Here is a 136,001-nt window from a genome sequence, read left to right on the forward strand (position 1 = left end):
TGATCTCCTCTGGGCCTTAGGAGGCCCTCTGTGACCACGTATTTGTGCACCTGCACCACGTCATTTCTTCTGCTGGGCTGAAACCCTGGCGTCACTCTGCTTTTGAACTTGTGTGCCGTGATGTCTCTCTCACCATCTGCATTTCCCACGGACTCAAATGCCCTAACCCTGCCCATCTCCATGGTAAATCTCTGAATTTACCCTCCAGATGCAGCTCAAAGTCCTTCTTGCTCAGGACTCTACAACCTCATCCAGCACAGCTGTGTGGTTTGTCCCCTCTGACACTATTATTGCCTGTCACCAGCTCTGGGGCTCTGTAGGGGTCACCGTGGGCCACCGTGTTTATATTAAAACGGTGTTTAGAGCCCCACACACCTGAGCTGGTGCAGTTTCCACCCAGAGCAGAAACTAAGGGCAGCAGTTGTGTCTCACGAACCTTCCTGCCCTCGGGGTCTAGCAGAGGTATCCAAAACAGCACAGGTTTTAAAATTTAGGCAAATTCAAAAAATATATTTTCTATTTTAAAAAAAGGGGAGGGGGAGGCTGGGTGACTCAATCAGTTAAGCATCCAACTCTTGGATTTCAGCTCAGGTCATGATCTTGTGATTTATGAGATTCAGCCCTGTGTTGGGCAAAATGAAAAACTGAAAACGGGGCGCCTGGGCGACTCAGTACGTTAAGCGTCCGACTTCGGCTCAGGTCATGATCTCGTAGTTTGTGAGTTTGGGCCCCACGTCAGGCTCTGTGCTGACAGCTAGCTCAGAGCCTGGAGCCTGTCTTCAGGTTCTATGTCTCCCTCTCTATCTGACCCTCCCCAGCTCACGCTTTCTCTCTCTCAAAAGTAAAACATAAAAAAAACAAAACAAAACAAAAAAACCCAAGAATGGATGCTGATGTCAGGCTGTAGGTACAAAAAGCCTGGTGTGTGAACTCTATTCTGGCGTCAAGAATTCCTATGGCTGAGACTAAGCAGAGTAAAAAACTTGGGAACATGGTTTGGGGGCTCTGATTTTGGATTTTATTTTATTTATTTATTTTTTTAAAGTCTTTTTATTTTATTTATTTTTTTAATGTTTTATTTATTTTTGAGACAGTGAGAGATAGAGCATGAGAGGGGGAGGGGCAGAGAAAGAAGGGGACACAGAATCTGAAGCAGGCTCCTGGCTCTGAGCTAGCTGTCAGCACAGAGCCCGACGCGGGGCTCGAACCCACGAACGTGAGATCTGACCTGAGCTGAAGTCAGAGGCTTAACCGACTGAGCCACCCAGGCACCTCTCTGATTTTAAGGGGATGTAATCTGGGACCTTTAAATTCTCCCTGGGAATTTGCAAATAAGAAGGATAAATCCCTTACAAATCGCCAAACAGGGCAATCCGTATTAATAGCATCTTATTATTAGGGCAGCTACATTCATTTTATCTTCTTTCCCTTTTTTTTACAAGCTTATTCATTCTGAGACAGAAAGAGAGAGCATAAGTGTGCAAAGGGCAGAGAAAGAGGGAGGGAGGGGGAGAAAGAGAGAGAACACCCCGAGCAGCCTCTGTGACGTCAGCACGCAGCCCGACGTGGGGCTCGGGTACGCGAACCGCGAGATCATGACCTGAGCCGAAACCAAAAGTCGGACACTTAATAGACTGAGCCACCCAGGCGCCCAACATTCATTTTATCTTCATGTTGCTATTTCACCTCACTTTGAAACATCTGCCAGCTGTAAGGACCAAAGTAGCTGGGTACAGTTTGGGACAGGAAGCAGAACAAGAAGTGTTTTCAGTCTGGGATTCAGAGTAGCTCTAGAGTTTTTCAAATTAACATAAAATTCTGATTCATTCTAGAGCTTTCCAGGGACAAAATCTAAACTACTCCCCAGCAGTCCCAAGGGGAAGCCCAAAGGAAGCATGGATGGTTCTAGGGGTGGAGGACTTGGAAAGGTGAGTGCGTGGCTATCCTGACCCACCACTGACTTGCTGGGAAGGACTGTCACCGTCCTGCTTGGCCACGGCTGCCACAGTTAAGCCCACGGGGGTAAGAGAACAAAAAGCCAGAGAAAACCAGAGGGCAAGGCCTTTGTCCCGCTGTGCGTTTCAGGAGGACAGGAAGGCGGGTGACTCTCCAGGTCGGGGTGAGAGAGCCGGAGGAGTCACTGGGAAAGCCTGGCTCAGCTCTGCCAGCGGAACCCTCCCCACTGCCTGTCCCAGGGCTCTGTCACCCATCCGAGTGGCTGGTCCAGATCTAAGACCACGGGGACTGGGGGACAGGGACTGCTTGACTCAGGAACTCCATCCCGGCCCGCTCGGCCCTCACACCAAGCTGCTCCCACCTTACCTTTTATCAGTACGCGGGGGTGTCGCTCTCAACCCAAGGGCAAAATCAAAGCATTGCATTAGTGTGCATAACCCGCCCGGCCTTCCTCCCGGAACTCAGGAGGCTCACATCCCCTCCACCTTCTCCGTGCGATCGAGACCACAGGAGGAAACCCACCCGAGTCGAGCTCCATGTCCGCAGGGGAGGCTGCTGAGCTGCTCTCCTTCCTCTGCTTCTTTGGACTGGTCGGGCTGGACTGGGACGAAGACCTCTTGCTGCCAGACCTCACCCTTGGCTGCTGGGGGGGCCCCGCCAAGCACAAGTTAATGGGGTGGACGAAGGAGGAGAGTCCAAGCCTTCCCTCCCACCCCGAAGAAAGCCAATCTGGAGCTAAGTGTAGGTAAAGGGTGAATGTAGCCGCCCTTTTTCTTTGGGCGCATCAGAAAGCACAGAGTGCTCTCGGTGCAAAGCCAGAGAGCAAGAAGACGCCAATGAGTGACAAAATCCCACAATCAAAAGGCACTCAATCTTTGTCAACCTCACCCTGAGAAACTATTTACCGCTTGGAAGTTAGAAGTAAGGAAATTGGCGAACACGTCCTTCTGCTGACAGGCCTGCATGGGTATGGACCCAAACATTCTCCATTCCTAATGATGAAAAGAGAAGGAAAAACCAAGCCTGAGTTTGGAAAACAGCATACTTGGAGATTCTGTAAAATAAACGGAGGTCGCAAATTATATTTCCTTTTCTGCAGAATTAGTGAATATAATGGTGCATCGAACCAAAACACCCAACCAACCCTGCCTGCAAAATGATCTGAACTGAGCACAAAAAGCTTACCTGACAAAATCACTTGGCCCAACAAGGCTCTATTTCACAAGCAGAAGCCATAGGCAGTGCCGCGCGGACTCTCCTCCTGCCTCCCTCTCCCCGACCCTGCCCGCACTGGCCCGGCTGACAGGCCCCTCGAGGCTCGCCTCTCCTACCGCTTTCCAGCTTGTTCTTTCCCTTTCCAACCCCAGCATTCATCTTCTAGGCTCAACATCACTCTTTCCCTCTCATCTCTAAGAGCACCTCAACAGCAGTTCTCAAGAAGAATCACTTTGGGCTCTTGTCAAACCTCCAGATTCCAGGATCAAGTCCGTTAAGTCTAAGGGTGGGACTCGAGAATGTGCATTTCTGGGGTGCCTGAGTGACTCAGTCGGTTGAATGACTGACTCCTGATTTCAGGTCAGGTCATGATACCAGGGTTGTAGGATCAAGCCCTGTGTTGGGCTTTGCGCTGAGTGTGGAGCCTGCTTAAGACTCCCTCGCCCTCTCTCTCTCTCTCTCTCTCTCTCTCTTTCCCTAGCTCACACCCACTGTCTCTAAAATTGTAAAAAAAAAAAAAAAAAAAAGTGTGCCTGGGTGGCTGTCGGTTGAGCATCCAACTTGAGCTCAGGCCACCTCATAGTTCATGGGTTTGAGCCCTACATCGATGCCCTCTCTCTCTGCCCCTCCCCCTCAAAACCAAACAAACTTAAAAAGGGCGCTTTGGTAAGGTCAGCTAAATGTCTGACTCCTGGTCTTGGCTCAGGTCATGATCTTGCGGTTTGTGAGTTTGAGCCCCACGTCAAGCTCAGTGCTGGGATTCTTTCTCTCTGTCTCAAAATAAATAAATAAACTTAAAAAATATAATAATAATGATAGAAAAAGAAATTGTAAAAAAGCATATTTCTATGGAGCACCCCCTAGCGGACTGTGAAGCTGGCTGGTACTGGGACCATTTCCAAAGGCACTGATGGCTTGTGCCATGCAGTTTAGCTCTTTATTAATTACACACTTGTCTTCATATCTGTTCATTAGACTCTAAGTTCAGACCTTTAGTTTCTTTGCTTAGCAATTCCTGAGAACACCTAGAATGCATTTTATAAATTAAAAAAAAAAATTTTTTTTTTTGAGAGAGAGAGAGAGAGGAGACTGTGCGAGCAGGGGAGGGTCAGAGAGAGAGGGAGACACAGAACCCAAAGCAGGTGCTAGGCTATGCGCTAGCTGTCAGCACAGAGCCCAACACAGGGCTCACACCCACAAACTGCGAGATCATGACCTAAGCTGAAGTCAGTCCCTTAACTAACTGAGCCATCCAGATGCCCCTCCCTAGAATGCATTTTTTTGTGCAACCAGCACACCAGGTGCCTGGATGGCTCAGTCAGTTATGCATTTGACTTTGGCTCAGGTCATGATCTCATGGTGCATGTGAGCTCGAGCCCCGGTCAGGCTCTGCCCTAATGGTGCGGAGCCCACTTGGGATTCTTGCTCTCCTTCTCCCTCTGCCCCTCCCCGGCTTGGGCACGCACATGCACGCGCGTTCTCTCTCTCAATATAACGAACTTAAAAAAAAAATTACAACCATCACAACAGGTCATTGTTGAGTCTTGAAACAGAAGATGAAAGTTGGAAAAGATTTAATGTAGAAACCAATCTCCTATAGAATGAGAAATTTTACTTTGAAGAGAAAAAAGCGGAAAAGGAATTACAGCATAGGAAAGGGAGTCATATCAACTTACATTCATTAAAGGCAGAAATTTAACTTTCCAACTAATTCCAAACAACTTACACTGCCTCAGAGCCATCCCATGTTTTTTAAAACATGATCTTTTTTTTTTTTATAAAGTTGATTCTTTTTTTTAAATTTTTTTTTCTGTTTTTTATTTATTTTTGAGAGACAGTAGGAGCAAGGGTGGGGAGAGAGAGAGAGCGAGCGAGACGGAATCTGAAGCAGGCTCCAGGCTCTGAGCTGTCAGCACAGAGCCTGATGGGGAGCTCAAACCCATGAACTGTGAGATCATGACCTGAGCCGAAGCCCTGAGCCAAAACTGGACGCTTAACCGACTGAGCCACCCAGGCGCCGAAAAACATGATCTTTTAATTTTAGAATAGTTTTAGATTTATAAAATCTAATCATTTTAGCTCCTTTTTGTAGTGCATGAATCAGAAAATAAATTTTTTTAATAAACACAAGGTATCATTTAAGATTCTAGTCAACACAGAGAAAGTCACAAAGCTGAACAAGTAACACACTGACTTCTTTACATCACCGTAACTGCTACATAAGCTAACGTTCTGAACAATCCTTATAATAATGTCATATCCCAGAAGAACAAAAACGCAGGGTACTTACATCCGGAATTCCTCTGGGAGTAGATATATTAAAACCTGGGTAGTTTACCAATTTCGAGAGATCGTAAGTGACACTTTTATTCTGTTGTGTTTCTCCAGCTTCTGCTTCCCCGTCAGCACCATCTGTCAGAGACCATCAGAAGGTTAACATTACTAGATGCCAATACAGATCCTTCCCCGGACCGTCAGTGTACCAGGCAAGTACTTCTCCTCAAGGCAACAGAAGTATTCTGAGAATACGGATTCTGAGAATGGCTCCAATCCCAATTTTCTGAATATTTAGATTAGAACTTTTAAACAGTGTGGACAGAATACTTGACAATAAGTACTGAAAATCTTGGAAACCTGGGTTCTTCTATGGGTTGCTGAGAGGTCTAGTTTGCACTGACCCAATGACTTGCCTGATGCTCAATTCCAAGGTCTCTGTTTAATAAACACTCACATAAGTCTTACTGTGCACCACAGAGTGTTTTAAATGGCTTCTAAGTATGAACTCTGTTAACTTTCTTCACAACCCGAAGAGGAATGTACCACTTTACAAAATCACTTTACACATGACACAAGGATACTTCAGAACCACTGTATTATTTTGAAAATGACTAAGTATATAATGCGTTTATTACTTCTAAAATAACACACTTTGGGGATGCATCAGCAAAATCTCGAAAACCTGAAATGACAAAATCTGGTTTTGTTAAAAACAAGGAAGGGTATCTATAGATTAACAGAGACTTAGGATGGCTGAGCCAGCTGAACGACATGTAAAAGACTTCAACCATCCACAACTTTTATCCAAAGAATCTCTAACTGAACTAAAAAAGAGAGAGAAACAAGGGAAATGCAAGCACCCACAGAAAACTTGAATGTCTGCATGACTTGGAGATACGTTAAACAGGCTGTCCTAAATACCTCTTTGGCACTAATTGAAAAGGAGCAGCTTGGTGGACTTTTAAAAATATTTTTACTATCTAAATAATACACAGAAACATTTTCATTAAAAAAAATTTTTTTAACATTCATTTATTTTTGAGAGCCAGAGAGAGATCGTGAACAGGGAGGGGCTCTAAGCTGCCAGCACACAGCCTGACACGGGGCTCAAACTTACAAACTGTGAGATCACAACCTGCGCCAAAGTTGGGCGCTCAACTGACTGAGCCACCTAGGCGCCCCCAAAATTTTCATTTTTAGAAGATTTGGAGCACTAGAGATAAACTACAGTCTCAAGGCCAATCCTCTTTTTCTCGGGGGAAACCACTGTTGAGTCTGCTGGATTGGTGAAGACTTCTTACAGAAGTATGTATTTAGCAGCAGGCCCCGCACTACATGCTAGGGGATGCCAGTGACTAAAACTGGAATGGTTTTAGTGATTACAAACCTCACTGTCTAGCTGGGGAAATAGAAATAGGGAAATAGAACAGAGAAATAAATGTATCAGGCATGAAAGAAACAGACAGGGTCCAGTGATAAAGACTGGCAGGTCAATGAGAGACAGACGTACTTAAGGAGGTCAGGAAAGGCTTCAATGAGTTTGAATCTAAAATCTAACTAGGGGGGCATCTGGGTGGCTCAGTCAGTTAAGTGTCCAACTTTGGCTCAGGTCATGATCTCATAGTTCATGGATCTGAGCCCCCATCAAACTCTTTACTGGCAGCTCAGAGCCTGGAGCCTGGTTCACATTCTGTGTCTCCCTCTTTCTCTGCCCCTCCTCCGCTCACACTTTGACTTTCTCTCAAAAATAAAGAAACATTAAAAAAATACTTTTTATGTCAATCAGTCATCAGAAAAAACATAGAGTACTGTTTCATCCATGTGGGATTTTTTTTTTTTTTAACATAAGATGAATGACATCCCAGGTAAGTTGGCCAGAAACTCAGTACTGCAGAGCTTTTGCCACGTCCGCTCACACGGATGCCCTCCACTCCTGAATCACCGTGGGGACTCCCCAGCCCAGATCTACCATGGTTCAGTCAGCCGTTCTTCTTTAGGGCCTTAATGTTGGTTTTAATTTCCATTATCATACTCATTGCTACAAAAATACAAACACATATTTTACTTGTGCACAGGTGTGACTATTCCTCTAGAGTAGACACCTAAGAGAGGGTTCTAGATTACGAGAGGATTTATGCATCCTGTATTTTAGGCTGATGAACAGATTTCTGTCAACACTTCTGAGCAAAGCAGGAGCTTATGAGGACCAGCTGGAGAGCGGATTCTTGGGCCTGCACAGCCACTGAGCAGGTCCAGACAGCCATCTGAGAATTCTCAATGAGGTTCTAGTTCCTTCCTTGTAAAATAAAAGGAACAGCATCGTGGTATTTTTCAGTGCACTCAGCACACACTGAACAAGCCAGCCATTCCTACCAGATGTTACTACAACTCTCCTCTCTCTCTGTCACACACGGTAACACCCAGGCCGGCGCATCTAGCCTCCCACCTGTACCTCTGCCATCGTAGAGCGCGAGCCCGGAGCCCTCCAGCTCGGCCTCCTTGAGCCACCCGGGCGGGTACCCCAGCTGGCGCATTCGGTAGATAAAAGGCGGAAGGCTCTTGTCCGTCACGCCCAGCGCGTCCTGCAGTTCCTCGCTACGGAAAAACAAAAGAGGAAGAACAGAAACACTGTATTCTTGTTTGGATGAGACCACCACCGTCCCCGATGTGCTAAAACAATTCTGTGTCTCAGGCTCCACACGGTGACCCAGGGCTTAGCAGGGACACAGCTGAGGCTGCAGTGAAAGCTTCTGAGCCAACGGATGCGCCGTAACTGTGTGCTGCCCACCGACCATCGCCCTCCGGAGACACGGAACATTCCGAATGCTGGGGGAGCCGAAAGGCCGCCCTCCGCTAAAGCGGCAGGGGTACCTGATGACTCCGGGCTTGAACCTCCCAAACCTCTCCTCCACCTCCTCCGCGTGGTAGCGCTGCTGGAAGCCGGGGCTGCTCGCCTCGCCGCAGGCGTCCAGGTACGCTCGCCGCTCCTCGCTTATCCGCGCGGCGTTCCGAGGCTGCAGCGCAGGGGTGAGAAAGGCGGGGACGAGCACGTTAGGGGTACTTCGGGAATTACGTAAAGCCAAGCACTGTTTCAGGTCAAGCACTCAGATTTTTTCAGTTTTACTATGGAACAAGCAAGTATAAAAGATGGTGGAAATACTAGGAAATAAGCCAGGAAGAGAAGCAGTCACTTTAATTTCTTATCACCTCACTATTATCTTAACCTAAAATCAAATTTTGAGAATAAACTCTAAAACTTAACTCTAGTATTTCATTCATCTCAAATACAGAATACTGCAATAAATTATTATATATATATTTTAAATCTAAGGTCTTTAAGTGCCAATTTGAAAAGCTTTTGAAAGTCAAGGACCCAAAGAAAGTTAACACAAGTTTCTTCATTTCATACAATGCCAGAAATGTGCTGAAAACATTAGAACACTCTAATTCAAAGATTTTTTTTTTTTATAGGAGAAAAATTTACCATTGGGCAATCTTTCATTTGATGTTCTTCAGAACCACAATTGAAACAGTGAGGCTTTGGCCTATTTGGTCAAAAAAAACAGAGATTTGCATAATGTAAATGAAGACATAAAAGCAAATCAGTACAATTCTCTACGACAGCACAGTGCATCCGAGAGACGAGCAAGCACGCAGATCACAGAATACGAGTGTCTGCCACGGCAGGTGTGCTCTCACCGCCCGCGCTCCGCGGACGACACACACAGTACCGCCATCCAAGCCTTCTAACCAAGAACCCATTGTTCCCGACCAACCTGTCACCTCTGGGTTTTGTCAGGGATTCATAACAGAAGAGCGGACAGATTACGTTTCCTGTAGGTGACTCGGGAAGGGGCAGATGGCTGTAAGACCAGGACGAGGACACCTTCCACCCACCCAAGTGCGTGCCAATAAACAGACGACTGATTGAAACATTTAATATGTCTATATATTAAAGCTCTAGCTCAATTTGTGACTTCTGTATAGTAAGCCAGCAATAAAGAATATTAATTTTTCAAACTAAAAGGCTTTGGTTAAAGAAGTTTTAAAAAGAAGAAGGAAACAAAAACAACTCCCCACACAAACCTTTTTGCCTTTACTTGTATTTCTTGCCCTTCTAGAGAAACAATGTGGCTGAAGACTTGCTGGTACCTTTAGTGAATTTTATTAAGGAATAGTTATCATAGTCTGCAAAATTTGGTAAATTTTTTTAAAAGGTGAACTTAATGGCAAGATGCATAAAAGATCTTCATCACTATGTAGGATACTTAGGTATTTCCCATCCTTCGGTAAGCTGAGGGTTTTCATTTAGAAGCGGTTGCCCCAATTTATCAAGGCAAAAATTAGTAAAATACAGGACACTTCCTACAACCTGCAGAAAACAAGTCAAAAAATATTGCTATTTAAGCGGGAAAAAAAAAAAGACATTAAATAATGTAAGACTATGATTAATTGTTTTAACGCTTTAATTTTGGAGGAAATGATTAAAAGTCATAATCAACTCCCTAGTTAAAGGAGCCAGATTTGGAGGTATTAAGTAAAAAGCTCTATCTTTAAACGCCCCCGGGTCTCCCAGTCACGGAGCTTCCCTCGCCGGGAGATCGTGACCAGCGGCTGCACGCTCCTCAGACTTTGAAAATAAAAACTTTCAGGTTTCCCTCCAATTATCCACCTCTTTGCTTCCCTTGGCAACAAGACAATTCAGAAAAGTATTTACTATTATTTCCTTCCCCTCCCACTCACTCTTTTCTTTTCCCTCCAATTCTGGTGGGGGGAGAATTCATACAAAAAAGTTGGAAAATTGGTACAGTGACCCACATGCTTACTCTCCTAGATTCAACCACTGTTGATACCTTATGTGCACGCGGGCACGCACACACACACACACACGCACACTTTTTACTGCGCCAGTGGGAGAAGGTAAGCCACCACCATCATCTTAGTCTAAGCCATTATTTTCTCTCGCCTGAGATTAACGTGGTAACTTCCTAACCAGCTTCCGGCTTCCACACCTAACCAGTGACAGACTCTTCTCGTGACAGTTCATCCCTAAACATTTCAGGACGGGTCTTCCGAGGACAAGAACATTCGCCCACAAGCCACAATACCACCATCACACCCAAGACAGTTTAAATAAATTCTTAATATCATCTATATCCATTCTATACTCCGTTTTCCCAACTGACCCCAAAAGAGCTTTCTAAGCTTTTTTTTTTTCTTAAGCGAGGATTTAATGTTCACACGATGCATTTAGGTGTTGTCAGCTTAATTTCTCTTAATCTAAACCAGTCCCCCATCTTCTCCTCAGATGGTCCTGCCGTTCTCTCATGAACACCTCCAGGAAGGCTTCCATCCCCTTCGTGGTGCTGAGTTCCCCAGTGACCCCCAGGCAGCCAGACCGAGGGGACGGCTCAGTCTTCACCTCTACCTGGCAGCCACGACTGACACAGGTCAGTCACTTCTGGCTTCCAGGACACCGGTCTCTCAGTGTTCTTCCCGCCCTGCTGACCAATCCTTCTCTTCTCTCTGCGTCCTGTGGGACTCGGCCCAGTCCCGTGGCTGCAGTGCGAGCACACGGGACACCCCCAGACACCCAGTTCTGCCTCAGCTCCAACCTTGTATTCCAGTGCCAACTGCCAGGTCTCCAGGACACGCGACTCACCTACTTAAAACTGAGCCAGACTCCCATTTCCCTCCACAGCTGCGCCTCTGGCCAGTATTCCCATCACAGGAAAGGCAAGGACCTCCCTCCCGCTGCTCAGACTGAAAACCCGCGTCATTCTGACGATCCTCTCGCTTCTGTGTTCTACACAACCAACTCGTCAACACATTCGATCGGTTCTACTTTCCAGGTCGATCCAGCTTCCAAACACCGCTCAGGTCCGGCCCGGTCCTCACGGCCGGCCTGGTCCTCTAGACTGACCTGCGGCCTCCTCTCACCTGAGATCAACACAGTCACTTCCCAATCCGTTTCCAGCTCCCACACGTAAGCAGTTATGCACTGTTCTCCGTGGAGAAGCCAGCTCTTTTAAAATTCAAGTTGTACCATGTCACAGTTCTACTTAAAATCCTCCAGTGACTTCTCATCTCACTCAGAGTAACACCCAAAGTCCTCACTGTCACTTATGAGGCAATAAGGTTTCCATCTTCTGCTCCAGAAACAGAAGGCCTGGATTCAAGCCCTGGCTTTGTCACTTACTAGCTAAGGGACCCACAGCAAGTCACTTAGCTCTCCACATCGGTTCCCTCATCTGTAAAATGAGGATCCCAACAGCACCTTCATGAGCAATATCTGTAATGAGCGTAACAGTACTTGGCAAGCGGCGAACAACACGTCAGTGTCTGCTTCGGCCCCAGGACTTTCCGCACTGCTCCTGCCGCCTGGAGTCTGGAATGCCCCTCACTGCACGATGACTCACGCCCTCAATTTATTCAGGTCTCGGCTCAGAGAGGTGGTCACTATCCACTTATATACAAACCAAATGCCCCCTGGTTCCCCTCTAACTCCTCACCCTCATTTATTTTCCTCAGAGCACTGCCTTCCTCCACTAGGGTTAGTTCAATGAGAGAAGAGACTTTGCCCTTTTATTTTCGTTGCTGTCTCTGGAACCCAGAAGGGTTCCTGACGAGGGAGGATTTGGTATTTATTGGTATTTATTAAAGGACAAAATTAATAATACACAACAGTCCCACTTTCCAGGCAGGTGCCACTCTGTGGCCCAGAACCTAGAGTTAGAAGGGACATGGAAAGTTATGTAGTTCAAATTCTTTCTTTAAAGCGCCTTGATGGCATCCCGGTCTTTGACCTCTTCTGGTAATGTGGAATCTGCTTTTTAAAATGAGGCCTACCACTTCACTTTCACATCTCTGACAGCAGTTTGCCCGCCTGTGGTCCACGCAACCACTGGCCCTGTTCTCCCACCTGGCACCACACGGAGTGACCTAACGTGACGCCTCGGTCACAGCTGCAGAGACACACTATCCCGTCAATCTCTGCAGCAACGCGTGGGCTCCTCACCGTCCAGCAGCCCACGTCCTTACGGCTGTGGCAGGTCAACGGAGCACGTCTCCCCACACATGAAAACTAGTCTGCCCTGAACAGAATCCAGGATTACATCATATTCTTAAAAAAAAAAACCGAAGCTGCAAAATCACACCACTACACTGCACGGATACAGCTGAATTCTGCAGAGGAACCAACAGGCCTGAGGGTAGGCTCACCTCTGTTACAAGTCTAGCTTTCGCCCGCCACTTGAGTCTGTCAACATTTTTAACCTCCTATCTGCCATCTGTCCAATTACTTATCCTTCCCCATCTGTACGTGCAACACGCACGCGCTCTAGATCATCATCTGCGTTCATGAAAATGCCCACAGGCAAAAGGTTCGTCAGGACAAAAATAAAGTCCTCCAACATTTCTCTATTGTGTATGCAGTAGTTACTAGAAAGCAAACCAAACTACTTAGAGGCTGAAGCCTAAACTGTTGTTTGTAACCAATTTCATGAAAGGATGGTGATCACTTGAGGACACGTGGCTACACAACCTTATCATTTCAATGCCACCCAAATGACACAGGACAGGAAACATGTATCTGCAGGATTCAAAACTACAATGTCCAAACTTACACTAAAAGCCTCCTTGCTGTTTTTAATGGCACAGGATTCCTCCACTTTATGGTCCTCTTCTAGCATAACACTGGATGGCTGACGCAAAGGAAAACACAATTATAGAAGGTAACCAATTTTTAACTACTTCAAATTTCAAATATTAGAAATTTAAACACACCCCTTTGTTTTCTAATACATACCACTAAGGTACATAAAGTTCTGAATTCATCACTGTCACAATCAAGGTAAGTTTGGAAGCTAGGGATGTTTATGAAATAAATTTCACAAGTGGGAGAATTTAAAAATTATAAAAGATACAAAAGACAGAGCCTTCTGAAGGATTAGTGTATACTTTAACTTTCATGTTACTGAGTATTAATTCATATATTAAACTGAACAAATATTTAAACTCTCAATGTTGAAACTGACAAAGTAGACTATCTAAAGATCAGATAACCAAAAAGATGAAAACATTTATGATTTTACATAAGTGGTCAATACTGATGATAGAACTCTCATAGACCCCACACTACAAAATTCTGAAGTGCTCCTTGAATCAAAAATCAAGTAATATTAGGTACGACTTTTATTGTTAAAAGTATTTTGTTTTTGAATCTTTAAAAGCTGTATAAGAGATATGAAAACTTAAGGTGATAAAAATTTAATTACTCAGAACACTGTTCCCCAATATGTCAGCTAACAATTCTTATTTGACAGACTCTACTTACGTTAATTTTTAATTAAAAAAAAGCCCAGAAATCATAATTCTGATTTTTTAAAATATAAATTCATGCTCTAATATTCACATAGTAGAATTTCTGATTCTTTGGGTATGCTATCAGTTTTTTTTCCAACAAGCAGAGGGTTTGAAAATAGGATAGCATATAAACCTGTTGGTTTTAGAGAAAAATAATTCATCTTTTGTAATCTCCAGAAATACAGATTGTTTTTCTGCCTTGAAATTAATTTTCTGCCCCAAATCATGTGTCCAAGTGAGGAAATGGGCGGTAAAAAACTAATTTTGAGCGAGTGTGTCCAGGTCTGAATAGGACTCCCCCGAGAAAAGGAGCCACAATACAAAGGAACGCCCTGTGGCTGCACTGGTCGGACCAGTGAAGGAAGCCCAGCTGAAGCATGGGGGGTGACCAATTTGAACAATCCTGTGTTTCCTTCTTTTCGGTGCAGGTGACATACGATGGCCTATTAGTTTCAGGAGTAGGACACAGCGGTGGCACCTAATCATTTTCATTTCATTTTGATACAAGAGGATCCCAGTGGCCTAACAGATGGCAGAGAAAAGTGTAACCTGTTCATCTTAAAATCTCTTAAATTCGAAATACCTGTGGCAGAAGATTAAAGGAAGTCTTTTCCACATCATTTTTCTGCTGTTCCTCAAATCTTTTTACTAAATTTGACACAAATTCCTCTATTTCTTGATGGTATTGCCTGCATAAGAGGACACAACAGTCAGAACCCAGAGTCAAACACCAGATGGACTGAAGTCTCACGCATTATTAGAAGACGGCAGGGGTAAAGGCTATTAACTTGATTTTCAGAGGTTTATCAAGTCACTGGCTCTGTAACACTCAGGAACCTATTCCTCAGATAAAAGATACATTGTTGCTGAGCTAACATAATGATTATGGTAACCTAAGGCAGAGTTTGGCATGTAACAGTGGCAAACATCTGTGCTGAGAAGAAACTGGATTGTATTTATAAATTTTAAATATTTAAATTTTGAATACATAATCTATATAAGCATGGTTCAAACCCCAAAAGAGGTAAAGGGGTTACATGACGAAAAGCTTCCTTCCTGGTCTGTGCCCGCCCACCTTCTCTGCAATGCAAAGACAACCAAATGTTCCTGTCTTCCTCCAGAGACTCCCTATGACACATAAGGAAATACTATATAAACGTTAAACTGGGAGAAACACCAAAATGCAACAGAAACACGAAATGAAGTAGAACTACTGAGGTCTACTTTCGCCAGCTCTCCAGGTCAAGAACCGCATTCATCAAACATCTGCCAGCGCTCGGGTCAGGAGGTGCCCGCGGAACCCAGCCGAGGCCGCAGCGGGCGGCCAGCCTGCCCTTCACTGCACTTGATCTCTCAGGTTCGTTAGCTCTGACATTCGGAAGATCTCTGCAGGCAAAATGGCAGCTATACGGCGCAGAAATGAGACTGCCATGGGCTAGAGTGGATGCTGATTCAAATCCAATGGTGACGACGGCGCTAGCGCCCAGGTGTACCCAGCACCTTGCCACAGCCACACTTGCCATTCAGCGTCCCCACCCCTCAGAGCGGCACGTTCCACCGGGGCAGAGATCAAGTAGGCGATGGCCTGCCACAGAGCTAACACTCTACCACGCTGTTACCTTCTTTACCTTGCCTGGCAAGTAAGAGAACGACATGATTCAGTGACTCAGGAGAAGGACAAGAGACGGTCTGAAATGTCTATGACCATGCTCCAAGGAAGGGCCAGGGCAAAGCCTCAAGACATTGCAGAACATTCTAGCAAACATTGCAGGAATGCACTGAGTCACCCTAGACCCAAGCATGCTGGAAGGCTTGCAAAGGTCTAATTCTCTCTCTCTCTCTCTCTCTCTCTCTCTCTCTCTCTCTCTCTTTCACAAACACAAAATTATGCAGGTAAGCTTTGAAGACAGCCAACAGGGTAAACCCAGTCACCTGATTCTGGGGGAGAAACGACAAACATTACTTACTGCTGTGGCACTGGTCCTTATTTTTATTAGCGGCTATTGGGCTCTTACAGGTACTCACTTAGCTACCTAAGAACTGGGAACTATTAGGGGTGCCCGGGTGGCTCAGTCAGTTAAGTGTCCAACTTCGGCTCAGGTCATGATCTTGTGGTTCATGAGTTCAAGCCCCACATTGGGCTCTGTGCTAACAGCTCAGAGCTTGGAGCTGCTTTGGACTCTAGGTCGGTCTCTCTCTCTCTCTCTCTCTCTCTCTCTCTCTCTGCTTCTCCCCCACTTGAACTGTCTCTCTCTCCCAAAAATGCAAAAGAAAAAAAAGCGGGACCTATTAGTATCTGTTTTCCAACAAGGAAAATGATATACAGACAGGGTTATGACCTGCCCAGATTTATGTATGCAGAAAGTTAGGGCCCAGGGGCGCCTGGGTGGCTTAGTCAGCTAAGCCCCCGACTTCGGCTCAGGTCAGATCTCACGTTCGTGGGTTCGAGCCCCATCAGGCTCTGTGCTGACAGCTAGCTCAAAGCCTGGAACCTGCTTCCGGTTCTGTGTCTCCTTCACTCTCTGCCCCTCTCCCTCTCATGCTCTGTCTCTCTCTGTATCAAAAATAAATAAAACATTAAAAAAAATTAAAAAAAGAAAGTTAGGGCCCAGATTCAAATTCAGGTTTATAGCCTCTAATGTCCTTGCTCTTAATCATGATTCCCTATGAGTGCCTGGGTGGCCCAGTTGGTGAGTGCAAATCCGCACGGGGTGAGCTCGAGCCCCGCTTCAGACTCCATGCTGACTGTGCAGAGCCTGAGTGGGGCTCTTCCTCTCTGCCCCTCACTTGTGTCCTCTCTCTTGCTAAAACAAAAAAAAACCACGATTCCCTATATTTTAAGTAAAAGAATAAAAATGGAAATGGAATAAGTAAACATAAATACAGCATAATTATAAAAGATGTTGTTTCATAAAGACATTAACATTATATGTAGAAAAGGGAAAATTACTTACTTTGAAATAACATTGTTCATAAATAGAATCTGTAATAAAGGTCCATCTAACTTAGTATCGTTCACCAATATGCCACTAAAACAGAAATTAAAACAGTCTTAGAAGATATTAAAGTAAAACTTGTACGTGTATATATAAACACATATCTTTCGTAATTCTTAAGTTCCAAAGATCACAGAATATTTTACATATAAGATCAAGAACCACTGAGAACTCTTGTTTTTTCAAGAAAAATCTAAGTTTGCACCAAATTTTACCTACTTTAATCATCGTTTTACATAAACGTATCCCTTACATATTTAAAAATAAAAAAGGCGGGGGTCTGGATGGCTCAGTTGGTTGACCATGACCATCCCATTCTCGATTTCAACTCAGGCCATGATCCCCGGGTGTGGGACTGAGCCCCGCGTAGGGCTCTGCGCTGAGTGTGGAGCCTGCTTGAGGTTTTCTCTCCGCCCCGCCCCTGCTTCTGCTCTCGCAACAAAGAGATCTTAAAAAGAAGTTTTTTAAACATTTCACAAAAAATTTAAAACTACATTTAATCTTTCAGTTTTCAAGCAAAAACATTTATCTACTGGATAATTTCTTTACAATCTAAGGAAAGGGAGGGTCTGAATAAACCAGCAGGTGACAAGAATATATTTCTAGGAGAATCAGAGCGAATTTAGTGTAGAAATAATATAAGAAAAGGAAACACTTCAGCCACTTGGAGGGCAGAGCACATTGCATGATTCCGAATCCCAGAGTCTAAAGCAGAGATGTAAAAAGTATATTGTTCCTGGATTTGATTTTCAACTACAGAAAGAGAGAAAGAGACAGAGAGAGACAGAGAGAGACAGAGAGAGAGAGAGAGAGAGAGAATACGAATGTGGCCCTGGCTCTAAAACCCGCACGAGGCACCATGCCCCATATCCCAGCGGTAACCTGGCCCAGCGGAGTCTCAGACACCGCCTCTTCCCACCTGCCTCCCATTCCTCCACCTGCACAGCAGCGTGAAATAAATCCGTCTATATTTGGAATTGCTCAGATCAAGAAACAAAAGTAAAATATGAAGAAGTTCAGAAGTTTGTTTGAATTTGCACAAACTTCTCTTTTTAAAAACGTGATGTTTTTAAAAACCACACACAACTGCACGACTCCTTGACTGGAGTGGAGATCGCACAGTCACTAGAAAGACACGCAGCTGGGAAATCTGAGTATGGACCGAGCTGGGAAGGTTATTAAGAAAATCACAGCAGTTACTGTGAGTTGTGCTGTGATTATGCATGAAAAAGTCTGTTTCTAAAAAGTTATATGTTGAAATATTTAGAGTACAATGTGTAAATGTTGAATCTAAGTGAGGAAAACATGAGTGTTAATTGCACTGTTCGTTTTCCATACATCTGAAATTTTTCATTAACATAAAGCAAAAAATAATGTTTACTGGACAAAAAGAAAACTGATCACGACAGTTCCAAAAATAAGGATTAAACCAAGAGAGGGGCACAAAATTTATTAAGTAATTTTAGGGGTGTTTTTTTTTGTTTCTAAGTTTTCTGTAGCATGCTTTCTCTGTCTGACAACAGGAAAAGCACAAATTCTAAAAGAAATTTTTATTTACTTTAAAAAAAATTTTTAATGTTTTATTTATTTTTGAGAGAGAGAGAGAGAGAGAGAGAGAGAGAGAGAGAGAGAGAGAGACAGCATGAACAGGGGAGGGTGAGAGAGAAAGAGAGACACAGAATCCAAAGACAGGCTCTAGGCTCTGAGCTAGCTGTCAGTGCAGAGCCGGATGCGGAGCTCGAACCCGTGAACCATGAGATCATGATCTGAGCTGAAGTTGGATGCTTAACCGACTGAGCCACCCAGGCGCCCCTAAAAGAAATTTTTAAATTTATTCCTTTTTTAGGATACTAATGCTTGACTCATGTATTGGCAAAGCCTACGATGCTATAATCATTTAAACTCAGGTGATTATAAATTACCCTTTTGTAAATGAATTATTTGTTTAAATTATCAACTCTACTAGAAAGTGTGCTTACCTATCTTGAATATTAAAAAACTTGGGGCACCTGAGTGGCTTAGTTGTTTGTGTCTGACTTCAGTTCAAGTTATGATCTCACAGTTCGTGAGTTCAAGCCCCACATTGGGCTTTCTGCAGCCCGCCGGAAGTCTGCTTCAGATTCTCTGTCCCTTTCTTTCTCTGCCTCTCCCTCGCTCATGCACACCCTCTTTCAAAAATAAACAAACAGGGGCGCCTGGGTGGCTCAGTCGGTTAAGCATCGACTTTGGCTCAGGTCATGATCTGATGGTTCATGGGTTCCAGCCGCCCCCCCTCCCCCGTCGGGTTCTGTGCTGACAGCCAGCTCACAGCCTGTGTGTCTCCCTCTCTCTCTGACCCTCCCCTGCTCATGATGTCTCTCTCAAAAATAAAGACATTAAAAAAAAACATTAAAAAACTAAAAATAAATAAATAAATATTAGGGGCACCTGCAGGCTCAGTCGGTTAAGCATCCAACTTCAGCTCCGGTCATGATCTTGTGGTCTGTGATTTTGAGCCCCTCGTGGGGCTCTGTGCTAACAGCTTGGAGCCTGGAGCCGGCTTCAGATTCTGTGTTTCTCTCTCTCTGCCCCTTCCCCAACTCCTGTTGTCTCTCTTATTCTCAGAAATGAATAAATGTTACATTTTCTTTTAATAAACATTAAAAAATATCTAAAAAATTATGATTTTCAGGGTACCTAAGTGGCTCAGTCGGTTAAACACCCAACTCTTGATCTCAACTGTCAGGATCTCACAGTGTGGGAGTTTGAGCCCTGCATCAGGCTCTGTACTGACAGTGTGGAGCAAGCTTGGAATTCTCTGTTTCCTTTCTCTGCCCCTTCCCTACTTGTGCTCTCTCTCTCAAAATAAATAAACCTAAAACAATTTTTTTAAATTAGGATTTTCGAAGAATCCCAGTGATATTCAATACATTTAATATCTAAGCAAAAGAGAGAGTTTAGATAAACAAAATGTGCTCACATAGTGGAAGGAAGATAGGGCACCAGCAGGTTTCCAAAATACATCTAAATTCTGAAATTTTAAACCTTGAGTCACCAACGTAGCCAGTTACTTCAGTGAGTACCAGAGACCAAAACGTGCATGTACTACTGCAAAAGGCACCCCAGATTGTGAGGGCTTGACACCATCATTCCCCATGTTAAATCTGTACTTAGGCAAATATTTTAGATTTACGGACCTGCTAAATTTTTATAAGAGACACCAGCATTTAATCTTCTATGTTAAATCTGATGTCTGAAAGCAAATCTACTCACTGTACTTTCTTCAAAAGCACACTTGTTTCTTTCCAAAATGAAATCGTGCATCATTTCTATTTATGAACATACTTTAACTGCATAAATAAATCTTCAGCTAGAGTAATATTGTAATCTTAAATCTGAATTTCCAGAAATCTTTGTGAAATAAAAACAGCCAGGTAGGCAAACTTGCTTGTTCTGAACAGTAAGTCCAAATTTTCCGGATGTGTTTCACAAATATTTTTACCCATTAAATCAGCTTAAAAGTAATTCAGGTGGGTGCCTGGGTGGCTCAGTCATTAAGCATCTGACTTAGGCTCCGGGGATAAATTCACAGTTCATGAGTTCGAGTCTCACCTTGGGGGAGCTGGAGCCCCACTGCAGGTAAAACAAAAGTCCCACTTCTCTCTCTCTCTGCCCGATTACTTGCGAAGTTTTTCAGGTATACAATGTAATGACTCAATATTTGCATATGTTGTGAAATGATCACCACAACAAATCGAGTTAACCTCCCGCCCAAATAACAAATAAATTAAAAATTTAATGCAGTTGTGAGATTTCAAATTTTATCCCCAGAAATTAAAAATAAAGGATCCCTGGGGCGCCTGGGTGGCTCAGTCGGTTAAGCACCCGACTTCGGCTCAGGTCTTGATCTTGCAGTGGGCGGGTTCGAGCCTTCCCTTGGGCTCCGGTGACAGCTCAGAGCCTGGAGCCTGCTTCAGATTCTGTGTCTCCCTCTTTCTCTACCCCCACCCAGCCTCACGCTCCATCTCTCTCTCTCTCTCTCTCTCAAAAATGAATAAACTTAATAAATAAATAAAAATAAAGGAACATTACCGATTTCTTCAGAGTATGCTGAACAAATAAAAATACAAAAATTCTAAGTACTCTTTTCACAAGAAATTATAGCTAAATATTAATAACGGAATAAAAAATAAAAGACAATAGTGTAAATGCAGTATCTCATACCTCGGTCGGGTCAGAATGTTCAATTTTCTTTTAAGTTCTTGATGTTATTACTTGTTAAGGAATATAAGCCTCATCAAACAGCATCATAAATAACATAAAATCTGACCTGCAAATATCTCAACAGTGACACTTAACCAAGCTCCTGTTCAGCTACTGGGATAGGCATTTAAACCTGAACATTAAAATAGTTTTTTCATCTCTTCCAACATGGATATCCTAAGACAAGGTCATATAGTTCAAAAGCGACTAACAGACCAAACCAAAAATGTTATTCAAACAACGTACCCCACCAAAAGTTAAACAGCAATTCACTTAAGAGCAGCATGATAAACAAGAAAATAAGTACAGTAAAACTGTCAACGAAGACAGAATCTAGGATGGAAACTACGGATGTCCACAGCACAGCCCTTTCAACTTCTCTATTTCGAAGTTTTACATATTAAAATGTAAAGGGAAAGGGCATCATGGAAACAAATCTGACTTGAAAAACCTTTAAAAATGACGTACTAACCGCTTTCAGGGTTTCATTTTAAACGGAAAACCATCTGAACTGAAATCATCTGCATATAGTTTAAAAAAAAACACAAACAGCACCACCTCTAAGAATATAAACAAACATCCTAACAAACCTTGACAGAAAAGCTGTAATTCTGTAACTAAGCCAAACGGAAACTTACTTGGCGCCTTTTTCCCAAACCTTTGCAACGCACCTTCACCACGGAAAAGTCGTAGAGCTTTGAAACGAATCCTCAATCTTAATCAGGCAATTAACTATGTCTCCGTGCATGCCTCAAATCCTTACACCCCCAACTCTGCAGCCTAGGACCACTGGCTTCTGCCCCGCTCCAAAAACAACAGATCGACGCTACGGGCTGAGTATCCGGTTATCTGCTGACATCCAACTACAGCATGCCTACAGGAACTTAAGCTTGGCTGCAAACCATAAAATCGGATAATGGCTTTAGAGAGGAAGAGAGAAGTGGTGACCTGTCTACAATCCAGCAGTCTGAAAAAAGCGCTAAAAACCAGCTCCCGCTCGGGGGACGGGAGGAGCGAACCTAGTCCAGGACACCGAACCCAGAAGAGAAGAGGTTGGCGCCGGGGCCCCCGCGGCTGCTTACGCAAGCGAACCCTCGCCTCCCCGCCGGCGGGGCGAGAGATTATTCGGAATTCTGCCCCCCCTGGAATTTCCGCCCGCGCCTCCAGGGCACGCCGGCCGCCACTCGCCGGTGACCGGGCCCAGCGAGCGGGAAGGATATTCTCGGCGCGGAGCTGCTCGATGGTCTCCTCGCACTGCCGAAGCCGCTCCCGCAGCTCGGAGTCGCCGACCCCATTCTCGTCCTCCTTGTCGCCGTCGTCATCCTTGAAGCGGGTGTGAACGGGCTTCGGAATCGATTCCTCTGGGTGGTCAAACGCCTCAAACAGCTCTAGATCGCCAAAATCCACCTCCGCCGCCATCTTGGGCTGTGGGAAAGATTCGAGAAGAGGCGGAACCGGCCGCCGGCCGAGGACGAAGGTTGTAGGGCGGCACCGCTCACTGGGACTCGCGGCCGCGCTAAGCTACTCGGTAGCGTTTTCTCCAAACACAAGCGGCGAAGCTGCACAAGGGGCGGGTCGTTCCCGAGAGACTACAATCCCAGAGTGCAGTGGCGTCTGAGAGTCACTTCCGAGGTTGCTCGGGAGCATGGCATGCTGGGACATGTTTCTAAGCGACTATTAACTCATTGTATTACGTAAGGGGATTGGTCCTTTTTAAATGTGCCGACTAGGTAAGAATGTGTTAAGACAATATAATTGTCCCTGTGATGCATCTAAGGCTGAAAAATCAGAGCACAACGCATGTCATCACAGTTTCTGGTGTGCGTGCTAAATTGCAACAAGAGAAGGATCTAGTTTTGGCTACCTTTGTGATCTTGGACAAACTGCTTCAATTGGATTTGTTGCACTTTTTCATGAAAAACGAGCTAATCGTTAGACTGGTTTAGATTAGTCTGTTGCGGCTTTCGGTGGTTTCTCACTCATTCAATAACATTTACCAACATTCAACATGCTTGGCACAGGTCTAGAACTTGAGGCTGAAGAGTGAGTAAAATAGAGTTCTTGCTCTGTAGAGCCTCTACAGGCGAGCAAAACAAACAAAATCCTAAGTGGACCCACTCTTGAAATGAGGTGGATGTTGATGAGGATTCATCATTTTTAAAAAAAATATGTGAAATAAAAACACAGGAAGTTATAGATATGTAACGATTTACTTTGACAGAATCTGGGAATCAGTGACCTGAGCAATTTAGGTTTGAAATGAAACCATTGCATTAGAAGGGCAGAACTGATGATGAGATTACAGCAGATGGATTTAAGATCATCCTATTTGGAAGAAATCACATGTGAAATGAAAAGAATGGAGCAAGATGAGACTAGTGCGTTAATTAGGCCAGTACTCACAGACCAAGTTAGGGATCCTCTTTCTACTCCCAAAATTGGGAAGTCATTTCAACATTTTAAAGTTTGTAACCTGCAATTTTTCATTAAAATTCTTAATGTTTATTTTTGATAGTGAACATAGAAGGGGGGAGAGAGAGACAGACAGACAGACCAAAGAACCAAGGAACCAAAGAGGGCTCCATGCAAAAAGAAGAGAGATGCTGAGCTGAAACAAAGCCTAAGATCATGACCTGAGCCAAAGCTGGATGCCTTACTGAGCCACCCAGGCGCCCTGCAAATTTCCATTTTGATAAGATGGTCTTGACTATGTGGTAGAAAAAGGATTGACGATCCGGCAAAAGTGAAATACCGAGTCTAGTAGATAGATTTTTGTAGTCAAACCAATAAAGGTTAATTTGAAGTAGACTAGTGGCAATAGTGGTGGAGAGTTTATGGTTAAAAGTAGAAAATGTTATTTTGAGAGTGAGTGAGTGAGTCAGTGGGGCAGGTGGGCCTCACATTGTCAGCACAGAGCCAGATGTGGGGCTTGAACTCACAAATCCCGAGTTCATGACTTTAGTTGAAAAATCAAGTCAGACGCTTAACCAACGGAGCTACCCAGGTGCCCCAGAAGTAAATATTTAGAAGATAAAATTAAAGCAACACAAGTAATTGAAAGATTGGATACAGGGAATGAGAGAAAAGGGGCCGTGAATATTTCTCAGGATTGACTTAAGAAACTGGTTGAATAAATGATCATTTGAGATAGCAATGGAAACAGACCAGGTTTGATAGCAATGAGGGAAATTGTGCAGTACCTTGAGGCAATTTTATCCTCACAGGCCATAGAGAAGCAACTGGACTGGTGAAGGAAATTTTTCAAGCATTTTGGTTACACATTGATATAGTGAAGATAAAATTTGAGCCCCAGTGGAAGAGCAGGTCAATCTTGGTAACTCTCCAAGAAAGAAGTTCAAATTAGAGGTTAACATTTGGCGGGCCCACATTTTCAAAGACAATAAATGTAACTGCGGTGAAGGATGATGTTGTATAAGGAAGAATACAGTGAGAAGAGTCCATTAGTCTTGAGACATTCCAAGGACTGGGACTGAGGATGAGACTACAGAAATTGCTGAATGGCTAGAGCGAGAGAACTAGGAATGGGTCCAATGGTAATTATATGTATCCTAAAGTTGTTTTTTTTAAAGAAATTAAAAATTTTTAAAAAACGTTGAGACAAAGCGCGAGCCGGGGAAGGTCAGAGATAGGGAGACACTGAATCCAGAGCAAGCTGTCAGCACATGCCCAACATGCATCTTGAACCCACAAACTATGAGATCATAACCTGAGCTGAAGTCGGACGCTTAACCAACTGAGCCACCCAGGCACCCCTTAAAGATTTGTTTTTAAGTAATCTCTACACCCAACATGGGATCGAGTTGCATGCTCTACGGGCTGAGCCAGGCAGGTGTCCCTAGAAATTATATTTAAGAATACACCTTAATCACCATTTGGCCTATGAAACTTTAGCTTGGAATGATACATAAAAGTACTTATCTGCTTGAACCAATTCACTTCTTCAATGGTACCTTTTTCTTTCTAATGAAACATTGTTCCTCTTTTTAAATTTTGTTTATTTTTGAGAGGGAGGGCGAGCTAGTGTATGCAGGAAAGGGGCAGAGAGAGGAGAGAATCCCAAACAGGCTTCGCATTGCTAGCACATAGCCCAATGCCCACCTTGAACTCACCAACTGTGAGATCATGGCCTAAGCTGAAGTTGGATACAACTGAGCCACCCAGACAGGCACCCTGTCCCCACATCTTAATTTTTCTTTGAATGTCTTGAGAGACAGAGCATGAGCATGAGCATGAGGGGCAGAGAAGGAGACACAGACATAGGCTCCAGGCTCTGAGCTGTCAGCAGAGCCTGATGCAGGTCCTGAACTCACAAACCCGGAGATCATGACTTGAGCCGAAGTCAGATGCTTTAACTGACTTGAGCCACACAGGCGCCCCTCCCAACACCTTTTTTAAAAGGTTTATTATTTTGAGAGCTTGAGGGACAAGTGTGCAGGGGAAGGGCAGAGGGCAAGAGAGAATCTTATTAAGCAGGCCCCATCTCACCCAACTAGGAGATCATGACCTGAGTAGAAATCAAATTGGATTCATTGGCTGAGCCGCCCAGGGACCCCAGTACTTAAACCTTCAAAGCTTAATATAATAAAAATACAGCAGCACCAAAGTTGGAAATCTCATCTCTGAATTTGCCTTTTGTTCAATACCTACACACAACTACAAAGTTCTAGTCTAACTTCCAAGTTACCCTCCAAGCCAATTGCTCTCACACCGTTCATTGTATCTAGCCCCAAATATTATAGTAGTCTTCACTCTTACCACCATGCCTAGCTAGCTACCACTTCTTATATTAAAATATCTCCTGGACAGCAACCTATGTTCTTGTTGCTTAGAAGGATAAACAAACCCCAACATATCCATCATGGACTACAGGACTTTGAAACTGTAAGCAGAGTAGCCACAGAAAAAGAGGGAGAGCATAAGGTTAACACATGAAAACCATTAAGTAGGTCTTCCCTATAAAGTCATTCACAATTGGGCCAAGCATTTAAATGGTTCCCATCCCCTTCCAGGACTCCAGGAATTGCTTACTCAAGCTTAATTATGCGACTTAAAAAATGATCTACATGCCTCCCTCTAGATCTACACTGTCCAATATGGTTGTCTCTGGCTACACGGAACTGGCCATTGATAACTTTGTTGCTAGTCAAAACTGTGAAGTGTTAAAATATACAGATTGTTAAAAAATATGTAAAACCGCATCTCAATTACAGATTACCTATTGAGATGGACGAGTCTCATTTGTCTAAATTCTGTTAGAACAGCTTTTTAAATTACTTGCTTTACATGAGGGCAGGATGGTTATTACTCAATGTATGGCCAGCTTCTAAAATAATATAGAAAAAGACAGTACACAGTTAATGTGTGCTTTTAAGGCCATGAAAATTTCTTATGACATTGAGAAGATATAGCTAATTTGAAAAATCTGAATTTGTGGAGACTCCAGAATGAAAAAATAAAAAAATGGTGCCATTCTCCCAGAAACTTGACACTCCAGCATGAAGAGCCATTTCTTCATAAAATCATTGTGCTTTGGAAAAGCTAAACCTTTACCAAGATGTATTAAAAAATCTTACAACACTTCTATCACAAAAACACACCCAACAAGCAAGCTGACCAGAGTTATGAACTCACTTCCATTAAGTACACTCCCCTTGTACTGTGGTACTACCCTGTGGAGCTGTTTTCCAAAGGACCCTTGCAGTGAAAGGAGAAGATTATGCCTTTGTAGTAATAAAAGCAAATGAATTACAAGTTCTCTTCTATTTATGCCCTACTGAATTTAGTGACAAAGTAGTTTAATATTTTAGTACTAGTGAAGACTTAAAAGGGATAATGAGCAAAGGGCATACCAAGAACTTGTTATAAGGCACTTTATTAAAATAAAAGTGCTTACATCCCTTTAATGTATTAATCTATTTCCTGAATAACATGGAATATTGAACAAATATTGTACACCAATTCTGTTCCTTAGAGTAGTAGGAAAACAGTATTACTTTAATGTTTGTTATTCCTCTCAACTTCCTGACATTTTTGCTCACCATGGGTATTGCCAAGAGCATAGTTAACTGTTTAAAAAAAAGGAATTTCTACCTAGCGTTCTCTAATAGCAATTGCAAAATGCTACAAAAACCATGAAACAAATTCAAATAAGAATTCCAGGTAACTTAACACCAGTTCTGAGAAAACCATTTTTATTGTCATCACCACCCAGCTTATTTGTGCTGGATTATGTACCAAATGGCCAGATCTTCTAAAGAACATCTACATAACATTTCTTTCATGTTTCAAGAGATGAAAATAACTGTACAAGGTTAAGTACAAAAGTACACAAGACAGCGGACACGAAATATCCATGTATGAGATTTTATCCCACCTGCAGCTTTATATATTTGAAAAGTAGAATTCATGAACTAAAAATATCGTCCTTCTATAGTCCTGTCAAGTTTAATGGAAGTGTGTTTAACCTGATTACAACACTAACACCAGTATCACTGATCTGATATTTACAAAAAAATCGTATTTTTCAATAAATTAAAGTCAATGCAACACCCATGCAAGCTAGAATGCTAGCTGTTTGGTGAACAAGGACCTGACATCAGAACCAGAAGTCTATATAAAGTCCCAAACATTAAGTCTGATCTTTTTCAAACTGTATCCATTCCTCGCATTGATGATGTGAAACCCAATCCCATTCCTCTTTGTGTGTGGGTCTGTGATCTTGCCATTTCATACTGAGCATCTAGATTTCTAAATACTTCTTCCTGTTGCTTCAAAGTCTTGTAACTTTCTTCATCAACTGAGCTACAACCAGCTTCATCTTCACTCTAAATAGCAGATACAAAATATATTGTTAAAATTAACAGAGATGAGAAAAAAGGGTTTTCCTTACTTGATAGTACTTATGATAAATCATGTTTTTTAGGATATGGATTTGACCTCAATTAATTAGCTCCCATTGGTCCATTTAAAGTGCAAGGCAATATTCTTTCTATTGGGAATGACCAGGAGATAAGAAAAATCAAGTTCATTTTAGTGGGTTTGAAGAAAAATATATAAAACACACCATACAATGTGTAAAGTTTAGAAAAAAAACAGAAAATGGGGCTGGTGTGCTTGCTATTTTAAAAAGGCAGGTGAGACAGGTCTATAAAAAAATTGACATGTGAGCAGAGACCAAGAATGATGCAGGGAGCTGAGAAAAGAAAAGGGCAGGGAAAGCTAGCAGCAGATGCAAAGGTCCTCTGGCATCACTCCAAAATAGCCAGCTCAGTGTAGCTTACTTTAAGCCAAGTACCCCTTCAAGGAAAAACCACACTCCCTTAATTAATAATATCTGTCTGTAAACTTTTTCAGGTCATTATATGAAATCTAATACTGGATCTGTACATTTACACTTAACTCGAGAAAAAAAATCTAAAAAACTTGAAACAAAAACAATCTACATCTTAATTTAAAAACGCTCCCTGGAAACTTTAAAAATTAAGATTCTACTCCAAGTACACTTAGCTGTTGTAAAGGAGCATTTTTTTTTTAAAGCAAATTCTTTAATTCCAATTCGTAATTTCATTTTTATTTACTAAGAAAAGCTTACAGTCTTGAAAAAGGTTCATCTAAGGTAGAAATTAAAATCAGCAAACATATAAATTTAAATTGAATAATTTGTATTGTCGACTACCTACTGATAACAATTCTGTGAAATTAATCTGAAGAACAAAAAAGTATCAGAAAGAATCCAAAATTGACACGCTACTGAAATAACTTTTAGGTTGATGACCAATGTTAACCTGAAAATGTTAATATGAACTTTAATTCCAACTGTGTAACTCACCTTAATACCCATTAATTTCCTGAATTTGACATTTTGGTCCTTGTTTCCAAAATTCAATTTTTCCCATATTTCAGCAGACTGGGATTTGTCCTGTTAGGAAACACTAAACTTTTAGAATACATAAAATTTAGATTATCTTTTATTAAATTTCTCTGTAACAGGGTCTAGAAGAAACAGCAGCACTTATGGCATTCTACTAATGCAGTTTATCATAATTCTAAGATTTCTGTCACAAAGTAATGAAACAAAGAAACAGAAATACTTCATATTATTATAGCCTCCATAAAAGAAACCTAAGCTAAGGAGCCTCTTTGCCCATTTATAAAGGTATGGAACTACTTCCTCCCCCCCAAAACTTGACTTAGATTATGCTTTCCCCAAAATTAAATAACTATGGTAAATTAAACTATTCCAATCAGGCATGCAAAATAATAAGCACAAACCAATCCTTTCCAATCCAAATTTATTTTTCTAAACAACTGCTAATTAGGTATAAATGACAAAAAAGAGGAATTAAAGAACTTACCCCTTCTTTCTTGCCCTGCCAAAGCATTTTCCTTTTTTTCTCTTGCTCAGCAAATTTCATTGGATTCACAGCTGCTGGATTGTAATAGCTGGGTACAGCTATTCCCGTCTCTGCCAAAGCTTTGGCCTGCAGGGCAGCCATCTGAGCTGCCATAGCTATCTGAGGGGTAACTTGTGTTCCTGATGCCAACAAGGCAGCAACATTGAGAACGGAGCCTCCAGTGGCAGCAGCTGCTGAAGAGGAGGCAAGTACAGATTTAAGACTAACCAAAGCAAACCTCCTGATTTACAGCAGTGCATTTATACCTAAGAACTAATCTACAAAAAGGCACGATATTTTCACCAAAACAAGAAAATGCATGTTAATTTATAAAGTAGTAACAATTTAGTAACAATTTATTAGACATATTTACAACAGGATTTTCAGGAGATGATCCTTTATACACGCTTTATGGATCAAAAAATAGTAAGGATTATACTAACAGTAAAAAGGTCTATAATTTCAATGAAAGCGAACTATGGTGCTTGTAGCTAAACTCAGAACAATAAAAACTTACTTTTAAAAATTATTTATTTATATACATAAAAAATTTTTTTTTGAGAGACAGAGACCATGCAAGCAGGGGAGGGTCAGAGAGAGGAGGTACAGAATCTGAAGCAGGCTCCAGTCTCTAAGCTGTCAGCACAGAGCCCGATGCGGGGCTTGAACCCACAAACTGTGAGATCATGACCTGAGCCAAAGTCAGATGCTTAACCGACTGAGCCACCCAGGTGCCCCACTTTTACATTTAAAAATAATATTTTTGAGCTAGAGAGGCAGATGCAAGTGGGGGAGGGGCAGAGAGTGAGGGAGACACAGAATCTTAAAGCAGGCTCCAGGCTCTGAGGTGTCAGCAGAGCCTGATATGGGGCTCAAAATCATGAACCAAGAGATGACCTTAGCTGAAGTCGGATGATGAACTGATTAAGCCACCCAGGCACCCCTAAAAACTTTTATTTTTATAGTTTTTAATACCACAGATTTAAGACATTCATTTGAAACTCTTAAATGGATACTTAAAATATTAAACAGGGGGCGCTGGGTGGCTCAGTAGGTTAAGCGACCGACTATGGTTCAGGTCATAATCTCGCAGTTTGTGGGTTCGAGCCCTGCATCGGGTTCTGTGCTAACAGCTCAGAGCCTGGAGCCTGTCTTCAGATTCTGTGTCTCCCCTCTCCCACCCCTCCCTTGTTCACACTGTCTCTCGGTCTCAAAAATAAACAAAAAAAATTTTTAAATAAATAAAATAAAAAATATTAAACACGTAAGACACACATAAAACAAATACTAAGCGCAAGTCATATAAAGGTTAAATGTCATGCCTGGTGTTTCCATTTTAAGTGGTTGAGTCAGGAACTGCGTCAATTTCTGTAAACAGAAAGACTGTTCTGACTACGTTATTTTTCTGTTAGTCCAGGATAGAAGCTTAAAAAGTTCTTTCAATTACTAATATCATGGCAATCCAGTTAAAAGTAAAATAGCAATTTCTACAATTTTAGGTAATTTGATGAAGCACCAATCAACTAGAAATGTCAACAAAAAACAAGAAACGCCTTCCATATTACATTCCATACAATTCAACAAGCACTGTCTGATTATCTTAAATCGTTCACAGGCAATGTTTGTATTATGTCTGAAGTCTTGATTTCTTAACCCAATTCAGTCATTTTTTTAAATGTTTTGTTTATTTTAGAGACAGACAGAGACGGACAGCATGATAAGGGGAGGGTCAGAGAGAAAGGGAGACACAGAATCCGAAGACAGGCTCCACGCTCTGAGCTAGCTGTCAGCACAGCGCCAAATGCAGGGCTCGAACCCATGAACCACGAGATCATAGCCTGGGCTGAAGCTGGATGCTTAACCGACCGAGTCACCCAGGCGCCCTTAGTCATCTTTATTAAACTGCATTTTCTCAAAAGTCTCAGCTAAAAGACATGTGCAGCGACAGCTAAACTTTCTATGAACAAGAACAGTGACTATTCACTTTCAAAATTATATGTATTAACCAGTTAAGATATATATGTGCATGAAGAATTTGAGGTATGAAAGTTAACATTAAAAAACAAGTTGTCCACACTTCAATAACCCTAACAATAACAAAAAAGGTTACCATGCACTGCTTGTTAGCAAAGATCATGAGTGATTTTCTTCCCATTATTTTTCTGAACTTTTCAAATTTCTACAAGGAAATGCCATATTTCCATAATAAAGAAAATAAATTACCTGCAGCCATTTCTTGCTGTTTTTGTTTTTCCACCATTTCTTTTTCTCGCTGTTCTTGTAATTTCTTTGCCCTTTCCAACCTGTCAAAGACAATTGTGATGAATTTAAAGTAATGCTCAATATAAGGCCAATATTTACCTTTGTATTTCTCCACATGTATAGACACGAGACACTTAACATGGAATTTTTAATTAAATTTAACACACTGGTATCTAAATATGGGAAAAAAGGCATTCATTCTTAAAATATCAGTTATCCAAACTATTTCAATACTGATTTTAAATGTTTTTAAATTCATGGAATAGCCAAAACGTGGAATAGTTTTTATACAGTTCTCATGGAGACTATTTTGAAAAAATAAAAATTATTCAGTCTTGAACTAGAAACATGAAACAAATTCATCCCCAAATGAAAGAAAAGCAGGTTCTGGTTCACATTAAATTCACTAATACATATATATACTAAGTATGCTGTCAAGTCAGTATCTACTTCTTATATAGCAAGTTGTAAGTAATTTCATCTTCATGAGTTCCTGAAAGAGAAACCTCTTTTCTTCAAAGGATTACTGATTTCCTAATCATAAGTTAAAATACACCCTTTTCCTCCTCCAATTTGGTATAAAAGGACAAAAATTAGGGAAAAAGTTTTGTTTTGGGATACTACAAATAATAAAATACAGTGATAGCAAGTGGGCATTTATTTTAGCAATTGTTGGAAGTTTACATAAAATGAATACAACAGTCTATCTGACAGCTCAGAGCCTGGAGCCTGTTTCAGATTCTGTATCTCCCTCTCTCTGTCCCTCCCCTGCTCATGCTGTCTCTCTCTCAAAATAAACAAACATTAAAAAAAAAAGTTGATTGAAATATATGAAAAATATTTTCAAATGAGTTTAAAAATTTCCTTATTCTTTAAAAAGGAACAATGGTCTACATATTATAGTTTATTATTAACCAAAGATCTCTCTTCAAATTTCAAGTAGACAAGGACCAACCTGGTATTCTGAAAAGTTACTTCATTTATCTGAAAAGCACTAGGCACATTATTTAAGTCAAAATAATTTTAGATGCTACAAACAGCTTCAACAGTAATAAAAGCCCAAAATTAAAACACACCCAATTTGTAAGAATATAGGGCTTAAGATACTAGTCAGACTTAAGTATTCTTTATAAATTGGCTCAAATACTACTGTAAATTACTTAATTCCGTTGATTTTAGATTCAAAAAGAAAATATCATTGACTACTACTGGTTGCATATTTAAAATGGCCATTGCAGGTTGGAATTAACACCATTCACGAAGGTGAATGGGATGAAGAAGGGGCGAGCTCACACCTTTGCTGCTGCTGCTGCTCAGCTGGAGTTTCTGCCAGGCTGGGTTCACAGGGCAGCAGCCCATCAGGTGACATTGTGATAACTGTATTTATGTAATGAAAAAAAAAATACAAACTCAATTTCATAAGGAAAACCCCCAAAATCAAGAGTATAGTTTTCAGAATATGGGAAAACCTGCAAACAAGAACTTGGATTTTACTTTTCTTCTTGCCTCTCTATAGAAGGCAGTTCTTTCAATGATTTTGCACATTTTGTTCAGACAGCCCTACTGTGTGTTATCCCACAATTACCCGAACATCTTCGAAATATTTCAAAATTAAAAAAAAAAAGATCTCCACATGCTATCAGCACTAAAATTTACAACATCAAATAAATCACCTTCCAATGTTAGGCAATTTCAGAGGCAAAATTTAAGAGTTCTTGAATCAGACCTAAGATTTCTAAAGAAGTTTCTATTGCAAACCAAAAATATTTAAAGCATAAATCTGAGAAAAACAAAACGGTTAATCATGAAGGAAAAAAAACTGTTGCAGACATTGTAATCTTTACAGTTATACAAATTGGCAAATGTTCAAAATGGGAATTAACTACTTACTTATTATTATTAGTTCTACATCACAGAGCTGGTACAATGTCATGGCTAGATATAATTACCTGACTTATAACTCTGAAAGTATTTACTTTGCCCAATTGAGTATCTACTTCCAGTTGAAAAGGAAAAGCACATCTAATAGAAAATATACACACCTCCTAGCTAAAGCTTCTTGTGCATCCATCGCTGTGTTTCTGCCTCTGAAGGGAGGTGGACTAGGAGTTCGGCTTAAACTTCTGCTAAATCTTCTTGGTTTTTCAATTCTCTTCTTTCTATCTCTGTGAAAAATCATATTTCACACGTTGCAATATGACCAAGTAATAATAATTACCTCACTTAAATCAAAACCAATTATATGTACACGGTTTAACAAAAAATCCAAACAGATAATATATTTCAAACCGCTTCCTCTCCACCTCTGCCCTACAGCTTCCACAAGGTATCTAGGTTCTGAACATGCTGCTAGTTTTCTACAAGTTCATTTAACCATCCAGTTACATACAGATAGACATTTAGAATGTTTCCAGTCTTTTGCTATTTCACCCAGTGTTGCAAAGATAGCCTTTTATAATTACTGTATACTTACCTAACTGAATATATATGGTAAATCCCTAGTAGCAAGATCTATAGTTTAAATGTTCCTAGTATTTTAATCTACAATGAATTAATCCGTAAATGTTAAAAAAAATCCAAAACATGAATTCAGTAGAACGAAAGAATTAGGAAATTGAAAGCTAAAAAACCCCAAAACAAGCATTTATCAGAATAGAGTATCAGTGGTCAAAACTAGAATTGCCGTTTAAAAAAAAGGTAGAAATGCCATAAATAATGGCCTGTATTACCCAGGTGGAGAATGAAAATTAATGGTAGTTATTTCAAACTAAAACTACTGATTAAAAACTGATATACTGGGGCGCCTGGGTGGCTCAGTCAGTTAAGTATCCAACTTCAGCTCAGATGATCTCACAGCTTGGGAATTTGAGCCCCACATGTGGCTCTTTGCTGACAGCTCAGAGCCTGGATCCTGCTTCGAGTTCTGTGTCTCCCTCTCTCTGCCTCTCCCTTAATCTCTTTCTCTCTCAAAAATATACATTAAAAAAACCCCAAAACTGACATAGTGATTAAAAGTGACATGCCAAGTTACTGTAATAAACATTGTCTACTTTTATTTCAGAGTTTATATACTAAAACGAGCAGTAGGTTAACAAAAAAAGCTTTTCCATTACTTTTAATATCAGCACTTCTGCATATAGTTAATTGCTTTATATAAACGTAAGTATAGAATACATTCTCTGAATATTTAAATTTTTTCTTTTACGCTTTTTAAAAAAAGCTTTTATATTTTACAGAGTGAGGGAGGGGCAGAGGCAGAGAGGGACAGGAGAGAATCCCAAGCCCGTTCCACGTTCAGCATGAAGAAGATTGCAGGGCTCAATCCCAGCATTCTGGGATCATGAATGACTTCAGCCTATATCAAGAGTCAGATGGTCATTGGAGTGAGCCACCCAGGTGCCCTTTCTCGTTATTGCATTGTCTCAACAAATTAAAGCCTACACTCAATCAAGACAGGTTTGAATTAAGCTCATCTTGAAGGTCTGAGATAGCATATAGATTATGGTGGGTTAAACACATGTATGGACTTTGTATTCAGACACACTTAGAGCTTGGTCCTGAGAGTACATTTAATAACTGTATGATTTGAGGCTTCTTGGATAAGTTACTTAAGGTAAGCCCACTGGTCTTAATTCACAAAACAGTTGTTTTGAGAATCAGATGAGCTAATACATAGAAAGATCTTTGTCATAACACACAGAACGTGGTAGGCATGCAATAAATATAAGCTACTGTGATTTTAATGAGATTATTCCTAACTACACTTCATAGATAATCTGAATATACCTAAGAATGATATGCAAATATTCAGGTTCTTTCTCAGAATGTGATTTAAAAAAAAATAAAAAAAAAAATTTTTTTTTAAACTTTTTGTTTTAGAGAGAGACAGCATGAGCAGGGGAGCGTCAGAGAGAGAGACACAGAATCTGAAGACAGGCTTGAGGCTCTGAGCTAGCTGTCAGTACGGAGCCTGATGTGGAGCTTGAATCCATGAACCATGAGATCATGACCTGAGCCGTGGTCGGATGTCCAACTGACTGAGCCACCCAGTGCCCCAAAAATTTTTTTTAAATTTCTAGAAAAAGAGAGATAAGAGAATCTCCCGTGCTGATGGTGCAAAGCCCAACATGGGGCTTGAACCCATGAACCATGAGATCATGAGCCCCGCATCAGGCTCTGTGCTGATAGCTCAGAGCCTGGGGCCTGTTTCGCATTCTGCGTCCCCCCTCTCTATACCCCTCCCCCACCTCAACAACAAAAATAAATAAATAAATTTCTGACCCACAATTTTGACGTTCTCATGGTGAGAGAAGATAACTAGACCCTGTGAGGGACCTATCAGATTTTATTCATGATGACTACTTACCGACTTCTACTCCTTGTCCTACTCCTGCTTCTACTCCTGTGCCTGTGTCTTGATCTTGAACGGGATCGAGATCGGATCCGACGTTTTCTTTCCCGGCTTCTGGATCTTGATTTCTTCCTCTCTCTGCTTCTGGATCTTGACTTCTTCCTCTCCCTACTCCTGGACCGGGACTTCTTCCGCTCTCTGCTTCTACTACGATGACGCCTGAAAATAAAGCCCACAAATTTGTAGTCACTTAAGAGCTGTGTCTTCTCAAAAATACAGACATTACGAATTATCTGCAAAGTGTGCTATCAAGCCAGGCAATAAACTACTTTGTACTGTATACAGAAAGGATAATTGAGGCTTTTAATGGAAGAAGTTGTAACAACAAATGGGCCTTTATTCTTGTTTGATGATGCCTCAGAGGGAACACAGTAAAGCTGTAACATGTCAAAAATGCAATGCATCCAACCCCAACTTGATTCTGTTTGATAGTTTAGTCTACTATTGCCTCACTGGAGTATTTGTGCAACTTAAAGATAACAATGTTACTACTGAAAATTTTTGACCCAGTCTGATACCATGTATCTATTCCCAAAGAAACTCCAAACATGTATTAAACACTCCTTCTTTAAGCAAAAACCCTACAAATTTCAGCCATGATCAGGTTTCTAAAATCTTTACCTATACCACAAAAGATATCAGCGAGCTCTACACCAACAATGTAAAAGGACCATTTTATTGGCTTAACATAGTTCAACTACATCACTTTTTCACTACTAGAAACATATAAAGCACAAAGTTAAAAAAAAAAAAAAGGCAAGCTTAGTAATTGAATATGTGATTCGTAACTATCCTTTCTCCCGCCCCCCGCCCCCCCCTCCCGTCGTAGACACCATTTTGGAATAGGTCATGTTAGCAAATACATGTATTTTCTTTATATTTATTTATTTTGAGGGACAGCATGCGTACATGTGAGAATCGCTAAAGCAGGCTCCTCGCTGTCAGCCCAGAGCTTGGATGTGGGGCTCAAAACTCACTAACCAGGAGATCATAACCTGAGCTGAAATCAAGAGTTGCTTAACTGACCAAGCCACCCAGGCTCCCCAACCAAATATATGTGTTTTCTAATGAAGACTGTTCAGGTACTGCTGGGTTAATGAGGAAGCTTTACGTAACACAGCTCTACAGATAGGAGTAATTCATAAATACCCACACTACTCACCTTTCACGGGACCTGGATCTTGAGTGACTTCTGCCTCTCGATGACTTTCTTTCTTTGCGTTTGTGTCTGTCCTCGCCATTTTCAGATGAATTCAGTCGTTCTCTTCCTTTATCAGAAGAATGTTCTTTGTCATTATGTTCCTCAGACTTGTGTTTCTTAGATGATTTATCTTTGGATTCATGTCTTCTTGCCTGTTTTAAGAAGAAGTTGGTTCTTTCAGGAAAATAGTGCAACAAAGAGAGTTAGTATGGGTATCAGTAGACAAAAATGTTGTGATGCAACATTAGTAACCTTAGGAGTGTGTGGCAAATAAAAAAAAATGATCTAGTTTCACATCACCCAAATGTTGCAGATGAAACTACTAATCTTTGTCTCTATAAATCCCCCAAATGCAGTTTCCTCCCCAAAGTAACACAATTAAAACAATGATTTTCAATGTTGCAGTAATTGGAAAACCATCATTATCAGAAAAAAGAGGAATCCCTGATGTTTCTTTTTTATCTAAAAGAGTAAGGGAAGTACACATACATCAAAACTGTCAAAAATTTCCAATAAACCTTTTAGAGAAACAAACCACATATACACATATACATCAACTTCTAAAACCAGAGTACATATCATTTTAGGTTTAGAAACAATTAACAAAGATGATCAGGACACAAAGAAATGCACCAGAAAACGCATTTCGATTAGGTAACTAAATAAGATTAATCTTACTAATTATTAGTATTTTCTGCAATTTAAATTACTTTACGCAGAGTTGAAGTGTCCTTTTTATAGCTATACTGCCACATCCTCTCTAAAAGACGGCTCTTGATTTTTCTGCCAATGTCTAAACTGTGAAGCAATCACTTTTCATCTTGAAATATCCCAATGGGCTTGGAGTTCTATTATATTTCATGTACCTAGGGTAGAAAATGGCAACCATATCTGTTTTTAATTTTTATGAAATCAAACTAGGCATAATGTAATTAATCCCTATACCATTATACAATACCTATTTCCCCATACTCTGAAAGATTAAAAACCAAGGCTTTTGCTTTCACAAAATATGCAGAGACTGAGCTATAATTAAATGCATGATCAAGTCTCCATCCTACACTCGTATACCAAATTAGGAAATGATAAACATTAGATTTTCTCACATTAAGTTGTCAAATCCATCTTTTAGGTAAAAGTTAAAATCTCAGACATCACAGAATCCTAATTTTAAAGCTGGAAGTAAATTGAGATGGTCTGAACTCCCCTTACTTTAAATATGACTCAACTAAGATCTAAAGTCACAAAGCTGCATGGTAGCAGCTGAACCCAAACCCCATGTTCTTCTGATGCCCAGGCCACTGCTTTTCTACCACAACAGGACACTTATCTCATGTTTCCCAAACAGGTCATAGCATATTTCTTTCCACTCAAGATTAACTTTTCTTAAAAACAAAAAACTTGGCCAAACATTTTGGGACATGCATGATATATCTGAAAAGAATCATAGTATGTTATTTAATATTTTGCAGAAAAACAAGAGACCTGGAGACATACCTAAACTTTACTTTCATTGCCAGTTCTCTATAATATGAATTTATAAAAGTTATTTCCTTGATTTTGCCATACAGTGGCAAACTGGAAAAGCTTTAAATGGTTCAACTTCCAAAAGTTTTAGAGTTTATTTTAAACCAGTTTTCCAAACATAACATTACTATTAATTAAAAAAAAAAACATTAAAACCCTTAACTGATTTAAGATATACTTAAGGGAAATAGGAGTTTGAATGACTAATAGTTACCTTATCATGAAGTAGGCTTATTATTTTGCTATCTGAGTCTGCAGCGTCTTCAGTTCAGTCTCTTCGCGCATTAGCACGCTGAGTATGATTTATTATAGAAATGTTATCATGTGAGCTAAACAAAATAGTCATTTTCACAAAAACTCTCCTAAATTAAAAATTTAACAGAGCTTCCATTAGGGGAAGAGGTGAAGTCCCTGCCCACATTCTTTTTTTTTTTTTTTTTAAGGAGTCCCTTGCCCAGCCCCCGGTAAGACTCTTCTCCTCCCTTTTGGGCTCCTACTTCTGTTCTTCCTTGTTGGCTCATTCATTGTCTTCTCAGGTGGGCGAGCAAGTTAACTCCTCTGCAATACAGCTGCTGTCTTTCTTTTCCCTCAAGTTTGGCTGTCACCACCACCTTTCCAGCTGTCCCTCACAGACCCTTTTATTTCACAATTCAATACTACTATTAGGGAAATTGAACTAGTTTGTTAATGAAAAGAGAACTCTGTTATCTTCCTAAAGAAAAAGTAGCCCACAGATCTCTAGGATATTGTTACTTAAAGATGATTGCTTTTTAAAAATCCTGAGCAGTCGTCAGGCATTAGGAGACTCGGGACCTCAGATTAATGGAAGCTCTGTGTGACAGGCCTAAAAAAAACCAATTATAATCTTCATATGAAATTTTTATTGTGAATATTTTCACAACATAATAAAATTAATAATTTTTGAATGAACTTTTCATATAAACAACTATCTTCTTGAAAATTGATGAATCCATATCATGCTTATTTTATAACCCAATTAACCTTTTAAATTTCAAGTTTTCGTACTTACCTTGATGATATCATACATTCACACAAACATTTCTATCAGATATTTTACAAGTATTTTAAAGTGCCTATTCACTACAAAGTGTTAATTACCTCTTTGCTTCTGCTCCGGCTCCTGTGTTTTCTTCCTTCATTGTCTGTAAATACATACAAAAGTTCACCATAAACAAAGATACAGAATTATCTCAAAAGCAAATCCTAACAGTCAGATACAGGATAATTTCCAGTCCCCCCACTCCATTTAAAGTAGGCTTCATGCCCTGTGTGGAGCCCAATGCAGGGCTTGAACTCACCACCCTGAGATCAAGAGTCAGGCACTTAACAGACTCTAGTCCATTTTACTAAATTAAAATTCTACTTACCATCTTCCAAAGCCTATTTTTTATGGCACGATGGAATTTTTCTACTTAAAAACTGTATATATTTGAAACAAATCAAGCCGTCTGTACAAACCAGATTATAACTGAGACCGAGTAAGCAAAAAGCCTCTCCCCCTTAGCCAAAAGAAGATATTGTCTTTCAGTTTGTAACAGACTCTTAATTTACAAAACATTCTGTGTAGCCCATCTTGTTTTCTAGTCCATAAAAAATTTATAAAAGGGCTTAAGAAAAGTAAACAAGAAAAACAGAACGAGAATCCAAGAGAATGCAAGAAAAGAAACAGGCTGAACTATCTTTGGCTTAAGTGGTCAAAAGGTGCTATAATTTAGAAAAATTTTCATTCAAACTGATTTCAATACTGTATAGTTTCAAATACATATATAAAAATACACATTTGAACTATTTTGTAGATGATTATCTTTGGGCACAAAGGATAAATAACTAGAGTTCAGGTCTTAAAACTCTTAACTCATTGCCCTTCTACTTCTCACTTAACCCCTTCATTAAATAGGAATGCTAGTTAAAAAAAAAAAAAATCACAGCAAAACACCATGCTTCCTGTACCACATCGGTCTATTCTTTTTCAGGTTAAAGAATAAGAAACATCTCAAAACGCCAAACCTCTTGCTTAAAAAATATTCTAACATTAAACAAAACACAAAATTAAACATGTTCTTGTAATGTACAACAAAGCATGCTAACTTCAGAATATACCACTGCCCAGACTATAGCTTTCAAAAACATTTTTGCCCCTGTTGAAAGATGAAATTTAAACATCTCAGGGTTGACTAATTACTGTGACACAAATTTAAACATATATTTTTGCCTTTGGAGAAGTTATAAATTTCTGCATGAAAATATTTGTTTTTCATAAATAAATTCTCCAGAAAATTACCAATGTACTTTCAATATTCATTTCTCAATTAGGAAGAAAACATACTAATTGTATCAAAAACCAAACGTAGGTCTTATACACATCTATATGGATTATAACAAATGTTAATAATGGTAGTTAGAGTTTCCAACAATTCATACCTGACTTTCGTTTTCTTTCTCTTGACCTTGATCGTGATCTTGAGTAATGATGTTTTGAGGCTCTAGGAGAAATAGATACATCTGACTGCTCTTTTTTCTTATCTCTATCTGGGGATGTCTTTTCTGGGGCTAGTCCGTCTCGCTCTGTATCACTAGCCTAAAAGTTTAAAGAAAAATTATTATAAATTTTTAATTACATTAAAAATGTTTCCAATTTCTTAAAAGAGAGGGAAGACCTTGATCCTTAAGTTAAAAAAAATGAGCAAATCAGATTGACTAAATAAATACATAAATATTTTTCGTACCTGATAAACCTGAACAAATTTAAATGACTAACCCAATAACAAAGAGAGATACATGTAATTAGACTGAGGTCTTTAACTAAAATAAACAAACATACATTATTTTCATAACTTTCAAAACAATGGGGGAAGGGGAAGAATAGGGCTCCAAGTATTTCCAAAGAACATTCATTCAGAGAAAATACAGACCATTTCAGATTTGTTAAGTCATTTACCCGATTTACCAAAATGCTTATTTTAAAATGGCATACATTAAAAAGATATTTAAAATAAGCCGGTAAAAGTTAAAAAGACTCACTCAAGTCTGTAAAATCTAAGAAAACAGCAGACAGAATGCTTCTACATTATAAAAGAATAAACAGAAAATTAACTTACCTGAGAACCCAATCTTAATTTCATTAACCCTCTTTAATGAAAACTGCCCCTTGGCACAGTGTTGCTGCAAAATATGGTCTGCCTCTCCTCATATATGCTCTGGGCTATAGAAACATTATGTTGTTTCTGCTTTAAAGCTTTAATAAATTTTCACAATGCAAATTTTTTAAAAATTAAGAGTCTTGACTTATTTACAATGAGATTTTTCATCTAAATATCAGTTGTTTTCCAATTTATAGAAGGTAATTTCACCTGCCCTGCTCATAGCAAAGTACTCAGCACTGCAATCACTAAATCAACAAATGAATTCGTTACTAATTTTCAGTTGTAACAACAGTATCACACAAAGATGTTGCTTTAAACAACTCAGAAAAAATGCTTCAGGAAGCTAAAACCCAACTGTTCCACAAAAGGCAGGGGAAATAGTTTTAGTATTCAGAAAGTGGACTACTAAGCCCTTGACCTAAGAATGGCTTTTACATTTTTAAAAGGATTATTAAGCAAGCAAGGAATGAGAAAGAAACTATTTGTCCACAATGTCTAAAATAGTTACTACCATGTTACAGAAGAATCTGAACTGGATAAAAAAGAAATCACTATACATTTTCAGCAGGAGGAATAATCACATGACAATGAATTTCTCCATCCTTTAGGAAAATTAGTCCAGAAAATAAATACCAAGTAAACTAAAAGGGGAGTAATTTAAATGAAAGGTAAGAAATCACACTATTTCAAAAACTATTTACTGAAGAGTCACAAATGTGCCAAACTCAATGCTAGACTCAAAGAATAAAGGGTTTACTAGCTTAGTTGGGATGAAAGACATAAAAGTGTTAAGCCTCTGATAGTGGCTTTAAAAAAAAAAAAAAATCAAGCACAGACGAAGCAACTACCTACCTGAGATTTTCTTAGAATTATCCAAAGGTCTCCTCAGTTTTCTAAGTATGGGTGATTTCTGGAATCACAAATTTTTGTGGTGGAAACTTTCATGGCTTAGAATCGAGTTCAACTTTCTTACCTTACAGAGGAGATCCAGCAAAACTCCCCTAAGATGGTATTCTAGCTCTTTGCGCTCTACTAATAATGTTGTATCACCCAAATAAGGATGATTCTGATTTTCACAACATTAACCATTTTCTTTCTTTCTCATTACCCTTATGGGCTATTTCAGAGATGCCCTGATGTTAAGCGCTGGGAAAGCTTACACTTGGTAAAACTGCAAAAACGTAAGCACTGCTATCACTTCTCTTGGGGGCATGCTGCAGAACACAGCATTCCTGGACCACTGGCACATCTCACTCGCCTTTTCAGAGATCATGACTAGAACTATAAACACCCTTTCCATGGAAAAATCAGCATCTAGCCCAGGGAGTGCAAGTTTGCAGTCAAATTTATTTATATGCTTAAAATCAACGAAGCCTGGCAATTGGGAAGTTAAATGCCCTTGGCATAAGGGAAGACACCCTGTAATACAAGCTAATAATTTAAACTGAAAAACCATTTTCACTTGTAAAATACACTACAGAACAACAAAAACCCTATCACTAAACAGGTATGAATGATAGGTAGCCACTTCACCCACACTTATTCCCATGAAGCTTTTTTACATTAATAGCTTAAAGTATTAAAAAAAAAAATCAACTGAATAAATTGTGAGTTCTCAACTTTATTTAGATTAGCAGGGATGTACATAAGAAATCCTAAATGCTAACTGAAAAGCTGTCTTCTACTCCAGCATTTGCTTCTTCAGAAGGCCACCAATTTTCTTAACATTTTAATCTCGTTTTAAACCCTAGTAACGCTCAAGACCAAGTACACAAATCTTTTTCCAGTGCAAAGAAGGTACAGTGAATCTAATACTAGGCCACTTCTCCAGAGGATTGTGTCTCTTTATTGAAAGAGGCACTGCAGGCCCAAATGTGTGAAATGACTTTTTAAAATTTTAGCCCAAGTAAAACAATGCTATTCTTTATTTAAAGTATATTAAGAGGCCTAGAACACTAAACAAAGGAAAACATAACATCGATTAGTTGCACAAATATAAAAAAGCCTTCCAATTGTTTGAAACCTTATCAAAAGCCGGTTCTTAATTCAATTAGATATTGGGGGAGGGGAGTGCAGAAACCATCCTAATTTCAGAAACCCCAATTTTTATAAAGGAAGAGCAAACTACAATTTTTTCGTTATGTTTATAGTCCTACTTATTTTTGAAAAGGAGTAGATAGAACTTTCTAGCCAGTGGAAAGGAATACAAAATGCTTGCATTAAAAAAAAAAGTTTCAATAAAAATGAAGTAATCACAATAATCCACCAGAATTGGGCATCTCATATTCAAAGCAGGCCTTTTAAAGGCCGTAGTTCTTATTTACCATTAAATGGGTTGACGCAAGGTTCTTAAAGAAACGGCAGTGATACGGCTTTATTACATGCTTTCCAAAGACTTTAAAATGATTACATCACGAGCCTCTTCGGAAACCGATCAGAATTCGTAGTTCCAAAGCCTTACCGTAATTAAGTCAAAATTTTTACTCCCTTTAAGCAACACCTTCCTTAGGTCCTTACTTAGCAGAAACTAAGATTTTAACAGGCGAAACACTAACTGAAATTATGCGACTAGAATCTTACTGAGCATAAGCAAAAAAACCCCACAAAACCAAAAAAATCCGTTACGACTCTTGTCCCGTTCTAGCCCCTATAGACAACGCCTTTTCGACCCAATAGTTTTTGAAGACCCCCCTCCCATCCTTTTTCTCTCTTCCGTAGCCCTTCCCCAACACGAACATAAATTCCGAAGCCCTAATGGAACTCATTGTAAACCACTAACAATGAATAGCCTAAACTGGACGCCGTTCTGTGGGCCAGAAGTAATACAGGGTTGGAAAAAAGATGAGGAAAGTTCTGGAAAAAAAAAAAAAAAGACACTCCCTGCGGCTCCCCACCCCCATCGACACCGCCTCATATCCCCCTCCCTACAGCAGGCAGCCATGATGGCGGGCGCAGAAGAAGGCCGCGGCGCCATTTTGTCCACACACGCGCGGGGACAACAGCTCTAGGAGCCGTTCACCCACTCTTTGGAGAGTAGCAGAAAAACATCCCCTTCTTTAAACCCAGAGTCGGCACTTACCGCCATAGTCCAGAGTTCTTGCCGCTAGGGCGGCGCCTCCACTTGCCGCTCTCAACCGTACCGGCCGACCGAAGCTTCGCCACAGACTAAATCGCTCGCGCGAGAGACCCGGATGGCACAAAGGCGAAGGGGCCCGGCGCGCCGCACAGCTGGCTGGGAAAAAAAATGGGTGGTGATAAGAGTCTCTATAGCAACGCGGTTGGAGGAGGTGATTGGTTGTTCCTTTGAAGGGGGCGTGTAAGGCCAGGAGTGGGGCGGGGCCAAATTGCACCCTAGATTGCGCAGCCTGGAAATCTGAACGGGTGGACTTTAGGGTGGGGCGACTTCCTATTTCTATTCTAAAGCAGTCTTGGCCTCCTCCGGCCGCCGTAAAAGGGGTTGGGCTTGTGTTCTCCCGCCAATTTAAACCCGTGGCATAGAATCTGAAGAGATTGGGGACAGTTGTGGGGGCCAGGAAGCGGGGCCCTGAATTTGAGTGTTCTTCTTTAGTTTGTCCAGTTGCAGGTGAGGAGGGGGAAACGCCCTGCTGTAGAGATCTGGGGGTGGGGTTCAGGTCAAAGTAATAACGGCCTCATTTCACTTCGGGGTATTTTTTTCCTCAAAACGTTGGCGGGAGAGAATATGAAGTCGGTACTGCTGGTCCGTTGTCCAGCTGGGAGCATTTATGCATGGGGGCTTAACTAACACTTTTAATTTCGTTTAATTTGCGAATCGGTTCTTCACCCAGAGTGACCTCGAATCGTTAATCGAATCATGTCACTCGTCTGCTTATTATCTTTTACCCTGTGGCACCGAGCATAAAAACCCAATCTTGAAGTCGAGGATTGGTTAGCTCCCAAACTATTTAATTTTTGCTGTGCTCTGGCAGCTGCCCCAAACGCATTCCGGGCTCTGAGCCTGTGCACTGCGTCACTTTTCCTTCCTAGCTTTGCGTAATTGGCTTCTTGCTCTTGGGATCGAGCTCTGATGTCATTTCTTTACCCAACAGGTTCTTCTTGTGTGACGCCCCTACCCCCCACGAGCGTTGTTTGTAATGGTGCATTTATTTGTTTATTTTGTAGGGTGGCGGTATGATAGTTAATAGGCGTGAATTTGAGTTTCATTTAACTACATCATTTTCTCGCTTTTAGTGATCTTGGCCATTTGTTTAATCCCTGGCTCGTCTTTCTCTGCTGTAAAATGAATTGTTGTGCAGGTTAAATGAGTAAAGCATTCAAAACTATCCTGCATACTCAATACGTGTTAACTATTTTATTTGTTCTTCCTACACGAATATAAACCTCATAATGATAAAGGCTGTTCTCCTCCCCCGCCCCGTATTCCGGCTCCTAGAGTAGTGCCTAACACAAAGTACCCATCAATAAACCTTTATTGAAAGACAAATGAATGGGACGGCCCTGGAAGGTTGATAATATGTCTTCTTTTTTTCAGCTGTGGGTCACAGAGACCCATAAAAGTATTCACTCCAACTTGTGTCTCCTGTCTTAATCTGCTCTGAACTCCCACCCAAACACCAGCCACTGAAACTATTGTCTGTTCTCTCACGCTTTGTTTCTGTACCCTGGCTTACCCTCTCAGTAAGAACTCTGCCTGTATTTAAAAACCTCCTGTGACAGTAGCCTAAATACGACCTGCTTCCACCAATGAAAATAATAAATTATTTAACACATAAGATTGAGTGCCTGCCAGGAACCAAGTCTTAATCTGTGAATATTTGAAACTCCTAACAATCTTTGGGTGTAGGCACAACTATGTCCCTATTACAGAGAATTGAGGAACAGAAGGACTAAGCGGCTTGCTCAAGGACGACTGTTGTAAATATGAAAGCACCAAGTCAGCAATCATTCCTTCCCTGTGCTGTACATTCCATGAATTTTAAAACATAATTCTGCCAGCTCTTATCCAAAGAGTTGTAATTATTTGGTTGTTGTTCCCTACCAGCAATTGATGCAGGTACCGTTTTTCATCCGAGTATTTTACTCCCACGCACCATACATACAATGGGTTGTATAAGTCTTTGCTGATGAGATGTTCAAGTGACTCTCCTGGGGTTATATGTATACTCTGGGGCAGTCAGAAACCCAATGCGATTTTTTATTTTCCTTTACTGTACATTACTGGAAACATTATAATGGACTTTTTAAAAAGTTCATCTGGAACCTTAACCATGCTTGGCTACCCCAGATACTCTGACTTCAGAGCTTCCACTGTTCATTGTTATCCTGCTTAAAGGTCTATTTTAAATGAAAGCTTGTTATAATTTCAAGCTAGGGACACAAAATCCTAGAAGCTCTAGGATACATTACTGGGATCAGATTTGTTTGTATTCCTAAAACCAACACATTGTTCTCTGATGATAATCATAGCTGTAGTTCCATTTATCTTATTGGTCCTAAGTATCTGGTGACTGCAGAAATAACGCAAAAGTTTTCACTGGATTGATAGATGTATGTATCTGTATCTATATACAGAGATGCATATATGTATCTATACTTTTTGTTAAAATCTTGTTTCCCAAAACCTCTAGCCAATGCAACAACATAATTTGTTCTCTTATTTTACATATTGTCACAGAGAAAGCAGTGGTTCCTGACTCGAGGACAATCTCAGAAACATGTGGAATGATATCGAGTTGCTGACAAGTGATGACACTGGAAGCGGGTACCTAAGTGTTGGTTCAAGAAAAGAACATGGAACTGCTTTATATCAAGTCGATTTGCTAGCGAAAATCTCCTCTGAAAAGGTAATGATTATGACACTATTTTCATTTACAACATTTTTGCTGAGTGCTTAGTTGACCTAGTAGCCACATGGTAAATGTTCTGTAAATGCAGATAGCACTTTCTCAGCGAATCAAGGTTCAGTTTCACATTACTGGAAATTTCCATTTGAATTCTCCCTACATTGTCTTAAGATCTCTATTTCCAAAACTGAACATTTCATACCCTTTTTGACATTTGGACATACAGAATACATATAAAGTGATACAAAGAATACCCACCACCAGCTCAGGAAATAACACATTACCAGTAGAGTTGAAGCCCCTGAGGTCTTTTCCTTTTCCCATGCTCCCCCTGACTCCATCCCTGAGTTAAGTACACTGCTGAGGTTCCATTTATCCTTTTCATGCATTTCTACATTTTAATTTTCTTCTTTTATTTTTTTATTTTTATTTATAAAGTTTATTTTTATTTATATTTGAGAGACCCTGTGCAAGTGAGGGGGGGGGGAGAGAGAGAGAGAGAGAGAGAGAGAGAGAGAGAGAGAGAGAGAGAATGAATCCCAAGCAGGCTGTGCACTGACACTGCAGAACTCGATGTAGGGTTTGAACCCACAAACCGTGGGATCATGACCTGAACTGAAGTCGAACACTTAACCCACTGGGCCACCCAAGCGCCCCTTTCTTCTTTTAATAATAATGCTACCATTTTCAATCTATGCTTGAAACCTTTTTGTTTGAATCCTATAGGAAATATTTCAGTTAGTTTTTTATCTTAGATTTTCCTTTTCAGTAGTTTGCTTCTGATAAAGTAATTTTTGTAAACAAAGGGGTTTTTTTTGTAGAGAAAGTATATCTGATATTTTTGTCATAGTATTATAGCCCAGCCCAAGTTCCCTCCGCTCTTCTTAGTCAATGCAGTATTTCATTCTCTAATTAAGAAACAAGGTTTAAATGAAATGAAGAAGAGACAAGTATTAGAAGAGTTGTATCTTCTAGGGCTTGAAAGGCAGTGCCTTGGGGCGCCAAAGTGGCTCAATCAGTTGAGCATCTGGCTTCGGCTCAGGTCATGATCTCGCGGTTCGTGGGTTCGAGCCCCACATCAGGCTCTGTGCTGACAGCTCAGAGCCTGGAGCCTGCTTCTGATTCTATATCTCCCTCTCCTGCTTGTGCGCTCTCTCTCCATCTCTAAAAAATAAATAAAATTAAAAATTAAAATAAACAAAATAAAAGGAAAAACCTAACTTAAAAAAAAAAGAAAGAAAGAAAGGCAGCGCCTCTTCTGGGGACCTTATTCATAAGCAGAGGAAATACTTCCTAACTCATTCTATAAGCCTGGCATTACTCTTAATACCCAAACTTGGCAAAGATGTTACAAGAAAAGAAAACTACAGACCAATATTTTTCATGAACAGAAATGTAAAAATTCTCAACAAAATATTACCAAGTTGAATTCAATAATCATAAAAAGAGTTATATACTATGACCAAATACGATTTATCCCAGGTATGCAAGGTTGCTTAAACTTTCACAAATCGATTAGTGCTTAGGTGATGGATGTAGTAAATACTACCTTATTTTGGTAATCATATCATAGTATGTATCTATATTAAGTCATCACATTGTACACCTTAAAGTTACACAATGTTATTTGCAAATTATATCTCAATAAAGCTGGAGAACAATCAATCCTTTACATCAACAGACTAAAGAAGAAAAATCACATAATCATGAATGGATTAAAAAAAAAGCATTTGGAAAAAAGAACACTCATTTGTGATAAAAACTCTCAGTAAACTAGGAATAGAGAAGCTTTCTCAATTTGATAAAGAATATCTATTAAAAACTAATAGCTAACATCATACTTAATGGTAAGAAACTAGAAACTTAACCAGTAAGATCGGATCAAGGCAAGGATAGTCCTGTCATTACTCCTTTCCAGAATCATACTAGAAGTCTCCACTAATTCAATAAGACAAGAAAAAGAAAGAAGAGGCATATAGGAAGGAAAAAATAAAGCCATCTTTGTTAACACATGACTTGATAGTCTATGTAGGAAATCTGAAAAAAACTGAAACTGAAAAGCAATTATGGGTTGCCTGGGTGGCTCAGTTAGTTAAGCGTCCAACTTCGACTCAGGTCAAGATATCACGGTTCATGGGTTTGTGGGTTCCAGCCCCACGTCGGGCTCTGTGCTGACAGCTCAGAGCATGGAGCCTGCTTCAGATTCTGTGTCTCCCTCTCTCTCTGTCCCTTCACCACTGGTGCGTGTGCGTGTGTGTGCGCGCGTGCACACACACACGTGTTCTCTCTCTCTCTCAAAATAAACATTTAAAAAAAATAAAACCACAGGATCCCACTGTACACCTATCAGAATGGCCAGTGTCAACAAAACTGAAGACACCCAGTGCTGACCAGGATGTGGAGCAACAGGAACTCTCATTCCGCGCTGGTGGAAATGCATTTTTGTAAGAAACTTGGGGGCAGTTTCTTACAAAACAAATATTCTCATACCATACAATCCAGCAGTTGCACTCCATGGTATTTACCCATAGGAGTTAAAACTTGTATCTATACAAAACCCTGCACATGGTTGTTTATAGCAGCTTTATTTAAAATTGACAAAACTCGGAATCAACCAAGATTTCCTTCAGTAGGTGAGTAGATAAACTGAAACATCCAGACAATGAATTATTCAGCACTGAAAAGAAATGAGCTATAAAGCCACAGAAAGACATGGAGGAAACTTAAGTATCCATTGCTAAGTGAAAGAAGTCAGTCTGAAAGCAATATACAGTATGATTCCAATGATATGATGTTTTGGAAAAGGTAAAACTATGGACACAGTGATAAGATCAGTAGTTCTCAGGGATCAGAGGTTGAGGGGAGGAGGGATGAACAGGCACAGCACAGGATTTTTAGGGCACTGAGAATACTCTGTATAGTGTAATAATGGAGGATGTATGTCATTATACAATTGTTTCCACCCACAGAGTGTACAATAGGAAGAGTGGATTATAATGTAAACTATAGATTCTGGATGATGATGTGTCAGTGTAGGTTTATAAGTTGTAACCAATGTACCATCTGGTGGGAGATGTTGATAATGGAGGAGGCTGTGCATATGTGGAGACTGCAGGTTTATAGGATTTCTCTGTACCTTCCTCTTAATTTGCCTTGTGAACCTAAAGCTACTCTTAAGAAATAAAGAAGAGGAGGAGGAAGAGCTACCCAAGCAGAGAGAACTTTATAGGTACATCCCAGGAAGGTATATAGCACAGTTCCTTCTTTCCAGTGCTTTCATTTTCAAGAATTTCACCTGGAGGAGGTGACTGTTGAAACAGGTATGAACTGATTGGATGAAAACCCAGCCAGGGAAGAGGAAGAACAGTTAACACTGATTGAGCATGTATTAAATGCAGGGCTGTGTTCTAAGCCTTGGCACGAATTCATTCATTTAATGCTCATACAAGCCAGTGTGTAGGTACAGCAGAGTACAAGGACAGTCAGTTGAGGCATTTGCCCAAGATTACTCCGCTAGTAAGTGACAGTATTGTCAACCACTTAAGCTGTCCAGCTGCTTCCAGATACATTTGTGTGCCAAGCTCCAATTACCAGAGGCTGAAACTTGGGAGAGTCTTATTTGGATTGCATAGTAATTTTTAAAATATTGACTTGGCTGTCAGTATTTAAAACTCAGAACATTTTGCATAAAGATCCAGTTTTCTTGATAAATTAGGCAAGGCTGTGCCAGGGTCGCATTTCTTCTGGGCTTTAATCTGGCCGGTTCTGCTTTCTTTATTGTTGTCTGTGGGGGTATGAGTCCTCCCTTTTGCATCCTCCCTGTGCCTCGCCGCCCCCCCCCCCCCCCCCCCCCCCCCCCCCCCCCCCCCCCCCCCCCCCCCCCCCCCCCCCCCCCCCCCCCCCCCCCCCCCCCGCCATCACATCCCAGACACTGAGACCTTGTGCCAGTCACGGCTTGTTTATTTTCATGCCTCGTGGCTCCTGTAGGCATAAGATCCACCCTTAGGAAACAAAGACTTGCTCATGAGAATCCCTTGCCCTTTCCTAGCCATCCTGGACTGTTTCCCTATTTTGGACTCTGAATGGATTAATGATATACTATAGAAAGAAAAGTTTGTGTAATTAAATATATGGACCAAAAAAAAGGCTTGACAAATGTTAAATGTAGGTGCTTGGGACTATGATGACAGTCTTGGTAAGCATTGTTAAACTGTATAAAGACATTTTATTTCAGTCATGCTTTTCCCTCCCACAGGCCTCATTAAATCCAAAGATACAAGCATGCAGCTTAAGCAATGGGTTTATTATTATAGTGGACCAATCAGTGATACTGCTTGACAGTGTTTGTAGACTGCTTCAACTGCATCTTATATTTGGTAAGTCTAATGTAACAAAATAAAATAAATTGGAAGTCAGATATAGGTTGCTGCCAATTTCTACTGCATTGCTTTGCCTTTACTCCATTATTTCTAAGACTTGAAGTTGGACTATTTCAAGAAATTAATCCTGAGTGCCTTTTTGTACAGAGTACTAGATGCAAAAGATCCTGAGATCAGCCCCTTTCTCCGTAAATTTAAAGGGTACATGTAAAGCAACAATTGACTTTAGTTGCCTGGTTTTTAAAATTAGAATTAACTGTAGAAGCCAGTTGAGCCCAATTGTGTTCAAGTTCCTGAATCTTGTACATAATTTCAGTATCATCGACAGGTATTTGAATACTTTTAGAATATATATAGCCCTATAAAAAGTTTTTAAAATACTTATGAATTTAATTCTTCATTGAGTTGAAGGACTTAAAGTATATGCAAATATGGATGTAAGAATAAATAAAGGGACAAGTCCGTGATTGTGCTGGAATATAGGTGAAAACATTGTGAAAGCTTCTTCCGAAATTTTGAGAGATGGTTGAAGTGGTTAAGAACTTAGCAGAAAAAGAGGCAGGAGGTATGCCTGTGAGAAGCCAGTCTTGATCACGGTGTGGATACAGGGAACTCCTATGTTGTGGAATCTTAAGGTATCTACCCTGAATGGTCCACAAGCGTCACAGGCTCACCGTGGAATAGTGGGCTGGGGTAACACGTAATACACGTGTGGAAAAGTGTCTCCTCTTCTCCAAGAGGGCTATCCTGAGCACCCCAATTAGTGCTGAACGTGCATGGCCCTTCCAGACTACCTTCTGCTCTGTTTTTTCACTTTTCCAGAAAATTTACCACCTTCTTACATGTCATATAATTTATTATGCTCTAATTGTTTACCGTGTATTTTTGCCTTGAAATTTGCGCTCCATGAAGGTGGGACCCTTGTTACTATTCTTAGATATATATGCAAAAGACCTGGGACATTGCTTAGCATGTAGTAAGTGCTCAGTAAATTTTGTTCACTGAATACAAGAGTAACATTCTTTTTAAAAGTGTTTTTAAGTTTGTTTGTCTGAGAGAGCAAGAGTGCACAAGCAGGGGAGGGGCAGAGAGAGAGGAGACAGAGAATCCCGAGTAAGCTCCGCACTGTCCGCGTGGAGCCCGACGCAGGGCTCAAACTCACAAACCATGAGATCATGACCCGAGCCGAAGCTGGACACTTAACCAACTGAGCCACCCAGGTGCTTCGCATTCCTTTTTTTTTTTTTATTGCTTTTTAAATATAAATTTTATTTTTTTAATGCTTTTATTTTATTTATTTTTGAGAGACAGAGAGAGACAGTGCGAGCAGGGGAGGGTCAGAGAGAGAGGGAGACACAGAATCCGAAACAGGCTCCAGGCTCTGAGCTAGCTGTCAGCACAGAGCCCGACGCGGGGCTCGAACCCACGAACTGTGAGATCATGACCTGAGCCGAAGCCGGACGCTTAACCGACTGAGCCACCCAGGTGCCCCTATTGCTTTTTAAATAATGTATTGTCAAGTTAGCTTACATCCAGGTACGGTGTATCCAGTGTAGTCTTGGCTTCAGGAGTAGATTCCTGTGATTCATCCCTTACATACAACGCCCAGTGCGCATCCCAGCAAGTGCCCTCCTCAGTGCCCTCTCCCATTTTCCCTGGCCCTTCACCCCCAACTCTCCCCCACATTCTTTTTTAATCACCACCTTTTGGAAGTATTTAACAGAAACCTGAATGGTTGACTTTTAATGATAAAATTTGTAAATTTTTTGTATTGATTGAAACTAAACATTTTCGAAGGAAGCTGGTAACTTTTTTTTTTTTTTTTGGTGCAAAAAGATGGGGACAGGACCTGTGGGCAGAAAGAGTTGTGGGAAGCTTGTAACTTTGATATGAAATTTTCAGATACTGAAGTGGATGTAGTTGGCCTATGTCAAGAGGGAAATTTTCTCTTGGTTGGCGAGAGAAGCGGCAACTTACACCTTATTCACGTAACATCAAAGCAAACATTACTCACTAATGTAAGACCTTGTTAATATTTTTCATTTTTGTTACCTAAATTTGAAATTATTTATTAGATAACAAAAACCATAATAAAGCATTGCTTAATTTGTTTTAAATTGAAAAAATAATATTCTTTACATGAAATTTTAAGAATCATACCTTAGAAACATGAAGTAAATGCAAAATTGAAAAATTAAGACTTGGAGATATTCTTGAATGCTTGTCCAAAGTAGTTTTCCATTTCAAAACCAAAATGTTTGGAACATAGGCAGAGTTCTTGCTAATGATAATTGATAACCCTAGGCTTTAGAGAATATAACCCTTGATTGTATTTTCTGAGTTTAATCTTATCAAGTTTAATCTTAATCATTTGAAATGAATTTGCAATTAGGCTTTTGTTCAGAAAACTAATGATGACAATCAGTGTACCTACCGGAATCTTGTTATTGAGAAAGACAGTTCAAGTGAAGGTAAGTTTTTTAAGATATTTTTTAATGTCCTCTGACTAATATCCAATCAAAAAATCAGATTTATGGTTAATAAATTATATGAGTTCATTTTTATGCTTTCTATATAATGTTAAATTTTCCAGTGATTCAAGTAATATTATTATAAAAAACAAGGTTTTTATTTTAGTTCTTATCAGAGGTTTAAGTGTTCTTTTCCTAAATATCATATTCTAAACTCATTTTTACAGTTTTGAGAGTTCTGTAGATTATCAAGGAGATATTATATTCTTTTAAAATGTTTTTGTAGGTTCTAGCACATTTATCATATTTTTATTTCAACAAATGTTAACTGGACCTTAATTTATTTCAATATATTTAAGATTATTATATTTTTTTGGTAAATAAACTTTGATTTATAAAGTTTCAAAGAAGTTAACAATGTTTTTACAGTAACTTACCAGCTTTATCTGTATCATTAGTATATTATTTGATGAATAGAATTTAAATGTACAAATTAACATATTTTTAAGCTAGGTCCAAACAATGGCTTAAATTTTATATCCATGAACCTTTTAGAGAAACTGGCATGATTTTTTTTTTAATAGGTACCTATTATATGCTGCTGCTTACAAACAATGGATTTTTTTGTGTTACAAACCTTCAGCTTGCAAAAATTCAACAAGGTAAATAATGGATTTTTCTTTTTTTTTTTTTTTAATGTTTTATTTATTTTTGATACAGAGGGAGACAGAGCATGAGAGAGGAAGGGGCAGAGAGAGAAGGAGACAGAACCAGAAGCAGGCTCCAGGCTCTGAGCTGACAGCACAGAGCCTGATGCGGGGCTCGAACCCACGAACGTGAGATCTGACCTGAGCCGAAGCCGGAGGCTTAACTGACTGAGCCACCCAGGCGCCCCTGGATTTTTCTTATTATTGATTTGCAGATATATTATTAGTTTTGGGGTAAAATTTTACATATTCTCTTTAAGAATATTATTTTAGGGGGCACCTGGGTGACTCCGTCAGTTAACCATTAGGCTCTTTATTTCGGTTCAGGTCATGATCTCACAGTTCATGAGTTAAAGCCCTGCTTCAGGCTCTGTGTTGAGGATTCTCTCTCTGCCCCTCCCCCCATCTCTCTCACCAAATGAATAAACACTAAAAAAAAAAAAAAAAAAAAACCAGAGGGCCCCTGACTGGCTCAGTAACTTAAGTAACTTAAGGTTAAGTTACTTAACCTTCGGCTAAGGTTATGATCTCACAGTGTGTGAGTTCGAGTCCCAGGTTGGGCTCTCTACTGTCAATGCAGAGCCAGCTTTGGATCCTCTGTCTCCCTCTCTCTGCCCCTCCTCTGCATGCACGCTCTCTCTGTCTCTCTCCTTCTCTTGCTTGCTCTCAAAAAAATAAACTTTTTAAAAAAGAGAGAGAATATTATTTTAGTCTCATTAGAGTCTATGATATGTGTACTTTTTAAAAGTATTTGTATTATGCTTCTTTCCACTCTGAGCGTTGCAACACAATCTGAGGAAATGTACTTTGTTTATAGCCTTCAAGGGGGTTATAGCTTAGCTGGGGAGACAAGACACACACTAGCATAGTAATAAATGCTCTTTGATGGAAAGAATGAACCTGGAAACTGAAGTGACTATATAAACGTGTTAACAATAACAGAAAATAATCCATAGAATGTGCTGAGTGGACTGACCGTACATCCCTCTGAGCTGGGAAAGGTTGAGGAATTAGTTCAGAGCATGTGTTCAACAAGTATCTTAAATCCTCTGTGTGCCAAGAACGTACAAGGTCCCGGGGCTACTAGAAGACATAGTTCTTCATAGTTTAATAAAGGAGCCAGACAAGTAAAAGAGCTCTCCCAAAATGGTGTGCAAAGTGATGAAGACTTTCCAGATAGGACTTCAGAGCTTAGACAGAAGAGTTGGAGCAGGGAGGAGACCCTCCTAGGAGGGAGAAATGTGGTAAGAGAAGGTGTGGAGAGGCATTCCAGAGACCAAAAGGCAGCCTAGCTGGTGTCCTATGACACATTATCACAGTTTAATTCAGTGGTCAAGGGCAAAACTGAATAGTCACTACTTCTTTATTAGTTTCTGACCTGTGTTCTTCTCACTAGATTGTATATAGTTTTACCTTAACACGCAAAGGTGACTTTCATGTATTTTATAAGTTAATACTATAAGTTTAGTTTTCTTTTTCCTTTCATGCAGCAATTGAGAATGTAGACTTCAACACAGCAAAAAAGGTAAGAAAACAAAACCACATTATCTTCTTGATTCTTATATTTAATATCAGTTTTAGGAGAGTATTTTTGGATATTGTCTAGTGGCTGATACTTTAGGTATTAGCGTGCTATAACATTTTAATAACATTTCCATTTAAAAATGCATTTATAAGAGCGCCTGGTTGGTTCCTGTGATGGAACATGCAATTCTTGGTCATGGGGTTGTGAGCTTGAGCCCCATGTTGGGTGTAGAGATTACTTTAAAACGTCAGGGGCGCCTGGGTGGCTCAGTCGGTTAAGCATCTGACTTCAGCTCAGGTCATGATCTTGCGGTTTGTGGGTTCAAACCCTGCATCAGGCTCTGTGCTGACAGCTCAGAGCCTGGAGCCTGCTTTGGATTCTGTGTCTCCCTCTCTCTCTGCCCCTCTACTCGCTCTCTCTCAAAAATATAAAAATTTAAAAAAAATTTTTTTAAATAACGTCTTTTAAAAAAAAATACCTTTGGCCCCCTGGGTGGCTCAGTCAGTTGAGCGTCCAGTTCTTGATTTTGGCCCAGGTCATGATCCCGAGTCATGAGATCCCAGTGTTGGGCTCCACACTTAGCGCAAGAGCTTAAGATTCTTCCTTTCTCTCTCTCTCTCTGTACCCCCTCCACACTTATGTGTGTTCTCTCTCTCCCCTCCTCTCCCTCTCTCTCTCAAAATAAAAAAATAAAACTAAAATCTTGACAAAAAGTTTCTATTTAAAAAACAACAACAGGAGATCTAGGGTGGCTCATTTGGTTGGGTATCTGACTCTTGATTTCAGCTCAAGTCATGGTCTCATTGTGCGTGGCTTCAGGCCCCGTGTCATGCTCTGTGCTCACAGTGCAGAGCTTGCTTGAGATTCTTTTTCTCTCTCTCTCCCCCTTCCCTGCTTGCACTGTCTCTCATTCTTTCTTTCAAAATAAACTTAAAAAAAATAAAGTAAAAGTAAAAATGCATTTATAACAGGTTGATTTAAATTCATTTTTATCAGACTTAAAAAAAAGTTTTTTAATGTTTTATTTAATTTTGATACAGAGAGAGGGGGAGAGAGAGAGAGAGAGCAAGTGAGCATGAGAGGGGGAGGGGCAGTGAGAAAGACACAGAATTGGAAGCAGGCTCCAGGCTCTGGCTGTCAGCACAGAGCCTGGTGCGGGACTCGAACCCACGAATGTGAGATTATAACCTAAGCCGAAGTCAGAGGCTCACTCGACTGAGCCACCCAGGCGCCCCCATTTTTATCAGTCTTTCCAAGGAATTTGACAGTGGAGCATGTATATAATATACCAATTTTTTTTTTTTGAATTTTGCAGTTACAAGGACAAATCAAGTCCAGTTTTATTTCTACTGAAAATTACCATAGTCTTGGTTGTCTCAATCTTGTGGCTGGAGATTTAGCCAGTGAAATTCCTGTGATAATTGGGGTAATTCTTTCTATATAATTTTATTTGTTTTGCTTCTGAAGTGTTTCTTCATCAACATCGTTTTGGTTAGATTATGAATTAATTTGTAATATGTTAACAGAAGCAGGGAAGTTGTAAAATTAAGGTCATAAAATAACTCAGTAAGTACACCTCAGTTTCTGTATTGGAAAATAGTTCATCTTTATTTTAAATAGTTTCTACCTGAAATTTAGCATTTCTTTCAATTCTGAATCTAGACAAAAACAACAAAAATCTTAATTATATTTAAGAAGTAGGCAAAAATTCAATATAATTACTGCATTTACAATGTTTTTACCTACCAAATTTATATTTTATATTAAGCAGGCATATTTCTCATTTCTGTGTATCTTGTTCAATATTTCATTAGGGGTTTCAAATGATTTAATATTTTTTTTTTTTCAAAAAGTGTGGTTACTATCATGAATACTTAATCAGAAACTATATCTCGTATTACTGGAGGAGGTCTTAGAATTTACCTTTGTCTTTGGAGTGAGTTTCCTGAATATGCCCACTCCTTATTAAATATTCATGTGGTAATAGTGAACAGCAAACTTTGCTGTTCTTGCCATTCTGTTCTGTTAGAAGCAATCTAGGAAACTGGAAGATAAAATGCTAGTTGGGCTTAAATGCATAAGTATATTTTGAAGTTAGTAATAGGAATAACTGGGTGTTTCTGCTTCGAGGAGGAATCAGATCTAAGAAAGAAATTTGCAATTGATGTGCTATTTTACTTCTGTAGGGAACTGGTAATTGTGCATTCTCAAAATGGGAACCAGACTCTTCCAAGAAAGGAATGACAGTTAAGAATGTCCTTGATGCAGAGATTATTAAAGGTGAAATAAGTTCCTGAAACTATTTGGGGTCATTACTAGTGAGTTTTAATTTTCATGTCCGTATCATCCTGGGTCTGGCAAACAGGTCATTTTTACTTTACTGCTTTTTGAAACAAGCCAGATTAGTTAGATAATTGTCCACATATGTGACTTGACAGGTTGCAGTTTTTACTTTTCATTTTAGGAGGTTTTACACTTTAGTGGTCATCTAAAAATATATACAGGCAGGGGCACCTGGTGGCTCAGTCAGTTAAGCATCTGACCCTTGGTTTCCGTTCAGGTGATCAGGTTCTGTGCTGGAAACCCAGAGCCTGCTTGAGATTCTGTCTCTCCCTCTTTCTCTGCCCTTCCCCAACTCAGGCTGTCTCTTTCAAAATAAATAAGTGAACTTAAGAAAAAATAAAAAATATACACATAGAGGTAGGAATATGAGAATGGGAACTTTTTATTTAGTTACAGTAGTTCTGCCTTTCCAGAAATATGGTAGTTTATTATTTAAATGTGGCCATCTGTAACACAGGAATGTAGGTCTTATACTTTGCTTTCTCTTTTGTAGGTGCAAAGAAGTTCCAGTTGATAGACAATCTGCTTTTTGTTCTTGATACTGATGTATGTTTCTGCTATTTCTCCTTCAATGTTTTCACTTGGTATTATGTGAAATGTCAAACTTAACAAAGACGAGGACTTTAAGTGGGGTGGATTACTATGCTTTATTTCAGTATACATATTGGAAAGATCCTACAGTGTAAGCTTCTGAAATGTCATTAAGAAGATGAATCTGTGACATGTCTCTTTTTGCAGAATGTGCTGAGCTTATGGGATATTTACACTCTGACTCCCATATGGAACTGGCCCTCTCTTCACATTGAAGAGTTTCTTCTTACCACAGAAGCAGATTCTCCTTCATCAGTCACGTGGTACATTATGATGCTAGTAGTGATTTCCTTGCTGTTAGAACCAGGTTTCTTGATCATTCATTGTGTATTACATTCTAACTAGCTCTGTGGACAGACTAACAGGGTAAGGATCGTTCCATTGCTGGCCAGATTCATTGAGAACAAACAGGCAGTTCAAACCTCCAAGTGGTTGTGTTAGAAAGAGTGTCATCTGGGTTATAAACACAAAGTTCATTCAGTGTCTTTTGTGGGAATTACTTTAAACCTTTAAGAATATCCCTTTGACTTAGCTTATATGTAACAATTGGCAAAGCTTACTTGATTCGCTAAACCTTCTTTTCTCTTTTAGGCAAGGGATTACAAATCTCAAATTAGTAGCTCTGACAACTCCTGCTGATAAGAAGGTACTGGAAAATTTTATTTCACATTTGTCCACATTGTGTCTTAGAGATAGCATTAACTAATGGAGGTAATTAAGTAGTGCCTATAGCATATTCTTTATTGACACAGGTTTGACAGATCAGAAATAATCCTGCTGAGTTTTTTTTTCTCATTAACAAAATGGATGTAAGTCTCAGATCTCCATTAAAAAATTTTTTTTAATCTGTGCTTATTTTTGAGAGAGAGACAGTGCGAGCTGGGGAGGGGCAGAGAGAGAGGGAGACACAGAATCCGAAGCAGGTTCCAGGCTCTGAGCTGTTAGCACAAAGCCCAAGGCGGGGCTCAAACTCACAAACGGCAAGATCATGACCAGAGCCGAAGTTGGACGCTTAATCAAGTGACTGAGTGAGCCACCAAGGTGCCCCTCAGCTCCCCCTTTTAAATGGAGCAGTGCAGGATAAAAAAATATCCACAAGAGGGCTGTCTCAGTGGCTCAATCAGTTAAGTGTCGATTTTGGCTCAGGTCATGATCTCAAAGTTCGTGAGTTTGAGCTCCGCATCTGGCTCTGCACTGACAGTGTGGAGCCTGCTTGGGATTCTCTCTCTCCCTCGCCCCTGCGCTCGCTCGCTCGCTCTCGCTCTCTCTCTCTCTCTCTCTCTCTTTCTCTCTCTCTCAAAAATAAATAAACTGAAAAAAATACATCCATAAGAAAATGTTCATTAGAGCGACTCATACAGTTATGGTGCCGAGGAATTGCATTCACCTTAAATACAAGTCATAGAATGAACATCAGATGTACAGTTTTGCATTCAATAGATTTGAAAGGTGGAGTAGAGTATAATTTTATATGTAACATTTAAATAATACAGCAATGGTCTTTGTTATAAAATCATTTTTTGCATTGGGCTTTGTACCAAGTATTTTAAGGCCCGTGGTATGAGGTGCTGTCTTGTCCTTATAGGTTTATATGACCTACTAAATTAAATTAATTCCTCTTTTCTCTTTCTTAGATGAAAAATCTCGTGGTTTATTCATTACCTGTGATGGAAATACTATATTCTTTGGAAGTATCTAGCATTTCATCTCTGGTCCAGTCAGGAATTAGCACAGTAAGTTGATCTGTATTTTGTAGCTTTTGGTAAAAAACATTAAAGCTAAGTAAGCTAAGGGGTGCCTGGCTGACTCAGAAGGGCATGTGACCCTTGATCTTGGGTAGTGCGTTTGAGCCCCACACTGTGTGTAGAGGTTACTTAAATAAAAACTTAAAAGAAAAAAATAAGCTAAACATGAGTGGAAACTGGTGTAATACCTGGATAGAGCTCAGATTTATAACTATGTTTGTTGTTACCAGAGGTTCTTAAATACACATGGCCAAAAACCAGTCTTCATGTAAAAAAAAAAAATGTATTAATCAAAACCTGAATTATCTGCATATTCAGTTTTCTTGTGTCTCCACAGGAAATATAAATGATAAGTAATTTGGGAGGAGGGTCATTGCTCTTACTGATTTATCTTTTAATCTTAAAAAAATTTTTTTACGACAATTGTTTCATATCTTCACACACAGACGCACACACACACGGGCACATTATGTTATTCCAAACTATTTGGAATTTACTTGCAGACATCATGGCCTGTCACCCCTGTTTTTTTGTTTTTTGGATTTTTTTTTCCTTAATCCAGGATCCAGTCAGACATCACATATGGAATTTTGTTGTCATGGTCACCTGGTAGTCCACTGTAATGTGTAATCGTTTCCTAGTCGTCCTTTTTTCTTCAAGACATTGCCGTTGACATTTTCCAAATCCTAGCCTGTTGTGTTGCACAGTGTCCCTCTATTTGGATTTGTGTGATTAATTGCATCATAATTACACAAACGCTGAGCTTTCTTGGCAAGGACACCACATAGGTTATACTATATTCAACTGTGTCATGTTAAGGGGCTTATGTCTGTTTGTCCTTTTACGGGTGATGATAAATGTGATTACTTGGCTGAAGCAGTTCTACCAGATTTCTTCACTGTAGAGGTGCTTTCCCCCCTTTGTAAATGCTAAGTAAATTCTATGGTGTTATTTTGAGACCAAGGAATATCCTTTTCCCCAACAGTTTTTCGCAGTGAATTTAGAATCCATTGATGAATAATTCTCACCTAAACCAGTTGTTACCGTAGTAACTAAAATAAATTATTTCCATATTTCAGTTTTAAACATTTCTTTTATTGTTGTAGGATACCATATACCTTTTGGAAGGAATTTGCAAAAATGATTCAAGGTAGGTCGTGTTTTGCTTTATTAAACTAGTTGTTAAATAGCAACTAAGTTACAATTTACTTATGAATAATATTAATAACAATACATTCACCCTGAAAACTTTTTTCAGACTCTCTGAAGACTCAGCCTCTGTTATAGTACTCAGGTGTCTTACAGAAGCTTTACCAGAAAACAGGTAACTTCTCATTTTCTTTTAAGCCTTACTCCTTAATGATAAACTTAAATTCCTTGACTAATAAAGATTTCACTGAAATTTCTTTTTCAATTCTCAGACTGAGTCGGTTACTTCACAAACACAGATTTGCTGAAGCTGAGAGCTTTGCCATTCAGTTTGGACTAGATGTTGAGGTAATCATGAATTCATTTGTTCATCAAACAGGATTTCTTCATGTAGTAGAGACAGGGGAGACAGACATGTGAGGTGTAATTAGAATTTAGTGTGATCAGTCCTGTGATTAAGATATGACCAAAGTAGACTAGAGGTTCACAGGAGAGACAGATGGACGTGTCCTGGGGCAGAACGCCTTCAACAGAGGAAATCATTTTTACATCAGATCTTGTCAATGTTCTCGATAGTCCGGGGGAAGGAAGGGAATTCTAGGTGCCAGGACAGCATAAGTAAAGTGAGGGATGCGTACAGAGCTTCCAGGAACTCCCAGTAATTAGGTAAGAGTGGGTTTTATGCACCACGCAGTGAAAGGAACTGATAACGGAGAAGTAGGAGGTCAGACAGCATCGGGAGCCTGGTGCGCGTTGCAGAGGATTTGGTTTGTATTCTGCAGGGGATAGGGAGCCACTAAAGTATCTTGATTAGGTCGTCGCTTCGTAAAGCTGGAGAATTGTTTGGAAAGAGACAGACTTAGGGGTGTGAAGACCAGTAGGGAGCTTTCCTCGGGAGACCGAACTAGTGCAGTGAGGTAGAGATGTGCAGGCGGGAGGGTCTGACGCGATAGGCACAGCACAGGTGGACTCGGTGGGACTAAATGATCAGACATAGGGAGGGACAGGTGTAGGGACTGGACTGGCAGGACCCTGGCTCAGCATATTTGCGGGATGGGGACGGCACCCCTTAAAATGAGAAATATGTGTGAATGGGCAGGTAGTGGAGAAAGACGAAGGGTCTGCTGTATAAAAATTGTTTGGAACGGGTCTTGTGAAATGAGCCTGTCTGGTAGCAAGTTGGAGAATGATCTTAGCTGAATCTAGAGGTACTTAACACCAGGGGATGGCCCAGACCACTTGGGAAGAATGAGTAGTCAGAGAGAGCCCGTCTCAGGATGAGATCCAGGAGCACCAGCATGTGGGAAGCTGAGGATGAAGGGCTGTTTACATATTTGGGAAGAAATAAAGGAGGAAAACCACAAGAATATATGATTATTGATTGAAGTCAAGGAAAGAGAAACTTTAGAGTCTAGTGGAAAGTGATCAACAGTTTCAACTACTACAGAGAAGATCGGGTATTAAGGGGCACTGGGTGGTCCAGTCGGTTAAGTGTCCAATTTCGGCTCAGGTCAGGATCCTAGGGTCGAAGAATCAAGCCTTGTGGCAGGCTCCATGCTTGCAATCCATTCTCTCTCTCTCTCTCTCTCTCTCTCTCTCTCTCTCTCTCTCTCCCTCTCTCTCCCTCTCTCCCTCTCTCCCTCTCTCCCTCTTCCTCCCTCTTCCTCCCTCTTCCTCCCTCTCTCCCTCTCTCTCTCCCTTCCCCTCCCTCTGCCTCTCTCCCCTGATCGCACTCTCTCTCGAAAAACAAAAAATAAATAAAAATAAAAGATGACCACACAATTATGTTGCATGTCTAATTTTCCAAGTCTGTCAAAGCTTCTTTAGCAGCTAGAAATAGCACGAGTTAGAAATATCCCAAACTTCAGCTTCCTTTTTTATAAACTAGATACCAACTTTTATTCTCTAATTCTGAAAGCTAAAAATGATAAGCATAGCTTCTCTGTTTCTCTACTTCTTAAAAACTGCTTTCACTGATTTTTAATTGTTCATTTTTAAATTTTATTATTTTTAAAGTAACCTCTGAATCCAACGTGGGTCTCCACTCACGACCCTAAGGCTGAGAGTCACAGGCTCTACTGATTGAGCCAGCCAGGTGCCCCCATTTGCTTTTTTAAAGAATCAGTTGTCACAAAACTTTCAGATGTTCAAAAAATTAATATGACACTCATGTACTCATCACCCTACTTAAAAAAAAAAGAGATTATTACCAATATAGCTTAAGACCTCCTTCTCTTCTGCCTAAATACATCATTCTCTTTGTCCCAATCTGAAGTATCTCTTATTCTGATTTTGGTACTTAATACTCCATTAATTTCTCTAGCTCTTTGCTCATAAAACTTCCTAAATACCTCACAAAATTGTTTTGCATGCTTTAAAATATTACACTTTTAATGCTTTTTATTTATTTGAGAGAGAGAGAGAGAGAGAGAGAGAGAGAGAGAGAGAGACAGTGCAATCAGGGGAGGGTCAGAGAGAGAGGGAGACACAGAATCCGAAGCAGGCTCCAGGCTCTGGGCTAGCTGTCAGCACAGAGCCTGATGTGGGGCTTGAACCCACGAACAGTGAGATCATGACCTGAGCCAAAGCCAGATGCTTAACCAACTGAGCTACCCAGGTACCCCTTCTTTTAATTTTTTTAATGCTTTTTATTTATTTTAAAATATTATACTTTTAAAACAACAGAGGGGCACCTACCACCCTCTTAGTATTAAGTCTTTTGAACAATAAGGTTTTTCCTTCATTACTCCCTAGGACTTTCCAAGGGATGTCAATGACCTAATCACCAAATCCAACAGATATCTTCCAGTGTTTTGTTTTGTTAGAGAAGGAGAGGAACAGACAGGGAGAGAGAATCCCAGGAAGCAGACTCCATGCTCAGTGCAGAGCCTAACGCTCAGGGCTCAATCCCACAACCCTGGGATCGTGACCTGAGCCAAAAATCTAGAGTCAGTTGCTCAACCCACTGAGCCACTCGGATGCCCATCTATTGTCCTTTTTTAAAAACCAGCTCCATCCCTTTGGAACCGCATAAATTCCTGTGCATTCTTCACTCTTCCTGGAGTGTCAGTTGTCTTGACTACATGATGGGAATCTTCCCCCCAGAGAGTTATGGTGAGGAGTAAATGCTTGCTCAGGTTTTATGAGAATGAAATGAGATAATTCACATAAGTCTCCAAGTACCCTTAGTAAAGGACTTAATGGTGTTCATAACTCTTAGTAATCTGGATTGCCTTTTGGTCATCTAAGCGTTAAATTCTTTACTGTTTACTTCTGGACCATCTGAGGCTTCCCCCTTTTTCATAACAGTCTATTGCCTGCAGCCTAAGAAGTCATCCACGGGCAATATTTTGCTTCAAGTTGCTTAATGTGTCATGTCTAAATTACAGCTTGTTTATAAGGTGAAAGCCAATGATATATTAGAGAGACTAGCCTTGAGTTCCGCAGACACCAGCAAGCAGACTGAATGGCAAAAACTCGTAGATGAAGCTAAGGAAAATCTACGTAAAATCCAGGTGTGTTTTCCTGTCATGATCGAGAGGATTTGGTTTCGGATTGATGGACTGAATAACATTTGGTCACCTCACTATGTCTGGCATTTCTGAACCAGGACGATGAATTTGTGGTGAATTACTGCTTGGAGGCTCAGTGGATAACCTATGAAACCACCCAGGAAATGCTAAATTATGCCAAAACAAGGGTAAGTTTTTTATAACATTTGTACCTGTTAGTCTCATGCAAAAAAAACCATCTAAAAATATTGTGTCTCCATCATAGACCTGTTTTTTTTTTAATGTTTATTTTTGAGAGAGAGAGCATGAGCATGGGCAGAGAGAGAAGGAGACATAGAATCCCGAGCAGGCCCCATGTTGTCAGCACAGAGCCTGATGTGGGGCTTGAACTCATAGACTGTGCGATCATGACCTGAGCCAAAGTTGGACACTAACCAACTGAGCCACCCAGGCACCCTATCATAGACCTCTTTTTAAAGTGCATTTTTTTGGCTATAATTTTCCCTGAGTGAGCTTTGAATACCATTGCTAGATTTATTCCTTAAAATTAAGGTGTAACAGATGGGCAAAATGTTATGAGTTGTTTCCATAAAGTGCATTATTTTTTAAAGTGCGTTCATCTCAGAGTTCAGTGCAATTTGATAATTTGTTTCCTTGCACAGAAAATCCATCTTCTTTCATGAAAAAACTAATATAGCAGGTACTCTGTGTTTCTTATTGTTCATCATAGCTTTTGAAAAAAGAAGATAAAACTGTTCCTGTCTATTCTGATGGCTTAAAAGAGGTAATTTTATTGGACTTAATTTGAGGGTAAATATGTACCTTTATAGTATGTTTTTTAGTTCAACATAGATTTATATGTTTTCAAAAGCAAGTTATTTTAATTCTTGTTTTCTTACTGATAAATGGGAATAATAGTACTTATAGGGTCATTTTGAAATCAGATGAAGTAATTTATATAAGTCGTTTTGTGTAGTGCCTGCCACCTCTTAAGCACACAAATAACTGTAAACTGTGATGATGATTATCACAGTACAAAAGTACGTATGTGTGCACGTGTATTTTTAAACTTTTATCTCAAAGTATATTTGTGGTATAATCCAGCTGGATTTTACTATAAGGACATTTATAAACCACTGGAAAAACTAATTATTTTACAAGGGCGCCTACAATCAATGTGCAAATGCCTTTTGCAGTTTTACTTCATTTAATGTGGTTGGAAATGTTTCCACTATCCCATCTTGTGTTTGTTTTGTGTTACATAAATGCGGTCATATTTATGGGAATTGACCAATGAAATGGGATGAAATGGGCATGTGTACAAGACTTCTGAAACAGAATGCTTAATTTTTGATGTTTGTAATTTTTACTGCTTGCAACATTCAAGATTATCAGGTTATTTCTTTTTAGGTACTAAGGGCTCATGCAAAATTGACTACTTTTTATGGAGCATTTGGACCAGAAAAATTCAGGTGAAAAATTCCTCATTTTTCAATTTTAGGTTATGAATTAGGTTTTAGTTTAGAGTGTCATGAAAGGTACAGTATTACTTTGATTGAATGTGTTTCTGAGAATTGAGTGATGGAAAATATTATTTTCTTGCTGAGATTTAGACAGTCTTCTACACCATCTATGGGAACTGATAAATTTGAAAGGCAGGGTGCCTGGGTGGCTCAGTTAGTTAAGCATCTGACTTCGGCCCAGGTCATGATCTCACAGTTCATAAGTTCAAGACTCACGTCAGGCTCTGTGCTGACAGCTTGGAGCCTGGAGCCTGCTTCGGATTCTATGTCTCCCTCCTCTATCTACCCCACCCCCACTTGTGCTGTGTCTCTCAAAAATGAATAAAGGTTAAAAAATTTTTTTTTTAATTTGGAAAGGCAAATTTAAATTGCACATACTTTTCCCTAGCAAATTCACTTCTGGCAATTGATTCTATCCGATATACTAACATGTGCACCAAGAGGAGCATTATATTGACATACATGAGATATACCTTAAAGATAAAGCAAGTTACAGGGCACCTGAGTGGTTCAGTCGGTTAAGTGTAACTTGATTTTGGCTCAGGTCATGATCATGTAGTTAGTGAGTTCAAGCCCTGCATCAGGCTCCATTCTGGTAACACAGAGCTGCTTGGGATTCTTTCTCTCCCACTTTCTCAATCCCTCTCCAGTTCTAGCTTGTGCTCTCTCTCAAATAAATTTAAAAAAAATTTTTAGGGTGCCTGGGTGGCTCAGTTGGTTGACATCCAGCTTCTGCTCAGGTCATGATCTTGCAGTGTGTGGGTTAGAGCCTTGTGTCAGGCTCTGTGCTGACAACTAGCTCAGATCCTGGAGCCTGTCTTCAGATTCTGTGTCTCCCTCTCTCTCTGACCTTCCCCCACTCATGCTGTCTCTCTCTCTCCAAAAAAAAAAAAATTAAAAAATTAAAAAAATTTTTTTGAAAAGATAATTTATCAAAATAAATTAACAATGAACCTGCTAATTGTTATGCTAACAATCTGGCATGTGTTTGTCTGTCTCTGGCCTTTGTATTCAGTTGATTTTATATTCTTCATTCACCAGTATGAAACAATTTTAATTAATATTGTTTTAGAATGTCCTGTTAATCTGGTAGACTAGCCCTACTATACTTTACTTTTCAGAATTTGGGGGCCATTTTCTCATGCTTGTTTTTCTGTATGACATTTGGAATGAAAATCAGCTTATCCAGCTTAAATCTTATTTTGGGGCACCAGGGTGGCTCAGTTGGTTGAGTATCTGACTTCAGTTCAGGTCATGATCTCACAGTCTGTGAGTTCGAGCCCTGCCTTGGGCTCTGTGCTGCCAATGCAGAGCCTGCTTCAGATCCTCTATCAACCTTTCTCTCTGCCCCTCCCCTGCTTGTTCTCATTCTCTCTCTCTCAAAAATAAATATTTAAAATATTTTTAAGAAATTTTATTTTTATTGGGATTTTAAATTTTTATTTATTTTTCTGTGTTATGAGGAATGTGCCGAACCTAAGATCAGTTTGGGGAGAACCAGCATCTTTACAGTATTGAGTCTTCCTGTTTAAGACGTTATGTCTCTTCCTACTCATTCTGTCCTTTATGTTCCTGAGCAATATCTATTCAGTTGCTTTCATACAACTTTGTACATTTTTTACTAATTTTATTAAAAAATTTTTTTTAACATTTATTCATTTTTGAGAGACAGAGAACATGAGCAGAGGAGGGGCAGAGAGAGAGGGAGACCGAGAGTCTGGAGCAGGCCCCAGGCTGTAAGCTGTCAGCAGCAGGGCCTGATGCAGGGCTCAGACTCACAAACCGTGAGATCTTGACCTCAGCCAAAGTCGGATGCTTTAACTGACTGAACCAAACACGTGCCGCTGTTAGTTTTTATTTTAAATTGTTTTCTACTGTTATAAATGGGACTTTTCACCGTATTTTTGAAAGGATAGGAAAAGCTGTTGATTTTTTAAAATTATTTTTAACCAGCTACTTTATTGAATTTCTTTACTATTCATAATGTTTTAGTTGATCTTATTATTTGCAAGTATATAATTATATATACAAATAATGATAATTTTGCCTCATTTTTTCCCTTTACCTAATCTCATTGACTGGTGTTTATAGAACAGAATGAAATAGGGTTGCCTGGGTGGCTCAGTCGGTTGAGTGTCCGACTTTGGCTCAGGTCATGATCTCACAGTTCGTGGGTTCTAGCCCTGCATTTGGGGTCTGTGCTGACAGCTCAGAGCCTGGAGCCTTCTTTCGATTCTGTGTGTCCCTCTCTCTCTGCCCCTCCCCTACTTGTGATCTGTGACTCTCTGCCTCTCAAAAATAAATAAATGTTAAAAAAAATTTTTTTTTAAAGAATGAAATATGGTGGTAATAGGCATTCTTCTCTTTGCTGGCATTTATGGGAATCCTTATTTTGCTTTATCATCTAATAAACATGATAAGCAAGACATAGACTTTTAGGGTGTTTCTCTTTTTATAATTTTAAGGATTTAAAAAAAATTTTTTAATTTATTTTTGAGAGACAGAGAGAGACAGTGTGAGCAGGGGAGGGTCAGAGAGAGAGGGAGACACGAATCTGAAACAAGCTCCAAGCTCTGAGCTAGCTGTCAGAACAGAACCCGACGCAGGACTCGAACCCACTGACCATAAGATCATGACCTGAGCCGAAGTTGGACGCTCAACCGACTGAGCCACCCAGGCGCCCCTATAATTTTAAGGATTTTAAGGAAATATTCATCATCTATTTCTGAGGTCGTTTTTGTTTTTTGTTTTTGAGAGAATGCACTCGACACAAGCAAGGAAGGGTGGAGAGAAAGGGAGACACAGAATCCCGATCAGGCTCAGTGTTGTTAGCACAGAGCCCAATGTGGGGCTTGAACTCATGAATTGTGAGTTCATGACCTGAGCCAAAATCAAGAGTCAGATGCTCGGCCAACTGAGCCACCCAGATGCCCTATTTCTTAACTGTAATCAGGACTGAGTTGATCATACATTACTGGTTATAGCCAAAGGCTAGGAATAACCTAAATGTTCAACTATGGAGGACTAGTTATATAAATAATAGTAAACCCATGTCATGGAATGATACATAGTCCTTAAAAAGAATAACATTTATGTGTGCTAATTTGTGCACCAGCTTAATATAAACTGAATTTTTTAATGAATGGATAGTATATAGAAATTTTTGATTTATTTTAAAAACTTAAATTAGGGACTTCTGGATGGCTTATTTGGTTAAGCATCCAACTTTGGCTCAGGTCATGATCTCATGGCCTATGGGTTTGAGCCCTGTGTCAGGCTCTGTGCTAACAGCTTAGATTTGGTTTGGATTCTGTGTTCACCTCTCTTTCTGTCCTTCCCCCACTAACTCTGTCTTTCTCTTTCTTAAAAATAAATATTAAAAAAAATTTTTTTAATACAATAATTGCTTATTATGTAGTGATTATCTCAGGAAGGACCTCAAAGAAGAGATCTGGCTTTTGGGGAAGATGACAGAAGCTCTATAGGTCTGGGATAAGAGAATATACTTTTCACTGTATAATCTTTGAAACTTTTTTTAACTTTGAGGGGGAAAAAAAAGTTAAAATGTCTAATGGTTTCTGCTTGTAATCTGTAACCTTAATTTTTTTTTTAAACTACTAACTTTTTCCCTCTCTGATTTTGCAGTGGTAGTTCTTGGATTGAATTTCTGAATAATGAAGATGACCTTAAGGATATCTTTTTACAACTCAGAGAAGGAAACCTCGTTTGTGCACAGTACCTTTGGCTTCGACATCGGGTAATATGTTTTGTGTTTTGTTCTTACTGGCTTTATGGCTCCTGGGGTAGGTGATTGAATCCATTGTCTTCACGGAGAAGAAGGGTATCAGGTGTGAGTGGTTAATGGAATGTTTGATTAAAGTATACTGATGATATTAAATTATTGGTAAAAATACCTTAGAAACATTTTATCTCATCATTCATAATCTAATTTAGCTCCTAAACTTAGTTCAAAAGGTGACATTTTGGGGCACCTGGCTGGCTCAGTCAGTAGAGCATGTGACTCTTGATCCTTGGGGATGTGAGTTTGAGCCCCATGTTGGATATGGAGATTATTTAAAAACAAAATCTTTAAAAGGCAACATTTTATTAAATGATTTATTGATGGGCTTTCTTAAGTAGTATTGCAGCTCACATTGTGGGAAAGGATTGCCCATTAACACTGCTGCTCTGAATCGTTTCTTTCCTTCTTTTTTTTGGTCAAGTAGGAGGAGAGTCTGGTGTTTGGTCTCTCCAACAGAGAATCTTTTTTTGTTTTTCTAATTTTTAAAAAATGTTTATTTATATTTAAGAGAGAGAGAGAGACAGTACAAGCAGGGGTGGGGCAGAGAAGGAGGGAGACACAGAATCCAAAGCAGGCTCCAGGCTGTGAGCTGTCAGCACAGAGCCCTGGGTGGGGCTCAAACCCATGAGCGGCAAGATTGTGACCTGAGCTGAAGTCGTATGTTTAATTGACTGAGCCCCCCGGGCACCCTGCTCTGAATCCTTTCAATGTTGGTGGATATATTTAGGTCCAAAAAGTGCTATCTGGGTGTGCTGTCATAAACGGACACATTACTTTTTAGGATTTGAACTATGACCTCCTGCTAGGTTTTCTTTCTCTGCCAGTTCCCCTTCCATCTAATTTTTTATTGCTACTTTTTGCCGTGGATGCTCATGGAGCTTGTGGTTGCCAACGACTCATTGGTACAGACAAAATCACCCTTAGTGCTCATAATTCAATCAGTAAATTATTTGTTAACGAATCTTTCAATTTTGGGACGCTGTCATTTTAAATCTGAGAGATCTTAGTTTCTCACCCTGTATAATTTAGGCAAACTTTGAAAGCAGATTTGATGTGAAAATGCTTGAGAACTTGCTCAACTCAATTTCTACACCAGTCTCTTTGCAAAAGCTTTGTCCGTGGCTTAAAAATGACGTGATCCCATTCGTGAGAAGGGCTGCACCGGAAGGGCAGGTGAGTCGCCTTCAGTATTTCCATCCTGGATCGTCCAAGTGTAGTCTTTGCCTTGTGTCATGGTAAATTGCACGAGTACTGGTTAGTTCTCTCAGTGTCCCTGTTGAAAGATTATCAAGGCGGGTTTTACGTTATTCCATTGATTATTTCCTGAGTATTTTATTTTTAAATGATATGTCTATTTCAGAAAATTCTTGCAAAATGGTTGGAACAAGCAGCCAGGAACCTCGAATTAACTGATAAGGTAATACCAGTATAATTAACACTGAACAGACAGTTTAAACACCCGGTGGCATACAGCGTCACGTTTAATGGTGTCTATTACTCTTCACAGGCAAACTGGCCAGAAAATGGACTTCAACTTGCAGAGGTATTTTTTACAGCAGAGAAACCAGAAGAGTTGGTGTTGGTGTCCTGTTGGCAATGGATTTCCTTGGTATGATCTGGAAAATGAATTTTTAGTAATAAAGCACTCAATTTATGTCAGAGTCTGTCCACGTACTTAGGAATACATCCACTTCTTAAATTTTCTGTTTATGAATTCTTCCTTCATGTACTTCTAAAATTCACAAGAAGAAAACTTTTTTTTTCTTCCTGATTCTCCTGTCACAACTTCAGCCTATTTTAATGCTCTGTTTTTCTCTATTAATCCAATCAAATGGGAAACAGTTGATAAACATTATTCCTAAATAGTATATTTGGGATTTTCTGCATTGGCAGCATTTCATAGACCTTTACAAGAATGAAACTTAATAATGTATTAGGATTATTTTTCAAAGGCTTATTTAAACCAGCAAACCACTACCAGTTCTGATTGGATTTCTTAGATTTCCAATGGCCATTATGGCTTAAATACCAGTGAATTTTTTAAAAGATGAAATTTTTTAAAATTCTGGGTCTTTTTTGACTGATAAAAAATAGCAGTGCTAGAAAGGGAACTAAACTCAAGAATGCTAATGTTAAGTTTTGATGTTAATTTGATGTTAATAGTTCACAAACTGAATTTATAATTTAGCTTCTGAATTTCTTAATTTCTTTTTCCTCTTAAGTTTCTAAAAACTTAGAAAGCATTCATTATATTGAAAAAAATAAAACTACTCTCTTGTATTTTAAATAAGTTTATCGGAGTACCATAAATTCGTTTATAAACTAATATGTGAGATACCCTGTTACAATTTCAACTTAGTATTAAGGACTTTACTACTGGAAGGTATAACTTTGTATAATATACATTATGAAATTGCATTGATTCTTTAAATTTTTGAGCCCTAAAATAAATAATAAACTTCCTCCTACTCTTTGATACAGAAGATTCTTGCCAGTAATTGTACTTACTGATTATATACGGTTAAAAATTAAATGGGAATTTTTTTCTATACATTTCAAGTATAATTGATGTATATAACCAATATATGTTATATAATGTATATTAATCATTATAATACATTTTTCCATAGAAGGGCTTTTTCCTCTTGCTATAAAATACTTTTCTTTTTTCCCTGTTAATTGTCTTTTATTAATATTGAAAATTCTGTTCTTATATATAAGTTTAGAAAATCTTACAGCTCTATATCTGATCTCGATCTGCATAGATGGGACATTGAGGGCCATCTAAATGATGTTTTTATTCTGATAAAAATAGCACTAACATTCAGGGGCACCTGCCTGGCTCAGTCGGTGGAATGTGCAACTCTTGTTGTCTGGGTTGTAGGTTCGACCCCATCTTGAGTGTAGAGATTGTTTAAAAACTAAAATCTTCAAACAAAATAAAAATGAAACTTAAAAAATTACACTAACAGAGAAGTTTTTATATTTTTTTGAGAAAATTGTTTTTAGATTTCTAGTGGATTCTAATCTGTTAATTTATACTAATTAATGAGTTAAAATTCTACAAAACTTAAAGGCTTTAGATGAAGATTTTCTCTTATAACCATCATTATGATTATTTATTATTTTATCTGAAATAATTCTTTTTTTTAGGTTTATTTATTTATTTTGAGAGAAACAGAGACAACAAGTGGGAAGGGGCAGAGAGAGAAGGAGAAAGAACCCTAAGCAGGCTCCACATGGCCAGTGCAGAGAGCCTGGTGTGGGGATCAAACCCATGAGGCCATGAGATTATGACCTGAGCCGAAACCAAGAGTCAGATGCTCAACGACTGAGCCACCCGGGTGCCCCTTATCTGAAATGACTCTGACTTTTTGTGTATTTCCCTCTCATGCTTCTGTTTTAGAAGGATTATCAAAACACAGAGGAAGTATGTCAGTTACGGACTTTGGTAAATAACTTGCAGGAGTTGATCACATTGCATAGGAAATACAACTGCAAACTGGCCCTCTCTGATTTTGAGAAGGTAAAAGTCTGGATTTAGCGGAAGTATTTTTAGTTTTTAATTGCAGCCACCGTGGCTAGAGCTTGCCTCTATACCTTCTTTCTTTGGGCATCCAGGAGAATACAACCACCATCGTGTTCCGGATGTTTGATAAAGTGTTAGCCCCAGAGCTGATTCCTTCCGTCTTAGACAAGTTTATAAGAGTTTACATGAGGGAACATGGCTTGCAAGAGGAGGAACTTCTCCTGCTCTACATAGAGGTAACTTCTTTAGATGTAGTCTTTTTTCCTTGCCTCTGTGCAGTGTGCCATTGTGTTAAACATCTAACCTTTAAGGGATGACATCCTTTACCATTAGGACTTATGCAGCCTGTTGTATTGGCTTAGATTATGTGGGATAGCTGCCCCTGACTGACAGTAACCTGGGGCAAAATGGGGTAATATTAGGACTTCCTCCAAATTGTTATTGTGAAATAATACCATAAACTCAATAAATGTTAGCAATTATCTGCATATACTAATGAGCTGCAGTAATCTTATTTGTAAATTCTTCAAGAATGTTCCCTTGTCAAGTTTTCAGTACCATATAAAACTATAAAGGCCAAGGCTTTGGCAGTTTCGTGTTTCTTGAGTATTGTTTAACATTCACGGCTAAGTAGTTTTTTGGGCTCTTTTTTCCCACATCCATAAAACCTATTTATCTATATCCTTCTGTGTTTTTACTTTTTGTGGGTGTGAGTTTTAATTTTAAAAAATATATATGTTTATCCCCTTTTAGGATTTATTGAAGAGATGTAGCTCAAAGTCTACATCACTCTTTGAAACGGCTTGGGAAGCAAAAGCCATGGCGGTAATAGGATGCTTATCTGACACGGATGTAAGTACCTGGTGACCATGGAGATTCTCCTGTTGAGCATGCATCTTTTCTCTGATCACAGAAGCAACACATACTAGTTTAAAAAAGTTTTTTTAATGTTTTATTAACTTTTGAGAGGAAGAGAGACAGAGTGTGAGTGGGGGAGGGGCAGGAAGGGAGACCCAGAATTCGAAGCAGCTCCAGACTGTCAGCACAGAGCCTGACACATGGGGCTTGAACCCACAAACTGTGAAATCATGACCTGAGCCAAAGTCAGAAATTAACTTTCTAAGCCACCCAGGCGCCCCACAAGACATATTTATTACGGAGAATTGGTTTGGGAAGAGAATTTAAAAAAAAATTAAAACACCCAAAATTCCATTTTCTTCAATTATAAAAAGTAAAAAGTTTCTCATTCCCATTTTTAGAAGAACTACCATGGATGATGGAGTGCATATATTTCTAGGCTTTTCTATGATTATACAAACTTGGAACCATTTTTAAATGTAACATGCCTTTATTTTGCCTTCTCACTGTTACTGGTCACCATTATGAAATATGAATAAAATTTTGAAAAATATTTTTAAACCCCCACTAGCATCTGTAGGAATGGAGGGGTATGATTTAACTTTCAGCAGAGAAAATATTTTTCTGAGTTTTTCTAAATAATAAAATTGTACTGTGTATGTCAAAATTGGAACAGGTTACGTGGGTCCGGCTACTCTTTGGCCGAGAGTTCCGCCTGCAGGGTCTCCTGGTGGTCTGGGATGCCTTGTTCCCAGACGGCCTTAGCCTGAGTTAGTTGATTACATCTTCATGGCCATGTTACTCTACATCTGCGATGCTTTGATTTCTAGTAACTACCAGACTTGTCTTGACCTTCTGATGCATTACCCACTAATTGGGGATGTACACTCACTGATTCTTAAGGCTCTGTTCCTTCGAGATCCAAAGAGAAATCCAAGACCAGTGACTTACCAATTCCATCCAAATTTAGATTATTACAAAGCATGGGGAGCAGACCTTACGAATAAAAGCCGGGATCAGGATTGGCCTCAGCTTCGAAGGGCTCCTCTCCAGGTCTGGCCTCCCCAGAATGTCCAGAGAGAGTACAGGGTTCCAGGAAGCACAAGGACCCTTCCAACAGTCTTACGTTAGAATATGATGAGCTTCTACCACATCTGTCTCACTCATTGGTGCTGTTTCAATACCTGCCACAAAGAGCAAATTTAAGTATTAGTGAAATGAGTGGGTGCTTTTTAGATTCAGTTGTAGAATAACTCGTACTGATGTCACAATTCACATCTTAGAATCCTCATCTTCCTAGCACAGTACTTGGTACTATTTATAATGGGTAGTAAATATTTTAGTTTTATGGTTGGGTAAATAAATACTGTTTTGAATACCTAAGAGACATCATAAAATTCTCCTCAACAGTTAAAAAAAATTTTTTTTCTGCAGAGGAAAAATTCTCAGAGTACCACACAGTGGATGTGAGACCTCTACTGTGGGTTAGACAGTCTCATTAAGTTGCATGAAACATCAGTCTGAGGCCTCTTCATGATTGGTGTGCATGTGTCTTTGTAGCTCATATTTGATGCTGTGCTTAAGATCATGTATGCCGCGGTGGTTCCCTGGAGCGTGGCCGTGGAGCAGCTGGTGAGACAGCACTTGGAGATGGACCATCCCAAGTAAGAGGACAGTCTTGCGAACGCTTGTTTTGGTGTTGGATAAACTCATGTTTTCACTGGATAGCCATTTATGGTTTTCTCTCCTTTACTGTGTCCCCTAGTATTTCATTAAGAAAATGCAATCCACGTTAATATGAGCAAATTTTTCCTTTTAGGGTCAAGTTATTGCAGGAAAGTTACAAACTAATGGAAATGAAAAAACTTTTACGAGGTTATGGAATAAGAGAGGTGAATCTCTTAAACAAGGAAATCATGGTAAGTACAATAGTTGAAGAGTCTTTTAACTCCTCTGTTCAATTTTGAAAGCAACTTGGAAAACATAGTGAGGACTTTATATTCTTACAAGCTAATAGAACTGGAATCCTCATTACTTTCTTTTGTTAGATAGAATGCGAGTAGGTTCTTCAGGAGCGCCTGGCTGACTCAGTCAGTGGAGCATGCGACTCTTGACCTCAGGGTTGTAAGTTTGAGCCTCACGTTGGGTGTAGAGATTACTTAAAAAATAAAAGATCTTTAAAATAGGAGTATATCAAATCACCAAGTTGTACACCTTGGATATAAGTCATGTTTGTCACATATTCCCCTGGGCAGTGGGGACGAAGGCAGACAAAACTGTCCTAAACTCCAAATATAAATCATGTTTTAATGTTTCACACAGCTTCGGTTTTTTGCTGCTTGATTTTAATTTGATGAGCACTGTGCTGCTATGAACAAAGGATTTCTGGATTCTCTATGAGATTTCATAGCAAAGAAATGTATATATTGGTATTTTTAAAAATTTTTTTATGTTTTATTTATTATTGACACAGAGAAAGAGTGCATGAGTGGGGAAGGATCAGAGAGAGAGGGGGAGACACAGAATCCGAGGCAGGCTCCAGGCTCTGAGCTGTCAGAACAGAGCCTGATGCGGGGCTCGAACCCATGAACCATGAGATCATGACCTGAGCTGAAATCAGACACTTAACTGACTGAGCCACCCAGACGCCCCAGAAATGTATATATTGTATATTGTCTCTGTTTCAGAGGGTGGTCAGGTACATTCTCAAACAAGATGTCCCATCTTCTTTAGAAGATGCTTTGAAGGTGGCCCAAGCATATATGTTGCCTGACGATGAAATTTATAGTCTGAGGATTATTGACCTGATTGATAGAGAACAGGTATGAAAGTTTTATATTATCCTTTCTTTTATATTATCCTTCTTCGTTAACTAAATCTGTAAAAGCTCAAATCAATCAAATTATCTGAATAGATTAGCACAAAAGAAAGTTATACGAGGGTGAAAATATTGGATTTTAGGTTGGCCACATTCTTCATAACTGTAGGTTCTTTAGAAGTATTTTGTGAATAGCTCTTGGGCTTTGATCCTATTTGGTGTTAATGAAACATAGACTTATGTTTTATATACACTGTGGGACCCTTTGATTCCAGAGTAAGAGTGGGGTTTTTTTTAATATTTTAAATGCCTTTATTTTGATATAATTCTATTTCCATGAGTATACTTAAGAGTCACAGCATACAAAGAGTTGCATTTTAATTTTATCTTTTTGTTTGCTGTTGTCAAAACCAGAATTTTAATGAGTTTTTTAAAACATCAGACCATATTCTATTTTTTTAATGACATCTTTTCACCTTTAAGTAGAAAAGGAAGGGGTTAAGTCCAATCTTCCCAGACTGTCCTTTACACGTTTATTCCTTTCAAACATGGTTCTAGGGCGAAGACTGTGTCCTTCTCTTGAGGTCTTTGCCTCCTGCTCAGGCAGAGAAAACTGCAGAACGGGTAATTATATGGGCACGACTGGCCTTACAAGAAGAACCAGATGGTTCTAAAGAGGTGAGATTTTCACTAAATAAAACATAGATCCAATATTTATGGATATTAATCAACAGGAAAGAAAAGATAGATACGCAAAATATGAATATCTGCTCTTCTCACTGCTGGAATGTTCTATGTAAAAATCCCTGTGTGCATTTACTACATAGAAAAGAACCACTTATGGCTGCTTTGGGGCAGTGGCTTGGGCCCACACTGAATAATAGAGGATCTACAAACCAGGATTCAAAGTATTTGTTGTGTATGCAAAGCGTTTTCCATGAAGCCATGCAGTAGAAAGTGTTCTGTGCTATACGGGACACGGTCATTACTATCGAATAATAATGTCAGCACGAAGCCCATGTGAACCTAAACAGTCTTAGAACGTTGAACTTCGGAACAGTGTAAAGAGAGCCGGGTCACTTCTTGAGGGAGACGAAGAGCCAAATACCTAATTTATCCAGGACGGTTGAGGGTTTTTTTTATCCTTTGGAGACAGATCTCCCCTATCCTGTCTTAGTCTGCTTTAAATTTTTACCTTTAGGGAAATGAGTTTGGTTATTTTGGTATCTAATATTTATTATGCTCTCATAATGCTGGGGACTTAGGTTAAATAGGTTAAAAGAATTGTCCACTTTCCTCTGCACACCAGCATTGTGAGATGGGTCCTGTGCCAGCTCCATATAGAAACTAACATTGTAAGATGAGTGACTTTCCCAACATTATTAGAAAGTGGCAGAACCTCAGCTCATACCGTCTGACACCAAAGTCTGTGTTCATAACCATGAGCTCAGACTGTACCCCAGAGTGGAAGTATTTGAGTACTTTGTGTGGACCTTGCATTTCCTAAGCATTTCACATCATGTCTTCAATTAAAGCTTTTCCTTCTTTGATTTTTCTTTTTGTTTGCTTGTTTACATCTTTTTCAGTCTTTTTTTTTTATGTCTATTTTTTTCAGAGAGACAGAGCGTTAGCAGTGGAGGGGCAGAGAGAGAGGGATACACAGAATCTGAAGCAGGCTCCAGGCTCTGAGCTGTCAGCACAGAGCCCAGCTGATGCAGTGCTCAAACTCATGAACTGTGAGATCATAGCCTGAGCCAAAATTGGATGCTCAACCAACAGAGCCCCTCAGGCACCCCAAATCATTTTCAGTCTTGAAGATAACGATTATTTCTTAGACTTCCATTCTAAACCCAGCTGAGGGGCACCTGAATGGTTCAGTCAGTTAGGCATCCGACTTCGGCTCAGGTCATGGTTTCATGGTTCATGGGTTTGAGCCCCACATCGAGCTCTGTGCTGACAGCTCAGAGCTTGGATCCTGCTTCAGATTCTGTGTCTCCCTCTCTTCTCTGCCCCTTTCCTGCTTGTACTCTGTCTCTCTCTCAAAAATAAATAAAAATGTTCTATATGTAAAAAAAATAAATAGTGTAGCTGAAAGGTAATTTGGGGGATTTGCATGTTCTGTTTCTAAATCATATATCCAAACGTTCATACTGGTGTTTTTCATGTTTATATTCTATGCAATTCAACTATGATCCATTTCTCAGCTGCTCAACTTCCTCTAACACTGACCTCTCATTTTTTTCAGCTGTTTTACTGTTGTTGTTTTCTTTTTCTGATTTCATGGCTTTTATGTGTTTGTATGTGTGCTAGTGAAGTGGCAAATAAAGGAAATACGTTTTATTTTCTATTTTTCTTTTTAGGACAAGGCCTGGAGAAAGTCTGTAGCGAAGACATCCATAGACATTCTTAAAATACTGTGCGACATCCAGAAAGGTAGATTCTAGCTTTGTACCTTCATCTTGGGTTTGTTCTGAAGCTTTTCCTTTTCAGAAAGGAGCATCATCCTTACCCCTGGTTTTTCTTGCTTTGTCTTCATTGACCCCACCCATTTTTCCTCATGAAAAGTCTTCCTTGCTTTATTCTTTAAATTAGTAGTATAGGGGCGCCTGGGTGGCTCAGTCGGTTAAGCATCCGGCTTCGGCTCAGGTCAGATCTCACGGTTCGTGGGTTCAAGCCCCGCGTCGGGCTCTGTGCTGACAGCTAGCTCAGAGCCTGGAGCCTGTTTCGGATTCTGTGTCTCCCTCTCTCTCTGACCCTCCCCTGCTCCAGCTGTCTCTCTCTGTCTCTCAAAAATAAAATAAAAAGCAATAAAAAAAAATTTAAAAAAAAATAATAAATTAGTAGTATAAAAAGAGAAACCTCTAAAATCAACTTATCACTTGTTTTTATGCTTCAGTAAGCTATTTGAGGCTAGACCAGATTTCTTTGGTGCCTGTACTTACAGCTCATATTTCTCACTTATCCTTTGGTCATGGTCAGGCAAAAACCTGTTTAAACTTGAACTTAAGTAAAACATTAGCAAAGTAACTTGGGGGGAAGAAAGCTAAAATTTACTTCAGAAAAATTGCCATATCTTTTGTAACCCAAAAACTTCTCTTTTCTACCTTCAGAAAGAAAAATTAGATTTTTTTTTTTGTACTTAAATTCTCTTACCTCAGCTTCTGAAAAGAACTATTGAAGACTTGAGATAAGAAACCCCTAGCCAATTAAAATAGTAACTGTGAAAACTTCTGATAAGGGGCACTTCACTGTCTCAGTTGGTGGAGCATGTGACTCTTGATCGCAAGGTCTTGAGTTCATGCCACACATTGGGCATGGAGTCTACTTTTTAAAAAAAATCTGATAATAGGGGTATTTGGATGTCTGCTATAACTTAAAAAAAATTAATTACAGACAATCTGCAGAAGAAGGATGAATGTGAAGAAATCCTGAAACAATTTAAAGCTGTTGCTAGCTTACAGGTAAAGATGTTAAGTTATATTGAACATTTACTGATTATGTTACTTACTATTGCATTTTACATGGATGATCAGCTCATGCTTAAAATTTTCTATACTAGCCTTCAGGGATTTTATTTAGTTATTTTATTTAATGTTTATGTATTTTTGAGAGAAAATGCAAGTGACGGAGGGGGTAGAGAGTGAAGGGGCCAGGGGAACTGAAGCAGGCTCTGCAAGGAGCCCAATGTAGGGCTCAGATTCACAAACCGTGAGATCATGACCTGAGCCCAAGTTGAATGCTCAGCCCACCGAGCCATCCAGGTGCCCCAAGCCTTCAGGAATTTTAAATACAGCACACTGGTTTTCCTTTTTTCCATCATTTGTTAAACAACCTGGGGTGCTTGGGTGGCCTACTTGGTTAAGCATCAGACTCTTGATTTTGGCTCAGGTCATGATCTCATGGTTTGTGAGATTGGTCACAGTTCATGAGATCTGGTGGGATCGAGCCCCCAGGCTCTGCGCTGACAGTGGGGAGCCTGCTTGGGACTCTTCTTCCTCTCTCTCTGCTCCTCCCCCACAAGTGCGCATGTTTTCTCTGTCAAAAAAAAATTTTTGTTAATAAAAATAAAAAACAACTTTATGGAGATATAATTCACATACCATGCAATTCATCCATTTAAAGTATGTGATTCAATGCTTTGGGTATATTATTAATTTTTCATAATTGGTTAATATAAAATTTACCATTTTGCCCATTTTTCAATACGTAGTTCAATGGCATTAGTTGCATTTACAGTGTTGGGTGACCTTCACCACCATCTACTTTCTGTCGCCTCAAGTAGGAACTTTTTACCCATTTTTACCCATTAAGCAGTAACCACCTGGTCCCCTCTCCATCTAACCCCTGGAGGCCTCTGATCTGCCTTCTGTCTCTGAATTGCCTTTCTATATATTTCATAGAAATGGAATCCTACAATATTTATCCCGTTCTGTCTGGCTTCTCTCAGCATCATGTTTTCAAAGTTCATCCATGTAGCAGGTGTCCATGCTTCATTCCTATAGTAACTAACTCCTGTTCCAGTGTAGGAATGGACCACATTTTGTTTATCCCTCTGTGATGGACACTTGGGTTGTTTCTTCTTTTTGGCTATTGTGAATAATGCTGCAGTGAACATGGTGAGCTCATCACCTGAACCCACTACTCAGACCCCATCTCTCTGACCTCAGTACCCTTGCTTATTCTATTTAGCGCTGTCTCAGCAGCAATAAACAGTTGAAGCAAGATTACTGAAAATACAAAATATATATCCTTGGGGCACGTGGGTGGCTCAGTCGTTTAAGCATCGGATTTTGGCCTAAGTCACGATCTCATGGTATGTGAGTTCAAGCCCCACATTGGGCTCTCTGCCCCTCCCCTGCTTGCATTTTCTCAAAAATAAAACCTTAAATATATGGATATATATATAGGTATCCTTAATTTATCCTTATATATCCATATATTTAAGGTTTTATTTTTGAGAAAATGCAAGCAGAGGAGGGGCAGAGAACCCATATATATGTATATATATCCATACGCATATTTCCTTTATATATTATATAAGTACATATACACACACATATATTTCCTTTAAAGAATCATGAACTATATTGACTATACAGTAGAAGCTGCATTCCTTCAGAAAAAGATGCACATTAAAAAGAGAAACCTCTTGGTTTAATCACTTGTATATTTATCTTTGACTAGATTGTACATGGATGATACATAATTCAAAAGGTTTTAAAAAATGGTAAATTTTATGTCATGTATATTTTATCACAATAAAAAATAAACTTACTAAAATTCTGTACTGCGTGTTGTAAACAATAAGGAATTCTTTGACCAAAACAGAAAAAAGGTTTGAAAGAATATAGAGTGAAAACAAGTCATCCTCCTGTCCTGATACTCTATCCAGTTTCCCATATTAGATGCAACCACTGTTACCAGTTTCTTGTGTTTTTATCTAGAAATAGTCTGTGGTTATAGAAGCATAAATATTTCTGTGGTTTCTAATAAAGAGGGAACTGTGACATATAATGACTAAAGTCTTCCACAACTTCTCTGTAGTAAACATGCTATTTATTTTTATAAATAAGTATTTCTACATGTTACACCCCTTTGGGAAAGATAGCTAATATTTGGAGGGAGGTAAAAGCATCAGTTTCAAAATTTTATATTTTATAAATAACTGACTACACCATAGATTAAGTTATGCAGCCATCAAAAATAATACTTGGGAAGCCTGTGTAATGAAAGGAGCAAGGGGAAATGCCGTAGTGTTAACTGGAGAAGGTGATGTGAAAGCGCCCGTACAGCTGCAAGGTGCCGGCGCAGGGGACTGAGAAGAGATACCAGACGGCGGTCACTGCTCCTTAGTTAACCAGGCTCAGCTCAGGCCTGTGTTTGCTCCCAGGGGGCACTTGGCACTGTGAAGAGAGTTTTGATAGTTTTTGATGTTGCTAGTGGCGTCCAGTGGGTAGAGGCTGGGGTGCTGCTCCAGTGCACAGGACTGGAGCCCCCACAACAGAGGATCGTCTGGCTAGATTGAGAATCCTTGCTCGAGAGGTCTAGGGGGCACCGGACTCATTCAGTTAAAAGAGCATGTGAGTTGATCTTGGGATTGTGAGTTTGATCCCCATGTTAAGTGTTGAGATTACTTAAAAAAAAAACAGAAGAGGAAGGAAAAGAGGAAGAGGAGGAGGAGGAGGAGGGGAAGAAGGAGAAAGAGGCGAAGGAGGAGGAGAGGGAGAAGAAGGTCATCTCACTGCCTCTTGGTATCCTTCCCTAGGCCTTGGGGATTTTTTTAATTGGGTCAGAAAAATAAATTCTGGGTTGGGAGTTGGCAGCCAAACAGGAGTTATTACAGAAAAGAGCAAACATGGTTTCTTGAGTCACCGAAACCTAATACTTAATCTGTCACTCTTGCTACTCAAGGATTCCCCCACAACAAAGAATGATCTGACACCGAGAAATGGTGTCAGTAATGCTGACAGTTAGAAAATCCTGGGTCGAGGGGTGCCTTGGTGGCTCAGCTGGTTAAGCGTCTGACTCCAGCTGAGGTCATGATCTCGCTGTTTGTGAGTTTGATCCCCGCGTCTGGCTTTCTGTTATCAATGTGCAACCCGCTCGGATTTTCCGTCTCCTTTACTGCCCCTCCCTTGCTCTCTCTCTCTTTCAAAAATAAATACACATTAAAAAAAAAGAAAATCCTGGGTTAAAATGGTTTTTCCTAGTTTTCAAACTTTTTATAGTATTGTTACTTTCATAACTTGAAACATACCATCTTAAATTCTTAATTTACAAGGGAGTCGTCTTTGAGGGAGAATTAAGGGGCGGGTTGAGACTCGCCGGTGGTTTTTGACCACAGCTGAACTGAACACATGCGGCCTGCTGTCCTGCTTGCCTTGCTAGGAGAACTTTGAGGTCTTCCTCTCCTTTGGAGATTACAGCAACAGCACCCTGGTCGCAGAGCTCCGTGAACAGTACATCAGAGCTCACGAAGTCGCACAGACTAAACACAAATCCCGGAGGGCCGCAGAGTCTGCCGCTGCCGAGGACAAGAGCCTGAGCGCCGAGTCCAGGCTGCACAGACAGGCGCTGGCCCTGCACTTGTCCATGCAAGAGCGGGAGGCCGAACTGACCTTGAGAGCCTTAAACCACGGGAACCTGGATGCAGCACTGAGAAGATGCAGGTGAGCCCCGGCCCCGTGCACCCACAGCTTGTGTGAAAGGATCACATGCTTCCTTGACCTCTTTGGTGATAGGGTTAAGCGTGTGACCTTGTCATTTTCACAGAAATTATTCTTGGTTTCTCGCCCTCAGAGCCTAGTTTGGGTCACAAATTGGAAGCATAGCAGGCAGGTAACTCACACAGTCGTTAGATAACCTAGCCGTTGAAGTTAGGTCTCCTTGCCCTCCGACAGCGGTATCTCAAATAAAAGACAAAGCACATTAGAAGGCATATAACATTTTTAAAGAGATTTTATTTATTTTTAATGTTTATTTTTATTGTATTTTAAGGTGTTTTTTTTTTTGAGAGAGAAAGAAGAGGCAGCACAAGCAGGGGAGAAGCAGAGAAAGAGAGAGAGAATCCTAAGCAAGCTCCACATTGTCCTGCAGAGTCCCATGCAGGGCCTGAACCCATCAACCATTGAGATCATGACCTGAGCCAAAACCAAGAGTCGGACACATAACCAACTGAGCCACCTGGCCACCCCAATGTTTATTTATTTTTCAGAGCGGGGACAGAAAGACCGTGTGAGTGGGGGAAGGGCAGAGAGAGAAATAGAATCTTAAGCAGACTCTAGGCTCAGAGCTGTCAGCACAGACCCCGATGTAGTTCTCGAACTCATGAGCCATGAGACGATGACGTGAGCCGCAGTAAGACACTTAGCTGACTGAGCCACCCAAGTGCTCCTATTGAAAGAGATTTTTAAATGGTGGTGGTGGTCATGTATTTAATCCAAGAAAGGCAAATGCATTTGCTTTTGCTCCGAGTGTTCTAACTTCGACACTTCCTTTTTCCCAGAGACTTGTTTAAGTATCACTGCAACGCCGACACCGGGGAAGTGCTGTTTTTGACGTGTCAGAAGCTGTGTCACATGTTGGCTAATGACGTTCCAATGGCAACACCTGTGGGCCTCAACCTTCCCTGTGAAATACATGCTCTAGCTTGCCAAGCTGCCACCATCTGCAGCCCAGGTGACAGGATTTATAACCTACGTAGTTTTGTGTTCTGTGCTTCATTTCACACGGATCTCCCACACACTGCTTCTTTATAGTTGGGCTTTGCCATGAAGACAAAAGATCGTTCTCTCCATTTTACAAAGGGCCAGTTATAATTGATTCTCCATGGGGCTTATTGTTTTAAAATATTTACAGATATTAACAATGTTGTTTCTGACCCTTGATGATAATTACTTTGATGGAATCGTGAAGTTCTTGGCTCTCCATGTAGGAGTTTACATCTCAGCCAAGCTTAAGAAAAAAGCTGAACTGTATCATTTAGGGTAGTCAAAGCTGCATGGAAACCTTTCTACCTTGTGGCCTTCTTTAGAATTTTGAATGATAATTATTAAAAGATTGGTTTTATTATTCCAAACACATGAAAAATTAGTGTAATGGTTTTTCTCAATTTTCTTTCAGATTACTTGCTCGATGCTTTAGAACTATGTAAATACACGTTAACGGCAGTAGAGCTTTCCAGACAGTGCCAAATGGATGACTGTGGAATTCTGATGAAAGTAAATTGCTTTTTTTTTTTAATGTTTTATTTATTTTTGAGAGACAGAGACAGCATGAGCAGGGGAGGGTCAGAGAGAGAGGGAGACACAGAATCTGAAGCAGACTCCAGGCTCTAGGCTCTGAGCTAGCTGTCAGCACAGAGCCCAACACGGGGCTGGAACCCAGGAACCATGAGATCATGACCTGAGCCGAGGTCGGATGCTCAACCAACTGAGCCACCCAGGCGCCCCAGTAAATTGCTTTTGAATTTCTTTTCCTTAAACCAAACCCCTGCCCACCCATATGTACCACTTTTAAGTTACTTGTATAGTTTATGAAAATACCGAATCCATCTCGTGGATTTTTAAAATTTATTTATTTATTTTAATGTTTATTTATTTTTGAGAGAGAGGGAGGGAGACAGAGCATGAACAGGATAGGGACGGAGAGAGAGGAAGACACAGAATCCGAAGCAGTCTCCAGGCTCTGAGCTGTCAGCACAGGGCCTGATGCGGGGCTCAAACCCACAAACCGTGAGATCATGACCTGAGCCGAAGTCGGACGTTCAGCTGACAGAGCCACCCAGGCCACCCCCACCTCTTGTATTTTCTTATTCTAGACCAGAAAACTCAAGGGCACAAAACCCTCATTTTCAGTGACATTTATTGGCTTTAAGTTGCCCTATCTTTTGAAATGTTGGGCCCCAAATAAGTCATCTCTGGACATTGTCCTTATCTTAGAGTAACAGTTTGATTTAGAATGGCATTATTGTAAGCCACAGACTACCCAGAAGAAACAAGACTACCCAGTTGTATTTGACCATCCAATCTGTGTTTGGCTTTATACATCTGATTCTGGGTTCTGCTTGGTGAAGATGGTATTTGTGTTTTGGATTGTATTTACTTGTGTCTTTTCTGTGATTTGGTTTTTAGACTTCCTTTGGAACTCACAAAGATCCATATGAAGAGTGGTCTTACAGTGACTTCTTCAGTGAAGATGGGATAGTTCTGGAGTCACAGATGGTGCTGCCTGTCATTTATGAGTTGATTGCATCACTTCTGCCTCTGGCTGGTAAATGTCACTTGTGTTGTTATTTTCTATGTATTTCTGCTTTAAGCAAGTTTAAAGTGTGGAGGTTTGGAACTAGGACCGCACACGGAATATGGTGCGTCTCGCAGGCAGAATGCTGACCCAAAGAAGCCAAACACAAAAGAACACATACTTACAATTTCATTTATGTAAAGTGCAAAGACGGGCCTATAAGGAAGCCGTGTTGTGCGAAGTCAGGAGTGGTTACCCTCGAGGGTGGATAATGATTGACTAGACACGGGAAAGACAGAGTTTCAGGTCTGGTAAGGTTCTGTTTCTTGGTTTGGGTGCTGGGATATCAGTGTATTCATTTCATCAAGTTGTAGGCCTACCTGTGTATTTTTCTGTGTATTTTTCTTATACTTAAGTGTTCTTTTTAAAAAAAAAATTTTTTTAACATTTAGTTTTGAGAGAGGGAGAGAGACAGAGTGTGAGCAGAGAAGGAGCAGAGGAAGAGGGAGACACAATCTGAAGCAGGCTCTAGGCTCCGAGGTGTCAGCACAGAGCCCGACACGGGGCTTGAATTCACAAACTTCGAGATCATGACATGAGCCAAAGTTAGCCACTTAACCAACTCAGCCACCCAGGCACCCCAAGTGTTCTTTTTTTTTTTAAGTAGGTGTTTGCTTCAGAGCATTATTTGATAATAGTATATTTGAATTTTTTTGGAATATGTGGTCTATAGGCAAGTTGTTCTATTTAGTGTTATGTGTTTCTCTCTCTTTTGTAGAAAGCAAGAGACATCCCTTGGATTCTACAAGCTTACCATACTGCTCTATTAATGAAGGTACTTGACATCAGAAATGTCCACTATTGTATTACAATTTTATAAATAACAGCAAAACAAATTCCTTGAAATCTTGAATATAAGTCTGACATGATGTTCTTTTTTTTTTTAATTTTTTTAAACATTTTACTTAATGTCGAGAGACAGAGAGAGATAGAGCATGAGCATGGGAAGGGCAGAGAGATGGGGAGACCCAGAATCTGAAGGAGGCTCCAGACTCTGAACTGTCAGCAGGGCTCGAACCCAGATCATGACCTGAACTGATGTCGGACACTTAACTGACTTAGCCACTCAGGCGCCCCTGACGTAATGTTCTTGATGTACTTACTTATGACTGTTACAGTGTTATTCTTCTAGAGGGTAAGGGGAGTATGGCATTGGCTTATGACATTAACTTACGAATCTCTTCATAAATTTTGGTTTTCCCAATGGAGAAATGTGGCTTTTTTTTTCAGCTAATGACTTTAGGATCTCAAACTAGATAAGTTACAATCAAACTTAGTTATTTTCTGGTTTAAATCAAGTCCATGTTAATTCTCTCATTTGCTAGCTTTAAGAATCAATTTTATGATGGTTATCTACATTGAAGACAGGTTGTCCCTGAAAACCGTTTTTCAATAGTATGATCTTTCTTTCTTTGAAGAATCTAAATACTAAAATACATTTACTTACATAAAGTACTTTAATTATTTCACAGGAGACAACCTCATTTTACCTATTATAAATTCCATCTCAGCCCTGCTCCAAAACCTTCAAGAATCTAGCCAGTGGGAACTGGCCCTAAGATTTGTCATTGGTTCATTTGGTACCTGTCTTCAGCACTCGGTATCAAGCTTCATGGATGCCAGTCTGAGTGGAAAGGTATCATTTTGAGAACAAATGGTTTCACTTTGGAGGAATATAGATACAAATACACCACCAAACAAAGAGATTTAGAGTCACATTCAGCTCTCCAACAAGGAAATTGATAATTTGTCAGTTTAAGAAACCAATGTTGGGGCGCCTGGGTGGCTCAGTCGGTTAAGCGTCGGCTTCAGCTCAGGTCATGATCTCACGGTTTGTGGGTTCCAGCCCCATGTCGGGCTCTGTGCTGACAGCTATCTCAGAGCCTGGAGCCTGCTTCAGATTCTGTCTCCCTCTCTCTTCCCCTCCCCGCTCATGCTCTGTCTCTCTCTGTCTCAAAAATAAATAAAACATTAAAAAAAAAAAAAGAAACCAATGTTGAGCATCTCCTTAAGATTTGGATGTGGTTCAAGGTACTTGCACACTTTTCATATTCAATCCTGACAACAGCCCTGAGAGCCTCCATTTTGCAAATGAGGAAGCAGACTGAGGGGGATGAAATCATTCAGCTGAGGTTTTAGGTTGCAGTGATACGTCTTTTACTCCAAACCCAGTGAGTATATTAATTAGGTCAAAACTCTACCTGCTGTTTGTTTTACTGTGGCCTGAATTATTATAATTATTACCTGAAAGCATCATTGAAAAGATTTTAGAAGACAGTACTTGTTGAAATCTTGCTTATGAAACTAATCACAGAGAGAACTGTATTCACTTCTATTCTGTTTATATTTGTTAAATGCCAGTTTTTTACAAAATTAACTTTAGTTTTTTATATATATGTACATATTGAAAGTGAGGGAGCTTGAAGTTTGGAGGAAGAGACAGAGACGAGAGAGAATCTTTTTTTTTTTTAATGTTTTTTTTTTTTATTTATTTTTGATACAGAGAGAGACAGAGTATGAGAGGGGGAGGGTCAGAGAGAGAGGGAGACACAGAACTGGAAGCAGGCTCCAGGCTCTGAGCTAGCTGTCAGCACAGAGCCTGACGCAGGGCTAGAACCCACCAACGTGAGATCTGACCTGAGCCGAAGCCGGAGGCTTAACCGACTGAGCCACCCACGCGCTCCGAGAGACGAGAGAGAATCTTAAGCAGGCTCCACACTCAGCATGGAGCCTGATGTGAGGCTCAATCCCATGACCCTGACCTGAGCCAAATTCAAGCATTAGATGCTTTACCAACTGAGCCATCCAGATGCCCCCCAAATTAACTTTATTTTAATAAAGGATAGCTTTAAAAATTGCACATTTTAAGCCTATCAACAATATATTCACCATGTCACCCACAGCACAATCAAGAGTCTTTGAAAAGGTTCCTTTTTGCCTCTTCCCAGTCAGTTACCCTCTCAGACGCGGCGTTCTGTCATCATAGGTTAAATGCCAGCCCATTTTGCATATAATGATGAATTTTCAAAGTTTCTTAATATTTAAGAAGAGTTTTCAAAATGATACATAGATAGAAGTGGACCTATGGATTCTTTTGTTCCTTTTTCAAAGTTGTTCGGAGAGGCCACATTACTTAAATCAAGGCATGTGGTTATGGAACTGAAAGAGAAAGCTGTTACGTTTATCAGGGGAAACGCTACCACTCTGTTGCACAAAGTGAGTATCTCTTCTTGGTAATCTCTCTCTCTCTCTCTTCTCCTGGCTGCATCTGATTTCTCAGGATAGGAGTGAGAGGGAGAGAGGATATTGGGGTTTGAAGAGAAGTGATGAGTGGTCAGGGAGAAGAGGGTAAGGGTTCTGTGCCATATACAACGTGTCCAAGTTGTGTCCTTAAGCTTATGATGATGATGAAGGATAGTGAAACTAAGCAAACATGTTGGAACCAAGTTACTCTTAATCACTTTTCATGAAACACTTATTCTTTCCTAGGGGTCATAATTAAATTTGGTAAGAAATAAGCATTCAGAGACCAAATTCTATTTTGATTGTAAAGAATGTTCTGTTCTTGATGCTTTCTTCCAATAGGTATTTAACTGCCGCCTGGTGGATCTTGACCTGGCACTGGGTTACTGCACTCTCTTACCCCAAAAAGAGGTGTTTGAGAATCTCTGGAAGCTCATAGATAAAGCATGGCAGAATTACGACAAAATTTTGGTATGAACTGAGCAAGCACATTTCTTGAAGTATTAAGAGATTTAGGGGGAAGAAATGAAGTTGGCTTTGCCACTTACAGAGTTAGCAGAAGAAACGTGGAACTAACTCACTTGTTTTCTACCGGCTTTTCTCTGACCAGTGACACGCCAGTGAACGTACACACGGCTCACAAGCATTGCTCAACCCAAAGAATTAAGATATTTTTATGTCTTCAATCTATACACAGCCATAGACCTTCACTTCTTATGCTTCTGTATGTGAAGTGAATTTTAAACCTTAGACCCATGAGCCAGTTCTTCAGTGTAAGACAAGTTTAACAGATGCAAAATTTCTCTTTGATGTTGTTTGTTTTAAAATTTGCCTTTTGTGGGGGTTTGTTTGCAGGATAACCAAAATTTGGTCTTTTCTTTGACGGAAAGCCAGACTGTATTTGTGGCATCATACTAAAAGCTGAATGACCTATCAACTGAGTAATGACTGTGTGGAGGAAGCACTGTAAAGCATTCCACACTGTTACCACAAAGAGATTGTGATTTTCATCGTGGGGTTTCATCTAAAAGGTCCTAGAACGTATTCTATTTGCGATTGAATTTTAATTATATTTTAATTTTTTAGGCAATATCTCATGTGGGCTCTCAGCTGGCCAGCCTCTACCAGGAAATAGAAACAGAGCTTAAGTTCCGTGAACTCAGTACTGATGCTCGGTGGGGTGTTCGTCTTGGCAAACTTGGTGTGAGTATTCTTCAGAGAACCATAAAGTTTGATCTATTCTGATGATGTTCCCAGGAAGTCTTAAAACAGAGGCGTCGTCCTTTTCTTCGGGAAGAGGATATGTGTTGTGGACTCATAAATTTTAGGATATTAAGTGTACACATTGATGTTTTCAAGGAAATAATTACCATTCACTTCATTTCCTGTTTTCTGTATTTTTAAGAAAATTAGAGGCTTGACTTTTTTTTAATGTTTATTTTTGAGAGAGTGTGAGAGAATGTAAGTGGGGGAGGGGCAGAGAGAGAGAGGAAGACACAGAATCTGAAGCAGGCGCCAGGCTCCAACCTGTCAGTACAGAGCCTAATGCAGGGCTCGAACTCATGAACTCTGAAATCATGACTTGAGCCAAAGTCGTACACTTAACCAGCTGAGCCACCCAGGTGCCCTTGATTTTTTTTTTTTAATGTTTATTTTTGACAGAGAGCATGCAAATGAGCAGAGCAGGGGTAGAGGGAGAAGGAGAGAGAGGGAACCCCAAACCGAGAGGGAGGGAGAATGCCAAATAAGCTCTGCACTGAAAGATGCAGGACTTGAGCCCATGAACTATGAAATCACAAGTGGGGCCGAAATCATGAGTTGGATGCAACTGACTGAGCCGCCCAGGTGACCCCCTTAGGCTTGACATTTTTTTCACTTAGCTTTCCCATTGATAGAAATATTATCTAGCATTAATTAACATTTAAGCTGTTTCAGACCCAGCTTTTGACCTCATGCTTTTATACTGCTATTTGATTAAAGATGAGTCAGCGTGGGGGTGCCTGGGTGGCTCAGTCAAGCGTCCAAGTTTTGGTTTTGGCTCAGGTCATGATCTCATGGGGTTCCATCCCCACATCAGGTGTTGCACTGACAGTGTAGAGCCTGCTTGGGATTCTCTCTATCCCTCTCTCTCTGCCCCTCCCCTGCTCTGGTGCCCGCTCTCACTCTCAAAATAAACTGAAATTTAAAAATTGAAAAGATAACATCAGTGTGTATACAGGTATACTGAAGTTTAAGAACTCATAGGGAAAAGTCACTTTTCATTTCATAAAAACAAAACTTCTTGACATTATGCATTTAAAACATTTTATGTTACTCGCAAAAGGAGGCTTTCAGGAATGTGGTCACTACAGAAAGGGTATGTGTTTTGAAGCCTAATTCAAATGCTGTAATGGGACTAGTTATCACTCACGACTAATTGATGAAGAGCCAAAGGATAGTGTGACTAAGGGGTTTTGCGCCCATAGCCACCTACACCTGAAATCTCAGAATGATGGTCAAGTTGGGCAGGGGGATATAAGAGGGCCAGAGGAACCTAGAAAAATGTTTATCTATATAAATGGATAGTAAACAAACAAATCACCATGGTATCCTTATTTTAGTACATTTCACCTTATTGGGAGTTTTGTTTTGCTCTTTTTATTTCTAGATTTCTTTCCAGCCGGTTTTCAGGCAACATTTTCTTACCAAGAAAGACCTCATTAAAGCTCTTGTGGAGAATATAGATATGGACACAAGCCTCATCCTGGAATATTGCTGGTAACTCGTTAAACCTCAGTGGTATTTTTATTGTTAGCTTAACGAACTGGTACTCCTTACTGCAAGAATATGGTAATCAGGTATTACTCCACGCAGTCCGTGGACCTTGGATGTTTCTTTTGTTTATCTCCAAACTAAGTGAATCCAGAACCTGATTAAATTCTCTAGGTTTATCACCTTTTAAATTCATGGTTATGTGAGTGTTTCCCAGACTTGCCTTGTGTGGAGCATCACCTGGGGCACCTTATTAAAAATAGAGATTCTGGGACGCCTGGGCGGCTCAGTGGGTTGAGCGTCCGGGTTCGGCTCAGGTCACGATCTCACAGTTTGTGAATTTGAGCCCTGCATCGGTCTCTGTGCTGGCACCTCGGAGCCTGGAGCCTGCTTCAGATTCTGTGTGTCCCTCTCTCTCTCTGCCCCTCCCCTGTCATGATCTGTCTCTCAAAAATAAATGTTAAAAAATAAATTAATTTAAAAAAAGAAAGTATTAAAAATAAATAAAAATACAGATTCCTGGGCCCCTTCCTCGTGGTTCTGATTCAGCAGATCTGGGTCAAGGCCCAAAATCTGATCCTTAATAGGCGTTCCAGATGATTCCCATGATAGAAAAGTTTGGGAGTATTGTTATGAGCAATTGACCTTATAAATAGGATCAACTTAGGGGCAAAGTAATCTTAAATGAAGATAAAATGTAATGAAAACAATGTAATGAAAAGCATGATTTAGGGGCACCTGGGTGGCTCAGTCAGTTAAGCATTGAACTTCAGCTCAGGTCGTGATCTTGTGATTCATGAGTTCAAGCCTCACACTGGTGATGCAGAACCTGCTTGGGATTCTCCCTCTCTATCTCTCTTTCTCTCCCTGCCCTTTCTCCACTTTAGGTCTCTCTCCCTCTATCAAATAAATAATAAACTTTTAAAAAGTTTATTTATAGGGGCTCCTGGGTGGCTCAGTTGGTTAAGTGTCTGACTTCGGCTCAGGTCATGATCTCATGGTTCATAGGTTCAGGCCCTGCATCAGGCTGTGTGCTGACAGCTCAGATCCTGGAGCCTGCTTCTATTCTGTGTCTCCCTCTCTCGCTGCCCCTCCCCCACTTGTGCTCTGTCTCTTTATGTCTCTCAAAGATAAATAATAAACATTAACATTTTTTTAAAGTTTATTTATTTTGAGAGAGTGAGTGAGGTGGGGGCAGAGAGAGGAGGAGAGAGAGAATCCCAAGCAAGCTAAACACCATCAGTGCAGAGCCCAGTGTGGGACTTGAACTCAGAACTGTATGATCATGACCTGAGCTGAAATTTAGAGTCAGATGCTTAACCTACTGAGCCACCCAGGCACCCTTATAAATAAACTTTTTTAAGTTAAAAAAAAAATAAGTGGGGGTATCTGGGTGGCTCAGTCAGTTAGGCGTCTGGCTTCGACTCAAGTCATCATCTCACGGTTCATGGGTTCCAGCCCTGCTTCGGGCTCTGTGCTGACAGCTGGAACCTGCTTTGGATTCTGTGTCTCCCCCTCTCTCTGCTCCTCCAGTGCTTGTTCTCTGTCACTCTCAAAAACAAGTAAACGTTAAAAAAGTTTTTTAATATGATTTAGGGAGTATTTTAAAAGCTAGTAAGTAAGTAAGAAAAATAAGTGAATAAAACTAAATGTTTTGTTTATAGATAACAGAACTGTGATAAGTAGGAATAAATAATATCTCAGATGTTTATCTAATAAATAGGAGGATCAGTTTCCTGGCACTTTAGTAGTTTCAAAGTGCTTTCACACACCATCATTTAATTTTTACAATTTTTATTGCATATTAGCACCAATTTATATATGAGAAAACACACTTATGTTAGGTGACCTATTCAAGGTCAAATAATAAGTGATTGCTTTTAAAATACTGTTCCTCCCCATGCTCTGTCTCTCAAAAATAAGCAAATATTTTTAATTTCATTTTTTAATTTTTTTATGAAAATATTTTTTTTAACATTTGTTTATTTTTGAGAGAGACACAGAGCATGAGTGAGGGACAGTCAGAGAGGGAGGGAGACACAGAATCTGAAGCAGGCTCCAGGCTCTGAGCTGTCAGCACAGAGCTTGACACAGGGCTCAAACCCACGAACTGTGAGATCATGACCTGAGTTGAAGTCAGACGCTTAATCGACTGAGCCCCCCAGGCGCCCCTAAAACATTTTTTTAATGGTCCTACTTAAAGCTTTTCTCGATATGTGTTGTTACTCTGTCTAGCAAATTAAGCTATCATCCTAATAGGGCTTACGGCATTTATAGTTGTCTATAACTTCATTCTTAATGTTTTTTCAAGTTTTCATTTAAATTCTAGTTATTTGACATACAGTGCAGTATTGGTTTCAGTAATAGAATTAAGTGATTCATCACTTACATACAACATACATGTTCATCATAGCAAGTGCCCTCCTTTATATATTTTTAAATTTTGTTTAATGTTTATTTATATTTGAGAGAGACAGAGACAGAATGTCTGTGGCGGAGGGAAAGAGAGATAGGGAGACAGAATCTGAAGCAGGAGACACAAATCCTGACGCAGGGCTCAAACTCATGAACCGTGAAATCATGACCTGAACCAAAGTCTGACACTTAACCAACTTAGCCACCCAGGAGCCCCAGCAAGTGCCTTCCTTTCTACCCATCACCCATCTCGTCCATCTCCCACCCACCGCCTTCTGTCAACCTCAACCCTGTTTGTTCTCGATCTTTAAAAATCTCTCATGGTTTGTTTCCCTCTTTTCCCTCCTCTACTATGTTCATCTGTTTTGTTTCTTAAATTTCACATATGAGTGAAGTCGGATGGTAGTTGTCTTTCTCTGAATTATTTCACTTAGCATAATACACATAAAAGCTCCATTCTTAATTTTTAAGTCTTTATTATAATTTTTCTAATAAGATGGAACATTATAAAATCAAAGTTCCATATAATCTTACCCCTCAGGAATAATCATTGTTAAAGGAATTTGGCCTATATTGTTCTTTTATTTCCCCTATGCATATAAAAACATGCATTCTTTAAATCTATCAAAAACAGAATCATACTTTACAAACTACTTTTTGGCATGCATCATTCACTTAATAGTATATTTTTAAGATTGGTACATATAGGTCTTCTTTACGACTCTTGAAGTCTGGCATTCCTTGGTATGAATGACTAATTTAGCCCTTTTTCAATGGATAATTGAGTTCTCAGTTTTTAAATATTACAAACAGTTGTTGCAGCAGACATCCTTATATGTGTATCTTGGCTACTTTTTGTGAATAGTGTGAAAGTAGAATTGCCCTATTAAGGGAATTAAAGATTTTCAATTTTATTACAAATTTATCCCCAATATTATGCCATTAGATGACCATGATTTTTTTAGAGTTTATTTTATTTTTATTTTGAGGGACAGAACTCAAGCTGGAGGAGCAGAGAATCCCAAGCAGGCTCCATGCTGTCAGTGTGGAGCCTGACGTGGGGCTCTGTCTCATGAATTGTGAGATAAAGACCTGAGCCAAGACACTTAACTGACTGAACCACCCAGGTGCCCCAAGATCTGATTATTATTATTTTTTAATGTTTATTTTTGAGAGCATGTATATGAGCGGGGGAGGGGCAGAGAGATAGGGACACAGAGGAACTGAACCAGGCTCCGCGCTGACAGCACAGAGCCCAACATGGGACTGACTCAAACCCACCAACATGAGATCATGACCTGAGCTCAAGTCAGATGCTTAACCATCTACCCAAAGGGCCCCAAGGTCTGATTTTTTTGAAGTTTATTTTGTTTTTGAGAGAGACAGAGAGAGCTTGGGCAGGGGAGGGGCAGGGGGAGAGGGAGAGAGAGAGAGAGAAGCCCAAGCAGGCTCTACACCGCCAGCATGGAGCCTGATGTGAGGCTCAAACCCACCAACTGCGAGATCATGACCTGACCTGAACCCAGGAGTCATACACCTTGACGGAGCCACCCAGGTGCCCCCAAGATCAGTAATTAACTCTGGTGATGAGTATTTGATCTGATAAAGAGGCGGGACAATGAGAGGGTTAGATGGGAGTGTGTTGGTGAGAAATTATATGAAACGCATGCAGGACGTTAGGGTGTAATTGAATACTTCTTTTAGCACATTTCAGTTGGACTGTGATGCAGCTCTTCAGCTATTCATCGAAACACTGCTACACAACACCAATGCCAGCCAAGGCCAGGGAGACGTGAGCACACAGTCCGCAAAGCAGCAGCACCCCAAACTCCTGGCCAAAGCCCTGGAAATGGTTCCTCTACTGACGAGCACGAAAGATCTGGTCATCAGTCTTAGCGGAATACTACATAAGGTAGATGAACGGGGACCTGAATGTGTCGGGTCGCCTCATACATCCCTCCTGTCGTTAGCTAATTTAGGTACATAGGGTAATAAGCTGGAAAAGTAAGTCCTATATTTTTTTATCAACTTTTATTTATTTTTTTAACGTTTTAATTTTATTATGTCTTTATTTTATTTTGAGAGACAGAGACAAAGAGTGAGCCAGGGGAGGGGCAGAGAGAGAGGAAGACACAGAATCGGAAGCAGGCTCCAGGCTGTGAGCTAGCTGTCAGCACAGAGCCCGATGTGGGGCTCGAACCCACGGACTGTGAGATCATGACCTGAGCCAATGTTGGATGCTTAACTGACTGAGCCACCCAGGCGGCTATCAACTTTTAATTTTGATAATTTTAGATTCCTGTCTTTTTAATATAGTTTAATGTAGTAGTGTTTCTCCCTTTTCCCCTGAAAATAGAAATAGCATTTTTTTAGACTTTTGAAAATAGCACACATTCTTTGAAAAAGATCAAACTAGAGAGAAATATAAATCAAAAAGTAAAATCTCTATAACCCCATTCCCATAGATAAAAATGTTAGAAGTTTGGTGACTATTTTAGACTAAATATCCTATTCTGTTATTCTTGTTTTTTTCCACTGAATATATTTATAGTCATTATGTTTCAATAACACCTATCTCATTTTTGACAGATACATATTATTCTACATGGATGAAACATACTATAACCAAGCCTTTAAGGATGGACATTATATTATTTCTATATTTTAGCAATAAATATTGTTACAGTGAATATCCTCATTGTATATATCTGTATACACACACACATATTTGCCCTCTTGTCTGATTATTTTCTTAGAAGATCTTCCTGAGAATTGAACCTTTTAGGTCAAGGAGAAGTTTGGGGAGGAAAGGTGGATGGAAGGGCAAGGAAAATTATGAGATACAAGAAATACTTCAGTATTTCCTGAAATTCAACCAAAAATATTATAGACTTTCACAGAAGTTCTAGGTACTACGGAAATCATCTTCCCACTTAGTTCAGTGTTTTATTCATGTGACTCGAGTTGGCATTTAAGAAATAAAAAAAAAAAAAGTAATGGTGTGTGGGCAGAAACAAAGAACAAAGAGAATACTTCCTTTCTTTTCATGAACATATATAGATGCCACCCAGGTAATTTTTGCATTTTAGTATGTGGTTAGAGCCAGAATGGAATCCCTGCAGAAACTTTTGCTTAGAGGCCCACACTTTTAATTACGTAATTTTCAAGAAAAGTGTCCATTTCCTTCTAGTGTACTTTTCCCATCTTAAATGGAAGACATAAAAGTATAAAGATCTTACAAAATTATGAAGTTTTTGTATATTTATTCTTTCTAGACTTTTAGGACCCTAGAAACAGCTTTCTTTTTAAAATCACTTCTGAGACATTTTAAAGTTTATCGTGATACAACTAATTTTAGAGATAAGAGCATTTTAGTTAATTTGTAAAAGAATTATCTAATCTAAAAGTATGGCACACTTGAGATTTTACATTTTTGATCTGTACTGACGACCATAATAAAACCTGACCTGGCACCATCTTCTCAAGTTTTGACATGTTTGTACTTTTATACAGTTGGATCCCTACAGCTACGAAATGATTGAAGTGGTCCTGAAGGTTATCGAAAGAGCTGATGAAAAGATAACCAACATTAATATCAATCAGGTATAACTAGTATATTATAGACTTTAGAATTATCTTTATGCTTCTTTTTGGATCGTTTAACAAAATTGTCATGTAGGACCCTCCTGGACTGTCCTGTGAGCATCATATTTCATTCCAATTCCTCTTTATTTTTTTATTCTTATTTTTTGTTAAGATTTTTAAAAATGTTTTTTATTTATTTTGAGAGACAGTGTGTGCATGTGAGTCGGGGAGGGGCAGAGTGAGGGAGAGAGAGAATTCCAAGCACACTCTGCACTGTTAGCACAGAGCCCCACGTGGGCTCCATCTCATAAACTGTGGGATCATGAGCTAAGCCAAAATCAAGAGTTGGCTGACTGAGCCACCCAGACACCCCTGGTTCTTCTTCTTTAAAAGGGACACAGAAGTGAAAAGACTTCTCATGCTTGGGGCACCTGGGTGGCTCCATTGATTAAGTGTCCAACTTGGGCTCAGGTCATGATCTTTTGAGCCCCAGCATGGGGCTTTGCACTGACCACAGAGACTGCTTTGGATTCTCTCCCTTTCTCTCTGCCCCTCCTCCACTCATGATTTTTTCAAAAATAAATAAATACTTCTCATGGCCTCCATATTATATTATTTATCTTAATCCTAATTTGGCTTTATCAAGGCAGTTTAAATTTGTCCAAGAGCATAAAGTCACTAAAGATTTGGATGTTATATGGAAACCAATTTGACAATAAACTTTTTTTTAAACAAAAGGACTGATTTGGAAGAATTAAAGCAAAAGTTTCATGATTCGGCAAGAAAATTTAAAAAAAATGGGACCCAGAGTTAGAGTCCACTTTCTATATTAGTAGGTAGGACTGAATCAATTCCAGTGCTTTCAGTAACTTCTTTGTCTTTTCTGAATTTTGGTCATAGTAGCTTTTGTATCTTTTCAAAATGGGTTTTAGACATTAAAAGAAAATGGGTTGGTCCAAAAAGTTATATAAGCACCCAAAATATCAGATATAAGCCTAAAGAAATTTTGTAAAGGTATAGAGGATTAGTTTTAGATCTACTGCCTATGTTTTTAAAATGAAATCCAGTAGTTTTGGTACCTCCCTCAGACTGTTCGAAGAGCGTATGGGGAACTGTCAGACTCACAAACATCCCACCAACAATAGGTTCCATTAGTTTCTCTGAGCAGAATTTTTTTTTAAATTTTTTTTAGTGTTTTATTTATTTTTGATACAGAGAGAGACAGAGAATGAGAGGGGGAGGGGCAGAGAGAGAAGGAGACACAGAACCGGAAGCAGGCTCCAGGCTCTGAGCCAGCTGTCAGCACAGAGCCCGACGCAGGGCTTGAACCCACAAACGTGAGATCTGACCTGAGCCGAAGTCGGAGGCTTAACCGACTGAGCCCCCCAGGCGCCCCCCTAATTTCTTTAATCATCATATAAATTACGGCTTAGAAGGATAATCTTCGGTGTAAAACCACAAAAGGTTTTGGTTCTCTATGAAAACAAGACCATCTCAGGAATGGAATTCTGTGATACTCTCCAGTTAGTTCAGAAAGAGGTTTAAGCTCACAGGAAAATACATTTATATTTCAACACAGGCTCTGAGTCTTCTGAAACATTTGAAATCCTACAGAAGGATATCTCCTCCCGTGGACCTAGAATATCAGTATATGTTGGAGCACGTGATAAGTTTGCCAGCAGCGGCCCAAACTAGACTGCCTTTTCATCTAATATTCTTTGGCACAGCACAGAACTTCTGGAAAATTCTCTGTAGGTTCCTTCTTATGAATTTTACTGAATAGCCAAAATTAGTTTTCTTAAGCAAATCATACTCTCCTTGTTTCATTTTTAGCTACAGAACTCAGTGAAGAATCTTTCCCAACACTGCTCCTAATCTGTAAATTAATGAAGGTAATGGGTGAGACTTAAACCTATCTTTACCCTCTAGTTAACTGAGACCCGCGCAGGATTTTGTGCTGCCTTCGTGTAAAACTCTTAAAGGCAAGCATATAAATCAGCCGTAAGGTTTTTTATTTTAAGTAAGTCTTTTTTTTTTTAATGTTATTTATTTGGAGTGGGGAGGGGCAGAGAGGGAGAGAATCCCAAGCAGGCTCTGCACTGCTAGCAAAGAGCCCTTTACGGGGCTTGTTCTCACGACCATGAGCTCATGACCTGAGCCCAAATCATTCTGATGTTTAACTGACTGAGCCACCCAGGTGCCCCTAACCTTAAGTTTTCTTTTCCTCTCTTTGAAGTTCTCTTTGGACACTCTGTATGTGTCTACAGCCAAACATGTTTTTGAAAAAAAACTGAAGCCAAAGCTTCTGAAGTTAACACAAGCTAAAGCGTCAACACTGATCAACAAGGAAATAACGAAGATCACGCAAACCATCGAATCCTACTTACTGTCTATAGTTAACCCAGAGTGGGCTGTAGCTATTGGCATCAGTCTTACCCAGGATATCCCAGAAGGTAGAGATTCTTCCTCTTAATGGACTCGAAATGGTCACTTGTTGTTTTGAACTTGCAGTAAAAAAAAGTTACTCCTTTATTTTTGAGAAAAGGCATTTAAAATTACTGATGGTAGTTCAACATGGATGTTATGTGCCCTCTCTCTTCACTTGGTGCATTGCTGAAATTATTAAAATTTGCTGAATGTTGAAAAGGCTCCAGTGAAGTCAGCAGGCTCCTTGCAGCTTATCAGGGTGGGGAATGTGGGTGTTCTGTGCCTTGTCTGTAAGGATGGAAACCGATGCTTCCTGATAGCCACTCCTACTTCTAGGAATGAATCCTTACATGTTCTTGCTTAGCCGGACAAGCATGCAAACACAGGCACTTACTGCCATGTTTTTAGCTGTAACAGAAGTCAAAAATAAATGAATTTAAAAAATAAATAAAAATAAATAAATTTAAAAAATGCTTATTTGTCAGGAACTTATTTTTAAAACTAGAGCATATTCATTGAATAGAATACTGCGTAGTTGATTTGGAAAGATACCCGAAGTGTGTATTAAGTGAGAACAGTGGACTCTTCTACACATATGATCTTAGCCCGTTGGGTTAAAATGTGTGCCTATACACACAGACATACCCACATATACACAGGAACCTTCTGAAGGAATAGAAGCTGAAGAGGAGCCTCTGGGCTTTTACTTTCTACTTTGTATCCTTCTGTTTAAATTATTTTTTTCCTCTGAGTATGCATTCTCATATTTAAAAAAAAACTACCTCACTAATTTGATTAAAATACGTTTGTCTTAAAAGGATTAAGATCTGTTTATAAATCTCTTCTTTATCTGTTCAGGTTCCTTCAAAATGTCCAGCTTGAAATTCTGCCTGTATTTAGCTGAGAGATGGCTACAGAATATCCCACGTCAGGTGCGTCTGACCGCGTGCCAGAGGCTCTCCTCCCTTTTCACTTACACAGTCTGCTCCCTGGCGCACGGTCTCACCCCACCCTGCTGACACCTTCCCCCCCCCCCCCCCCCCCCCCCCCCCCCCCCCCCCCCCCCCCCCCCCCCCCCCCCCCCCCCCGCTGACGGGTGTCTTCAAGGGTTGGATACCTAAAGTGGATAAAGAAGATGAGGGTTTGTGTAGATGTGTAAACGATGTAACTAAGGCAGGGAGGGACCTTGACTGATAAAGATGGATTCTTTGCCTCACCTGAGGTTTAGAACGTGACCTTTTCTTTCTGCCTGGGTTGTTTTTTTTTTAAAGGATGAAACACGTGAAAAAGCAGAGGCTTTGTTGAAGAAGCTTCACATTCAGTACCGACGGTCAGGCACGGAAGCCGTGCTCATAGCCCACAAGCTGAACACCACGGAGTATCTAAGAGTGCTAGGGAAGCCGGCACATCTCATTGTCAGTCTGTACGAACATCCGAGCATAAGTCAGAGAATTCAGAATTCCTCCGGCAGAGATTATCCCGGTGAGGACAAAGTACCATTTATCTTTCTGCTCTGGGAGAACTGTCATTCGATTCCCAGTTATCTTGCACTGAAAACTTGGGGGGGGGTTTTCTTTTTTTAAATTTTTTGTCTTGAATATCTTAGATATACACACAGCCGCCAAAGAAATTGCCGAAGTTAACGAAATTAATTTGGAGAAAGTCTGGGACATGTTGTTGGAGAAGTGGCTGTGCCCGTCCACAAAACCCGGTGAGGTCAGTCCGCCCGGGAGAGGCTCTGCTGTATCTGTTGGGCCCGCACTGACAGTCCTTCCGATTGGGAGCGCAGACTCCTTTTAATACCTTCTGTTATCTGATGTGTCTTCATGAGGTTACTTCCTTTTTCTTTCCATTTAAATATTGTTTTGTCGCTATTTTACCTTTTAATTGGTGATTCCAGATGAACTCTTGTATAAAAGAAGTGGCCTATTCTTAGATTCATATGATTAACTTTTTACTTTTCTTAGATTCATATGAGTTCTTATTTTGAAATAATTTTAAACATACAGAAAAGTTGCAGTAGTATGAGAGAATTCCTGTACATCCTTCACCCAGCTCTGTCGATGTTAACATTTTGCCCTATTTGCTTTCCCTATAATATATATATTTACAATATTTTTCTGGATTGTCTTTGAATGTATGCCCTTTTACTGCTTAACAAGTCTGTATATTCTAAGAAGGCTTTTTTCTTACTTAACCACAGTATGATTATCAAAATTAGATAATTTTAAGTTGATACACTCTTGATACAATACAAACACAGGCTTGAATCTGTGGTCCACATTATAATTTAATGAATTGTCCCAATAATGCTCTTTAAAAGAACTTTTCCCCCCCTGGACCATGGTCTAGTCTCAGACTATACATATCTTTAATCTCTTTTAATCTAGAATATTCCGTAGCTTTTCCTTGTCTTTCATGACACCTGACTTCTAAAAAATAAGGGTTTTTTTTTTTTTTTTTTTTACTGTTTATTTACTTTTGAGGGAGAGATGGAGTGTGAGTGGCGGAGGGACAAAGAGAGGGGGAGACACAGATTCTGATCAGGCTCTGGGCTCTGAGCTGTCAGCACAGATCCTGATGCAGAGTTCAAACCCATAACCGTGAGATGACCCGAGCTGAAGTCAGACACTTAACCCACTAAGCCACCCAGGTGCCTCTGACGTTTTTGAAGAGTGCAGACCAGTTATTTTAGAAGCTATCCCTTGATTTGTGTTTGTCTGATATTTTCTCATGATGAGGCTCGATGATCATTTTGGGCCAGGATCCTACCTAAGCGATGTCATGTCCTTCTCAGGGTATAACATTTGGAGGCATATGATATCTGTTTGCCATAATAGGTGATGTGAGTTTAAATAACCTGGTTAAGATGTAGTCGGTGTCCATATCACATAGTTGCTGTATTTCCTTTTGTAACTAGTCGGGGAGGTGTTTTGAGGTAATTTAATAACTTGTTCCTCTTCAAACTCCTTTCCCCACCACACATAATCCGCTTTAGCATCGATTGACGATTCTTACTCCAATCTATTTAGCCTCTGATGGGGTACTGATGTTTTTAAAGGGGGGGAGCCAGTTGGTTTGCAAAAATGTCTCCTTCTTATGACGTTTCTCATGATTAGACTCAGGTTGTGTGTTTTGGACAAGAATACGGTCTAGGTGATGTGTTGTTTTCAGTGTATCACATCCAAAGGCACATAGTGTCAGTCTTTTAGAAATAGTCTATCACATTCATGCTGGGACTCAGCAATCCGAACACAGAATTTTCTGCACTATTTCTGTGTTTTCAGGCAGAACTCAATTAGGGAGCCTTCCTTTATCCACCTAGACGGATAAGCTTGAAAAAAATCTGTGTGTCAAACAAATACTGTAACTGAAATGACATTATGTTTTTAATTATTTTTTTATATCCCTTAGCATTCAACTTAGCAATTATTTATTAAATGTTTGCAAAGAGCAAGGACTGTGCTTCAGTGGAAACAGAAGCATGTATAGGCCGCATAGAATCTGTGGTTGACTCAGAAACCAACATGTTTTAACTTCTACATAAATGTGGAGAACTGAACAAAAGCACCCTGAAGCCAGGAACTGTGACTATCCACAGCGCCTTGCACGTTGTTGTACTGAATTCCTGAAGGACTGATTTAAAATCCATGGAGTCCTTTCCTTTTAAAAATTACCCAGTGACTGTGAGCGGCAGGAGGACAGGAACATCTGTTTTGTTCACTCAGGCGACCCATGTGCCTGGGATTGTGCCTGGCACATAGTAAGTGCTCAGTAAATATTTTTTGACTGAATGATGTGAGGAAACTAATTTTGGTTTTGGGGTGTTTTTTTTAATGTTTTTATTTATTTTTGAGAGAGAGAGAGAGGCAGAGTGTGAGAGGGGAAGGGTCAGAAAGAGAGGAAGACATAGAATCCAAAGCAAGCTTCAGGTTCTGAGCTGTTAGCACAGAGCCCTATGCAGGGCTCGAACTCACAAACTGTGAGATCATGACCTGAGCCAGAGTTGGACACTTAACTGACTGAGCCACCCAGGTGCCCCATTTTCTGGAAACTAATTTTGAAAGGAAAAATTTTTCATAAGGTAATGGGTTACATTCTAATGTCTTCTATGTAAACATAATTTGGTATATTGGGTTTTTCACCTAATAGATTGTGTTAGCTTCTATAGTCCACAAACTTAGTTTTTTTTTTTTTACTTTGTTTTTCACTTTTTCAAAGAAACCATCAGAATTATTTGAACTTCAAGAAGATGACGCACTCCGAAGGTACTCTTTTTTTACTTACATGTGTCTGTATCTTGTTGCCCAGTAGGAATCTTACAGTAAATCTGTCAGAGGTTGGTTTTGAAAAGTCTGTTCTTCATGTAATTTGAGTCAGAGTCTCTGAGAAGAATCACTTCATTGATACATGGCCCTGAGTATGTACAGCTGTCTCCAGTGGAGTAAACAACCATGATCCAGAATTTCTGAACCTTCAGTGAGTCCCAACTGACGCTGAAGGTTCTTTAGCAGAGAATGCACCTCAAACAAAGGAGTACTCTTATTCGCTCGGCTAGGACTCTGGCCCCAGACCCCTGTGTATTCTGTCTCCCAGGTGAGCTGGGCGGGTTCAGGAATGGGCCACCCGCCTGCCTTTCCTCTTCTAAGCCTGAGACCAAGGAAGGCAGGTTGGTTTCATCTAACATGCTAAATCTGATTGGTTGTGGCTTGCCGACTCTATCTGGGCCCAAATCAAAAAGGCTGTGGGAATCCATTAATGACGCTTGGCACAGGCACAGGAGAGGGAGTGGTGACATGCATGCCAGCTTCTTGCCGTTCCTGGTCTAGACCAAAAGTAGGTCAACTCACTTGGGAAGCCCTACACCCTGCATCAGCCCTGGATCTGATAGATAGGATGTGAAAAGGCAAACCCAAGACAAGAATTTCTCCTGGTTTGGGCAGAGCTGGCTTACCACCCCCTCCATGCCCTCCTTTCCTTGGACCCCACCTTGTCCTTGCTTAGTCTTTTAAGAACAGTGGCACCTTTGTCTAAGCAACAGGTAGATTCATCCTGCAGTGTCTAACTGAACCAGCCACAGTGGAAAGTCTTACAGAGAAACGATTCAAAGAGAGAAAAAAAGAAAATCCCTAGGAGATCCCAGAGGGATACTTCATGCTAATTTGTAACTTCCTACCTTTTCCCACTGAACGGTCTACCCTCTCCCTCGCCTGGTACCCTGCCCACCCCATCCACCTTGCCCTTCTCTGGAGGGGGCCAGTCAGGCTGAGTCTAGAGGTTGAACTATGCCACTAACAAGGTCCTGTGAACTAAAGTAGAATTTTCCATCTGTAGGATCCAGTGTACTTTGCAGCTATTGTTTGTATTAATTTCTTAAATAGAATTTAAATTATCAGAGGTTGACTGTTTTATAGATGAAAAGACTGGGGCCTGGCATTTATTGTATTTATTTTCTTTAACTGTGACTAGAGCTCCAAAAAGCATAAGCATCCGTTAAGGGGAAAAGTAAAAGTGTCCTTGATCCACAACCCTTCAGGTCCATGTTTGAGATGTCTAGTGACTTTTTCCCATGGACAGTAAAACAGGTCTGTTTTCTGGGTAATCTGTCACTAAATTAAAATCCAAATGTAATTGAAAATATTTTTTCCCAGAGTCCTGTATCTCCTTTTGTCTCGTCCGATTGATTACAGTTCAAGAATGCTGTTCGTGTTTGCAACATCACCTACAACTGTAAGCCCTGGACACGGAGTCAGAACTCCCCTTTGCTCCTCCGCCTCCCCTTCTCTTGCTGCGCATTTACCGTGCTTGGTGTCCTTAACAGATAATTAGGATCGCGCTCACTTACACGTTTACTCAAAGTGCTGCATATTTTACTTGGCAATCGGGACTGTATTATTTGCAAGCGCTGTTTAGTGCTGGCTTCCATAACATCCTGTTTGGCAAACTGAACCTATTGACAGTTCCCACGGTTATCTGCATTCAAAGTTATTAACTTCTTGGTTGGTCAACATTCCTAATACCAGGGGCCAAGCCAACTGGCCTCAACGCCCTGCAGGACCTACTCACCCTCCACTCTGCCTCCCTCCCCACTAAACTTTAGCTGCACTAAACTTTCCCTTTTCCCTAAAGGCAATACCACTTTTTTGGCCTTTGGGCTTTTGCCTTTTCTGAGGCAGTTGGAAACAAGGGAGAGAAAGAGCCAGGAAGCACATAGGTCTTGGATAGAAGGAAGAAAAGGGGAAATCTAAGATGCTTGATTGTATGTCCTCAACAACAAGGGGAGGATTTTTTCCCCGCATATTAGTTGATCTGATAGTCATTGTTTCAAGTAAAAATGGAGTTCCATTTAAAGAAGCTAGTTCAGCTCACAACTATTCACAAACCATCAGTGCTTTCCGTGCACTTCCCATTTGGTCACACATTGATGAGTACATTTTAATTAATTAATATGTATTCAAGAGGTGAGGTTTTGTAAAATTAATTTTTACTGCCCCATCAAGAACCTTGTTTTAAGTGGAAACCTTTGGTTTTCAGTACTGTACATGGGTGGCTGTGATGCACACCAGCGCTGTGTGTTCCTGCCCTGAGTTGTGCCAGCACTTTCACCCTCCAGTGCAAGTATCAACGCAGCATAAAGGCAAATAACATCCTAGTGTTGCTGTGAAAGTAGTGTTGACCCTTTCCCACCTATAAGAGTTTGAGGAACACCTGCCAGGGTTCCATGGACCACACTTTGAAAACCACCGGTTCCCTAAGGGCAGCAATTGACTTTCTTTTTTTTTTTAATGATGCTTATGCTCCCCGAGTTGAAACCATTTACCCAGCTGCATCATGCGTGTGTCTCTGCAAACGTGCATTGGTTTTACAGACGCTGGGTGTGCGCCAGTTAACTTTTGCCCACAGAGCACGAGCTCTTCAGTGTCTCCTGTATTTGGCCGACAAGGAAACTATAGAATCTCTCTTCAAAAAACCCATGCAAGAAGTGAAGTAAGTTGAAATTTTTAGATTGTGTTAACAGGAAACAGATGGGTTGTTTGGAAATGTAGTGTTTAAGCCCCGTGGTGTGTAAGAGTGTGCTAGAGTAGCCGTGTGAACGGAGCGCCTTGCCTTGAGTGCCCTTGACCTTTTGGCAAAGGGCTTGTAGGCCTCTGAGAACATCTTGTTTCCCTAGTTTTTTGAGGCATTTAGGAACTGAATGTTTTCTTGATCTTGCTCATATTGATTTATTTCTAATATTTTATTCAGTGAATATATTTAGAAGCCTAAGAAATAAACATTTAAAAACAAACAGGACTAATAATTGCCCTCTGGTGGCTTTTATCTTAAATGGAAATGTGGCCTGTAAGCCTGATTCCCATAAATGCCTCTGTTTTCCAGATCTTATTTGAAATGTATAACTTTTCTGGCATCATTTGAGACTTTGAATATTCCCATCACATATGAATTATTTTGCAACAGCCCTAAAGAAGGAATGATTAAGGGTCTGTGGAAGAACCACAGCCATGAGTCCATGGTACGTACACGGACTTGTCTGGGGGGGGCGGGGGGGGGCCCGTCTTCTCAGGTGCCCTTGTTTTCACTCAAATGCCTGAAACCAGAGAAACGCTCCGTTCGTGAACAGATCCGCTGCTCTGAGGCTGTAGTCCTGGAGGATCCCCTTACCTCTGCACCTTAAAGCTTAGGGCCTAATCCCCACCTGTAAGAGGACACTTTTGTAATCCCTTCCCAAGGCCTGTGCGTCCTCATCCCGATGGGGAGGGACAGAGACTGTCCCTATGTCAGGAGGGACATTGCCTCTCTTCCTCCCATTGCCTGTGGGAATTTAGTCTCTGAGACCATTGGAGCCTAGGGTGTGAGGGTTAGGGGGCCAACAGGCAGCCTGGTCTTGGATGGAAAGAAGACAGCAGGAAAAGCTCCAAGATGCTATCTGAATCCATCACAGCAAGAAAGAAAGAGAATAATCTTAATCTTTTTTACTTTCATGAGAGAGATGGGGGGGGGGGTTCACTGAAATTAAGCAATAGTCACATCTAGATTGTCAGGCGAGCGTGATGACCACTACACTATGGAAACCCACTAGACACATCTAGATCGTAAGCACATTTCGTGTGCAGCCACTCTCCCTTTGCCAAAGGTGCCTTTGATTTCCTGGTATCTTGAAGCAGTGTGGATTTGTTTGTTTGTTTGTTTGCTTTTGAAACAGTATGATTTTTTTTAATGTCTTTTCTGCTTCAGGCAGTAAGATTGGTGACTGAGCTTTGTTTGGAGTACCAAATCTATGACCTGCAGCTTTGGAATGGACTCTTGCAAAAGCTTCTTGGCTTCAACATGGTGAGCCTCAGTGCCCTGGACGGCAGTGTATGGTAAAGCTTTTGCGTAGCATCTCTTCAGCATTCTGCACTGATGCTTGTCATTGAGCAGATGTTTGCTGCAAACATTGACTCTCATTGGGTTCGTGCCAAACTTAACTTGCTGTTGGGCCAGAGGAAGTGCTAACTCAAAAATGACATAAATGAAAGAAATGGAAGCTTCCCTGCCCTTTTTTGATATTTGTGATTTTAGTAAGTGAACTTCATTGATTGTTCTCACGGTAGATACATTTTACTGCTACCTCTTTTGAAAATTTAAGGATCTGATATTTCATGTTGGAATATTGAAGTCTTCCACTTTAGTGATATTCAGAACTGTATTTTATTATTTTCACAGATTCCTTATCTAAGGAAAGTTTTAACCGTCATTTCTAGTATCCATTCGTTATGGCAGGTATGTAGTTTCCTACAGTAAATTGTATAAAACTTAATCTTTATCCTTGATGGCCCTGTGGCTGCCGGGTGCACTGGGTGAAGTAACCAGCTCCTCAGTAAAGAAGGGACCTGATGTCTGGGCTCCGCATTCACCGTGCAGAGCCTGCTTGGGATCCTCTCTCGCGCTCGCTCTCTCTGTCTCTCCCTTGCACATGCACTCTTTCTGTGTTTGTCTCTCAAAATAAGTAAATCTTAAAGGTTTAATGGGACCTGATGTCCCATTAAAATGGTGCCAGGGGACACCTATGTGGCTTAGTTGCTTAAGGATCCGACTCTTGATTTCAGCCCAGGTCATGATCTCGTGGTCTGTGAGTTTGAGCCCCTCATCAGGCTCCTTGCTAACAGCTCAGATCCTCTTGTGATTCTCTTTCCCTCTCTGCTCCTCCCTTACCCTCCCCCTAATAAATAAACAGATACGTAAAGAATAAAATAAAATGGTGCCAGGACCCAGAATCTTTAACTCAGAGATCACCTCTCTGAGGACGTCACTTGCCCCGGTTCCCCAGGCGTCCCGAGCTGCACCTGCGTTTATGCTCTTGAATCACTGGCTCTACTGTAACAGCGGCCGTGGTATCATTTGTTTAAAGTGTACGTTCGACTGCCCACCTTGGACTTAGATGACCTTTAAATCAGACACCGTGACTTATTCATCCTTTCTAAATTTCACAAATTGTGCACCACATAATTGTTGTAATGTATAATGTAGAAACATATAATCTCTTCATAGCTTAAGAAATTAGAGCAGCATTGAAACATGCTTAGTAAAATCTGAAAATTCTCCTTTACCATTTCCCTTCAAAGTTATCTCCCCAGAAGTAACTACTGTTTATACTTTCTTATCTTTTCTTCTAGAACTTTCCTATTATCATAGAAGTGTGGGGGGAGGGTTATATGTACATTATTGTACATAGAAATGCAATCACATTCTATATAAAGTGTTCTTTCCACATAACATTGGTGTCTTGGGGATTGTTCCATAGAGCTCATAGAGACCTATCTTTCTTTTCTTAATTGAGGTGTAATTCCCATATAAAATGTAGCCTTTTATTTATTTATTTAATACTTATTTATTTTGAGAGAAAGAGCAAGTGTATGAGTGAAAGGGTAGAGGGAGGGAGGGAGGAAGAGAGAGAGAGAGAGAGAGAGAAAGAGAGAGAGAGAGAGAGAGAGAATCCCAAGAGTCTCCATGCTGTCAGTACAGAGCCTGATGCAGGGCTCAATCCCACAAACCATGAGATCATGACCTGAGCCGAAACGCAGTTAGATGCTTAACCAACTGAGCCACCCAGTTGCCCCAAGATGTACCTTTTATTTTTTTTTTTTAATTTTTTTAGTGTTTTATTTATTTTTGATACAGAGAGAGACAGAGCATGAGAGGAGGAGGGGCAGAGAGAGAAGGAGACACAGAACCGGAAGCAGGCTCCAGGCTCTGAGCTAGCTGTCAGCACAGAGCCTGACGCGGGGCTCGAACCCACGCATGTGAGATCTGACCTGACCCGAAATCGGAGGCTTAACCAGCTGAGCCACCCAGGTGCCCCCCAAAATGTACCTTTTAAAGTGTACAGCTAAGGGGCACCTGACTGGCTCAGAAGACCATGCAAGTCTTGATCTCAGGGTTATGAGTTCGAGCCCCTTGTTGGGGGTAGAGATTACTAAAAAAAGTTTAATCTTTCCTAAAATAAATAAAGTATATAATTAAGTGATTTTTTTTTGTATATTCACAGTGTTATGCAGGCATCACCACTATCTAATTCTAGAACATTTTCTTCACCCCGGAAATATACCCCATATCCATTAGTAGTCCCTTGCTATTCCTCCCTCTCCCGCCCCTGAGTGTCTGTGCTGGACGTGTCTTATCAATGGAATCCTGCGCCACGTGGCCTTCTGTTCTCCTTTCACTCGGCGTCATGTTTTCAGGGTTTATCAGGTGTCAGGGCCTCACTCCCTTTTACTGCTGACTCATGGGCACTGGATGGACACACGGGCATTTTATCTGTCCGTTCATCAATTGAAGGGTATTTGGGTTATTATGAATAACGCTGTTCTGTGAACATTTGTGTACAGGTTTTTATGTGGATGTATGTTTTTGTTTCTCTTGAGCATATGCTTAGGAGCGGAATTGTTGGATCTTATAAGAACTCTACATTTAATCCTTTTGGTATCTTATGACTTTTAACTCTTAATTATTCTCCATAATATGGAGTAAAATGTACCCTTAGTCATTTAACCCATCCCCTATGAGTGGAAATGTATGTTGTTGCCTTCTTCACTTGTTGAAATCCTTTCTCTTGTTGCTCGCCCCTTTCCTGTGGCTCTCACACAACTTGTGGCAACACAACAGTGTGAGTCTTCTTTTCAGATGCTGTTTTTCCCCAAACAAAGCCATAACAAGTCATTGTATGATTTGTAAAATACAAGATTGTATAATGAGATCTTGAACTATACAATCATGAAGGAAATTATCCAAGGACCCCTGGCAGGCTTGGTCAGTAGAGCACGCGACTCTTGATCTCAGAGTCATGAGTTCAAGCCCCACATTGAGTGTAGAGCTTACTTTAAGAAAGAGAGAGAGAGAAGGAAAGAATATTATCCTAAAATCTAACCATCTTGAACAGGGAGATGCCAATTCATGATTTTGGTCTTAGGATCCAGAACATATGCTTTAAGCGTATAAGTCTAAGTGACCGCAAAACCGAGAGACTGTGGCGTGAATCGATAATGTGCTTGTTTCCCCAGGTTCCCTACTTCAGCAGAGCTTGGCAGCGTGTGGTCCAGATACCCCTCCTTTCAGGTATTTTTCTCTCCCCTGAAACCTTGACAGTAGCATTTTACAGTTCTGTGCATGTATGTGGTGCATTCCTGTTTCTTTTCAGCGTCTTGTCCGCTGAGCCCCAGTCAGTTAGCAGATTGCCGGGAGAGTCTCATCGCTGTTCTGGAGTGAGTAAGATACTTGTTTTCCTACCCTCCAAAAATCATATGTGGTGTTTCTAAAATTCCTTTCTAATCAATCTCTTTAAATAACTCGTTTTTCTTGGGAAGTTAAGCATACTGCTAGTTTTTAAAATAAAATATTTCTCTTATTTTCACTATGTCTGCTTTCCACGTCCAGTGCAACCTGTAAACTGATATTCAATGAGCATTTCCTAAAATTAGCCTTAATTTACATAAAGAGTATTTTTACCACTACCTGAAATCATGCAGCATTGTCTCACAGATTTGGGTCTTCTGAGAATGTGTCTTCGGGCACGAGTGGGCCTCAGACATGATCGTGGCGGCAGCCAGCGCTCTCTGTTCTGGTGGGTGGGATGCGTTATGCCACGAAGAAGACTCGCGTTACTCATTACTAAGCGTGTGTGATGCACGGGCACTGTAATGTCTTAAATCACTGAAGGCACAACCAGGTAACAGTTGTGGAAAGCTGGAAGTCCCGTGAATCTGACAGACTATTAACAAATGCTTGCGCTCTCTTGAAGATGCCCAGTTTCAGATGATCTCGACATGATTGCAGTTGCCAGGCAGTATGTCCACCTAGAGCTCCCGGCGTTTGCACTGGCCTGTCTGATGCTCATGCCCCACTCGGAAAAAAGACATCAGCAAATTAAGGTATCTCGCAAATTAGTCCTCTGGGCCTGCCAAAGAAACAGAGTCTCCTACTGCATGTCCCCCCACACAAGGGTTGCGGTTTCTTTTTACTAGACCTGCAAAGCATGAGTTCATCAGCCTGAGTGGGGTGGGGTGTTTGTATGCAGGTTTAGTGGGAGGTAAGCCTGAAAGATCGAGGTCCATTCAAGGGATGCCTTAAGAGGGGTTTGGACCTTGTTCTTTATCAGTGGGGAACAATCAGGTTTCCTGGAAAAGCAGAGTGTTCAGGCACCATTTTGGAGGGAACAATCCATGGGCTTGATGGGCGGGGAGAGAAGGCAGGAGCGGAAGCATGGGAAGCCGCTCGGCCTGGAGCTGCACCTCACTTGATCCGCAGGCACCAGCCAGTGAACGGGCAGGGGAGGCTGGAGGGGCTCTGTCCTCAAAGTCAGGTGGTGCCAGTGAGACTTGTGATCAATGTGGGAGATGAGAGAGTGGGAGTTGTCAGGTTTCTGTATGGCTCTCTGACAAAGGGAGCCATGACCATGCTGAGGACAGAACTTTCAAAAAGAGCTCGTTCCCTTTACAATACAGAACAAATAGAACAAAGCACTTGGAGATGTTTTGCAGTATTTTCCCAAAGGTAGTTTAGCCAGTGGATAGAGATCTACATAAATGAACATGCATACTTTTTATCTGTCATTTGTTCTATTCATTCCATGTTTTTCACAGCCATCTGTGCTTGTCTTTGACTTTGGGTTGTTTTTTTTTCTTTTTTTGACTATTCATAAACTCATCCATCAATGCTTTTCAAAATTTTAGTATTTCAATAGATTCCTTTCGGCACTTAGAATGATAAAATGCTTGTTAAACAGCCTTTGCTGTCTCACTAGGTATTTGTAAAATGTATTTTTCCTTATTTCTCTAACTTTTTGTTATATGATAGAGTTGGGTTTTTTCTATAATAGAAATTGTTAAAGATATTCCAAATTTAAAAATGAAAACCTTTCAGATTTGACAGAAATGAGTAGTGATAATACTTTTCCATTAACTGTGTTTGATTTTTTTTCTCTAGAATTTTCTGGGCTCGTGCAATCCTCAGATCATTTTACAGCAATTAGAAGAGCATATGAATACTGGCCAATTGGCAGGATTTTCACATCAAGTAAGAGGCAGTTTTATCTCCTTTTTGCTATGAAAAATTTTATATTAGAAGGTAATAATTTTCCCTAAATCAAAGTTAGGCTGAATACTACTATCTCTGCCTGTTTGGTAATATATAAAGTTATTCTGCCTTTATTAAAGCCTTAGTAAATTTTGTAAAAGGTAGAGACCCTGTCTGTCTTGTTTGCTGCTGTGCTCAGTGAAAACTCTGTAGCCTTAAATGCTTGTTGTAAACAGATCTTCCTCCTAAAAAGTCCCAAAGTGCTTCAGAGCAATTACTTCGTATTGATTTAATCTGTTACTAAAATAGGCCAAAACAGCGCCCCTTCCCCACCCCCTTAAAAAAGGAGGTTTAGTCACAACACAGTGCTAATTTAACTTCTGATGAGAAGGAATTTTGGGTATTGAGTAAGAACTTGGAATTTCCCACATTTGTAATTTAATGATACCTGTCATTCTATAGGTTAGAAATCTGATTCTGAATAATATCATGAGTAAGAAGGAGTTTGGGATTTTGGCAAAGACAAAATACTTTCAAGTGCTGAAATTACACGTGATGAATTCCAACAACATCACTGAGCTGGTAAACTATTTGGCAAATGAGTTAAGGTAAGTTAATTAACAAACAAAAAAAAAACCACCTTACTGAAGAGTTTCCTTAAAATGTATCTTTATTTTGGAGGAAAACATCAAACAATTGTACAACTACTTGGTTGTAATGAAAGGCTCTGAATATTAAGCTATAGCATAACCACATATACCCCTAGGTTGGTTGTCTTGTAACTGAGTCCCTTCGAACAGGAACTTGGAGTCAGGCAATCAAGAAACTTTCCAAACCCCCAAGATAGGTGCCACACAGTCCTGCTCTAAAACCTGAGTGATAGCTTTATTCCTTAGACGCTTGCTCAGAGAATTATTGGCTTTTATGTATAGACCTAATTTTTGCTAAGCTTGATTGTCTAATTTTCTGGCAGCCACACGTTCGGAAATAAGCTTCGTAGGGATAGGGTTGGAATCAGGTTTGGAACGTGAAAAGGAGAAGGGAGAAATGGCTGGCATTAAGGAAGAAAAACCCGGTCAGGATGGAAGTCTTGCCTGATCCATCCCCACATTAGGTCTAACTGTGCTAGCCGCTTGGGACATGTCCCTCTCTCATTACCACGCCACGGATTTCTTTCTGCTTGTTTATCACTTGTGATCCAACCACAGCCACACACACACACATATAGGCTACACATATTTCAAGTATGCAATTTGAATTTTTTTTTTTTTTTGGATCTGCTATGGTCTGTATTGTTGCTTCACTGCTTCTTACCAGAACCCTTACACACACAAGGCAGGACCCCCACCCTCCCACCCCACTGCCCACGACTAGCCGTGAGGAGCGTGTGGTCCTTTTAGCTCGAAAAGCTTTAGATGTCCTAGACGTCTGCCCCTCGGGGCCGTGGGCAGCAAACACAAGTGCGGTGCTGGCTCGTCCATCCTAAAGGCCTCCCCTCGGGGTCTTCTTGCCTGCGGCGGCGAAGCAGCTCCGCAGGGCCTCGAACTCCTGCGCACAGAGGTCCTTCATCAGACGTCCGCCTGGGGCCGTGGACGCCTGCACGCACCTTCCATAGGCTGCGGCCTCGGCCCGACAGACCGCGAGGCGCTCGGGGAGGCGCGGAGGCGGCCTCACACGCGCCCCCACACCGCTCCGTTCCCGGGCCTGAGCGACTCCTCCTGGCACCCACGGGCGCCGCCATCTTAGGTCCCCAATTTGATAAATTTTAACATATATATACCCATAACACATCACCACAATCAAGATAGCAAACATATTTATCACCCCCTAGAATTTCTTCATGATAATCTTTTTCTATCTGCTTCCATAGTTTAGATGAAGCTTCAGTCTTTATAACTGAATATTCAAAGCACTGTGGGAAGCCTCTACCACCAGACGCTGCTCCTTGTGAAATTCTGAAGGTAAAGCTGGCCCGCCGTTACTCGGGTTCTGACCTGCACTGTTCCTTTTTCTAGGGGCTTGACATTGAGACAGCTTGTTCTGGTGTCCTGGAGATAAATCTGTTTTTAAGCGTAACTCCGTATATATTTATATTTTGCTTTTTGTATCAGGGGTTTCTAGACCAGAAATCAAGAGGCCGCGGTTCTGCTCTCTACAGCAGTGTGGCCTCCGGCCGCTCACGGACCCTGTGCAGGCTGCACGGTCCCTTGGGTGCTTTCCAGCCTTATGATTCCTCATGAAGTCTTATTTGTCATATCGAAGCAAGTGAAAAGCTAAATTTCAAGAAGCACTGATTAACTTTATGCTTGGGCATTAATTTCTTTTAATTCTTCTCCTTTTTAATTACCAAAGACGTGTATTTTCACTAGAGAAAAAACAAATACACAAGAGCCAAAAACAAAAAACCCTAATTTCTTGAAATCTCACTACCCAGAAGTAAAATCACTGTTAACATTTTAGTATACATTCTTCCAAATGTTTTCATATATAAAATATGCATAGAAATTACTCCTATTCCTATTCTAAACTTAAACATAAAATAACATTTATTTTACTTGGACTTTTTTTTTTGAGAGAGAGAACATGAGTGGGGGCAGGGGAGAGAGAGAGAGAGAGAGAGAGACAGAGAATATCTCAAGAAGGATCCACACTCAGCATAGAACCAGATGTGGGGCTCAATCCTATGACCCTGGAATCATGACCTGAGTTGGACACTCAACTGACTGAGCCACCCAGTCACCCCTAAAGATTTTATTTTTGAGTAATCTCTACACCCAGCATAGAGTTTGAACTCCCAACCCTGAGACCAAGAGTCATATGATCCACGGACTGAATCAACCAGGTGCCCCTAAGATTTTTAAATCATATTTAAGTTATTGTGGGTTTTTTCTCTCCTTTGTTCCAGATCAGGCATGTTAAAATAAGCCTGCATTTTGTTAACTTTAATTAATTACTTCCCTTGATCATTTCTAATCTGTTGTGATCAATGGCATAGGTTACTTTTTTTTAAAAGGGAGATTATTGATTTAGGAGACAAATCGATGACCCTACAAATGTATCTGTTTTTCTCTAGCCTATCTCTCTAAATGCCAAATAATTTTTTATGTAGATGTTTAGCAATACAGTTAAGTCTTAAATTTTCTAGTATATCAGGCTGTTTTCTATTGAAAAAATTAAATGGCACTAATAAATGCTGTGTTTCTTCCCATTTAGATGTTTCTGAGTGGATCATAGCAGATCAACCTTTTTTAAGAAGAACAAAAGGAAGTTTAGAGTCTGCTGTTAACTAATCATATTTATTAGGGTTTTTAAATTGTGCAATCAGTGTATTATTATAACTTGTCCAATGTTGACCAACAAGTAACAGCTAAGGCGCTTCATAGTAGTAGGATCATCCTGTAAAGAACTCATGTCTTGAGTTAATCTTCTCTTTACCAGTTACTTGTATAACTTACGGATCTTTTGCACCCCGCAGGAAGGAATCTAAATGCACAAGTATTTTGCTCCCCTCACAAAAAACCTACTTATATCCTATTCTTCATATACAGATAGGAATAATACTAATTTTTTAAATGGAATTCTAGTTAAATATGTATCTAAGGTTTGCCGAAGAGTGTATCAGTGGCCAGCCAGAAAAATAGAAACCACTCTGGATATTTCAGGCAGAGAAGGATTGGATGGAAGGAATCGGTTAAAAGGTGTTACAAGGACTGAAAAGCAAAGGGGAGAGCGCAAGGGGAGGGGGCCTTCAGCTGACCGGAGGAGGCCGCTCTTGCTCCTCCCACGTCACCATCAATGCCTCCAGCAGCTGCCGATCACCCTCAGTGATTGCTGCCACTGCCAGACCACCACCGAAAGAGAAAACTCTTTTCCTTTTCCATACTTGTAATTCTCGTCCCAGTGCCAAGAATGAAGGACCCAAACCGAACCCATCTGGCCAGGTGTCCAGGGAAAGCCTGCTGTGGGCTGGGAGCGCCGGCAGTACGGAGACTGGCCTGCGGGGGCAGTGTGGAGCTGAAAGCCGGCCGCCGCCACCCAGCACGCTGAAAAGGTCATCACCACTTATTCTGCCTCTGTACTCTTTTTCTATATGTTTGTATAAATTGAATTTTATAAATCAGAATGAGTTTGTCTTTGTTTTTCCAGTTGAGAAAAACCTTATTTCTGGGATGCCTGGGTGGCTCGGTCAGTTAAGCGTCCGACTTCGACTCAGGTATGAGATCATGACCAGTCATGGGTTGGAGTCCCGTGTTGGGCTCTGTGCTGACAGCTCAGAGCCCAGAGCCTGTTTCGGACTCTGTGTCTCCCTCTCTCTCTGCCCCTCCCCTGCTTGCATGCTCTCTCTCTCGCTCTCTCTCTCTCAAAACTAAGTAAACATTAAAAAGATTTTAATAAAAAAACAGTTCTGTACATTAATGTCAATGTATCATAGATTAAAAACTTGGGTTTTGGGGTAAAACTTGTCCGTATTTGAATCCTAGTTCTGTCACATACTAGGTGTGTGATCCTGGACAAGTTATAGAACTTCTCAAAGCCTTAGTTCCCTCATTTGTAAAACCTCCTAAGGAGGTGTAAATGGTCCTCCACTTGCTCTGTTCTGGACATTTAGACTATACCAGTATTTTTCACAAAGTTTTTTTCCATATTTGGGGTTATTTCCTTAAGATATATTCCCAGGAACAGATCGACCAGATCAAGGGGAATGAAGAAGATCTTAAAAGCTCTAAATGTACATTGCCAAACTGCATGCATTTCAAAAGTTTTTTTTTTTCTTTCCAAGATTTTATTTAAATTCAACTTAGTTAACATATGGTGTAGTATTGGATTCAGGAGTAGAATTTAGTGATTTCAGTGCTTAACATATAACACCCAGGCTCATCCATCACAAGTGCCCTCCTTAATGCCCATCACCCATTTAGCCCATGCCCCCACCCACCTCCCCCAAAAGATCTTTTTCACAAACTCCTGTTCCTACCAGCAAGAGGCATGCCTGCTTAACTTCTTCCCAACATGGACCAATGGACCAATCAGACTTTTAAAAACTTTTTGCTAATATGACAGATGAAAATGGCATCTCAATATTTACATTGTGTTTCTTTGATATTTATGATATTTAAGAAACCCCCCTGGCTGCATCTGAAAGTGGAGCCTGGAATGGTGTTCTTGGGCATAAATGTGCAAGGAATGGAAGGGGTCAAGTGGTGGCACCAGAAGGTAACAAATGGGAAATGACTGTGCACGCCTGACGGATTCCCACTGAGCTGAAGGACTCGTTCTGAATCTCAACACTGGTTTCATTGTTCAGAATAAAGTCCCGACATGCAAAGAATTAGCTTTAGGTACACCAGAGAAGTCATTATTTTAAACGCAAATATATTTAAATTTATTTTTTTAAGTTTATTTGAAGTTCAAATATACAGTTAGCCAGGGTCCTTGTTATATGTATTAATATTTTTATTAGCCTTGATTGTTTTCCATTCTTGTCTCCATACAGCCATTCTCCATACTGTTTATCCCTAAAACACGCCACATCTTGACTTTGCCCTGCCTCACACTCTTCACTGGCTTCCCGTTTCACTTAGCACAAGACCCAGGTTGCCAACTGAGGCACACAGGCACCTTTGTTCAAATTAGAAACAGGATCTATTCTGGGAGAACGAGTTCTAAAAGTGCTCTTCTCTTGGTAGATCCACTACAAAAGGCAGTGCCTGGAGACAGTCACATATGTAAAAAGCACTGGATTTAAAAGCTAGATTTCAGTTACAACTCTGTGTTACCTGCCCATCCATATGGTGGCTTACAAGGTCCTACGTAATTTAGTTCCCATCTACCTTTCCAGCCTCCATACCTACCCCTTTCTCCTTTTACCAGCCTTTCCCACCAGCCCAACTAAAGTGGCCTCCCCCGCTGACGCCCCTCTGCCCCAGTCACTTCTCACTGCAATTGAGAGCCATCATGGTGCGTTTATGATCTCATATTCCTGTTGTCCCCAATCCCTAGAGCAGCATCTCCTGTAATAGACCTAAAATATATATGTATGAGAGGGTGCCTGGGTGGCTCAGTTGGTTAAGCGTCCCAACTCTTGATTTTGGCTCAGGTCACAATCTCATTGTTGATGACTTTGAGCCCCACGTTGGTCCGTGTGCTGACAGTGCAGAGCCTACTTGGGATTCTCTCTCTCTCTCTCTCTCTCTCTCTCTGCCCCTCCCCTGCTCACACTCTCAAAATAAACAAAAAAATTTTTTTTTAATATGTATGAAATAAATTAGCCTTAGCTACCCATTTTCAGGGTAAAATTCCTTCCTTGAATGTGTCACGATCCTGTGAACACATGACAGCCCCTCATTACAAAGGGGGAAGTTGGCACCAACTAAATAAGTAAAGGCACTACTATATTTAATTCTCATGACTCATGCCCATTCTTTCACCATCGCCTGCTTTGAATGAGGTGGCTTAATTTTCATTGCTTTGACAACGTGGAGTAGAGAATGTTATTATTTCCTTCTGTTGCCTTCTGGAGAGAACACCTGGCCTGGAGAGACATAGAATATTCAGTCTTCCTTCTTCCTGGAAACTGTTTACAGTGTTTATGTTAATACATTGGATCCCTTGAAACAAGTCTAAACGTTAACTCACAACAGTTAAGTCTTACCATACACTACAAAAGATTAGAGAAGGACAGGGTGGTGGTGGTGGTGTTTTTCTAGCACTCTACATATTTGAAAACAACCAGAAAACAAGAGCATGTGCTTCTGGACCAGCCAAAGCTGAATATTTTCTAAAGGGAAAAAAGAAATTTCAAGAGCAATTCCCTTTTTGAACTCTCCCTCCAGTGGTTGTAGGACTCCACAATGTACCCTCAACTGGCTTTCCCTTGATAGCTAGGATAACAGTACAGCTTTTTTTTTAAATTAAAGAAAATTATTTTAATGTTTACTTTGGAGAGAGAGAAAAGGCACAGCAGCGGAGGGGCAGAGAGACAGGGAGATACAGAATCCAAAGCAGATTCCAGGCTCTGAGCTGTCAGCATAGAGCTCAGTGCAGGGCTTGAACCCATGAACCATGAGATCATGACCTGAGTTCAAAGATGCTAAACCAACTGAGTCATCCAGGCTCATATACACACACACACAAACACACACACACACACACATACACATACATACATTATAAAACACATAAATTATATACACACATATATAAATACATGCATACATATTTATGTGTATTTTTTAAAGTTTATTTTGAGAGAGTGGGGGAGGGGCAGCAAGATTGGGAGAAAGAATCCCAAGCAGGCCCTGCACTGTCGGCACAGAGACCAATTGGGGGCTCAAACCCAATATTTTAAAATATTTTTAAAATACAATTAAAGACTGTTAACACAGTCTTCAACATTTAGTTCAATCGTTCATAAATGTGCCATGTGGAAGTAAGAATTCTGCATAGTGATGGATTGGTGAGTTACTTTTACTAAGAAAGTTACATGCTTTTGGTTTAGTCTGGATTGCTGGTGGGATTTTTCTGTATTTTCATTTTTACTTCCGTGCATGGAGGAGGCTAAGAGACATTGACAGTGAGGATGAAAAAATTTAAGTAATGAGGGTCATAAGGAAGATGAGATCCGAGTGAAGGAAAAAAGACCCCAAAGGATGAGAGCCAGAAACCAAGCCACACTCTCGCCGTGTTGTCAAATCTCGGCCTCCTTGAGGTCAATTTGAAAGGCAGGGGAGAAACCTCCCCAGTTTTCCCTGAATGTCTCTTGCTTTGCAGGGCTACGGTCACAAATCACCACTAACTGAGAGCCTTAAAACGACAGGAAATTAGGGTACCTCACTGGTTCAGGTGGTAGAACATGCAACTCTTGATCTCAGGGTTATGAGTTTCAGCTTCATGTTGCGCAAGAAACTACTTAAAAAACCCGGGAAGGGCCACCTGGGTGGCTCAGTCGGTTAAGCATCTGACTTGAGCTCAGGTCATGATCTGATAGTTCGTTGAGTTTGAGCCCCGCGTCAGGCCCTGTGCTGACAGCTCAGAGCCTGGAGCCTGCTTTGGATTCTGTGTCTCCCTCTCCCTGCCCCTTCCCTGCTCACTCACTCGCTCACTCTCTCTTCTCTCTCTCTCTCCCTCACTCAAAAATAAACTTAAAAAAAAAAAACCCAGGAATTCATTCTCTCACAGTTCTGGAGGCCAAAAGTCCAAAATCAAGTCCCAGCAGGGCAGTACTCCCTCCAAAGGCTCTAAAAGAAATCCTTGTCTCTTCCAGCTTCTGGTGGCTCCAGATGTCCTTGGTTTGTGGCCACCTCACTCCAGCCTCTGCTTTCATCATCACATGGCTTTTTCCATGTGTCTCTGTCTGTCCTTTTCTGTTTCTTATAAGGACACTTGTCGTTGGATTTAGGGCCCACCCTCGTCCTGTGTGATCTCGTCTTAATCTTTACCCTAGTTATATCGACAAAGACATTATTTTCAAATATGCAGACACTATTCCAGATGGTCATGAACGTTGGAGTGGACACTGTTCAACCCACTACTAGCTCATTCCTCAAAGTCTGCTTCTGCCTTTGGGTGAAGTATATTCTTTAAATGCTACCTAGCTGTCGATCAGAAACAACCATAATAGTAATTTTACTGGAGTGAACTAACGTACAGAAAAGTACAGAAACTATGATGGATTTCCACAAAGTCAACTCCCATGTAATAAGCACCCAAATCAAGACACAGAACATTCCCACTATAGATTAGGAGCCACATCCTTTCTTTTTTTCCATAAAATTTAAAGAGAATTTTTACTTGTGGTAAATGCACATAACAAAGTTTGTCATCTTAACTGTTTGTAAGTATACAGTTTACATTTACATTAAGTACATTTACACTGTTGTGGAGAACAAAGGCAAAAGAAATGTGCATACATTCAAATCTCACAACCTGCAGCCCATTGACAAATACTTGAGAGAGTGACATTCCTCAAAGAATTCACAACTGCCTCAAAGTTAATGCTTTGCTAGAGGCAAAAAGCAACCTTAGCTTGACATGAGATGGACATCCAAGATCCTGTAAATTGTCTTTAACGTATAAAAATCCCTTTGGAAATTTCCTTTATCTTGACCCCCCAAGATACATGTTAGCAGTCATCCTTCGAACATACGGCCCACTGATACACGTCTGAAAGAAGAGTCTTATTGATGTGGGGAACAAGGGGAAAAGAAAACGTAGATAAAATTAAATTTCCTTATAACCTGCAGCCCACTGACATTTGAGGCAGGCTGAGTGGAACTCCCAACTGTCTTAATGTTAATGCTTTGCTGGAGGGGAAAACAACCTTAGCTTGACAACAGCTGGGCCTCTGGGATCTTGTGACTCTTCTCTAGCTTATGAAAATCTTTGGGAAACTTCCCTTTGTCTTTACCTCCCCCACCTCCAAAGTATATAATCAGTCCCTCCTCACAATCCTGGGGCAGCTCTTTCTGCCCTTGGGTCCTGTCCCTGCTCTTTAATAAAATCACCTTTTTGCACCAAAGACACTTCAAGAATTCTTTCTTGGCCATCGGCCATTGGCTCCCAACCTCACCACATCATCATGACTAGAGGATAGTAAATGACATTATCTTACCAGCAGCCCCTCAAGGTCCTGGAAACCTTGCTTCCAAATTCCTTCGAGTCTAACCCCCACCAACTAAGAAGTATGTGATCAGTCACTCGCCACAACCCCAGTGCAAGTCTTTCCTCCCCCAGTTCTTGTCCCTGTGCATTGAAAAAACCACCTTTTTTGCACCGAAGATGTCTCAAGGATTCTTTCTTGATCGTTCGATCTTGGACCTCAACATTTCACATCAGGAATCACCATTTTACTTTTTGTTTCAGTGAATTTGACTACATGTAAGTGCAATCATCCACTGCGTGTCCTATTGTGACTGGCTTCTTTCAGCACAATGTCCCTCAGGCTCATCCATGCTGGAGCAGGGGTCAGAATCTCCTTCCTTTTTAGGGCTGAACAAGACAGGAATCACATTCACAATCTCCTTTGGATTTCTAGGACTAAATCCTTACTTATTTTCGCCCCTGATTCTAATTAATCAACAATGCATATTTTGAAAGGACAAAGGTCTGAACCAAACTGACTCCATGACAGGCTTCAAGTTTCCCCTCTGACCTTAGAGGCCTAAGTGTCTGTTTCTCAGAATCATTAGACAATAAAAGGGCACAGATTGCTCAACCAGGGACCACCCTAGTAACACCCAATCAGAAGCGGTCAGCTAAAATGCTTAACATTTCTAAGGGCAGGCCTAGAGATAGAAGCTAGGGATAATCACTTATTGCTTAAGGCTAGTTACACCCTACATGGGGGTCCTTGGCCCACTCTGTAATTGGTTATTTTCGAAAAGGCAGTAAATATTGTGATTGGGTTCCGCCAAAAGTAACAAACACTCTAAACAAAATATGTGGTTAAAGTTGCTGCCAATGATGTTATGCAATAATGATTGGATCACTGTACCTGTGCCACAATTTCTTGTAACTCCCTCTTCCCAAACCCCATAAAAACCCTGCTCGGCCCTTGTTCGGGGCTCTCAGCACGGATCCGCTGCGCTGGTGAAGTCTGTGAGCCCAAGCTTAAGCCCGTAATAATAAATGCCCTTTGCTTTTGCATGCGTGACTCATCTCCCTGGTGGTCTCTGGTTTTGGGGGACGATATTGCAATCTGGGCATAACAGTTTCTTTAGCCTTTTCCTCCTTGATTACAGATTTCAGGTTTTCATTTTAATTATCCCATTAAATCTACAGGAAAGCTAAAGAATCAACAGGTTTCAAAAGTGGGTAAGAGTAACCATAAGGCAATTCTCAAAGAACAAATTTTTTTTTTTCTCTGAAGTTGGCTCCCAGGCTAACCCCCACCCCACCCCACTCCACAGGATGTCAGCAATAGTGTAGATTTAACTCAAAGTCCTGGGCAGGCAGCCCACTAAAACCAAGATTTTGTGTTTTGTTTCCTTTTATTTTAGCATACTTACCCATTGTTTTGTAAATACCTCACATTCCAGGCCATTCAAGACTTCTTGAGTAAACAACTTACCCCTTTATAGACCAGACCCATTGACTCTCTGAATTCCTAGCTGATTAAAAAATGAAAAATCATGATGTGAAAAGAGGGAGGAATGTAATTCCATATCCCTATCAAATATTCTCAGAGAGATAAAACTTAATTCACTTTCATCATGGCTAATTCCCTGCCACCTTTATATACAAATGTAGCACCTTCATCAGCATAGGCAAAGGACCTATTTCCTTTAATCCATCAGCTGTGAAACAGGTTTTTATGGTAGGCAAGTTAAGTCATTTATTTTCCTAGTTTACACATTACACAATGACCTGGGACTAAATGCCAAGACATAGAGAAGTGCCAGATCAAATCCAACAACACTTCAAATACTAATCCCTAATATTAGCCCTTAAATGCCCTTAGAATAGCCTACCCAGCTGCATTATCCTTTTTCTGAAAACTTTCTATGTGTGGAATAGAGTGGAACCTTCTATGGTAGCAATGCCAGAACCTTCCAAAACCATGGAAAAGTGGAGGAAAGGAGGTGGAGAAAAGACTACTTATCTCTCTGCTTCCCCAGTCACAGCCTAGCGATGCAGAAAAGTCAACTTGTCTTTGAAAAGGGAAGTGCTCACCTTCACCGCGTAGATTTAACGGAGGAGGCCTGAGTGTTCTGTGTGTGGTCCCACAGATGCTAAGCTCTCGAACCCCCAGAGAAGCCACACAAACTGCACGGCCAGCGATTCCACCTCGCCTGGAGGATTCAGAGCTGACAACTCTGTAATTATTCATGATTGCACCTAGAGCCAGTCCACCCTGTTTTTTAAATACTAAGACAGGGAGGTTGGCACCTGGGTTCATCTTGGGGAGCGCACTCACACACACGCGCGTGCGTGCACACCCACACACACACACTCCTAGTCTAACACTGAGAATTAGCTGCTCTCAAGAACTTCTCATCATTTTCTATTTACCTGCAAGCTGAAGAGGTGAGGTTCTTTCACGTCAGGGGAACAATGCGTTATGTCTAGTTTCCCATGGGAGACACCTAAAGTGGGTGAAGGTGGCTCCTGTTGGTCTCGTGATTCTTGCTCGCATTTGGATAAAAACTAATGCCTTTGCCTTGCTTTTTCAGAACCTTGAAGTCTATACTGACTTTGGCTACAAGTCATAGAAAATCCAGCTAAGAGTAGCTTTAAGCAAAGAGGGCATTTATATCTTGCATAATCTTAAGTCTAGAGACCTAAGTTCCCCCAACTTGCCAATGACGTAATAAATGGCCCAGATTCTTTCCATCTTTCCATGTGGCCATCCTTTACGGTGCTGACTTGGCCTTAATTTGTCTCCTTACAATGCAAAGGGGCTCAGCAGCTTCAAGCATTACATCCCTAGACAAGAATTTCCAAAAGTCTTATTTTCCCCACTAAAGTCCTTTATTTATTAATTATTATTATTATTATTATTACTATTATTTTAATTTTAGAGAGCATAAGCCAGGGAGGGGACAGAGAGGGAAAGAGAGAGAATCTTAAATTAAGCAGGCTCCATGTTCAGCACAGACTCCAACGCAAGGCTCAATCCCACCACCCTGGGATCATGATCTGAGCTGAAATTGAGAGTTGAATGCTCAGCTGACTGAGCTCCCCAGGTGCCCCCAAAGTCCTTTTTTATACTGAGGCGAAATTCACACAATATGCAATCAACGTTTTTTAAAGTGACCAATTCAGTGGCGTTTGGTACATTCACCATGTTGTACAACCACCACCTCTATCCAGTTACAAAATACGTTCCTCTCCTCCAAAGGAGACCTCCATTCCCAGTACACAGTCACTCCCTATTCCTTCCTCCCTGATCCCTGGACAACCACTAATCTACCTTCTGTCTCTAAAGATGTGTTTATTCTGGAAATTTCATAAAATTGGAATCATACAAAATGAGGTCTTTTGTGTGGCTTTTGTCACTTGGTCTACTGTTCCTGTGGTTCATCCACCGTGTAGCTTGTAATGGCATGTCACTCCTTTTTATGACATTATTTTTTTCATGTTTTTATTTATTTTATGTTTTGACAGAGAGCACAAGAAGGGGAGGGGTAGAGAGTGAGTAGGAGACAGAGGATGTGAAGCGGGCTCTGCACTGACAGCAGAGAGCCTGATGCAGGGCTTGAACTCATGAACTGTGAGATCATGACCTGAGCTGAAGTTGGACGCTTAACCAACTGAGACACCCAGGCACCCCATCCTTTTTATGATATTCTATTTTATGGATTCCTCACACGTAGTCTATCGATCCAACTGTTAATGAATGTTTGGGTTGTTTCTGCCTTTTGGCTCTTATGAATAATGTTGCCATGAACATGCTTGCATGTGTGTTTTTGTTTAGTAACTGATTTTCAGCCACATCCCTAGCAATGGCATTGCTGGGAAATGTTCTGAAAAGGGTCTGTAGAAGACTACCCTTCACATCGTCCTAGTCAGAACTGTCACAGCCCCACGCCTGCAGCAAGGTCTCGGCAAGGAGAATAAGACTACCCACGGCGAGTGGCCTAAACTCCCAAGAGTCACACCCTGCAGCTGGGTCTGAACCCTGTCACCTCTGAAGGACACAGACACTCAGAAGAGGGCCATTTGCAGAAGGTGGTGACCGTGAGCACACACACAGTGACACAGGTAGGCAAATTCTCTGTCAACCACGCCTCGATATCATGAGAGCATCCTGTAACCTGTTCAAGGGAGCGGACTTCTTGGTTCTCGCTGCTGCCCAGCAGCCTTCCCTTCAGGGACTGTCTAATCTGTAAACATAATGAAGAGGTGTGTGCGTGAGCACCAGAATCATAACAAACAGCGGGCCGCGGACCAAGGCCACGTGAAGTAGAAGTCCTTAAAAATACTAGAGGAAGGACGTTGGTGGACCCAGAGTGTGGTCTCCGTGCGGCACCCTCACAGAGACCCTGGGAACGGGCTTCAGCTATTCCCTTGTCTTCTGGATGTTGGTTTGCACACCCAGATTTCCCTACGTCTCCACCACCAAGTCCTGTGGAAGTCCTTCACTCATTTTTTCCCACAAATATTTATTTTTTAATGATTATTTATTGAGAGAGAGAGAATGTGCACAAGCAGGGGAGGGCAGAGAAAGGGACAGAGAGAATCCCAAGCAGGCCCCATGCTGCCAGCACAGAGCCCCCCACAGGGCCCGATCCCACAAACCGTGAGGTCATGACCTGAGCCGAGATCAAGAGTTGGAAGCTTAACCGACTGAGCCACCCGGACACCCCTCCACAAATATTTATTGTGTGCCCACTGCGTGTCAGGCACTATGCAAGGCACTGCCGAAATCATGGTATGTCAGAGACCCCTAACTCCCGCCCTCAGGGAGCTTACAGGGTGGTGGGCAAGGGTGAAGCTAAACAAATAATTGTGCTGGTAATTATTTAATTCACATTGTGATAAATGCTATGAAGAAGCAGCCCAGTGAACTCTGAAAGTGCAGAAGACAGGAAGGTTCTGATCAGACACCCCACCCCCACCCCCAACAACAGCCACGTTAGAGAGGCTGCCAGTGATCCTCTGATGTGCAGGTTCGGGGCAAGTGGTTCCGGTAAGGAACTCCCTCAACACGCCAGCAAGGCCAAGGGCAGGCTCCAAGGATGCTACCTGGAGCATAACGGAAATCTATTTGTTTTCAACTTAATGTTTGAGAGAAAAATCAAACTAAATTTGAAGACAAATGATTGTTTTATAACCATAAAGCCCAGAGCAGGGAAGTTTTTAAAAACTAAATTGTGGGGCATCTGGTGTTCAACATCAGCTCAGGCCCTGATCTCTCGGTTTGCGAGGTCAAGCCCCACATCGGGCTCTGTGCTGACAGCTCAGAGTCTGGTGCCTGCTTTGGATTCTGCTTCTCCTTGTCTCTCTGCCCCTCCCCCACTTGCACTCTGTCTCTCCCTCAAACTAAATAAACATTAGAAAAAAAAAGAATAAAAAACAAAAACCTGAATTGCTATCCCTCAAGTCACTCTCTGTGCTATGCTGGAAGAGAAATCTATGGCTCAAATGCAATGTCATGCCACGTTCTGGCTTCAGCTGACTAGAACAAGTATGGGTACTCATGCCCAGGGATCACCCATAGGTGGACTGGCAGCCCATGAGGCGGACTGGTATATAAGTTTTGTTCAAAAAGGCACTCTATTCTGGTGTGTGCATTTCCTAGGGCTGCTACAACAAATTATTACATACTTGGTGGCCTAAAACAAAATTTATTCTTTCACGTTCTAGAAACCAGAAATCGTTTTTAAAATTTTTTAAATGTTTATTTTTTAAAGGCACAGAGAGATCAAGCATGAGCAGGGGAGAGGCAGAGAGAGAGAGGGAGATGCAGAATCCAAAGCAGGCTTCAGGCTCTGAGCTGTCAGCACAGAGCCCGAGGTGGGGCTTGAACTCACAAACCGAGAGAGATCATGACCTGAGCCAAAGTCGGACACTCAACTGACTGAGCTACCCAGGCACCCCTAGAAGCCAGAAATCTTAAATTAAGGGGTTGGCAGGTCATACTCCTAAAGACTCTAAGGAAAATTTCTTCCCTGCCTCTTCGAGCTTCTGGTGACTTCAGGCATTCTGTGGCTTATGGCCGACTCACTCTAGTCTCTGCCTAGGTCTTCAGGTGACCTCTGTGTCTCTCCTCTCTGTGTGTTTCCTACAAGGACCCTGTGAATGGACTGAGGACCCATCCAGAGAATCCAGCATGATTTCATGTTGGTATCCTAAATTTAATTACATCAGCAAAGACCCTTTTTCCAAACAGGTCACACACATCAATAATGTGCCTGGAGTTAGGCTGGGAACATATCTTTTGGGGTGGTCACCATTCAACCCACTCCAACTGGATCGTGACTATTTAACCCAATCATATCCTCTGCCCATTAGGGATGACACTGGATAGCGACAACAATCCAGTCAAGTCTTCCCTTTGTGGAAGTTTGAACACAAGACAAGCAAGAAGCTGACACCTTCACTGGGGTCATGCAGAATCCAAGAGATCCAGAAGGAGACAGTTGGCAGAAGCTATGAGTAAATAAATAATAGACACGAGGTGGGAAGAAGAGCAAACAGAAGTCAGAGCCACAACCACATGAAGCCGTCCCACAAGAATGGTGACATTCTAGAGCTTCTCTTTCCTGGCATACCATTTTCATCAAAGTAAGTGAAAAAAAAATACATATTTCTCCCCACCCCCACATTTAAGTATCTTGGAGTGTGTCTAACAATAAGATGGTGTCTTAACTATTGCTTCTAGGGAAGTAGCAGTCTAGAAGTGGTTGACATTGCCAGCAACTGGGTGAACCATTGAGACCAAGAGGCACAGAATGGGTGTCAATGCTTGGAGAAGCCAGTGACATGCTCATTTCACTCCTGAGAACCCAAAGGCTGGAGAGGGACAAGGCAGGGCAAGAATCGGACATGTTTAGCAATGTTCCCATAGAAGGAGTCAAAAGGAGGCTCCCCTACATGATTATACCAAGTTGGCATAAAAATTTGACGCTCGTGGCTCTTAAGTCTTTCAAGGAAAGGTCACAGAGGATGACAGTGGGTAAAAAACACAGATTATGATGTGAGCGTGTTGAAAAGTAATGAGTCAGATTCGAAACACAAAGACATCCTAGGATACCTTAACTCATTTCAACTCACATACTTTTTATATATGCACAAAGATGATACAGGAAATAAAAAATTAACACCTGAGTCTAATAATTTGAACACCTGAATTCAAATGAAGTGATAAGAAAGAATCACATAGTTTAACTGCACATCATCTTCCTCTTATCCTGGTCCATAAAATAAGCATACGCCTTCTAACAGATGGCATTTTGGACTTAAGGCAGTATGTTCTAGTTCTCCGTGAGGCTTGACATCTTCCAGAGTTTCTCGCTTTGCTCTGATTGCTTATACACATTTTGTTACCTTAGGTAACCTGAGGGTACACTTGATTTCTTACAGCCTAGAAGATCCCAAGAAGCACAGAGTCAGACATAAGCTGGACAGGAAACTGATTATACTCAAGGCTTTGTGAACTATGAAAAAACACACCCCAAATCTTAGACTAGAAAGAGATAAGGGGGGAGGCTTATTTCAATAGCTAACATGAGCCCTCACTATTTATTTTATTTTTTTATTTTTAAATGTTTTTATTTATTTTTGATACAGAGAGAAACCGAGCATGAGATGGGGAGGGGCAGAGAGAGAAGGAGACACAGAACTGGAACCAGGCTTCAGGCTCTGAGCTAGCTGTCAGCACAGAGCCCGACGCAGGGCTCGAACCCACGAACGTGAGATCTGACCTGAGCCAAAGTTGGAAGCTTAACCAACTGAGCCACCCAGGCACCCTGAGCCCTCACTATTTAAAAAGATTATTTAGGTATTTGAGGGCGATCTGACTCTGACATGTCACCCCATCCATCACTAAGGTTGATATGACTGATCTGGCTGGCTAGGTGGTGTCCCCTTCCTCCCTCACTGCTCAGAGTGGGTCCCTCTCGAAGCTGTGCACTCAGTTGAAGAGAATGACCTTCCCTGATAGAGAAGGACTGTTCTTGGGTCAAGGGTATGGGAGTAGCTCTCCCCTGCTAGAGCCTCATGGAGGCACTGCATGTTGGAGTCTTCCTTTCTTTAAAGAAAAGAAAAGAAAACAAAACAAAACAAAAAAATAATTTAGGTATTTGCTTTAAGGGTGACAATTTTTAACATGTTGAGATACAGGGGCACCTGGGTGGCTCAGTCATTTAAGCTTCTGACTTGACCTTAGCTCAGGTCATGATCTTGCAGTTCAGGAGTTCAAGCCTTGCATCGGGCTACACGCTGGCAGTGTGGAGCCAGCTTGGAATTCTCTCTCTCTCCTCTCTCTCTATGCCCCTGCCCTGCTCATACACACACACTCTCTCTCTCAAAATAAATAAGTAAACTTAAAAGGAAATGTCAAGATACAGATTAGTCTTTATCCTGGTGTTTCTCAACCCCTTTTCCCATTATCACTCCTACCCAAATTGCCTTTTAGACATTTTCTTTCCTAATCGTCGCCCTCCATAAATGCTTCTTATTGTAATAAAATACATATAACATAAAATGCACCACTTTAGCCATTTGTAAATGGTATTAAGTACCTTCCCCGTGTTGTACGGGCACTGCACCCTATCCAGTTCCAGAAGGTTTTCATCATCTCCGACAAAAACTCTGTACCCACTGAACCATCACTCCCCTCATGCCCTCCCTCAGCCCCTGTCGACCCCTAATAGGCTTTCTGTCTGTGTGGATTTGCCTGCTCCGGACAGTTCTATAAATGGAACCATACGAAATGTATCCTTTTGTGTCCGGGCTCTTTCGTCCAGCATCACGTTTTCCAGGCACCCTCACCATGGCAGGGGTCAGTGCCTCATTCCTTTTTGTGGCTGAATTGTCTTCCATTGTGTGGTCGGATCACATACATCTGTTCATCCATTCATCAGTTGATGGGTATTTGGGTTGTTCTCATCTTTTGGCTCTTATGAATAGTACCGGTGTGAATATTAAGTTCAATTTTTTTGTTTGAAAACCTATTTTCAATTCTTTTGGATATGTTCGAAGGGGTGCCACTCCTGGGTCCTATGGTTCTTTATCCGGTTGAGGAATTCCCAAACTGTTTTCCATGGCGGCTACACCTTTGTTCATCCCACTGGCAACATAGGAGAGGTCTAATCTCTCCACATCCTTGTCAACACTCCCCCGCCACGAAATGCTAACAGCACACATACACCGTGTATTATGTGCTGTGGCCCTACGCAGGGCAGGCTCTGCGTCTAACGGAAATATTTGCAGGGGGGTCACAGAGATTCAGAAGCCTGCAGGAATTTATAAAAACAATGCTGGCTCATGAAAAACATATCTGCCAGACCCCTGGGCCAGTGGGGTGCTGTTTGACAGACCCTGACTGATTTTATTTTATTAAATGTGAATAGAATGAAAGCGTAATTCATGCAGTGGATCCCCTTTTCCTTAAAAAAATTTTTTTTTAATGTTTATTTATTTTTGAGACAGAGAAAGACAGAGTGTGAGCCGGGGAGAGGCAGAGAGAGAGGGAGACACAGAATTTTTTTTTATTAATTAAATAGTTTATTACCAAGTTGGTTTCCATATAACACCCAGTGCTCTTCCCCACAGTGCCCTCTCCATGACCGTCTTCCCCTTCCCCTTTTCCCCCCTCCCTCTTCAGCCCTGAGTTTGTTTTCAGTATTCCAGAGTCTCTCATGATTTGCCTCCCTCCCTCCCTCTCCCTAATTCTTCCCCCACCCCTTTCCCCTTCTCATGGTCCCGTTAGGTTTCTCCTGTTAGACCTATGAGTGACAACATATGGTATCTGTCCTTCTC

General features: G+C 40.6%; 3 protein-coding genes, 1 long non-coding RNA gene and 1 other non-coding gene across 16 annotated transcripts in view; 1 reads left to right on the forward strand and 4 right to left on the reverse strand.

Annotated features, from left to right (window-relative positions):
• Window positions 1-22,683, reverse strand: part of ZCCHC8 (zinc finger CCHC-type containing 8) — a 25,066-nt gene extending 2,383 nt beyond the window's left edge. The window contains exons 1-13 of one of the 7 annotated variants that reach the window (XM_029922021.1): window positions 22,271-22,683; window positions 21,012-21,054; window positions 16,767-16,841; window positions 14,396-14,501; window positions 13,074-13,151; window positions 9,717-9,820; window positions 9,535-9,600; window positions 8,933-8,993; window positions 8,320-8,462; window positions 7,895-8,043; window positions 5,462-5,583; window positions 2,862-2,948; window positions 2,479-2,596 (exon numbers count right to left, since the gene is read on the reverse strand). In XM_029922021.1, coding sequence (XP_029777881.1) covers window positions 2,479-2,596; window positions 2,862-2,948; window positions 5,462-5,583; window positions 7,895-8,043; window positions 8,320-8,462; window positions 8,933-8,993; window positions 9,535-9,600; window positions 9,717-9,820; window positions 13,074-13,151; window positions 14,396-14,501; window positions 16,767-16,841; window positions 21,012-21,054; window positions 22,271-22,469 — 1,351 coding nt within the window. In that variant the 5' untranslated portion in view covers window positions 22,470-22,683. Of the gene's footprint in view, window positions 1-2,478; window positions 2,600-2,861; window positions 2,949-5,461; window positions 5,584-7,894; window positions 8,044-8,319; window positions 8,463-8,932; window positions 8,994-9,534; window positions 9,601-9,716; window positions 9,821-13,073; window positions 13,152-14,395; window positions 14,502-16,766; window positions 16,842-21,011; window positions 21,055-22,270 lie in introns of all 7 variants that reach the window. The other 6 variants (XM_029922023.1, XM_029922020.1, XM_029922022.1 and 3 more) reach the window with 6 other exon arrangements.
• On the reverse strand, window positions 15,496-15,630 carry LOC115278581. Its single transcript, XR_003902985.1, has one exon. It is a non-coding gene; the product is annotated as a small nucleolar RNA SNORA9 (small nucleolar RNA).
• A 4,244-nt stretch (window positions 22,684-26,927) lies between the features above and the next one.
• RSRC2 (arginine and serine rich coiled-coil 2) lies at window positions 26,928-45,249 on the reverse strand. 6 transcript variants are annotated; one of them, XM_029922247.1, is made up of 10 exons: window positions 45,109-45,249; window positions 41,308-41,369; window positions 39,985-40,028; window positions 37,300-37,512; window positions 36,093-36,296; window positions 33,769-33,891; window positions 31,688-31,767; window positions 29,426-29,658; window positions 28,900-28,989; window positions 26,928-27,895 (listed from the first exon to the last, which is right to left on the reverse strand). In XM_029922247.1, exons 3-10 carry the CDS (start codon window positions 40,023-40,025, stop codon window positions 27,716-27,718), a joined length of 1,164 nt encoding a protein of 387 aa, XP_029778107.1. In that variant the 5' UTR covers window positions 40,026-40,028; window positions 41,308-41,369; window positions 45,109-45,249; the 3' UTR covers window positions 26,928-27,715. The 6 variants fall into 6 exon arrangements, with proteins under 6 accessions (XP_029778107.1, XP_029778103.1, XP_029778102.1 ...); XM_029922243.1 differs by having other exon boundaries at window positions 29,426-29,655; window positions 37,300-37,490; window positions 41,308-41,464; XM_029922242.1 differs by having other exon boundaries at window positions 37,300-37,490; window positions 41,308-41,464.
• A 232-nt stretch (window positions 45,250-45,481) lies between these two features.
• On the forward strand, window positions 45,482-120,696 carry KNTC1 (kinetochore associated 1). The gene is made up of 64 exons (XM_029922745.1): window positions 45,482-45,612; window positions 47,683-47,851; window positions 52,107-52,227; window positions 54,133-54,248; window positions 54,623-54,701; window positions 55,286-55,363; window positions 56,899-56,933; window positions 58,249-58,359; window positions 59,120-59,213; window positions 59,770-59,822; window positions 60,015-60,130; window positions 60,459-60,513; window positions 61,502-61,600; window positions 62,719-62,762; window positions 62,871-62,936; window positions 63,034-63,109; window positions 66,151-66,276; window positions 66,372-66,461; window positions 67,004-67,057; window positions 67,684-67,745; window positions 71,442-71,553; window positions 72,628-72,771; window positions 72,959-73,015; window positions 73,106-73,207; window positions 75,005-75,124; window positions 75,220-75,363; window positions 75,881-75,979; window positions 77,546-77,649; window positions 77,805-77,904; window positions 78,673-78,807; window positions 79,362-79,481; window positions 81,164-81,236; window positions 82,197-82,264; window positions 85,692-85,972; window positions 86,809-86,981; window positions 87,426-87,523; window positions 88,436-88,574; window positions 89,323-89,379; window positions 90,077-90,240; window positions 91,716-91,820; window positions 92,190-92,318; window positions 92,934-93,050; window positions 94,495-94,604; window positions 98,718-98,925; window positions 100,527-100,616; window positions 102,178-102,349; window positions 102,432-102,490; window positions 102,835-103,051; window positions 103,884-103,957; window positions 104,297-104,507; window positions 104,632-104,741; window positions 107,247-107,293; window positions 108,677-108,755; window positions 109,894-110,012; window positions 110,403-110,538; window positions 111,261-111,356; window positions 111,732-111,788; window positions 114,566-114,620; window positions 114,703-114,766; window positions 115,303-115,432; window positions 116,487-116,576; window positions 117,039-117,184; window positions 118,447-118,537; window positions 119,790-120,696. Exons 2-64 carry the CDS (start codon window positions 47,723-47,725, stop codon window positions 119,808-119,810), a joined length of 6,627 nt encoding a protein of 2,208 aa, XP_029778605.1. The 5' UTR covers window positions 45,482-45,612; window positions 47,683-47,722; the 3' UTR covers window positions 119,811-120,696.
• On the reverse strand, window positions 73,079-77,425 carry LOC115278284. Its single transcript, XR_003902798.1, has 3 exons — window positions 77,365-77,425; window positions 76,982-77,169; window positions 73,079-73,214 (listed from the first exon to the last, which is right to left on the reverse strand). It is a non-coding gene; the product is annotated as an uncharacterized LOC115278284 (long non-coding RNA).
• Window positions 120,697-136,001: the final 15,305 nt, after the last annotated feature.

The sequence above is a fragment of the Suricata suricatta genome, chromosome 14 (assembly GCF_006229205.1).
Source record: "Suricata suricatta isolate VVHF042 chromosome 14, meerkat_22Aug2017_6uvM2_HiC, whole genome shotgun sequence".
In the NCBI taxonomy this organism is placed as follows: Eukaryota; Metazoa; Chordata; class Mammalia; order Carnivora; family Herpestidae; genus Suricata; species Suricata suricatta.

What these genes read in the sequence shown, in the direction of transcription:
- KNTC1 (XM_029922745.1), top strand. Translation starts at nt 47,723, where the DNA reads ATGTGGAATGATATCGAGTTGCTGACAAGTGATGACACTGGAAGCGGG. An exon ending in AGCTTCTTGGCTTCAACATG is followed by an intron (nt 111,357 to 111,731) that starts GTGAGCCTCAGT and finishes TTATTTTCACAG; the next exon opens with ATTCCTTATCTAAGGAAAGT. An exon ending in GTATCCATTCGTTATGGCAG is followed by an intron (nt 111,789 to 114,565) that starts GTATGTAGTTTC and finishes TTGTTTCCCCAG; the next exon opens with GTTCCCTACTTCAGCAGAGC.
- RSRC2 (XM_029922242.1), bottom strand. An exon ending in GCCGGAGCAGAAGCAAAGAG is followed by an intron (nt 37,491 to 39,984) that starts GTAATTAACACT and finishes TTCTTAAAACAG; the next exon opens with GCAAGAAGACATGAATCCAA. An exon ending in GGAAATTAATGGGTATTAAG is followed by an intron (nt 27,896 to 28,899) that starts GTGAGTTACACA and finishes TCTGCTATTTAG; the next exon opens with AGTGAAGATGAAGCTGGTTG.